At 48.4% G+C, this 139,987-nt stretch overlaps 4 protein-coding genes and 1 long non-coding RNA gene across 15 annotated transcripts; 3 read left to right on the top strand and 2 right to left on the bottom strand.

Moving 5' to 3' along the window:
* Positions 1-12,193: 12,193 nt before the first annotated feature.
* LOC121661198 lies at positions 12,194-14,702 on the bottom strand. The gene is made up of 2 exons (XR_006014865.1): positions 12,372-14,702; positions 12,194-12,280 (listed from the first exon to the last, which is right to left on the bottom strand). It is a non-coding gene; the product is annotated as an uncharacterized LOC121661198 (long non-coding RNA).
* Positions 14,703-34,241: 19,539 nt separating this feature from the next.
* RPRML (reprimo like) lies at positions 34,242-36,162 on the bottom strand. The gene is made up of 2 exons (XM_042021114.1): positions 36,056-36,162; positions 34,242-35,589 (listed from the first exon to the last, which is right to left on the bottom strand). Exon 2 carries the CDS (start codon positions 35,377-35,379, stop codon positions 35,044-35,046), a length of 336 nt encoding a protein of 111 aa, XP_041877048.1. The 5' UTR covers positions 35,380-35,589; positions 36,056-36,162; the 3' UTR covers positions 34,242-35,043.
* A 3,170-nt stretch (positions 36,163-39,332) lies between these two features.
* Positions 39,333-61,194, top strand: ITGB3 (integrin subunit beta 3). 2 transcript variants are annotated; one of them, XM_042021111.1, is made up of 15 exons: positions 39,335-39,693; positions 44,640-44,725; positions 48,879-49,071; positions 50,980-51,232; positions 51,942-52,104; positions 52,688-52,849; positions 53,003-53,098; positions 53,272-53,361; positions 53,737-53,871; positions 54,493-54,922; positions 57,094-57,316; positions 57,548-57,648; positions 57,770-57,889; positions 58,889-59,055; positions 59,819-61,194. In XM_042021111.1, exons 1-15 carry the CDS (start codon positions 39,636-39,638, stop codon positions 59,885-59,887), a joined length of 2,346 nt encoding a protein of 781 aa, XP_041877045.1. In that variant the 5' UTR covers positions 39,335-39,635; the 3' UTR covers positions 59,888-61,194. The 2 variants fall into 2 exon arrangements, with proteins under 2 accessions (XP_041877047.1, XP_041877045.1); XM_042021113.1 differs by lacking the exons at positions 58,889-59,055; positions 59,819-61,194 and adding an exon at positions 58,695-58,880 and having other exon boundaries at positions 39,333-39,693.
* A 5,557-nt stretch (positions 61,195-66,751) lies between these two features.
* LOC121661195 (tRNA N(3)-methylcytidine methyltransferase METTL2-like) lies at positions 66,752-90,542 on the top strand. 4 transcript variants are annotated; one of them, XR_006014863.1, is made up of 10 exons: positions 66,752-66,869; positions 68,407-68,498; positions 72,256-72,617; positions 73,886-73,935; positions 74,563-74,623; positions 75,823-75,962; positions 76,726-76,832; positions 77,016-77,081; positions 78,354-78,618; positions 90,128-90,542. XR_006014863.1 is itself a non-coding variant. In XM_042021110.1 (9 exons), the coding sequence occupies exons 1-9, from the start codon at positions 66,781-66,783 to the stop codon at positions 78,503-78,505; spliced, it is 1,119 nt and encodes a 372-aa protein (XP_041877044.1). In that variant the 5' UTR covers positions 66,752-66,780; the 3' UTR covers positions 78,506-78,849. The 4 variants fall into 4 exon arrangements, 1 of the variants encoding a protein (XP_041877044.1); XR_006014864.1 differs by lacking the exon at positions 90,128-90,542 and adding an exon at positions 83,337-88,523; XR_006014862.1 differs by lacking the exon at positions 90,128-90,542 and adding an exon at positions 81,846-88,523.
* Positions 90,543-91,872: 1,330 nt separating this feature from the next.
* Positions 91,873-135,056, top strand: TLK2 (tousled like kinase 2). Of its 7 annotated transcripts, none has more exons than XM_042021105.1 (24): positions 91,873-92,246; positions 93,588-93,665; positions 94,065-94,150; positions 95,914-95,979; positions 102,566-102,637; positions 105,040-105,109; positions 106,135-106,178; positions 107,266-107,361; positions 110,015-110,182; positions 110,744-110,839; positions 113,681-113,773; positions 115,391-115,501; positions 116,620-116,756; positions 118,154-118,306; positions 122,134-122,200; positions 124,073-124,170; positions 124,547-124,628; positions 126,290-126,381; positions 127,427-127,516; positions 127,993-128,162; positions 129,589-129,727; positions 130,807-130,918; positions 131,853-131,960; positions 132,428-135,056. In XM_042021105.1, the coding sequence occupies exons 3-24, from the start codon at positions 94,070-94,072 to the stop codon at positions 132,599-132,601; spliced, it is 2,319 nt and encodes a 772-aa protein (XP_041877039.1). In that variant the 5' UTR covers positions 91,873-92,246; positions 93,588-93,665; positions 94,065-94,069; the 3' UTR covers positions 132,602-135,056. The 7 variants fall into 7 exon arrangements, with proteins under 7 accessions (XP_041877039.1, XP_041877038.1, XP_041877040.1 ...); XM_042021104.1 differs by having other exon boundaries at positions 94,062-94,150; XM_042021106.1 differs by lacking the exon at positions 93,588-93,665.
* Positions 135,057-139,987: the final 4,931 nt, after the last annotated feature.

Genomic DNA, 139,987 nt, shown 5'->3' with positions numbered 1-139,987 from the left:
CCTGGGAAACTTGTTGTAGATATGTCACAGATTAACCATGGTCACAGTCTTTGCTTACTCAAGTGTCCTTCCAGAGTCGGATGGTGTTCCATGTTTGGGATCAGTACAGTTTCTTCATTACTGAGCATTACCCTGAGCCCTAAAAGCAGGATTCTGAACCTGCCCTTAGCTTCTGGCTGTGGTAACCTCTTAGATGCCTCAGGAGGTTCTCTGAGTCTCTTACACCGGTGCTGCGATGGAGCTGGCAGGGAGCTTTCACACAAATTAGTTGTTTCTGTTGTAGGAAGGACTGGGACAAAATGCACATCATTGGGACAAAAGCCACATCACAGAACACAGAATCATTAGGACTGGAAGGGACCTCTGAAGATCACCCAGTCCAACCCCTTGCCCAGGCAGGGTCACCTGGAGCAGGTGCTTGTCCAGGTGGGTTTGGAAGGTCTCCAGAGAGGGAGACTCCACACCCTCCCTGGGCAGCTGTTCCAGGGCTCTGCTACCCCCCATGGAAAGAAGTTCTTCCTCATGTTGAGGAGGAACTTGTGTTTTAGTTCATGGCTATTGCTCCTTTTCCTCTCCCTGGGCACCACCAAAAAGAGTCTGGAACCATCCTCTGGACATCACTCAGGAGCTTTTGAGCACTGCCAGCTCTTTCTGTGCCAAGAGAGGGGACTCTTCAGGAACCACAAACCTTCTGCTGTCCTCAAAACTGGCATTTGCTCACTGGGAAGTGGATTGGAACCTGCCTGGGGTCAGATCTCTGAGCACTGAACCTTTTGGTGTTGCCATCTGGGAGTACCTGCCTCTGCCTGCCCTGGCTGGAGTTGGAAACCGAGGAGGGAAGACTGGTGTAGCTTTTATCCCTATCCCTTTTTCCTGCACTGAGGGAAGCAGGACACAGCTCCCAAGGTGTGGATTAGACATGCCACACCTCCCTAGGGGACAGGGGGAGGCAGACAGCAGCCTGGCTGCGGGGAGGCGGGCAGGGAAGTGATGTTTATTCAGAGCAAGGAACCGAGCTCTGCGTGGGAAGGGAGCTGTGAAGTGTGACGCTTTGGGTGGATGAATCCTGGGCAGACTTTCTTAGAATAGACCAGCTGGAGGTGATGGGAAATGAAAGCCATGGATATGGGTCTGCCTGCCACTCCCAGCAGGGCTACTGGGGCTGGGTGTGCATGATGCACACGAGTGCTGGGGCTGGGCCATTTAGCAGGGTCTCTTCCCCCGCTTGGTGCCTCATCGAGGCCCTTCCCACCACTCCTGTGCTCTGCAGATACTCATCCACACAGCTACTCCCAGAGCCTCTGGGAACCAAAGGGTTGTCTGAGCTTCAGCAAACCCGGCTGCTGGCAAGTTTCACACTCTGCTGATCTGCTCTGTGGCTGCTTCCATGAGAGAAAGAGGGTACTGTTGGCTTTGTGAGCATATGGCTGCTGGATGAAAGCCCACACTAATTCCTCAGTGGCAGCCACCCATTGAGCCATTCCTTTCACTTTTCCAAGACTGTAGAACACCTTAGTTGCAGAAGAAATAGATTTGTGTCACTGCACCCAGGACTCCTGTAGATTTCCAGGCAATAGGAAAATCTGTCAGATAAAATGCCAGACTTTTTTTGCAGGAATTTTCTGCCTGGGCAACCCAGCACACTGAAGGAAGTGCCAGGTATGGGTACAGAAAAGTAGGACCTTTTACCTTGGAAAGCAGACTGGGATCATCTTAAAGGTGGTTAAAACTGGTGATCCCACTGCATCATGTAGAGCTCGGGGTCTCTCACCCACATAGCTTTTTCCAGTCCAGAACCAGCCTGCTCCCCTGCACACAAAAGGCATCAACACCAAGCCCTCCAGGACTTCTCTGGGTCTGGGGCTCACAGTTTGCAGGCTGAGAGAGTTGGGGTAATGTCTTGGGGTGACTTTATGATGTGTATCCCATATCGCTGCCCTATGCCCAGAAATTAATTTTTGTACCTTTTTATGCCTTTAAACTGAGCCTGAGAGGGAGAAGGAAAAACTGAGCAAAACTTTTTCAAAGCAGCTTGCAGCTTGTTCAAGGTCACATAGATATAGAGACTTTTTTTTCAGCTGCAGCAGGAGAGTGGGAGGGAAGGGAAGCACCCGGCTTGCTTTTTCTTTCCAGACAGCTTTCGGCAGTTTTTTTTCTTCAGCTCTTTTTCCTTCAGAGAGTTGAACTTTTGTTTTCCTGGGACTTCGTTTTTTTCCCCTTTTCTCTCTGCTGGACAGTTTCAACGTCAGAATACATAGGGAGGACTTTCCACTGAGGCCTTGGCCCTGGAGGTGGGCCCACCACGACCCAGCTCCGAGGAAGGGGAGAGAGATCTACGGAAGGACTCTGAAATTTTCCCAGGTTTCTCTCAGCAGGGCGAGGGGTTTTATTATTTAGCATTATTATCCTTTTCCCATGTGTTTGGTAAATAGTTTTTGTCTCCTTCACTTTCCTTTGAGGAAAATTTATTTTTCCCGAACCTGGTGGGGGAGGGGTGGTTGTGCTTTCTCTCAGAGGATATATTTCTAAATTTGACCACACCGGCACAAATTTAGTGGCGCCCAACTGCGTGGCTCAAAGGAAAGTGAAAAATCCTGTGCTAATTACATTTTGGTTTGAATTTACTTATTCTGTGTTGGGGTAAGATAGTCACCATGTTGTTTGAGTTCATAATGTCTCTCTGACTCAATGTACTCATGTCTTTCTGGTCCTTAGGCTTCACTGAGGTACTGGTGCTTCTTTGGTCCCTAGGGGTGTTTGCCTATCCACAACTTGCTCCAATCTTGTCCCTGATATGTAAATTTTACAGAGGAGGGAGACGAATTCGGATTTCTATCTTGCTGTGCTCGGTGATAATGATTTATAAGAAGTTGACAGAGGTACAGGCAGCTGTTCGAGGTGTGTATGATAAATGGTTCCTCTGTCCTAACCCCAGTCCTAGCTTCAGTAGCCTGTTTTGGGAATTTATTAGTAATTGCACCCGGATTGTTAGAGGAGGAGGAGACGGGGTTTCCCTTCCCTTTAAATTTGATAAGTTATCTTTTGAGAATGTTCAGTTTCCCCTGGATGTTAAAGATACCATCCTCCTGGTATTTAATCTGGTAATCTTCCTCCATGTGATTCACAGCTTGTGTAGAATGAGAGCTCAGATTTCCAGGGTGACTGCCAAGACACCTGACCCAGAGGTGGAAAATCCTGAGTGGGGTGGGGAATGGGAGGATATAGGCCAAATCCTGAAGAAATTCTCTGACCCGATAGTTTGGGATTTCCTGTCTAAACAAATTCAGAAACCAGCTGAGGTGGGAAAGATCTGAAAGAGAAATACAATGACAATTTTAATGAGAACAAGGTCCTTGTAATATGTTGGGCTTTGGCATATGCCTATGGCACACTGCAGCAGGTAAAGGTAAAGGGGCAGGAAGATAAATCAGCAAAGCCTGCAGCCACCCCAGTCACTCAGGCTGCAGCCAAACCAGACAGCCAGCCCAAACCAGATGGAGAGTCTAAGCCACTGACAGTGGCTCCTGTCATGAGGAAAAAGCACACAATCAAAACTGATCACCCAGTGAAAGATGAGGATAATGCAGGGGAGGGAACCTCAAAAGATGCAGGGGAAGGAACCTCAAAACCACCAACTGACTCAGGCACAGAAACCATTACTGAGTCATTGTCCATAAAGGACCTTCACAGCCTAAGAAAGGACTATACCCGACAGTCTGATGAATCCATAATAAGTTGGATGGTCCGTATTTGGGATGCTGCAGGTGATGATGTGATGCTGGACGGTGCTGAAGTGAGGCATTTGGGATCCCTGTCACGTGATCCAGCTATCGACCAAGCGATGATAAGGGAGGCTGACTCTACCAGTCTTTGGAGGCGGGTCTTGGATGGCGCAAGGGATAGATATCTGTGCGCAGCAAACCCAGAGGAAAACCATAGAACAAGGGATCCAGCGCCTGAGAGAACTAGGGGTGGTAGAGGTTGTCTTCACAGATGACCCAGGATTGAGGAGTCCAGACCAGGTCAGAGTTATTCCATATATGTGGCGAAAACTCATACAGCTTGGGCCACAAGAATATGCTTCTGCTTTAGCAATAATGAAACCAGACTATGGTGTTAATGAGACTGTGCAGGATATAGCAGTGAAGCTCTGAGCATATGCAGGTTCTGTGCGTGGCCCAACACATGCAAGAATAGCAGCTGTGGAAACACGTCTGCAGAAAATGGAAGATAAGATAGAGAAGAATCTCCAGGAGATTAAGAAGGAGATCAAAGAGGGCCTTCTCCAAATCTCAGCAGTACAGATCAGAGATTCTGATACCAAACGTGGACGTTCCCAAGAGAGAAAGTACATCCCACGAAGTGAGCTGTGGGATTTCCTGTGTGACAGTGGGGAAAACATGTGGAGGTGGGAATGCTCTGGCAGCACGAGTGCGTGAATTGAAGGAGCGCAAGTCTCAGAAAGGAAGTTCTACCAAAAAGGAAGTAGCTCCAGTTGCCTGTAGCCAAACTGCCGGAAATGATGGAAAAGACGATGGCATGTCCAATTCCCATGAAGGAACCTCTAAGATGCAGGCCCAGGAAAAGAAGGATAACCAGGCATAGAGGGGCCCTGCCTCTAGCCAGGTGGAGGTCAGGGAAAACCGTGTTTTTTGGACTGTGTGGATTCGTTGGCCTGGTACATCAGAACCACAAAAATATGATGCCTTGGTTGACACTGGTGTGCAGTGTACAATAATCCCATCGCAGCACGTGGGGGTAGAATCTGTTTCTATTGCTGGTGTAACAGGTGGATCACAAAATTTGACCTTGGTGGAAGCTGAGGTGAGCCTGACTGGAAATGAGTGGAAGAAACATCTCATTGTGACTGGTCCAGAGGCCCCGTGCATTTTGGGCATAGACTTCCTCTGAAGCGGGTATTTCAGAGACCCAAAGGGACTCAAGTGGGCTTTTGGAATAGCTGCTGTGGAGACAGAGGGCATTAAGCAATTGAACACTTTGCCTGGACTATCTGAGAACCCGTCTGCAGTCGGCCTTCTGAAGGTGGAAGAACAAAGAGTACCAATTGCTACCTCGACAGTGCATCGCCGACAGTACCGGACAACTCAAGATGCTGTGATTCCCATCCACAAGATGATCCGTGAGCTGGAGAGCCAAGGAGTGGTCAGCAAGACCCACTCACCCTTCAACAGCCCCATCTGGCCTGTGCGCAAATCTGAAGGAGAATGGAGATTGACTGCGGACTATCGTGCCTTGAATGAAGTGACTCCACCGTTGAGCGCTGCTGTGCTGGACATTTTGGAGCTCCGGTACAAGTTGGAGTCCAAAGCAGCAAAGTGGTACGCCACTATTGACATTGCCAATGCATTTTTCTCCATTCCTTTGGCAGCAGAGTGCAGGCCCCAGTTTGCCTTCACCTGGAGGGGTGTGCAGTACACCTGGAACCGACTGCCCCAGGGATGGAAGCACAGTCCCACCATCTGCCATGGACTGATCCAGGCTGCACTAGAAAAGGGTGAGGCTCCAGAACATTTGCAGTACATTGATGACATCATTGTGTGGGGGAACACCGCAACAGAAGTGTTTGAGAAAGGAGAGAAAATCATCCAGATTCTCCTGCAAGCTGGTTTTGCCATCAAGAGCAAAGTCAAGGGACCTGCCCGAGAGATCCAGTTGCTGGGAGTAAAGTGGCAAGATGGACGACGTCAGATTCCCACTGAGGTCATCAATAAGATCACAGCAATGTCTCCACCAAGCAACAAGAAGGAGACACAAGCTTTCCTAGGTGCCATAGGCTTTTGGAGGATGCATATTCCTGTGTACAGCCAGATTGTGAGCCCTCTCTACCTGGTTACCCGCAAGAAAAACGATTTCCATTGGGGCCCTGAACAGCAACAAGCTTTTGCCCAGATCAAGCAGGAAATTGCTCATGCGGTAGCCCTTGGCCCAGTCAGGACAGGACCCAAGGTGAAGAACATGCTCTACTCTGCAGCCGGGAACAATGGTCTGTCCTGGAGCCTTTGGCAGAAGGTGCCTGGTGAGACTCGAGGTCGACCACTGTGATTTTGGAGTCAAAGCTACAGAGGGTCTGAAGCCAACTACACTCCAACAGAGAAGGAAATCTTGGCAGCCTATGAAGGAATCCGAGCTGCCTCTGAGGTAATCGGCACTGAAGCACAACTCCTCCTGGCACCCCGACTACCGGTGCTGGGGTGGATGTTCAAAGGAAAGGTTCCCTCTACCCACCATGCCACCAATGCCACATGGAGCAAATGGATTGCTCTCATCACACAGTGCGCCCGTATCGGAAACCTGAATCACCCTGGGATTTTAGAAATAATCACAAATTGGCCTGAAGGTGAAAACTTTTGCCTCACTGATGAGCAGAACAAGAACAAGTGATACGTGCTGAAGAAGCTCCACCATACAACCAGCTGCCATCAGAAGACATACGCTGTGCTCTTTTCACCGATGGTTCTTGTTGCATCGTAGGGATGAAACGAAAGTGGAAAGCAGCCGTATGGAGTCCCACATGACGGGTTGCAGAAGCTACTGAAGGAGAAGGTGGATCAAGCCAACTCGCTGAACTCAAAGCTGTTCAACTAGCCCTGGACATAGCTGAAAGAGAGAAGTGGCCAAAGCTCTACCTCTGCACTAATTCATAGATGGTAGCCAATGCTCTATGGGGATGGCTGGAAAAGTGGGAAAAAACTAATTGGCAGTGTAGGGGAAAACCAATCTCGGCTGCTGAAGAGTGGAAAGACATCACTGCCCGAGTAAGAAAGCTGGTTGTGAAAGTCCGCCACGTAGATGCCCATGTCCCCAAGAGTAGGGCTGATGAGGAACACCAACAAGCAGGTAGATCAGGCTGCAAAGATAGAAGTGTCACAGATAGACTTGGACTGGAAACACAAGGGAGAGTTGTTCCTAGCTCGATGGGCCCATGATGCCTCAGGTCATCAAGGCAGAGATGCCACCTATAAGTGGACACGAGACCGAGGGGTGGATCTAACCATGGACAGTATCTCCCAGGTGATCCATGATTGTGAGACATGCGCTGCGATCAAGCAGGCCAAGCGGGTGAAGCCTCTGTGGTATGGCGGGCGATGGTCCAAATACAAGTATGGGGAGGCCTGGCAGATTGATTACATCACACTGCCTCAAACCCGCCAAGGCAAGCGCTGTGTGCTCACAATGGTAGAAGCCACCACTGGATGGCTGGAGACCTACCCTGTGCCTCATGCTACAGCCCAGAACACCATCCTGGGCCTGGAAAAGCAAGTCCTTTGGAGGCATGGTACCTCTGAGAGAATTGAGTCTGACAATGGGACTCATTTCAAAAACAGCCTTGTAAACACCTGGGCTAGGGAACATGGCACTGAGTGGGTGTACCACATCCCTTACCATGCACCAGCTGCAGGCAAAGTGGAACGGTGCAGTGGATTGTTGAAAACCACTTTGAAGGCACTAGGTGGGGGAACTTTCAAAAATTGGGACCAGCATCTGGCAAAGGCCACCTGGTTAGTTAACACCCGAGGTTCCACCAAAAGAGCTGGTCCAGCCCAATCTGAATCCCTGCATACAACAGATGGAGATAAGGTCCCAGTAGTGCATGTCAGAGGTCTGATAGGAAAGACTGTGTGGATAAATTCTGCCTCGAGTACAGACAAACCCATCCGTGGGGTTGTCTTTGCTCAGGGACCTGGTTGCACATGGTGGGTAATGCAGAAAGATGGAACAACACATTGTGTACTGCAGGGAGATCTGATTGTTGTGTGAAAACCACTGTAATGTGGAATGCCTGTGTACCACTGCTTGCTGATTGTCACTGTCACTGTTCGTATATAGCTGTGTATATATATGTATATGTATTAATGTGTATGTAGAATTAGAATATCTTAGTTTGGGCATTGAGCCAACAATATGGGATAAGGGGTGGAATGTCTTGGGGTGACTTTATGATGTGTATCCCATATCGCTGCCCTATGCCCAGAAATTAATTTTTGTACCTTTCTATGCCTTTAAACTGAGCCTGAGAGGAGGAAGGAAAAACTGAGCAAAACTTTTTTTAAGCAGTTTGCAGCTTGTTCAAGGTGTTGGGGTTTTAGGAGTTCTCCTGGGTTTTTTTTCTGTTAAAGGAATTTTCCCCATACATGTTGCTAGGGGGAAAAATTGCTGAGTACTTCAGAAAAACAAAAGACCTGGCCATTGAGGGTGGGGTGCATCTGGCTACTCTTTTGTTTCACCTGGGTGTGTGGACAGTCAGTCCCCAGCGTTTGGACAGAGAGGGAGGCTGCTTCTTCAGCTGCTTTCCTCCTACCAGAGAAACCATCGCACCTGCCCTGCTCACCGGGAGCCGCCAGCGCCCCTGCCGGCTGCGAGCGGAACTGCACCCGAGGGGAAAGGGCCTGACAGCCGAGAAGGCTGGGACTGGGTTTGTGATTGCTGTTACTGCCATAGTTGTTGCTGTTTTGTTGGACTGGTTATATACATATATATATATAGTAAAGAACTGTTATTCCTATTTCCCACATCTTTGCCTGAAAGCCCCTTGATCTCAAAATTATAATAACTCGGAGGGGAGGGGGGTTGCATCTGCCATTCCAAGGGAGGCTCCTGCCTTCCGTAGCAGACACCTGTCTTTCAAATCAAGACACAAGGTCACATAGATATAGAGACTTTTTTTTCAGCTGCAGCAGGAGAGTGGGAGGGAAGGGAAGCACCCAGCTTGCTTTTCTTTCCAGACAGCTTTCAGCAGGTTTTTTTTCCTCAGCTCTTTTTCCTTCAGAGAGTTGAACTTTTGTTTTCCTGGGACTTCGTTTTTTTCCCCTTTTCTCTCTGCTGGACAGTTTCAACGTCAGAATACATAGGGAGGACTTTCCACTGAGGCCTTGGCCCTGGAGGTGGGCCCACCACGACCCAGCTCCGAGGAAGGGGAGAGAGATCTACGGAAGGACTCTGAAATTTTCCCAGGTTTCTCTCAGCAGGGCGAGGGGTTTTATTATTTAGCATTATTATCCTTTTCCTATGTGTTTGGTAAATAAATAGTTTTTATCTCTTTCATTTTCCTTTGAGGAAAATTTATTTTTTCCCGAACCTGGTGGGTGAGGGGTGGTTGTGACCTGCCTTCTCTCAGAGGATCTATTTCTAAATTTGACCTCACTGGCACAGGTAATTCAGCCTGCTCTGGAGAGGCCTTACAGCCCCTTCCACAGCACAGGGCCCCCAGGAGAGCTGGAGAGGGACTTTGGACAAGGGCCTGGAACACAGGACACAGGGAAATGGCCTTAAGCTGAAGGAGGGTAGGTTTAGACTGATATGTGGAAGAAATTTTTACCATAAGAGTGGTGAGGCCCTGGCAGAGTTGCCCAGAGCAGCTGTGGCTGCCCCTGGATCCCTGGAAGTGTCCAAGGCCAAGTTGGATGGGGCTTGGAGCAGCCTGGGATAGTGGAAGGTGTCCCTGACCATGGCAGGGGGTAAAATGGGATGATCTGTAAGATCCATTCCAACCCAAACCGTCCTATGATAGTGTGATTCTGTGATAGTGCTTTCTCACAAAATTCCATGTTATAGGCTCCTTAGGAAATCTGAAAGAATTGTTCTGAGAAGATTCTTTAAAAGCTGACCTACCCAAATGTGAATGAACTAGCAACAGCTGGAATCTCTATCCCCTCATGCTCTTTGTTTCACAGACTGCAAGGACCAGTGTTTAATGCACAATTTGATATTATCACTCATTTATCTTAATACAGAAAATTGTCAAAAAAAAACAGAGGAGAGGGAGGAAGAAGGGGGAGAGGACTCATGATGGTTGGCAGCAAATTTTAATTCTATTTTGGCAGACAAGGAGAATTATTCAGGGAAATCTTGCCCTGAAATACAACAGAGCCTGCCCTGCACCAACCAAAGTGGGCAGACAGGTGTGGAATTTGCCTCTTCTTCCTCACCACAAGGCTGAGCACCTAGGGGTGAGAACAGGCACACTGGGTCCAACTGAAGGGTTTGGGGCTTGGCACTGCCTGTGGCATTGCTGCTTCTTGAAGCACATGAGTAACAGGGCAGAGATGGATGGCCCAGCTCTGCTTGTACAAGTTCCTTCAGCAGGAAAAGCAGATCAGGGATTGTTCTGCAGCTGAAAAATGCTGATGAGGAGATCTTAGTGAGGGCTTCTCACCCTACATGGAGCCTGTCAATGGCTTTGGTTCCACAAAGAGGCATAGATACTGAAGGGTGCAAAAGTACTGACCCTGTCACACCTGCTGATTCATCATCTCTTTTCAGTTCCACCTTTCTAGTCCTTTGTAGTGGTTTGGTTCAAAATCCATTACTTACTTACTTTCCTTCTGTAAGAATTAAAAGAAAGCAAAGCAGGCACAAAACTTTAAAGAATATAAAGAAGTTTATTAGCAGAACTAAAAGAAAAAAATCAGACTAAACCTTCAGAACACTTCTCTTCCCCCCACCTCTCTTCTCTTCTCCCACTGACAATGTAAAGAGACAAAACTTGGGATTTTTCCAGTCAGTTTACCACCTCTATACTAGTCTTTCTTCAGCTCACTTAGGGAGAGGAGTCTCTCTTGCTCATGCTATGGAGACATCTCCACAAGAAAAAGTTCTCTCATGGCTTCAATGTTACAGCAAGACAGCCGCCCGGGTTGGTTCTCTGCTCGCACTTCGACTTCCCTTGACTTACAGCTTTCCCCACAACTGCTTTTGAGGGTTCAGTCTTGAGCTACTGGGGTACCATTTTAAGGATGAGCTGTTCAGAAGCAAAGGTTCTCTTCACCCATCTCTGGAAGCATCTTCATCTCTAGGAACAGAGGTTTTCTCCTTCCCCGGGAGCAAGGGTCCTCATCACTTTCATATCTCTCTGTTCAAGCTTCTCATCAAATTACAGCTACTTCAACATTTGCTCATTTCAGCACAGGTACTTTTGCTCACAATTGCAATTTGAACGCTCCACCCCGCTATGCTTCATGAAATTACAACAGGTACTCTGATGTATCATAGTCCATCACCATAGCCTTACAAAAGAGTTTCAGCTTCTAGGTTCAAAGCATGTCCTCTTTCTCCTCTCTCTGGGCTTTGGCTTTTCCTTCTTCACTGATTTCGGTGTCCCTATGGTGTTTTCTTTACGTGTCCTCACTTTTCCTCCTCCTCTGACTTGGGAGAAGATTGATGTCTGCAGGCTTCATCTGCTCTGGAGGAATCTTACAGCACTTAAAGGGTACATCTCACCCGGGCCTTGCAGCTGGAATTCGCTTATCGCTGTTGGTCACATAATCTTTGCTGGGCAGCGGCCTCAGATGAATTTCAGCCGCACTAGGCAAGGGCCAGCTGGGCCAAGCCGCGCTGCAGAGCTGCCTGCACAGAGCAGGGCTGCAGGGGCCACCTGCATGGAGCAGGGCCGCAGATGGAACAGGGTTGCACGGCTCCAGGGTGGCTGTCTCCCGGCCAGCCCAGCCCGCACTGAGGGGGCTGCGCCGGGTGTCCAGTGAAGAAGGGGCAGTCAATAGCTAACTCATGTAAGCACAAGTTAACTATTAGGAGACAGCAAATGTTAGTTCAGACAGAAGATGTTCATTACAAAGCCTAAGAAGCCAAATTCACCCTTATCTTGTCAAGATAGAGGGGACAAGGATCATCTCCGAGACCGCTGAATCATTCCTCAAAGGACTACGCATGCCCAGGGAGAAAGGTGAAAAGTTCATGAGAGGATGACTACTGGCCTTCATCAGAGAAGACCCCCGAGGAAGAGGAGAGGCCTTCCTCCTGTGCGACCACCAAGACACATAGCACATGCGTGACCCATATGTTAATGACTTCCGATAAATAATTTGTATAACCACACCTGTCCCAAGGAATGTGATGAATATTCATAATTTAGCCCATCATACTGTGTTGTAGAGAGTACCAGGTGTGTGTGTCTGGAGGAGCGATCCCCACACACCCGGCGTGCCGAATAAAGCAAATACCCACTTCTCTGTCTCTCAAGTGTCTCCTGGCCCGGTCGTGGCATGATTCATCTGGCACCTCGAGATGGGACCCTCTCTGCCCGGCTGCCGGATCCAGGGGTAAGCGGACCTCCCAGTCGCGACCCTGAATTTTCAGGGGGAGCTCAGCTGTCCTTTGGCTCACGGCGGGGGCAGACAAGGACCATCTGCACCAAATTAAGGGATTTGCTATTCCTTTGAAACACAAAATACCTGCAGGTCCAGGGTTCGAGTCCCTGAGGGTGGGTTGAAAGTCCCGAGGAAGACTGGGTCTCCCAAAATTAGTCCTGGGCAAGAGGAAAAGTCCTTTTAAGGGGTTGGACCCCGACTTTTAAAGGGGTTGGACCCCCCGGGGTTGGACCCCACTGTGAAAGGTACCTTTAAGGGGTTGGACCCCGCTGTTAGGCGCTATTGTACGGCTCTTTGTGTTTTGTCTGTTGCTATTCTGCTGCTGTGTGAGTGAGAGTGGATGAGACGTGCTGTCAAAGTGCGGAGCGAGTGAGGAGCTCTATCTGCGGTTCCGTACCCCGGCGACGGGCTCGGCCAGAGAAAAGCGAAGCGTTTGGCAAAGAGTGAATGAGGAGAAATCATATCAAGCGTTGCTTTGGAATTCAACCTTCCTGTCCGAAGTGGGGTGGATTTTAGAGGAGAAAAAAATGTTAGCTATTGAATTGAAAACATCCAGACCCCCAACACCTCTCTAATGTAGCTCCGTCTGATTTCCCTTTTGAAATCCCGTGTTTAGTGTATGAAAACAGTTGTGAAGCTTGTATTTGTGTACATGTATTAGAAAGTGGTATTGTACTTCTACTAGATGGAGTGGGTGGTGTCCAAGCTGCCAGAGGAGAGAGCTTGGTATCAGACTAGAAAGAGAAGGAAAGTGCAGATAATGTTAGAGGAAGGGGAGAACGGCAGAGAATAGTGAGAAATTTGAGAGGAACTGGTTAGAAAAGTACAGCAAGTGTATGTAAGAAGAGATGAGGAAAAGGCGAAAGCAATGGCAAAGGTGATGGCAGAAGTTGTAAGAATTGTGGACATTGTGATGAATAGGTTTGGGTGTTTAGTTCCCTTTTCTGCTTGGTATTTTGTGCGGAGCTGTAAGGCTCCTGTTACGTGGTGCTTGTGCAGAGCTGAAAGGCTCCTGTTTGGAGGGGACCCGTGCCCCTGTGCCATTGGCAGGTTTTGTTGTGAAAAGCCAAAATTGGCAGGTTTCAGTTCTGAGACGAGCTCCTAGCTTGTGGGGAGCCTTGCCACCAGTCTGTGGATTATTGTGGAGAACTAGAATTGGCAGATTCTAATCCTGCAGCCTTGTGGGGATAGTGTTGTCCCTGTGCAGGCCCAGGTATTTGTCATGCAGCCTCATCTGCAGGGGCTGTAGAGAAACCCTGAAGAAAGAAAAAAAAAAAAAAAAAAAGAGAGAGAGAAGGGGGTTTTAAGCAGTAGCATTGCTTGCTGCCGAACTTGATCTTGTCCAAAAGGAAAATCACTAGAACAAAAAGAGCAAACTGATAAGGCCAACTGCTCCAGGGTGAAAAGCAGAAGCCTACTAAAACCCTGAGGAGAAAGAAAAAAAAAAAAAAAAAAAGGCAATCCAAATGCCTGATTCACTACTGCAACTCTTGCAAAACTTTTCAAAGCAGTCTCACTCCCTCCACTGAAGAATCAATTGGAAGAAACCCCACTGAAAACCTGTGGGAGACAATCAAAGTGGTGACACAAGCACTTCATAGAATAAAAACTAAAACTCCACTTGAATAAGTTAATGCAATTAAACTCTTGTTTCACTCAGACATATTTTTCTTTTTTTTTTTTTGGGGGGAAGTTTGTTTCTTTTCTCTTTTCTAGGAATGTCAAATGTCCCGACATCAAAGATAAAGAAAGCAGTTTGAGAGCAAGGAAACTGCAAGCAGCAAAATCACACCTAAATGTGTGATAATCATTGCTTCACTGTCACTTTGTGTTAGCCCCAAAAAGTTTTACTTCTTAATAATCAGTCTAGTGGGCCAAATTTTCACTTTTCTTTTCTAGGAATCTACCAACACATGAGATGGAGCTGTGTGAAAACCAATGAAATTTAAAGTGTCACCATAATTGCTCGCATTGTCAGTTGGTTAATGTTTGTAATTTGTTTGTGTTTTCATTGCAAGTGACTTAGTGAAAGATCAAATAGTAGTTAAAGCATTCTACATATTCTTGAGTCTAATTTTTGTCTAACTTGTTTTGTTTTTTTACTGAAAAATGGTGTGGTTAAGGTCTTATAGATGTATCATTTGTCTCAACCAATATTATCCTGAGAGTTGGTATAAGAATTTACACATATTTGAAATCCTACAAATATGGACTAACCTTCCCAGTTCTGCCTCAGAAGGCTTCAAAATTATTATAATCTGGCTAAATTTTTTGGATTTTCTAATTAGTGAATTAAAAAATCTTGACAAATCACAAGCAAATGCTACATGAGAAATGATTGAATCCCCCTTCCTAAACCAAGAGGGATACAGAAAAGCCTTCTACCAGCTCTCAAACTAAAGTGCTGTTCAATCTCATGCCATATGTCTTAAGAGGATGTTTTAACTTTTCCTCACCCCTCCTATTTATAGCACATTCTGCAATCTCAGTTGTAGGTGCAGAATGGAATGAAAGCAATTTATTCACCAAAAAAAAAAAAAAAACCCAAAAAAAACCACCCCCTACATTTGAAAGAGAATTCATTTCATTTTTAATCCCACCAAAAATAAAGCCACAGTTTGTGTCAAGATTAAATGACAAGAGTGCTATAATCTGTCTCCTGGAAAACAGAGCATAGCCCTAATGTAAAGATATGTTTGCATGAGAACACTTTGTATGAAAATGTTTTGTGTGTTAGTTTTGTATCATAAAAACTAATCCTTCATACTGTATAGAATTATACAGCAGAGTAAGAATATTATTATAACAAAAACTGTCGAAAGAAGCTACAACCAAAGAAGCCTCCTGAAGATACCTGACTAGGACTTTAAAGTGTAAGTTAAACCACTAAGATTAGATAAAGGAAAGAGAAATACCCATAGATAGTAAAATAACAAATCAAGTGATCCCATTAGTAGAAGATGTTGAAATTCCAGAGAGATCAAAACGGGCTCCCCCAGTGATTATTGAACTACTGGAAGGGGCACAACCAGTGTCAATTAAACAATATACACTAAGGCATGGAACATGAGTAAGAATAGAACCAATAATTACGAAATTTATTAATCAGAGGTTGTTGAGAAAGTGTAGATCTTCCTGCAATACCCCAATTCTACCAGTACAAAAGCCAAATGAAAGTTATTGATTAGTTCAGGACCTGAGGACACTTTACTCACAAAATTACAAAGTGACTGAGTGTGATTTTCAGTTTTACATTTAAAAGATGCTCTCTTTTGTCTGCCATTAGCTGAAAGCAGTCAGGAATTTTTTGCCTTTGAATGGAAAAACCCCAGAACAGGGAGAAAAAGTCAGCTCACATGGACTGTATTGCCACAAGGATTCAAGAGCCATGAGATTTGGAAATCAATTAGCCAAGGAACTAGAAGCCTGGACACTGCCACTTAGAGAAGGTACATTTCTGCAGTACGTCGATGATCTGCTGATAGCAACAAGGACCCGTGAAGACTACAAGAACTAGACTGTAAGTCTTTTAAATTTTCTGGGACTAAGTGGATATAGAGTCTCCCCTGAAAAGGCTCAGCTAGTCCTCCAGAATGTTACATATCGAAGGTATAAACTAGCAAGAGGGGAGAGAGCCTCGGGAGACAACAGGAAAGAGGCAATTTGTCAAATGCCCAGGCCAACCACAACCAAAGAACTGAGAACCTTTCTGGGAATGACAGGATGGTGTAGATTCTAGATTTACAACTATGGACTCATTGTGAAACCTTGATACCAACTCCTAAAAGAGACTGGGGGAACTCACCTATGCTGGACACCAGAGACTAATAATGCATTGATAACTCCGAAACGTGAGTTAATGCAAGCTCCAGCATTGGGCATACCAGATGTCACTAAACCTTTTCTGTTGTTCTCACATGAGAGACAAGGACTGGTGCTGGAACTTTTGGCACAGAAGCTGGGACCACACAAAAGGCCAGTGGCTTATTTCTCCAAGCAGCTGGACGTGGTCAGCCAAGGAGAGCCCACCTGCCTGCGTGCAGTGGCAGCTGGGACCCTGAACATAGAGGAAGCCCTCAAGTTCACACTGGGGCAGCAGAGAACTGTTTTTGTCTCTCACACAGTGTCAGCAGTGCTCACACAGAAAGGAAATCACTGGTTAAGCCCATCTCGCTTTCTCAAACACCAAGCTGTCCTAACAGAATCGGAGGATGTGAGTAGCCAAGTAACCAACGTTTTAAACCCAGCAGCTTACCTCCAGGGCAAGGCTGCTGAGGAGCCTGTACAGCATGACTGCATTGAAACCATGGAGGCAGCTGACTCCGGCCGCCTGGACCTAAAGGACTCTCGGCTAGAAAATGCAGACAACTGGTTCACTGATGAAAGCAGTTATGTCAAGGATGGTAAGCGGCTCGCTGGGTATGCAGTTACAACCACAGACGCTGTCATTGAGGCAAAACCGTTACCTGTGGGGACATCAGCTCAAAAGGCTGAAATAATAGCCCTAACTTGAGCCTTGGCATTAGCCAAAGGAAAACCTATCAACATTTGGACTGATTCAAGGTATGCTTTTGGGGTGGTACACGCTCACGGGGCTATACAGAAGAAAGAAATCAAGCATGCTACTGCAATCATGCAGTTACTGGAAGCAGTGGTAAAACCTTCCAAAGTGGCTATAATGCATTGTAAGGGACACTCCCAGGGTAACACTATCCCTGAACTGGGAAATGCTATGGCAGACAAAACAGCAAAGGCAGTGGCCAGTAGAGTTCAGATCCAAGCCCTAACTCTAATTATGATTTAAATTAGATACAAAATTTTAAAAAAATGAGCACAGATGGGTGGGCTAAGATAAAAAGGTCTCATAGTCATACCCAGAAAACTGTTAAAATTATTTATCCAAAGTGAACACTGCATCAAATCACCTTAGATGAGACTTCTTGAAGGCTTAAAGAGGTATGAAACAAACTTACATCATGGTTACCCAACTTATCCTGGCTTAAACAATTGTTTGCAATAGCTATTTGTGTTATTGCATTCTTACTTACTGTTTGTATTAGTAGTTACTGTTGTATGATCTTATGTACTTAGAATCGCGATGCTTATGCTCAATGACAAAAGCATAAACTTAGAAATAAAATAGAGATGGGTTCTTACTTTAAAGACATGCAAGATTTGTAAAGAATTACAAATAACCAAAGAAAAGGGGGGATTGAGGGAGGGGCAGTCAATAACTAACTCATGGAAGCACAGGTTAACTATTGGGAGACAGCAAATGTTAGTTCAGACAGAAGATGTTAATTACAAAGCCTGAGAAGCCAAATTCACCCTAATCTTGTCAAGATAGAGGGGACAAGGATCATCTCCGAGACCGCTGAATCATTCCTCAAAGGACTACGCATGCCCAGGGAGAAAGGTGAAAAGTTCATGAGAGGATGACTACTGGCCTTCATCAGAGAAGACCCCCGAGGAAGAGGAGAGGCCTTCCTCAGCGCGACCACCAGGACACACAGCGCATGTGTGGCCCATATGCTAATGACTTCCGAGAAATAATTTGTATAACCACGCCTGTCCCAAGGAATGTGATGAATATTCATAATTTAGCCCATCATACTGTGTTGTAGAGAGCACCAGGTGTGTGTGTTTGGAGGAGCGATCCCCACACAGCCGGCGCGCCGAATAAAGCAAATACCCACTTCTCTGACTCTGTCTCTGAAGTGTCTCCTGGCCCGGTTGTGGCACGATTCACCAGCGAGCAGAAGCGGCTGAGATCTCAGCCAAGCCATGCCAAGCAGGGCCCAGCCCAGCCCTGTGGGCCGCGCTGCGGGCCCCCAGTTATCTATCTGAAAGCCAGAAACAAGAGAGCTTTCCCGGGCTTTGTTCGTTCTTGAATGTGGATCACAGAGGCGTGTCAAGCTTCTTAAGTGGCTTAACAAAGTTGCCAATATTCAAACTAGCCAGTTGATTGGTTCTGTCGGGTCTAGAGGAATCTGTAAGCACCTCTTTGCAAGAGAATCACTTCCATGGCTGATGGAGCCCTCTTTAACTAAAAACCCAAACTATGCGAAACCATGACATCCTTGAAGAGTGAAGCACAAGTGGTATGTGCCTCTTCTAGGACTGGGGCTGTTGTCCTTTGTGTGTGCCAGCATGGAGAAAGATGAAGATCTGGGTGCTGTCCCCAAGCTCTGTGTCCTCACAGCCCTGCTCTCAAAGGACCCATCACCCGGGGGCACATCCCTGTGATCCCTGATACTGCTCCATGCTCTGTGTCCAGGAGGCTGAGCTCCAGGGCCCACTGAGAGCTCAAGGGAGGGTTTTGGCTCCTGGCACAGAGCCTCAGCTCCTGCTCCCTGGCACCTGCTGCAGATGCTGGGGCCTGGCTCTTATAGCACTGAGTTATTCCCCTGGGGCCAGGCAGGTACAACACAGGAATGAGTTTCTTTTCTGCTGCCAGTGCTGCCTATGTGGGTAAAAGAAGCCTGGACATGGGTTGGCATTGCTTTTATGCACTCCCACATATGTCTCCCTGCACAGCAGAATAATGCTGCAGAATAATGAACAGGCTTTTCTAGGGAGGTCTGAAATACCTTCCTGGCCTCTTGTGCCACTTGGAGGAAGCTGTGGATCTGCCCACCCCTATGTGTCCTTGTTCCTGAGCCCCTGGATGACTGTGGAGTGGCCCAGGGAGGTGGCAACGGCAGAGTGTGTGTTTAACTATGAGCAGGCTGCTCACTGTTACAGGTCTGTGCTGTCTGGAGAGGATGAGAAAGCTGAGCGTGCTCCCGAAAGCCTCAGAGCATCCCTGTTCCCCCCACACACCTGTCTGTGGCACAGAGTGCCAGCATCCTTCTGCTCCCTCCACAGAGTCACCCAAGACAGGCAGGGAAGGCCCCAATCTTGCTCCTGGGGGGAGCAGGGAGGATGTTGGAACTGTAAATAGAAAGTAATTTCCATTTCAATGCTCCTGCTCCAGACTGGGCCTGGGTGTGTGGGTGCAGACCAGCTCCTCTCTGCCTCTCCCTACTTTGGGCGGCTTCTCCACAGAATTTTCCTGTCATTACTTCTGTCCTGTGTCACCTCCCTATCTGCCCACAGCTGTTTCTATTGCTTTACTCTCCTGAACTATCTCTAAATGGGGCTTGAGTTACTCCTGGAGGGCTTTGAGGAGGCAGGGAGCAGAGCCCAGCACACCAGTCCAAAGCAGAGCTGCTCACCCTTCACTTGTGGTCTCCTGCTCCTCACGGCTGGGAACCTGGAAGCTGCTATGCTGAGCCCTTTGGGGCTCCCTAAGTCTACGAGGGCTCCCAGCACACAATGGAAATGAGACCAGTTCATAACTGTCACCTTTTGATTTTTTTTTTTTGGTTGTTGATTTTTCACCAGCCTCTCAGAATTTGGTTTCTCATATCTTAGGAAAAGTGCCTCAAACACCAGTGATCCCCGCTGCTCAATGCCATGACCTTGAATTCAGGGATCTGAATTCAGGGATCCCTGAACTCAGGGAGGCTCTGTCCATCACAGGCAGGGAGAGACAGGAGAGCGTCTGAGACCATGTATCTGTCCAGCCCTTCTTGTCTGTCTACCTGCTGCCAAGGCAGAGGACTGTGAGCTCTCCTCGTGGAAAAACAGAGGGAGAAGGGGGAGAATTGCCAAATGCAACATGGCAGAACAGGAGGCAGATAGAGGCCGTGCCAACAGCAGTGTCAGTCACTCCTTCTGCACCAGGCAGGTTGAGAAAGGAGCTGGATCCTGACAGCTGAGATGGCGGCAGAAGTGTCTCCTCCTGCCGGGCAACAGAGCCCAAGGGTGGGGCAGCAGCCACCCACACAGGCTGGTGGGTTCATGCCTGTGTCCCTGTGCAAGGCTGCTCCTGCTTCCTCCAAGGTACAACCCAAGGGACAGCAGTTCACAGTCACCAGCTTCCCTGTGCTCCTCTTCTCTTGCTGAGTGTGCCCTTCCTGCTGAATTCTCACTGGATGTCAGGGATCCGGGGCTTCATCTCTCACTAGTCCAGCCCTCCATAACACTGCCATGATGTTTGTGCCCCAGGAGGGGAGGAGAGAGGTCTCTTGCCCAAAGATCCTGAGTGACATGTGCAAAGGGGGAGGAGAGGCTGCAGCACATCGAAGAGTTTCATGGAATCATGGGATGATTTGGGTGGGAAGGCACCTGAAAGGCCATCCAGTTCCAGCCCCTGCCATCGGTAGGGTCACCTTCCACTAGACCAGGTTGCTCTAGGCCCTGTCCAACACAGCCTTGTTTCAGAAACAGACTTTTATCAAAGCTCTGGCTTGCTCAGGGTCCTCTACATGCAGCTGGCATTGAGCCCATAGGAGAAGAGCCAGGACTGGTCACCAGCTGGCAGGAGGATCCCCGGGCCAAGTTCTCCTGGCCTATCTAGCTCTTTGGAGCAGAGCAAACAACCTGGGCCAGTGCCACTGCAGGAGGTTCTGAACAGGGCTCACAACCAGGGAGCTCTGCAAGAGCAAACACTCCGCTCAAGCATCAGCCCACTTCCGAGCCCCTTCTTTGGCACGAATTTCTGTAGGTGAAGGCTTTGATGAAGGTCACAAAGCATCAGAAACCTAGGGGAGAAATGTGTGTGAGGTGGCCAGCACCTTGCTCCACCTTCTGCTGTCTCCTCAGCTCTGGCGTGTGCTGGCAGCACATCCCATCCCCAAACACCGCCTCCAGCGCAGGAGACAGCAGAGGAGGAAACATGGAGGTGACATAAAAAACAGCATTTGCTTTCTTGGCCATCTGTCACAGTGTCTCTGCTGCCTTCCCAAATACATCCCAGCTCAGCACTGGCTGGGAAAAACAGGGAGTTATTTTGGTTCAGCAGCATCCAGCAGGAGCAGACCCCACAGAGTACGGTGCTGTTCAGTGCACTGGGACCACCAGCTTCATCAGTGGGACAGGACACAGGATGCAGGTGCCCCATGCACCTCAAGCCACCCTGGGGTTCAGTCACTGCTGCAGTGCCCACCAGCAGGAGTTGGACTACACGATCCTTGTGGGTCCCTTCCAACTCAGCTAATTCTGTGGTTCTCGGATTCTGCTGCTCCATGTTCAGCACCTGCAGCTGTAGGGCTCCTCTTCTGCCTCACTGACCCTCATGGTGGAAAGCTGGTTTGTTTTTCAAGGTTTGACTATGATCTTGGTGCTGTGGGCAGGGAGATGCTGGGCACTGCCAGAGGAGGATCCCATGTTCCCACTTGTCTCCCCTGTGATGGATCTGGCAGCAAGTGGATCCTCTCTGTGAGTCAGGGAGGGAGCGGATCCAGAGAGCTGAGGAGAAAAAAACCCTCACTATTCAGCCAGATCTGCCTCATTGATGGACAAAGGAGAGAGGATGGGAGAAGGAAACCCACTGCCTGCACCAGTGTGGGATCATGAATCACAGAATTGTTCAGGTTGGAAAGGTCCTCTAAGACTAATGAGTCCCACCATTAAGCCAGCACTGCCAGATCCACCCCTGAACCATACTCCCAAGTGCCACGTCCACATATTTTGTGAACACTTCAGGGACAGTGATTCCACCACTGCCCTGGGCAGCCTGTGCCAGGACAACCCTTTGGGTGAAGAAATTTTCCCTAATATCCAACCTAAACCTCCCTGGTGCAACTTGAAGCTGTTTCCACTTCTCCTGTCCCTGTTCCCTGGGAGCAGAGCCTGATTCCCACCCCCGGCTGCCCCCTCCTGTCAGGGAGTTGTGCAGAGCCACAAGGTTCCCCCTGAGCCTCCTTTGCTCCAGCCTGAGCCCCTTTCCAGCTCCCTCAGCCACTCCTGGGGCTCCAGTCCCTTCTCCGTCTCAGTTCCCTTCCCCAGACACACTCCAGCCCCTCAATGTCTGTAATGTCACAAGGTGCCCAGAACTGACCACAGGATTTGGGTTGCCTCAGCAGTGACCAGTTCAGAGGGATCACTCCAGGGGATGACTCTGGGATTCCAGCTGGCTGAGCCCACAGTCACTACAGGGGCTGATGCAGCTGAGTGGGTCTTTGCCCCACGGACTATGGCACACAGCCTGGTGGGTTCCACAGACACAGCCTGAGGTGCTGAGGGCCACTGTCACCCCAGCACAGCACAGAGGGCTCCCTGTGTGAGCCCAGCAGCTCTGCCAGAGCTCCCTGGCCTTTGGGAGATGTTTTCCTTGAGCCCTGATCTGGGCAGTCTTTCCACAATGCCTTCACATTTTCCTGGTCACAAGGCAGTGTCCCCGGAGCAGACACAGTGAGGGCTGGCAGAGTTTTGACACATTTCAGGAGGAGCATTAATAGCACAGAGCTGGAGGCTGTTCTGTTGGAGGCCTTCGGCACCTTCCAGAGTCATTTCCCAAGCAATTCATTACCTGCCTGAAATTATTCCTCAGGGAATGAGACAGGTAATTCTTTTCTGTTGAGTTTGGAATAACTTGCAGAAGACCCACACAAAACAATCTATGACAAAAAAGGCTTAGAATTCGTTCCTCTAGGATATTTTTAAGTGGAATCATTCCCTTGAAGTTGTCTGGATTCACAGGAAGACTGTCCCAGGGACAAAAGGAGTAAATTTGAAGGAAAATGGGGAAAAAACATGAGGTCAGGGGAAAAAGAGCATTTTGACATGGACAAAGTGACAAGGGCCAATTCTGTAATAGAAAGTTATTTTCTTGTCACATTGCAACAAATGGGGACTAAAAGAAAGAAGAAAAAGCCTGAGAAATGGCAACACTATGTAGGCAGCTGGACTAAGGCAAAGGAAGGCAAGTTTTATCATGAGAATTTAATGTTTTGTCTCTTTCTGTTTATTTCCCAAGCTCCAAAATAACCCATCAGCAGGAAACCAATGCCACATCCTTCCACCATCTCTGCATTGTCATCCAAATTCAAAGTGGGAGTGAGACTTCCCAGATCCAGTGCAGTGAGGTGAGCTACACTGAAGACTGGGCTTTGAGTAAGGGAGCAACAGGTCCCATGGAAGGTACTTTGGGCAAGGCATTTTTGACTTGAAGGTGGCAGATTTGTGCCATGCTGCCTGTGCTTCCCAATAGCACCTCATCGCACCCAGAAAAGAAAAGCAAGGGAGAAGCTGCCAGAATTCAAGGGGCTTCTGTACAAGGACAGTTTGATGGTTTGGGAAAAGGAGAGCAGAATCACAAAATCACAGACTGTGTAAGGTTGGGAGGGACCACAGGGGGTTCATCTGCTCCAGGATGTGTAATATGTTTGCACACCCCCCACACTGGGAGGAGAGGTGTGAGAAATGCAAGACAAGACGAGAGACAGGATGAGAGTTTGAAAGGAGACCAGAAAAACAGGGAAATAGCCCAGAAATGGCCCTGAATTAGCCCTGGAATGGCGTTCTCTGGGAGCAAAGGCAGAGCTGTGCAAACCTGCCGTGGTCATCAGCTCCATGAAGTGTGGGTGGGGAACAGCGAGCTAGGCACAGGTATGGTCCTGGGGTTTTAGTGGATCCAACCTCAAGGAGAATTCTTCTAAAGCTGTCTTTTGGGGAGCTTGAGAAATACTTTTCACAAGGTTGTAGTCTTTCCTTCCTCTTCCCTACAGCAGGCAGAAGGCCTGAGACATTTAAATTAACTGTGCGTGTGGCAAATCCCTAAGCGGCCAGAGGTTCCTGTTCCTTGTGCCAGTAGTGATGCCTGTGGGCTGCTTGGTGAACCAGGGAATGACCTGACCAACATGGAAATGATGTTTAGTGTTAGTTTACTATGTTGGGTTTTTTCCAGGTTCCCTAATCTGGATCACAGCGTTGCTCCCCTTTGTGTGGGATTGCCAGGATGGCAGCAAGGATGCAGGAAGCTGGGGATGCTCTAAGCTGTTCATGCCGTGAGCTTTAGCAGGTGAAAGCCCAGTCCTAAACTATCCCCTCTTCTAGAAATGTCCGTAAGTGCTGGGCATTCCCATCACAACATGGAGGGCAGTGCTGAGGCTGAGCTTTGGTATCGCTGCTCTTCTATTTCTTCATCTCACAACCTCCTCACATGAGGAGGGAGCTATAAAAGGGCCTTTGGCCCACTGCATGCAGTGGCCAGCTGGGTTTCTTTGTGTCTTGGTGCCAGGCATTGTTCCCTCCTGTCTGTTAAAGAGTAACCCAGTAAATACCTGGCAGGAAATAATTGGAGCTGTTAGTCATCCCAAAGCCCTGAAATAAGGCACCTGCAGGCAGAGCCTGAGCCACTTAAAGCAAGTGTGCCTGTGGAAATTCCTGTGCGGATGAGGTTCTTACTAACTTCTCTCTCCCATGAGCCTTTGCTGAGCTGAGGAGAAGGAGCTGGCTTTCAGAGAATCGCAGAAACATGCAGGTTGGAAGAGACCTCCAGACTCATTGAGTCCAACCTGTGCCCAATCCCCACCTTGTTACCTGGACCAGAGCACTGAGTGCCACGTCCAGACCTTCCTGGGACACCTCCAGGGATGGGGGCTCCAAACCTCCGTGGGCAGCCCCTGCCACAGCTTGGCCACCCTTTCCATGAAAAAATTCTTCCTGATGTCTGTGGAGGCCGGTGGGCCTGTGGTACAAGGGACAAAGAGAGTCCACTGGTGGGACAGCCCCTAGTACCAAAGATCCTCCTCAAGTTATGGAGACAAAAAGGCTTTCCCCCCAGGATGTACTGTTCTACTATGTTAATATACCCCAGTTCTGCTTCCCCGGTTGGCCCATTGGCCTCCCTTCCCCTTTGTAGCTTGTATGTCCCGTGTCCTAGAAAGTTCTCCACTCCCTGTTTCCCTGTTGGCCCTTGCCCCATCGCCACTCCCTCAGAGTTTCCCTGCTGGCTCCCATACCCTAGCCCCGCCTGTGTACCACCATCATGCCCTCTGATCATTGGTCTCTGACGGTCCCTCAGCTCCCATATGTAACCCTGGACCCTCCTATATTATTTGTCTTCGTCCCTGGACCCCTTCACATGAGTGGCCGCAATAAACCTCTCCCGTGGAACCCCATACGAAGACCCTTCTCGGCTCTTTGTCGTCAACCCGTTTTAAGGAGCAATCCGTGGTGTGTGTGTGTACACATGTGTGAGTGTGTGGTGGTTCTGCTGAGCGGCTTCGTCTTGGAGACGTTTTCGGAAGGTCGCGGCACCTCAGCATCCAGCACCGCCAAGCCGGACCGCAGCAGATGTCCAACCTAAACCCCCCTTGGAAGCCATTTCCTCTTGTTCTGTTGTTCCCTGGGAGCAGAGCCCAACCCCCCCGGCTGCCCCCTCCTGTCAGGGAGTTGTGCAGAGCCACAAGGTCCCCCCTGAGCCTCCTCTGCTCCAGCCTGAGCCCCTTTCCAGCTCCCTCAGCTGCTTCAGTCCCTTCCCAGCTCCGTTCCCTTCCCTGAACACACTACAGCCCCTCAATGTCTCTGTCACCGTGAGGGGCCCAGAACTGGACGCAGAACTTGAGGTGTGACCTCAGCAGTGCCCAGAACAGGGGAACAATCAGTGCCCTGGTCCTGTTGCCACACTATCTTTGATACAAACACTTTTTGTTGTGGCTCATCCAGCCATGCTGGAGACTTCAGCTCCAGAGCAAAGTGCTTTGAAATCAGCACCTCAAACACATGAGGATGGAGTGGGCAGAGCCACCTCTACCTCTGTGAAATGTGGTCAGTGCAGGGGAATGCTTTGAACTTGCTTTGCAACCCAAGGAAAAAATCAGGTGTCATGTCTTGACTTGAAAATAGAAATATCCAGAGCTCCCTGACATGGCAGAGCTGCCTTCTTTCTTTTTCCTTCCCAGTCATCTGGGAAGCACATAAAACTAGAAACTGTTTTAACCCCAAATCACAAGAAATATCCCTAGTGATGCAGCCCAGACAGAAGGAAGTGTGCAAAAAAAAGCCATGAGCTACAGGAATGCAAATGTGATCAGTGCCTCCCTTCTGCACCTTTGCCCAGCCCAGAGATCATCACATTTCTGTACAGATTTTTCATCTCCCCATTCCTTGTTTCCCCAGGAACTTTATAAACTCTGTAATGAAATGCAGCCACCTGGCACACAGCACACTGCTGAGAGGGAAGGGAGAAGGGAAACTTGAGCCAAGGATACAGAGCAAGTCCAGCATTTTTCTAGGCATGATCTTGCAAGCGCTGCGATGAAAAGAACATCACGATGTTTTTTCCTACCTGTGCAACCTCCCTGAACCATTCCCAGCCACTGGGAATTGCCATCTGTACCAGAGACCAAGTCTTTGCTCCACAAAACAGGGATGTGGAAGTCTCAAAGGGACTTGCTAGAAAAATTGTGTGCACCTGGGCAAAGCAACCTATTTCCTGAAGCTCCTCAGCCAGAAACTGCTTCACTTTGTCTAATCAACATTTATGGTGGAGACCTTTAGTTTCATTCATGTAAAAGGGAGGTCCATCAGAGCCAGGTTGTGGCAGGGAGATTGGGGAAAATTAGGGAAAATATTGGAGATTAGGGAAAATTTCTCCATGGAAAGGGTTGCCAAGCATTGGAACAGGCTGCCCAAGGCAGTGGAGTCACTATGCCTGCAAGTGTTCAAAAAACATGTGGATGAGGTACTTGAGGACATGGTTTAGTGGTGAACATGATGGTGGTACTGGTAGATGGTTGAACATGGTGATCTTGGAGCTCTTTCCAGTCTGAACAATTCTGTGGGTTTCTACCAGAAATCATTGCCAAGGCTGATCTAGAAGTGTCACTGCCAACTCCAGCTTGCCTAGAGGTTTCCATCAGTCCAGGGCAGCTCTGACCTTGAACCAGAGCTTCTGGAACATCCCCCAGCTGAGCAGAGTGAGCAGCACAGGAAGCAGAAGGGATGAGCAGCTGGTTCAGCACTGACTGTACACAGCCAGACTTTGAGCTCAGCCAGCTGCAGCACACTGTGATCATGATAGGGGCAAGGGGAGATTAAACCCCTTCTCCTTTCCAGCTGTGATCCTCAGGCTTGCTGCAGATGTCCAAGGATATGTCCTGTCAGGCAGGACTGTTGGCATGTCCTGCCAGGGGGTGTGAGATTTAGTGGCCCATTGGCTCCCTGGTTTGTGAAATCTGGGATGAGGCAGGATGAGCCTTGCTGTGTCCATGGGTCAGTAACCTCCCTGGCTGCAGCCTGTGAGGTTTAGGGGCTTTAACACCTCTCTGGAGCTGAGGAGCTGGGCCCTGCAGAGCACAGCAGAGCAGTGGGGAGCAGCGCTCCACTTCGAGGCTGGTCCTCGTGGCAGCTGGCAGAGCGTACACCAAGCTGGATGGATGGCTGGTCTGGGAATTCATTGCAACCAATTAGTCCGATTTTCAATTATCTGAGAGAAAGAACTTAGTTAATTAAAGTCTAATTGCATTTTGACTGCTTCTTCATCTGTCTTGTCCTATTAAACCTGCATTTGGGGATGCAGGCAAGAGGGGAGCACTCACAGCTGCCTGGAAACCTGTAAGATGGGAACACTTGTGGAGCTTGCCAGAAAGGATGACTCTGGATTTAACCCTACATGTGTGACAGCTCCAGCCATGCCAGGGCAGAGAGCCAGCATCCAGCACCAGCCAGGCAGCTGCCATGGAAAGGGAACAATGCCCTGGGCTTGCTTCATGCACACCTTGTTTTCCTGGAAGATGCACAAGCACCTGCATCCACGCTCACACCCACGTGTACTAGCCTCCAAAACCAACACACACCAAGGCAACAAAACTGCCTCTTTCATGGAGAACAAGAGGGTTTTGATTCTGCAATTCCAACCCCTTTTCCAGAAAGGCCACTCATGCCACAGGGGTAGATGTTTCTCCTTGTTTATTTTTCTTCTGCTTTTCTTGATTATTGTCTTGCCCATAATTGCCAGTGTCACACCCACAGTTAGATGGAGGTGGTAACTCATGTCCTCGCAGTATTGGATCCTGTCAGAAGAAGTGGGGCATCACAGGAAGGCTGGATCTTGTCTCCTTTCCCTCTAGAGTCACTCCAGAAACCAGAAGTAGTGGTATTCACTGAAAGCACATGTCAGCTGGCACGCCTGGTACTGCTGAAATTCATAAGCAGCAGTGAGTCCACATAGAAGGAAAAGGCAGATCCAACCAGGGATTCTGGTTCTGAGTCCTCTGGTCTCATAGCTCCCTGCTAGGAGAAAATCCAGCTGCAGAGGTGGTGTCTTCAAAGGCTGTCACTGGGGCAGGAGAGCCCCATTCCTCTGAGAAGACATGTTCAGGCAGGTCTTATTAATTCAAAACCAGGATATTAATTTGATTTAATAGCTGGTCCCTGACTGCACCCCAGCAGAGAACACTTTGCCATGCTCAGTCCCAGCTGAATGCCGTGGGCTGACAAAGAGTGACAAAACGGCTGCCTTCACCTTGAAGGCACCTGTGACCTACAGCCAAGATTGCCACGCAGACCCATCTGTCAGAAAGACATTTTTGCTCTGTTGTTGATTAACCTGCCTTAAATTAATGGTATGAAAATGTCATCCCCACCAATGAGCTTCTGGCAGGGAAGAGAGCTGCAAAGGCCTCTCTGAAGCAAGACTTGTGTTTCACTTACAACCTGAAATACATGTAGATGAGCAGCATCTTTCAGATTGGAGACAGTCACTTTAGATACATGTTTATGTTTCTGAGTGTTGCCAGTGCTTCCACCACTTCCCAGCACGTTGACAGTGACAGTTTCAGGGATGTGCCAAACCATACTCATTGCTGGCAATGTTCTGATTTTCTCTTAACTCAAGTTTCCATAACCACGTGCTCATGGAACAAACAAGTCCAAGAAACTGTCTGTCTCTAAAATCAGAGGAGCACAAATTTGGCCAGACTGATGGGGAAATGCTTGGCTAAGTCATCTTAATGGGAGAGCTAGTGTGAAGCCAAAGGTGTATCCAACACCCCGGATCAGGCCTTGTCAAGGCTGTTGAGGTTTTGTTCTTCCCTGTGCTCACTGTTTTACAAAGACATATTCTCCAGACTAAAGTTAAATGAGGTTTCCAATCCCTCATTCATACTTAAAAACACTAAGTTGGATTCAGGAAGCCAAGCAACTGCTTTAAAGGCACCTACACTTGCAAAATCTAATGAGACACTCCCTGTGCACAGACAGCAAAGCCCAGAGCAACGTTCCCGAGTCCTCTGTGGTCTTTCACCTCTGTCATTTTGCCACTGCCCAGGGACTGTTCAGGTCAGGTTGTCAGCACAGGTTTGAACCATTCCCCCACATTAACAGTATCATCGGTTAAGTTCCTGTGCCCACAAATGTTCCTGGTGTTCTCCATCTCCTTGGCACAGATGGGGCTGTAAGATCCGTTTTATTCCAAGGATGGCTTTAAATACTCACACAATCCCAAAACAGCTCTGGTTTGGCAAAAAGGGACAAATCACTTTTTTTGGAAGTGACCAGCTTTCTTTGCCCCAGGTTTTTGGTACCCATTTGTTACACAGGTACCCATTTTGGTGGGTACCAGGTGCTCTGCACACCTGAGTTGAGAGCAAGCCCAGTGCCAGGCTGGCAGCTCCAGTCAGGCTCAGGGACAGGGACAGGGCAGGGCAGGGAGTCTGAGGAGCTACACACCAAAATGCCACTATCAGCCTCAGCAGCAAAGCAGCTGGAAGACCCAGAAACAGGGAAACATTTCCCTTTCAAACAGAGAAACTGGCGGGCAAAGTCTCCAACGTGGCAAAGCTGGCTCTGAACTCTGTCATTGTTTGGCTTTGGTCTCCCTTGAGTCCCTGACTGATGGCATCAACTTGTCCCTCTCTGGCAGAGCTAATGGACAACAGAGGCTTTATCTGGAGGCTAATGGCTCCTGCACAGCCGATACAAGACACCCACGCTGAGGGTGGTGGATTTATGGAGCAATGTCCCTGAGTAATGGCACTGCAGATTTCAAGCCATGTCTCTGCTAAGTGAACCCAACACGCACTGCCTCAGCTTCGTCCGGAGAAAACAGGCTCACAAAGCTGCTGCTTTAGCCAGCATTGAATTAAAATTATATATGAGTATCAGCTGAACAGACCTCACACACTTGCTGGAGGGGATGGCTTGGGAGAGGAGGTGGAAGTGCCTTTTTGCCCATGGCTGGGAGGGCAGGAGGGAGACACAGGAAATTTCCATCTTGCTTGATGGATGCCCTTTTGGGGAGCACAGCAGTATGGAGACCTTGCCAGAGCTCAGGAAACATGTGTTCTCTTCTTAGGTCTGTCATGGGGATTTAGGAAAAGTGGTCTGTTACCCCTTCCAGCCCCTAAATTCCTGTCTTTTCTTGGAGACCAACTTTGGGACATCCATCACTTGGGACATGGGCAGGCTGTGACCTGGGACTACAGCACCCTGCTGTGGGCCCAGCTAGGATCAAGGGTTGCCCATCACTGCTCCCTCGTGTGTGCACACCTGCAGAGACAAGAGTGTCCTTCCCTTTAGCCAGCTGGGGACACACCTGGAGCTAGGCCAGAGGTGTGGCCAAGGAACAAAGTTGGTGGCAGAGCATCATCCCAGACCCACCCATGAGAGTGGGTCCATTCACCCCCTCTAGCACCCGGTTTAAACCTGCAGAGATCCACTCCAGCTGTTCCTCAGGCTTTCCAGGGAAACATTTGTCCAGAACAACCTGGTTCCCTCCACCTCTCTACAGAAAAAACCCAGGACTGCCAGACAAGAGACAGGAAACTGCTACTTATCTAATTTGATTTCATTTTATTTCTTTTTTATTTTCTGGGCTCTCAGAAATGCGTTCAGTCTGGATTGAGGTTACAACCCGAGTAATGCCTCCCTGCCTAAAAAAAACCTGTTGCCATAACAACCTGACTCTGTGCTTTATTACCATGGCGATTCTCAGGCATTATTAAATACTGTGTATGTTTGGTGCAGGTGCTCCAGTACATCTGGTGCCAAGCTCAGGTTGGGATCCTTCTTCCCCCCACAATCTGTCTCATCATGTTTAACTCTTCCATTCCCTCGGTCCAGACTGCCAAGGCAGGGGAAAAAGGTGGCTATCATCTGGGACTTTGGTGTTTTCCCCACCACAGGGACATCTGTATGACCAGCATTTTCCAGGTGGGTCAAGCCACCTGTTTTATTTCAGTCATACAACCAGTGATTCCATAAGCAGAGGATTTCCCTTTGCAGGCTGTTCAGCAGCGGGAAATGCTCTCACTTGCCTTTCTCTGCTGTTTCCCTGGTGCCTGTCTAGAAAGAAGAAATTCCAACTCCAGCAGAATCACAGCAAGTGGGGACCAGCCCAGAGACAGGGAGCTGTGCCTGGAGGAGGATGGTGAAGGCCCAGGGCGAGTTGCTCTTGGTGGGCAGGACAACTTGACTGACCACGGAGTCATAGAGCCATAGAATCGTTACAGTTGGGAAAGACCTCCAAGACCACATACTGCCTAAAATCACGGTTGTTTTCAAAGAAGGGATGCAGACTAGATGGACCAGTGACTCAGACCGGTGTAACCAGTCCCACAGGATTGCACTGGTATCTTGTGTTCCAGCGCTAGGAGGGGATTTTAGAAGACTCAATGGCTGGTCCTCAGTCTGCCACTGATATGATGATCCATCTAAGCACATCCCTTCCCTCTCTGTCCCTCCAGCAGTGTCTCTCAGTCATGCTTGAACAGCTCCTGGCACCCCAGTGGCACTCTGGAAGTTATCGTGCTGCAAGCAACAATTAAAAAAAATTTTAAAACATAGTAATAAATAACAGTTTAAAAAAATTGCTCGAATTTTCTTGGGAGCTGGTACCCACTTGTGAGCTTATGCTAAATGAGTAGGTGTGAGATGAAAAACCATAGCCTGTGGGGAAAGGCAGCAGAAAGCCATTATGGTCTGCTTTCTTCAACAAGCCCTTCAGTAACAACCTCATCCTCCAGCTGCAGAACTCATGTCTCTGGAGCAGGACAGCTGGGTTTTCAGAATCTGAGATCACAGCTCTTCCCTGAGATCTGGGGAGCATCGTGGTGCCCTCAGTACCTTCCCTTAAGCAACCATGACTTCATCTCAAGATGGTCTTTAGACCCATAATTTCTGATCCAGGGGGTTCCTTCATGGTGCTAGCCTTCTTTTCCACAAATAACTCCTCCTCAGTGGGGTAATCAGCCTTTTATTAGGAATCTAATGGTATGAGGACGTGTGCAAGTGTCTTAAGTATCTTAACCCCAGCACAAGGAAGGCAGAAGCATACGGGGACACGTGCTGTAATATGGCAGATGTGGATGGTGCTGCCAACTGCTTCCTCTGAGGATCCTCAGACATTACAACCTGGTAACGCAGACACATCCCTGATGCCAGGAAAGAGCCCCAGCATGACCAGAGAATGGACAAGCCAATGTAAAGCTGGGCTCTTACCCCAAGGACCCGTGTGGAAAATGTTCCCTCTCCCAGCTGAGTCCTGAGCAAGCTCCACCTGCCTCAGCAGCTGCCCAGCTCTGCTTTCTGGGGCGTTTCATTGCTCCTCCAGCTCATGCGTACATGAGCCTTCTGTGGAGGATGTTTCTCCTTACCTCTGGAACACTCCACAGCACAAAAGGGATGAAAAGCCCCATGCCCCATTCCTGGATGTGGCCTCTAAGGACACATAGCAGGACCCTCAACACACACACCAGCTGTCACAGCCCTGGCAGAGGTGGGGACAGCTGAGATGTGTGACCAGCTGCATCACTCATGGTATTGCTCCAGGGCAAATGTAAATTTGATCGTTTAACTGCATTAGCCGCTTTCCCTGTGCCTTGCTCTCCTTGCTGACATTGGAAGGTTTCTTCCATCACCTCTGAGTTGTCCTTTGCATTGGGGTCACAGCTGGTGGATGGACTGGCAAGAGGGACCAAAATGGCAGCTGGAAGCAGGATGGGCTGGGAGTTGAGTGAGTGCATCTGGGTTATCCTGTGTGACAGCACAGCAGCCTGGAGATGTAGACACACCTTTAGGTTACAAACACAAGTACAGCCCAAGTGTTTGCTGAGCTGGGTCATTGTCTCCTTTGGGGTTTTCATGTCTCACGTCTGACCAGGCTGTGCTTCCACAGTAGGGGTGGTTTTCACTCATGCAAAGAGACCACGGAATCATGGAATCCTGGAATGGTTTGGGCTGGGAGAGATCTTAAAGCCCCTCCAGTGCCACCCCTGCCATGGCAGGGACACCTTCCACTGTCCCAGGCTGCTCCCAGCCCCGTCCAGACTGGCCTTGGGCACTGCCAGGGATCCAGGGGCAGCCACAGCTGCTCTGGGCACCTTGTGCCAGTTCTCTGAGCGATCTGTTCCAGGAGATCAATGGCCACAACATCCCTCGCAGCAGCAGGGACCAAAATCCCCATTCAGGCTGCTGTGTGAGGCCACTTTACATGTGGCAGCAGGGCAGCAAACCCTCTGCACTGAGAAGGTGGCTCAGGTCTGCAGACCTGCACATGCTCCTAAAAACTGCCTCTTCAGCAGTTCCACTGGCACCAACAGGGCATTTCAGAGTTTTGAACCCCAAATTCTGGCCCTGCTGCCATGTTGTCAGTGTGCTCCTAAGGCTGACACAGGCAACAGGTCAGTGGGAGCAACCAGAGACAGCACCACACTGGTCCTGCTCTGCATCATGTGGCAACCTGGAGAAGGTGCTCAGCACATAGTGATTAATTACAAAACATTCTCTAATCCCATTTTTCCCTCTGGGAAAGGCAAAGATCTGTTCCTCTAGATTTACATCCAAGTAGCTCAGTTCATCAGCTCCTCCAGTATCCAGGATTACTTTCCAACTACAGAAGTGAACCTCACAGGAATATTGTTGGTGCAACAAAACACAAATTATTTCTACCTCACACCCACAGCCAGAGCTGTAATTTCATCACAGAACAAAGGTCAGGAGTCTTCCTCCTCTCACATAATTCGGTTTTGACAGCTCATCGGGATCAGAGGACCTGGAGGTTTTAACTCAAAGGCTGAAATCTTGCTTTGCAAGAGGCACTCAGAGCATCTTTATGAGTCTCTGTTTCAGCACTTTGCAGGTATTTAACACAAGCCTGCAATACACAGTTCTTGATGGATTTATTTGCTAGTGGAAAGTGATACTCACTTGTGAAAAATGATGGTGGTTTCTGCTTTAAAGAAATACCTCCAATTACACTTCACTTCAAGGTGAGATGATTACATCTAGAACTAGGATTGAAATTCCTGAACTACACACACACACAGAAAGAATAAAGACAACACAAAATTCTGTTGAAACAGGTTGGTTTTTTTTCCTGAATGTTCACCGGGTTTCAAAAATTACAAAACCTCAAGGACTGTAACAATGTAGCACTTGGAAAAAAGAGGCTCGTGTACAAAAACAAGCATGCTTTTGTTTTAGGGGTGGGGAGGGATTTGTATTTATCTGGGTCCTTTTCTTCCTCCAGCATAGTGTGAAAGAAGAAAGTACCAGTTTATTTAACAGGATAGATCAGGAAAAAAAGGAAGAACATGCTTTCCCTGTTACAAAACAACCAGAAGATGCATGCTCGACATCCAAAACACAACAGACTGACACATTTTGTAGCATGCAGACTTTGTTTTATGAAGACCCACACAGTGCTTCCTTTCCCCTGCCCCTCTCAAAGACGCGGTCTGTGCCCTGCATTTTGCTCTCTCTTTAGTTTGTTCTTTTGTTTTCTTTTTGTGATGACTTTTTTTTTTTTTTTTAGCCCTAAATCCCAGGTAGCGGTATCCAAGGTAACAGCAGTAAAGAATCCAGATCTCCACATAATCACTGTTTCTGCAAGTTTCATGCAAAACTTAAGCCATTTCTGCATGCAACACGATGCTGGTCATGTATTGTGCTTCACACAGCTCTGGGGTGGTTTCCCCACTCACCACCACAGTTTCTTGACTGGGAAGAACAGGTTTGTTTTCCCATGGACACAGACAGACTACAAGACCCTCCCCCCCTTCCCACTCCCCCCAGTTGCCCCAAACACATGGGAATGTGCATCTCAACACCAGGTCCAGACAGTTCACTTGCCTACAAGAGCCCAGTGGCTTCAGTAAAGTCCCATGATTGCAGCGCCCACGTCCTTAGAAGGTCTTCGGTCCTTGACCAGAAAGTTAATCATGCTCTCTGATTTGATGAGCAAGTTGCAGCCCAAAAAGAAGATGCCAAACATCACAGTCAAGGAGAGGACACAGAGGACAGCAATCTGCACCACCCTCGTGATGAAAAGGCTCCTCTCGTCAGGTGCCAGCACCAAGGAGCCACCATCAGTCGCCAGCACCGCGCTGGTCCCATTGCAGCAGGCCATGAGCATCCCCAAGCCCTGGGTCCTGTTGGGGTCAGCTCCCTGCTCCAGGAGAGTCTGGTTGAAAAAGGATCCATTCATGGTCTATGTGTGACCCCAAATCTTCAGGAAAGGTAACAGGAGAGCTTGTTGTCCCCCTGTCCGCCCTTCACAGGCCAGGGCTCGGCAGCTCCAAGCCACCTCCTGCCTTTCCTCTGGAAGAGGAAAGATGGAGAGAGAACTTCCTCAAGGCTTCAAGCAGGTGGGAAGCCAGTCCATGCAGCTGAGGGATGGCTGGATCCCAGATCCCTCCTGGCAGAGCGTTAGCACGAGCCCCCAAACAAGCAAAAGGAGAGAGAGAGAAAAAGAGAGAGGGACTTGGGAGAGAGGACGGCAGCTGGGGATCACCCCATGCCCCCTGCCCTCCCAGCCTGCCCCCGAAGCAGCGGAGCAGTGCTGCCAGATCCCGGGAGTTCTCCCGTGGGAGGGAGAGCTGGTGCCTGCCGGCTGGAAGCTCCACAAATGCAAGTTACAAGCTAAAAGTCTTCACCGTGTTCAAAGAAAAAACAGCAACTCCACCCCCTTCCAGCCTCCCCCCAGGCCCGCCTTCCTCCTCCTCCACGTTCACTCTGCTGCCCACCCCTTCCCCACGCTGTGCACCCCGTCTCTGCCCTGCCACAGGTTCCTGCACCCACCCCTGTGCCACCCCCAGGTGGGGGCTGACCCCTAAGGCCCTGCAGAGCAGTACCTAACTCATCCCTCCCTCCAGCCCTCCCACCTGCTCCCAAAAGCATCCTGCATGGTCACTGTTCATCCTGGGCTGCTGGCAGGTCCCTGTTCCCCCGAAGGCTCCTGTAAGCCTCAGGTCAGTGCTGCTGTCACCGATCTCCGCTTGCTGCTCTGTGCCACCCACTCCTCCGAGCAGCGTGGCCCAATCCAGCCAGTGCCCCCCCAGCTTTGCTTGGTGATGCCTGTCCTGTGCCTCCAGAGAAAAGCTGGATCCAGCCCCTCTCTGCATCCTGTTCCTCTGGCTGGGGGCTTCTTCCTCAGGGCACATGGTCTCCCTCTCCTCCCCTCCCCACTTCAGAGGGGAGCTCTGTAGTGCTGCACCCTGATCTCTGCCCTGTCCCCAGCTCTGGGTCCCACAGCAGCATCACCACAGCATCCAGGCCCGGAGCATCACAGGCCCCTCAGCCCCACTAAGGCAATCCCAGGGGAAGTTTCACCATCGCTCCCCTCTCTGTGTCTGAATAAGCTCCCAAAGTGACAGCAGGAGTCAGGGTGCCCAGCAAGCATATCAGGCTTACTTCTGCTCCTGTTCATGGGACTGCCATGTCCCAGCTTCCTAGCTTTGCCCGTTGGCATTTGCCTGGAAATGGATGCAGTCTGCACCATCACCAGTTGCTGTCTGGATGGTCCAGAGCAGCAGATCCCCCCAAAGCACAGTGTGAGGACCTTGTCCTGGTTTATCCATGTACATACTGGCTTGTTTCCTTTGCCCAGCCCTCAAGGGGATTTTAATAAAACAAAAATGAGGATTGATGATTTGTAGCCAAAGGTAGGAGCATGGCTGGCCGAGGGTGGAGGGCAGCTTGGTAGGGACAGTGTCAAGTGATCTTCCTTTTGGGCAGCTGGGACCTGTGCCCCTGCTCTGCTACTGTGACTTTAGCGGCTCAGAACCGTTCAGCTCAGGGTTTACTTGTTGCATTTTCCGCCTTATTCTGCATTTGGCATTTCTCTCTGAGTTTCTGCCCACTTTGGTATGGCAGTTGCAGCAGAAGTTGTGCAGGAAGGAGGGGAAAACCCTGATCCAACGAGCATCTGCTTGTGTTTAACCTGAGGGCCAGGAAAAATCCCACAGGAAATCAGAGCATCGCCAGTGCCCCAGCCCGGGTGGGAGATCCTCTCCCTGCATGCACCCAGACTGAAGGAGTTTCTGCTCCCTCTGGTGGCTCCAGCTCCAGCAGCTCTTCTCCCAGCACTCCTCAGCATGGATTTGGGCTGCACCCATCGCTGGGGCACAGCCTGTGGTGATGGAGCAGCCAGGGTTCCCAAACACTCCCCTGCCAGCTCCTGCCTTCATCCCACCAGGGAACCCAAGATCTGGAGCATCCCACTGCCTGTTACACAGTGCCTGGAGGTAACATTGTGGCATCTTGGAATGGTTTTGGTTGGAAGGGACCTCATGTCATTCTAACCCCCTGTCATGGGCAAGGACACCTTCTGCTAGACCTGTCCAGACTGACCTTGAACACTCCCAGGGATGGGACATTCACATCCCACCAATATTTTCAGGACAAGCAGCACCTTCTTGCAGTTTGCAGAGAAGTTCCACCCAAACATGTTGGAGTTCATGCCATCTTTGTCCTCAGGCAGGACCAGTCCAGGAAAGTGAAGGCAGGTCAAATACTTCATTTTGCTACTTTTTTCCTTTTTCTTTAGAGTTTTTGCACCATTCTGGGAGTACCACAGCCCACACTGGGCAGGGGTTTCCAGGACACACGCAGCTGCATGTCCTTTGGGAGCAGCAGCACTTGCCAGTTTGGGGAGCCAGGTGCTGAGCGGGATGAGTCCATGGCGAAGAGGGCCTGGGAGATGGGTGGCAGGTTGGGTCTGGGGGTGTGCAGAGCCAAACAGGGTCCCATAGTCCTCTCTAGACAGTTAAGACTAATCTTCCTTTCCATGAAACATTCAGACACGGTCGCAGGATGACACAGCACAGCACATGGGGACAGGCAACTGTGTGGGCTGAAAGCCCCACATGATGGGAAAGGCCATGTAGGCAGCATGTCCAGGCAGGAAAATAAGGAATTTGGATGCCCTAAAACTGGCTGATGGGGTCTGCAGGGAGACATGGCTCCGGGATCTGAAACAGGGCAAGACTGGAGCTGCCCAAAAACAGGTTCAGGGTTTGTATTGATGTCTCAGGCAAGGCACAGCCCTTTTTGATACTGCATGAGGGTTGATGGGCTTCTCCTACTCCCCTTTGTGAAATCCTCATTAACAACCCCTGGGGAGGGAATTGAATCCCAGGCAGACAGTGATCCTCACTGAGGAGGACAGCAGCATCCCCAAGGTTGGTGGGGCTATGTGGGGAAGCAGAGAGGCACCAAAACTTCCTTTAAAGCCAAGGAAAGTCCCCAGGTCCCAAGACAGAGTCCATATCTCTATCTCATCCTCACAAAAACATCATCTTTTGTGGACAGCTGCCAGCTCTGGGACAAGTGCTGTTATCCCCATCTCCCAAGCCCCTGGGGCTGTGGCTCTTGTACAGCTCTGTGCACCTAGTCTGTAGCCTCCATCACCTCCAGGATGTGGCTGCAGCTCTTGGCACCCACAAAACTTGTATTCCACAGCTTGGTATTTCTGTGGGTTGTCTTGCATTGGACTGAGTGCTGGGTTGTCTTGACCCAGGGTTGTGTCATTACTGTCCCCAACCCCTGTCACCCAGTGGGAGAGAGCATCCCAGGGAAATGGCTCCAGCCCTCCTCTCCCTTTTGCTCCTAAGGTGTATTCCAAGTGCCTCAGTTTCCACAGCTCTGACTAGGACCCTGATATTGCAGAGGAACAAGAGGTTTCTAAAACCCTTTCAAGAGACACCCACAGGCAGTTTTCATGTTTCAGTGGGCACAATCCCTATGCAGATCCCAATCCTGAGGGATCGGTTCCTGAGGACACAGAGGGGCAAAAACAATACAAGTGAGAAGAAAATCAGGTCCAAATTATGTGACCCCAAGCTGAGCTTCCCTCCCTTTGAGATGTCCGGGTTTATACCCAAACTGCTGGTTCCACCAGGTCCAGTTCCTGGCTGGGTCTCCCTCAGCCCCCAGCTCTGCTTTAGCAGGGATATTCCCTCTCTGGTGAGGGAGCTGAGAACCCACACTTTCATGTTAGTGTGTATTTGCTCTATTTCTCCTTAAATCCTTGAATCCAGCAGCTCAGACAGGGTTTAAAAACAGCTGCCTTTCAAGAGTTAATAAAAGGAAGGAGTGAGCCAGATTTTGTAAGGAATTAAAGCCAGGCGGAAGAGCCTATGGGAAAGAGCCTGTTACAAGCCCCGGGGCTGCAGGTCACCAGTGCTGAGGACTCTCTGCCAGGGTTTATTAGGTCCTTGTTTAAGCCAAGAGAGTGAAAACCTCCGAAGGAGCTGGCGGCAGAGCGGGCGGGGACACTCCGGACTGCGGAGTGACGAGGCAGCAGAGTTTCCTCTGGCCGCCCCACTCGCCATGTGTGTCATTCACCCAGCCCCATGATTCATCTCCTCGGCCGCTAAAAACCTCCAGCTATCCCAGAGCCGCTGCCCATCACTCGTGCTGGGGCTGGTCCAGGCAGTCCCCCCAGCCTGGGGCTCAGAGAAGATGGGACAACTCTCCGTGACACTCGGGATCCTCCTGCTCTGCGCTACGGGCAGCCGGGGTAGGTTTACTCGGTCGCTTCTGTCACTGCTTAAAGCCATTTAGTGAAGATGTTGCCTGTTATTTCTACGAATCCCAGGACTTTCTGCATTCCCAGAGTCTGTGATTTCACGGGAAAATCACTCGGAGGGGGAGCTGGCAGCCTGAACTGCAGCGTGTTCCCACATACGAAGCGCAGCTTAGGCTGGCTGAGCTTTGGCTGGGTCAGGGCCAGCAAGTTCTCAAGGATGTTACAGGGTCAAGACATACTTTGGTGGGTTATTCTTACTGGGTGTGGTGAGTTTATATTTCTACCTACTCTGTGTTTGGCTCTGGGTACTGGTTTGTAATGGAAGGACTGGGATGTGCCTTGGGCTCCATCCTTTGGAAAAAGGCTCCATCCTTTTCCTATAGAAACAGAACATTCACTGGGAGAAATCACAGGTCAGGTAATCCCTCCCTGTGACCATGCGTTTTAGGGGGGGGCATTTATGTCAGCATTGCTGTCCTGTGTTATTTTTCTCATGTTATTTTGATGCTTTTCTTTAAGAAAACTGATTTCTGGCATCAGATGATCTTGGGACAAATGTAGTTTGTATTTTTGAAAAGTTTTCGCATGTCAGAAGTACAGAAAAGCCTGGAAAAGCATTATCTCCTCCCCAGGTGTGTTCCTAGTTCAAGTAAATCTTGAAACTTCACAATGGTGATTTATAAACTGATCACATTGTTTTCAAGGCCAGACTCAGGGGGTTTGGGGCAACATTGTTCTGTCTAAACAATGGTGAATTCCCAGGAACAGCCCGAGGCTCCGATCTGCTGTCGGATGGAGCTGTCATCAGTACAGGACATGGGATAACCCCTGGAAGAGTTTGAGTTCCTAGAGCTGCAGTTTGGGGCTGTGCAGGTGATATCTCTGGTGCCTGTGCTCAGTTTGGGGCATCCCATTCCCAGGAAGATGCTGGCAGGAAGGGAGAGGCTCGAGAGAAGAAACGCCCCCAGAATGGTAGGGTGGGGATCAGCCAAGAAAGCCCAGATCCTTATCACTGAGTCAAGCAGAAAGGCCGGAGAGGATGTGGTTTGTACCTTTATCAAGCTTCCTCAAATGTTTTTATCAGGTTTTCTCTGTGCTCATTCTTGCTTAAATTGGCAGAGGGGAAAACGAAGTGTGTGGGTGCTCCTGCACTACACAGAGGTTACTCTGAGTGCAGACTGGGACTGACTAATTTTCTCCAGTCAGGACAGGGTGATGCTGAGCCACAGACGTCTGGGGTGTTTCAAGTGCATCACTTCTCTAAATTCAATCCCAGGTTGGACGGGGCTTGGAGCAGCCTGGGATAGTGGAAGATGTCCCTGCCCATGGCAGCGGGTGGCACCGGGTGGGCTTTAATGTCACTTCCAACCCAAACCAGGCTGGGATTCCCTGCTTTCACCTCTCTCAGGGCCACAGCACTGCCCAGCCCCAGCTGGGTGGTTCCCATCATTCTGCACAGTTTGTCTCCCATTTCCCTATATTTCAGGATTGCTTTTTTTCAAAAGCTGGAGTCTTTAGGATCAGCTCATTGTGTGAGAGCAGCTGCTAACATAGTTTAAAAATGCAGGTTTTGTACTTGGGTTTATTAGTTTTTATGGCTAGGAAAATAAGCTCCAAAGAGAAAAAAAAAAAAAAAAAAAAAAAAAGGTCACTTAAAAAATACAGAATTTGTTAGTATAGACTGTACTGGAACTGTGTTAACCTGCTCACAGCCAGGCAGTGTCCGAGTCTGGGAAGGACTGCCCAGCACTCACAGGGCCAAAACCTGAGGGGATTCCAGCTGCAGCATCCTCCCTATCTTTCACATCCTCCACCTCCTCCACATCCTCCACTTTCCCCATCTGTGCTTTTGTTCTGACATCCTCGCAAGGTCCCTGCTCCCACAAAATCCTCCCAATGCTGCATCCCTGCATCCAGCCATGCAATCAGTGCTGGGAATGCCAAAAAAGGGACATTTCCCCATGGTGGGGGGTGTAGTTGCCTGCTCACAGCAGGACCAGCCTGTTTGGATGGTCATAACTGCCCAGGCCCTGCTCCATCCAGCCCCATAGAAATGCAGCCACGAATGGCCCTGAACAGTGCTGGAGACTGGTTCCAGGGAAGGGAAGGGCCCTCCATCCCCAGGAATGTGTCTTTGTCATGGAGTGATGGACACCATGGGGGCCACCAGGCTGTGTGAGTCTGGGGGCAGATACAGGCCTCCAGGGACTCCCCAGGCAAAGCCACAAGCAATGGCATGGTGCCATGATGGGACATCAGACCCCAAAGCAGCCTTGGGAATGGCAGCATCCCTCCCACAGGGACTTGCCAGCTGCAGCCCCACCTGAGCCTATGTGCAGCTCCCCAGCCATGACACTGCTCTGCCTGGGTCTGTGGCCTTCATTCCAAAATCCACCAGAAAACTGGATTTACATCCCCAGAGAAGAGGGGGGACACCAGATAAATGATCCCTGGGCTTTCGGGTGGCAGCAGAAGGAGAGGAAAGGAAACCACCAGGGTCCAGGGGCTGCACACAGGCAGGAGGTAATTTGTAGCAAATGGCGAGGAGCAGGTGAACTCAGAGGGACAGTCCTGGGGCTCCTTAGCCCCAAGCTCAGATTTCATGGCATGAGGAGGCATCCGGCAGACGTGACCCTGGAATCCTCCACATGGAGTTTCAGCGGAACCTGGTGTCACTGAGACCAGCTTAACACTGCACAGGGGAAACTGAGGCAGGGAGTGGCTGAGGGACTGGGTCAAAACAGGGAAACCTGTTTGAGGCAGGATTTGGACTGGTGTGTCTCATGTCCCAGAGCCCTCGTGGAGCTCTTGTCAGCTCTGCCCTTCCCCAGCAAGGTGGGTGCTGGGGCAGAGCCAGGTGACTAAACCAGCTAAAACCCACCATGAGGGGACAAACCCCACCCTGGCATTGAACAGGAGCCTGGACCAGGAGTGTTGCTGGTGGCACTCGGTGCTATAACTCTGCCCGAGCCACCACAGCCGTGAGCCAGCAGCTGGACACGGCCACTACATGAGGGACGTGAGAGTAGAAAGCAGGGAAACCCCTGGCATGTGGCAGCTCTCCCGATCCCTGAGTGAGGGGCCACCATCCTGGTCCAGGTATCAAAGCACCACGGCTCCCCAGGGACCTGCAGGCTTGGAAGCTGTTTCCATGTTCAGGCAAGTGGCCCTGGGTTTGGCAGCTCTGAGCATTTAATCCAGAGCACCTGCCAGGACTGTCCCTGTCCCTGAGGGCTGTCTGGGCAGTGCCTCCTTCCTGGAGGGCTGAGCTGGCTCCCAGCTGCACAGCACAGCACAAATCCATGGCACGTGCCATGGCTGTGGCCACCGGCATTTGGCAGGGCAGGAGGAATTTCACTCCCGCGGTCCAGCTGAAGGACACAGCAGGAGCCGGTGTGAGATGTGGGAGGTGGTGTTGGCAGAGCTGTTTTCAGAGAGCTCTTTGCCTCCCCTCTTCCCAGCCCTGTCCACCCAAGATCAGTATTGCTGCTGGCACATTGCTGAGGTGCAGGAAGCACAGGAGACCAACCTGTCACTCTTTTGGGCAATGTTACATTTAAAATCACCCGGAGCCAGGTATTTCAGGGTATGATGAGAGCTCTGGGTGTGGGTGCCACCCCAAAGCTGGTGCTAAGCTGGCTCAGCCTTTAGTTTCGTTTCGGACAAGTGGGAACTGCAGGTGTCAGAGGTGCCATGGGGACACCCTGGGGCATATCCCCAAGCAGCCACTGGCCCTTGGGACACCCACAGCCTGTGACACCACCCTTGAATAGACAAACGCAGACACACACTCACACAGGTGTTAACACGTGTGCACGCTCACTTCCTGGCTACATGCCACCAGGCAGGAGTGCACGGTGCTGTGGCTGTGGTTCTGCTCAAAGGTCTGATGATGTTTCACCATTTCCTCTTTCTGCTTCGTGTTGCATTTCCTGTGGTTGTGGGACATGCTGGGACAGCTCTGGGCAGGGATGGGGGCACACAGGGCAGAGGGGAGGCCCTAGTGCCACCTGCTCCCTGCCGGCATCTCCCAGGCTCCCCAAGCTGCAGTGTGTCCCAACCAAGTGGGCACTTGGCTGCAGTTTGCTCTGCCTGGGGAATCCTAAAACTGCTGATATGCTTGTGCCCAGGAGGGAGGAAGAGCCAAGGGTGGCACCACAGCAGCCATGTCCCAGCCACTTGTCACATCAGCCGTTGGCAGCAGGAACCGCAGGGCCACCCAGTCTGGTCTGTGCCCGAGGAGCTCCTCCTGCCCCTGGGCCCCACAGGCATTTTGTGAACCTTTAATTCCCCCCACGGACTCACCGGCCTCTGACCTTCAGGACTGGTGCCAGAGTGTGTCTCCCAGAGTCCCCACGGCCACTGACAGAGCCCAACCTTTGCTTGGGACATTGGTGCCAACCACCACCAGCACATTTCTGGACTTGTGCCCTTTCCCTCCCCTCCTTTCCCCGGATTTGAAGCCAAGCCAAGACCAGCCACTGAGTTTAGTGTCTGCACAAGGTGACACCAACCGCCCTGAGTCGGGATGGTGTGAAGAGGCAGCTGGTCCCCGGCAGGGCTGTGGGTACCACCCTGCACCCCTGGGAATTCACCCCTTCCCCTCCTGCTGCCCCAAAGTGTCTGCAGGGAGGCACAAGGGTAGATGCACCCTCTGCCAGCAGTGGGGGCTTCGCTCCAACACCCATGTGATGCTGCAGGGCTGAGAGGACCCTTTGAGGAGCAGGCAGGTAGGGAATGATGCTCAGCCTTGGGCAGGATGAAGCCCAGCCCATATCAGGCTGGGGAGAGCAAGGAGGCAACATCCAGGGTTTGTAGGTGGCAAAGGGGATAGAGAAGGGCCCTGGTGGGGCTCTGGCTGCTCAAGAAGCTGGTGGCTGAGCACACATGTGAGTTTGGGTTCTGTGGGCTGTAATCGCTCTGTTTTGCTGTTTCAGGGGGCAACATCTGCACCACCCGTGGGGTGAACTCCTGCAAGCAGTGCCTGGCTGTCAGTCCCCTCTGCGCCTGGTGCTCTGCTGAGGTAAGAGCTGGGGGCCAAGCAGGGCTGAAGCACATCCCTGAGAAGGGCAGGGGATGTAAAGGAAGGGAAGAACCTTTGGGATGAGTCCAGGTCACAGCCACAAGCTCAGTCTCCATCTGTTCCCACCGTATCTAAACACATTCCTTGGTGGCACCTGGCTCAGACCTCAGCTCAAGGCACTTGGTCAGTGGGCACTGCTGCTGCCCTGCTCCAGAAATATGCCCCTTATCTGGGTGTGTTGGTGGGAGCTACACTGAGCTGGATGGGAAACAGTAGTGTTTCCACTAGGGATTCACTTTATCTTTCAAATAATGTACATTTAAAAACTTAGTTTACTTTTGGTTTGCTTTTTGGAAACCTGTTGTAAAGCTCTGGCTGAACGAGCCTAATTCCTGGAAGGGCTGAAAAGGGAAGGGGGCCTGGAAGGCCTGGAAGGAGGAACTGAAAATACTCATTAGAAGTTAAGGCCTGGGTTTAAAAGCCTTTTTTCATTAGAAATAAGGGGAGAAGAAGGCAAGGTGCTGAAGTGGATGTGAGTGCTGAGCTGTGGCTCTCAAATCACCCTGTTTGGGTAGGTGAGAGCCAAGCAGATCTGCCACATTCCCCTCCAAAAATGCTGCCCTGGAGGTTAATCCATTGGGTAAGAGGAGGGAGTTTCCCAAGGGGATGAGAAAGGAGCGCCAGGGCAGAGCCAGGGGAGGTGAGGCTGGGATGGGGAGAGGTGATGAAACCTTCTTCAAGGCTTTCCTTGCTTTCTCCTTCTCTATCCTTGAAGTCCCACTTCTATCAGCTACAACTGTGCCCACAGTGCCCACTGGGACTTGGAAATGACCTGGGAAAAGTGATCCAAGCTGGAAAACGCGCTGTTGGATCATGCCAGCATGGTCTGATGCTTTGGGATCAATGCATACCCGGAGGGGAGGCCTCTGGCTTGCTGTGCCTGTCAGATCTGACTCTTGGCTTGTGGCGTGAATAAAGACGTTTGCGCCCGTCTTATCTCCCGCAAGGAGTGGCTGAACCGTGCAGCTTGATAAGGCGCCTGGCTTCCCTCTCCATCCCCTCTCGGGGTGGGGATGGTGCTGGGCTGGGCTCCTCCTTCCCAGCCACCGATCCTGGGCTGCGCTGGTGGCTTGACACTGCAGTGGAAGCCGTGATGGGCTTTTTTTCCTCCAGATCAGCAAAGGTTTCCAAAAAAGGAAATCTTTCCAGTGCTGCTCCGAGCTGTGCTCCCGGGCAGACACGGCAAGAGCGAGGGAGCCGTCCTGCTGCCAGAGCCGGCCCCCGGAGAGCCCGGCTGTGCGCTCTGCTCAGCAACTCTGCCTCCAACATCTGGACCACATTGTCTCAATTTAGCAAATGAGGTTTTTTTCTGTGGGTTTGTTTAATTTCCCTGGAGTGGGGGAGGTCTCTGATACTGCACACACACACCCCCCCTCCCCCCCCAATCCCCGTTTTTAAAGGGACAGTGCCCATATTTGTGCTCCTTCAGCTCCCACTACAGCCCTTTTCCGCTCACGCTGCCTTCCCAAGGAGCCTGGGGTGATGAGTTATTCCTGCTCCATCCTGGTTTGGGATTGGAGAAGGATTTCATTGTGGTTTCTTGTGATCACTGGGGGGGGGGGGGGCGGGCCCCCAGAGCACTGATGCAGAGGAGAGTTGAGTTTTATTTATTTTTCAGAAACCTTGACCACTCTTAGCAACAAACAGATGTTCTCATCTGCTTTTTTAGAAAGAGCCAGCCAAGCTGTAACACAGATATGTATCTCTAAATTCCCTTTGGAAATCATTGTGACAGATCTTCCAGGGTCTCACCCACCCACTCTTGGAGGCCACACTGGACCAGATCTGGATTTTAGAGAAGCTGCTGGAAGGTTTTAGCTTAATTTGTGGAGGTATCTGTGCTCTGAGCACTCCCAGGAGCTCTCCTGCAGAGAAGGTGATGCTGCATGTGGTTGTCTCCGAGATGAAAACAGAGGTGCCCTGGGGAATATGCAAATTCCCTCGGGCTCCCACCCTGGGAGCTCAGGGATGGAACTGGCCCTGACAGAGCCCTGCCTGACCCTGCCCTCACTAATCAGCTCTGGAGGCAGCAATTGGGATAAAATCATCAGGTTTCCCATTCTGAAGGGAGCATGAGCAGATGTCCACTCTGCAGTGGGACAGAGGGCAGGGAGAGCATCTCTGGGAAGGGCTGTGGGATGGCTGGGATAGAGAGGGGGCACACGTCTCCCCACACCTCCGTGTAGGGAGCTGATGCCATCAGGGCTGTGCTGACAGGGAATGGTTTTCTCATGCATGAAATCCCTGTGCTGTGAGTTTGTCATCAGCAAGCTTGGGCTGCCTCCGAGTCCCTCCTAACTAGGGCTGTGCCCCAGGTGTTGAGTCTGCAAAGTGGCAGAGCCGGGGCTCAGAAACAGACTAGGGGCTGCCAGGGCCTCGTAGCCAAATGTCACACTTTTGTGGTAGTTTTTGTTGTTGGGGAGGCTCCTGTGAGTCGGTCACTATATTTAGGGCTCCAGAGAAAGGGGAAGGATGCAGCCCCGGGGTTAAACAGCTTCTCCATGGAAATCTCACAGCAGGAGTGATGCTGCTAATCCCATAAGGCGCCATCAGGCCTCTGAGGTCCTGGGAGCTCCCTAGGATCTCCAGGTGTCACCAAGCACCATGGTTAAAACCCACCTGCCCAGCTTGCTTTTCACCCACATATTTTTCCAGTGATTTCCCTGACTGGGACAGGAATATACATGATGATTGATGGGATCTGGAGTGAACCAGCCACCCCTTCCCGCAGCAGGGAGCCCCGTGGAGTGAGCTTGTGGGTGGTGGGTGTGAGGGAGCTAATTTGGAGGGATGACTCGTCGTCCTCTCTGTCAGAACACTGTCCAGGCAGGGGCAGGGCCTGCTGATGTATTTTTTGGCTATTGCTTGGCCACTGTCTCCAGAGGGCCGTGGGCCAGCCAGGGCCTCCTGACACCATTTGTGTTTTTCTACTCATTTGCATAAAACATACAAATTCATCCCTGAGTTCAACCAGCCTGAACCCAGGGCAGTTGATATCCTGCATGGGAACCTCTCCAGTGCTGGAAGGCTCAGCATTGGATTCCAGCATCCCAGGAGCAGGGAGGACACTGGACCAGCCCCACCAGGACTTCTGCCACCTCCCTTTGCTGCAGGAAGAGGCTGTGCTGGTCCTCTGCTGGAGGACTCCAATGTAGAAAGATTTGGGCTGGGGGAGGGAGATGCAGAATCCTTTTGGAGGGGAGGGTGGGTGCTGCCTGAGCAGGAACATGTGGCAGCAGATCGCAGCAGTGTTGGGCTGGGAGAGAAATTCTTCCCATATTTGTCTTCATAAGCAACCAAAGGAATATGAACCCTCCTGAATGTTCTGTGATAAGAATGAGGAGCCAGGAGCTTTCTAGGAAAGGAGGCACAGGGCTGGTGCTCACCATGACTCTACACTTGGTGCTTCCTGCCCCGGACAGGCTCTTCAAGGCTTCTCCCACAGCCCCACTGCCTTTGCACTCTTTCACTCCTTTTTTGGTGCTCCTTTCCCTGGTCAGCTCCATCCGTTAGGAAGCTGGAGAGCTGGAGATAGGTCTGATCCACTTCCTGACAGGAACTGAGCACTGCTCTGTGCAATGAGCTCACCCACAGAGCACATGCTCCTTGCTCACGGCGGGATTTCTAAGGGCCTGTGTTGGAAAAATGGGAGGGAAAGTTGATTTGTCTTTTGTCAAAGTAATAAATAATTTTAAAAGTCCCACACTGCCTCTACCCAGCTTGCCATGTTCACATCCTGCCGCACCCTCCTCTAGCCATCCCAGAGAGACAGGATTTCCTTTTAGTTCTGCCAAAACCCAAACCTAAGGCTCCGGCTGCCAGGAGTCAGGAGGAGGCTGGCAGGGATGTGTTATCCATCGTTCCTTGGCAAGGGCTGATGGGGTCCTGGTCTGAACCCCAGCAGGACTTGCTGATCCCAAATCCCCTCTGTCTGCTGCCTTCCTCAGGCAGAGACCATGTGCCCCAAGAAGCCTCTGATCCTGGTCTGGAGTTAGGTGTGATAAAGCAGGAGCTCTCCAGGGAAAAGGGAGGGGCCCTTCTCCTTCTCCCAGCATAGTCCTGGGAGGCTCCTGACCGCATCCCTCCCCCGCAGGTCTGGGCGCAGTCGACCCCTCGCTGTGACCTACGTGCCAACCTCCTGCACAGCGGCTGTGGGCAGGACCACATCGAGTCCCCCAGAAGCAGCGTCACCATCCTGGAGGACCGGCCCCTCAGCAACAAGGGCTCGGGGGGGTCCGCCACCACCCAGATGAGCCCCCAGAAAATACAGCTGAACCTGCGGCCAGGTAGGAGCCCCCAGACTGCTGCAGGAAGGGGAGGATGCAGTGGGAATAACCCAAAGGGCTCAGGCACTGAGTGAGCCGTCACTCTGCCTTGCTGGCCAAGGTGGTCTCGTGTCCTTCAGGGGCAAGGCCAGGCTGGCGGCTGCACAGAATCCTCCAGAACATCTCTGGTGGGAAGCTGTCTGTCACTGTGTTCGTTCTCTTGCCTCAGTCCTGAGGTATTTGAGGGGCAGGACAGGATGGGACTTCAACAACACGTGGGGTATTTATAAAGCCATTCACACCTGAGGTACTGCGGCTGTGCTCAGAATGCCTGGGTGGAAGTCAGCTCATATCTAACGAGCCGCAGAGCAGCTGGCAGGGTTGGGCTACCACCAGATCCCTGTAATTTCCCAGGCTCTGCTCAGCCAGGCAGGCTGGAGCCAATTAACTGCTCTGGTCCTTTGCCAGCATCCAGGAGTTTCACGGATGCCAGGCAGGAGGCAAAACTATCGGGCACACAGCCTCTGTGCACATCGCTGGGCATGGCCAGGAGGAGTCCTGCCCCGTTGGAAGGACAGCAGGCAGAGGTGTCCTCACGCAATGGGGACGTGGAGCCACTAAGTGGCACTTAGGTTCTCTTCAGGTCTAAAAGTAGTTGTCAGAAGGCAGGTGAGTGTGCTGCTCTGAGTGCTGTAAATCCCTGTTCTTTGGAATAAAGAGGAGAGACCCCCAGCTTGATACCATCTCTGCTGAACCAAGAAGGTTTGGCATAAGCCATCTGCCTTGACTCAGGAACCAAGACCAAATCACAAAGGATATAAGCAGGACAGGTCACAGCTCATGTCCCACAAGCTCAGAATCCTCATGGTTTTAGCTCAATGAGGACAAACAGCTGTTCTCTGAGCACAAAGATGGGACCCCTGGCTCCACGGTCGGGTCCCAGCACAGCTGGAGAGGGGATGAAGCTTTTTGGGCTGTCATAAATTTTAAAACATTCTTCCTCCTGAAAGAACGTGGCATGCAGATTTGGAGGGAAATGTGAAAACAATAATAATTTAAGCTCAGTTCAGGCCTTTTTTCTCAATGTTTGAGGTGTTCTGACAAGGCTGCAGCTGTGCCCTGGCTTATGTTTCAAAGAAACCATTTCAAAGATCAGAAAAAAGGACCCATGTCTCTTAAAAAGGTGGAAAGAAAAGGTCGACTCAAAGTGTTTTCAGCACTTTTTTTTTAAGTGCAAAAGTCATCAAAACTGGGCTGTTTCCCAGAAGGCTCTTTCTAAGGAGGTTTTTGTTTCAATGGAAAATGTTTCACCAAAATCTTCTCAGAAGGGGCTGGGAGAGCCAAGAAGAGAGGAAAGTAATGGGGATGGGGGAGGGCACAGAAAATGGTCAGAGTCCTTGGAAGCTCAGAGAAGTCCAAAGCAGCCTTGCAGCCCGCCTGGTGATCCCTGTAAGACCTGCTTGAGGGCTGAGGGTTTCCCTCACTCCATCCAGATGTTCCTGTAGGATATCTTGGGAGGTCAGCCCTGGAAAAGGAAGCTCTGCTCATGTCCTGGCACTGAGAGGTTAGGAGAACAAGAGCCATAATCCCCACCTGCCAGAGAATTCCAGAATGGTTTTTGGGTTGGAAGGGACCTTGAAGACGATGCAGTTCCATTCCCTGCCATGGGCAGGGACTCTTTCCACTATCCCAGGTTGCTCCAAGTTCAATCCAACTTGGCCTTGGACACTTCCAAGGGGTGCACAGCACATCTCCTGTGCAAGCACCTGATTAAGGGCTTTGCCCCTTTGTCTAAGGGTGATGTTCTCCTCCTAGAAGCTTTAACCATCCCTTTGGGCTGATGCTGACCTCTTCTCCCTAACCCTGTGGTGAGGCCCCCTGCCCCTTCCAGGAGAGGAGCTCTCACTCTACTGCCCTGTCACTTTGCAGATGACTCGCAGGTCTTTCATGTCCAAGTGCGTCAAGTGGAAGATTACCCCGTGGACATCTACTACCTGATGGACCTGTCCAACTCAATGAAAGACGACCTGAGGAACATCCAGAACCTGGGCACAAAGCTGGCCAGTGAGATGCGTAAGCTCACCAGCAACCTACGCATCGGCTTCGGGGCCTTTGTGGACAAACCCATTTCCCCCTACATGTACATATCTCCTCCAGAAGCCGTCAAGAACCCTTGCTATGAGTAAGTCCAGGTTGAGGGAGTCCTGTAAGGGCTAGAAGTTGATGGGACACCACCGGAATGTGGCTGGAAATCCACATCAGTTGGTGAAGACCTGCAGCCCATAGAAAGGACCTGTGTTTGAGAGCTTCTTGAAAGGTTGTCTCCCATGGGAAGGACAACAGGCTGGAGAAGGGAAAGTGTGAGGAGGAAGGAATGACAGAGGTGTTGGAACTGAATTCATCCCCCATTCCCTGTTCCCCTGTGCTCCTAGGAGGGGGGTAGGCAGAGAATTCAGGAGTGAAGTTGAGCCTGGGAAGAAAGGAGGGAAGTGGAGAAAGTGGGTGCATGATTCTGGACAGGGTTTAAACCTTGCTGCAACCTGTGTTCTGCTGGCACAGGGAAGAGGAGCAGATCTAATCCAGAAATATCATTATCACTGGAAAGCTCTTGAGGGAAAAATTTTGCATCATTTTTTCAAAAGAAATGTTGAGGCTGGAAGAAAATTACTCCTAAAAATCTCAGCAGGACTGAGGCTGGGAGCTGACCTGAGCCCAGCATCCCTAGAACATGAATTGTATTTAAAAGGTCCTTCACCGGACTCAGGCTCTTGGGGGGATTGGGTCCCTCCAGCATATCCTGGGCAGACCATGGGATGTGGGATGGCTGTAGGGCAGGGATGGGAACTGGAAGAGCCAGTGAGCCCTGTGCCCTGAGTGCTGTCCTCCTGCAGGATCGGGGAAACCTGCCTGCCCATGTTTGGGTACAAACATGTCCTGTCGCTCACGGATGAGGTGACTCGCTTCAACGAGGAGGTGCGGAAGCAGAATGTCTCCCGGAACCGCGACGCACCTGAGGGCGGCTTCGATGCCATCATCCAGGCCACCGTGTGTGATGTAAGGGGCAGGAAGGCCTGGCTGGGGTCAGGACAGGGTCATCAGGCTGGGCCAGGTGGGTTGGCAGGGACCAACCCACCCCTCCAGGACGTGATCACAAGCCTTGTTGAGCTGTTGTGTGACTTATTTCTGGAGAGGGTGAACATTCAAGTGAAACATTTCTAGCCCAATAGCCAAGGGAAGAGCAGGACTCTCATGGGATCATGGTAGGGGAGAAGAGTGGAGCAGGTGCTTGGGAACAATCCCATGTCAGCCCTGCAGTGACCAGTCCAGAAGGGACAATACCGTCCTGTGCCTGCACCTTGTTTTTGCTGGAGGTGTTGCATCCCTGAGTCATTAGCCCCTTGATTAACACTCTAACCAATTAAAACTCATCTTCCACCTACAAGCATCCCATGCCCACCTTCCAGAGCCCACTCCCACAGCACTTCCCTGGGAGAGCAATTGCCTTGGTTCCCTGTGCAGAGGTTGGTCTCTAAGGCCAAGCCGTGACCCCCGGCACAAAGGCAGCAATGGGGTGCTGGCACACGGGGCTGCCCTCAGCATGTGCTGACACATGACTGGGAGCTGCCTTTCACTGCAGGAAAAAATTGGCTGGAGGAATGACGCTTCCCACCTGCTCGTCTTCACCACGGACGCCAAGACCCACATCGCGCTGGACGGGCGGCTGGCTGGCATTGTGCAGCCCAATGACGCCCAGTGCCACATCGACAAGGATAATTTCTACTCTGCCACCACCACGCTGGTAAAGCCTGACCCAGGCATGGGGCTGTGGGGCTCAGAGCTCCTGTTGGGTTCCCATGGGATGGGACAGGTGTTCCAGCCATGGTTGGAGAGCACGATGGGGACCAAGGTGGGGGTGTACATGTTCCTAGGCTATACCTCTCCTCTTCCCCAGGACTATCCCTCTCTGGGCCTGATGACTGAGAAACTCTCACAGAAGAACATCAACTTGATCTTTGCTGTGACGGATACAGTTGTTGGCCTCTACCAGGTACCAGCTGCTGTGCAGAGCCACCTTCCTCAGGGGCTGGTGGGCCATGGGTGGCTGGACATGGCTTGTTGGTCTCCTGTCCTATCAAAGCTCCCGTGTGCCTGGATGGGGTTTGGCCCAGCCATGGCACATTTACCCATCACAAACAGACCCTGTTTATGATATTCTCCCAGAACTACAGTGAGCTGATCCCAGGCACAACCGTGGGCACCTTGTCCAGAGACTCCAGCAATGTTCTGCAGCTCATAGTGGACTCCTATGGGGTGAGTGTGCAGTGTAATGGCCCCACAGCAGCCCTCTCCCTCCCAAAACAGCCACTGCTTCCCACTGCCAACAACCCCCACAGATTTGTGAGCTCCCCCCGCCCTGAGCATCCTCCCTGGACCAGCTGTGAGCATCTGCCTCCACCCATGTGTGCAGGCACCCCGGGGGTGTTCATCGCCTCTCCCTGACCATCTTGAAGACTTTTCCCTGTAGAGAATGACACAGCTGAGTCTTGAGAAAGACTCCGGGCACTTGGCTCCTTTCCCATGTGCGTGGGAGCATCACTGTGGTGCTGGGGGCAGGGGAGGACCCTCCCAGGGCTGAGCCCTGTCCAGCCTGTGCTGTGTCTTCATCACTCCTCTCTCCTCCCCTAGAAAATCCGCTCCAAAGTGGAGCTGGAGGTGCGTGACCTCCCTGAAGAGCTGTCCCTGGCCTTCAATGCCACATGCCTCAACAACGAGGTCATCCCTGGGCTCAAGTCTTGCGTGGGGCTCAAGATCGGGGACACGGTGAGGATCCTGCTCATGGGCTTGGCTTTTCTCCCCTCTATGTAGCAGCACTGCCAGGTCATCTGTTGCTCTGCACCAGCACCATCTGCTTGTCCCATGACCTCCCAGGTGACACAGACCCTGGAACCTCAGCACGAGAGAGAGAGAGGTCCAGCAGGGTGGGTGCAAGGAGGAAAATGCTTTTTTGAATCTGCTGGATGCAAACTCTGTGATCTCTCTAGCTCAGCCTGGGCTGCTGCCCACAGGGCATGGGAACCTGGAATCATTTGGGTTGGAAAAGCCCTCTAAGACCATCGAGTCCAACTACTAACTGATCTCTCACAGGTCCACCACTAAACCATGTCCCTAAGCACCATATCTACAGGTTTTTTGAATACTTCCAGGGACGGTGGTTCCACTGGGCAACCTGTGCCAGTAACTGACAAACCTTTCAGTGAAGAAATTTTTCCTAATATTGAATCTAAAATTTCCCTGGTTGCTGTGGCAGGCACATTCTCTGGCCCACATTGTGCTGGGACAGCTTTGATAAGCTCTGATGAGCCCAAAGAGACCTGAGCTCCTTAAGCTGGGGCACGGACTGGAGCAGGTACTGACATCCAGACACACACCTTTGCCCTCCAGGTGAGCTTCAGCATTGAGGCCAAAGTGCGGGGCTGCCCCCAGGAGCAACAGAAATCCTTCACCATCAAACCCGTGGGCTTCAAGGACAGCCTGATGGTTCTGGTGAACTTCGACTGCGAGTGCTCCTGTGAGAGCCACGCCGAGGCCAACAGCCCGTCCTGCAGCCGCGGCAACGGCACGCTGGAGTGCGGCGTGTGCCGCTGTAACCCCGGGCGCCTGGGCTCGCACTGCGAGTGCTCGGAGGAGGAGTACAACCCCTCACAGCAGGACAACTGCAGCCCCCGGCCGGGCCAGCCCCTGTGCAGCCAGCGTGGCGAGTGCATCTGCGGGCAGTGCGTGTGCCACAGCAGCGACTTCGGGAAGGTGACGGGCAAGTACTGCGAGTGCGACGACTTCTCCTGCGTTCGCTTCAAGGGCCAGATGTGCTCGGGTGAGTGCTGGACTTGGCAGGGAGGCAGCTTGGGGCTGTTTAGGCTGCCTGAGATCATGGGCAAGGGAGACACCAGTCATTTTGGGACTTTTCCTGTGTGTTGTCCCCACCTCTGGCTTGTTCAGCCATGGATCTCCACGGACCAGCCCAGGTCTGAAGTGATGCCAGGGGAATTACTTCCTTTTTGGGTGCCGGTATCACCTCCTGTGCCTGAGAGCTGGGAGCGGGGATGAGCTAGAAGGTTAAAAAGAAGGCCTGGTAGGGCTGGTGGGGACCAGACAAAGCAGCTCTGGGGTGCACAGGCCAGGGACTTCGCTCGAACCACAGCTCAAATACATCAGAAGTACTGCTCTGCAGTACTCCCCAGGGTGGAGGGGGAGGGGAGGGGATGGGAGAGGTGGGTTTTATCCTCCACCCAGTTCTGGAAGACTTCCTGTTGGCAAAAGTGTTGGGGAAGTAAATCCTCCCTCCTCGCTGGCCTTACAGCATCTCCCCTCCTGAATATTCATCTCTTCCACGTGCTCCCAGACTCCCCCTCTCTCTCCAGTCCAGCTCCTCTCAGTACTGGGAAGAGAGGACCAGGTCCTTGGGTTCTCTGGTTCTCCTCCCACAGAAGGAGCCCTCTTGCAAAACTCCCATCCCAACAGCAGTTCCAAATGTCCTGATATGCCAGGGCCTCTTACCCACCAGGAACCTTCATTTAAGGTTCCTTCCACCCAGATCTCCAGTAAACACTGAAGGTCTGAGTGAATCGCAGTGCTCTGCCCATCTCCTGTAGTTAAGGGAAGTGAGAGAGGTGACATGAAACTGTGGCACATCCTCTCCAGGATCAGAGCACCCCAAAACTGATTCAAGGGGGGAATGGGAGAGGAGTAGCCACCCCCTTTCGTAGCCCCAGCCTCCCTCTGTAAGCCCAGGATAGGTAGCTGCTAACAGAGTGCCAGAAAAAGCCACCACTTTCCTGCTGAAATCCCAAAAATCCCCAGGAAAACATCTGTGGCCAAAGCTGATTCCACTCCACTGGAGCCCAGCCTGAGTGAGCTGAAACCTGGGGCCAGATGACACTCGATTCTTGCTTCCTGGTGTCCCCAAATGGAGTTTTTGGGGCCCCACCTGCCCCTCAGGCCAACTTCATGGCTCACACTGCCTCTGTGCTGCTCAGACTGATCCTTTGTCTTAACAGCCTGCTGATAATGGAGGTGGAAACGCTGGGTTTCCCCCACCCTGAGTAGTCAGTGCCCTCAAGGAGCCTGTGTCTGTTTGAACAAGGGCTGCAGGTCCCCAGGATGGGTGAAGGGCAATGATGAAGAGCTGCCCCCAGCCAGGGTGGGCTGTTAATTAACCTGAACTCTCTGACCTCGATGGCATCAATCCCATCCCACTGAGCCTCCCCAGCCTACCCATCTGTTTCCACGCCTTGTCACCCAGCCTGGCACTATTTTCCTGTGACTCAGCCCTAGTTCCTCATTAACGGGGTTACACATTTATTTCACATGCTGGTGCCTCCAAGGCCATGGCTGGGACGGTGCCCAGCCGATCCCCCGCCGGGAGCAGCATTCCCAACATGTTCCGCTGTGCTCAGGGCTTAGGACGGGTCAGTGCGTGCAGCTCCGCAGTGTTTCCACCACTTACTGTGTCTCGTCTTTGAGCTGGAATCAAACCACAATCCAAATAGCTCCAGGCTTTGGCAGGATTTGAGCATGCCTGTCTGTCTGTCTGATTAAACCAGTCTCGGTGAACATGCATTGGGCTTTTCCCAGCAGTCAGCTTTCCCTGCCTGGTCCAGGGCTGAGAAAGGAGTGAGACTTGGGGGCTTTGACCAGATGTCCTGACTCAATCTGAAATTCAAAGCCACAGCCGGAACTTGACTTTCTCAGAGACAGGTCTGATGGAGCATCTCCCATTGCTGCTGCTGGAGCTGGGGCAGCTCATCCTGAAATGTGGGAGTTTGTTCTTGCTTGAGTGGGATAAGAGGAGAGTTGGGGACATGGTGAAGGTGTGAGCTGCTCTGTGTCCCACCCCAAGGACAGTGCAAAGGAGTTGTCCTAGGTGGCTGGTCTGCCTTGCCGTGCCCACGGAGGGTGAACTGCCACTCTGGGTCATGGGCATCCATGTGGGGAATTGCTGACGGGATCTGTGGAGACACTTAGATGCCTTCTGGTTGTCCCCAGGCCACGGGCAGTGCAGCTGTGGGGACTGTCTGTGCGACTCAGACTGGACAGGCGACTACTGCAACTGCACCACACGCACTGACACCTGCATGTCCAGCAATGGGCTGGTGTGCAGTGGCCACGGCTCATGCGTGTGCGGCCGCTGCGAGTGCACCCAGCCCGGCTCCTACGGAGACACCTGTGAGAAGTGCCCCACCTGCCTGGACGCCTGCACCATCAAAAAGTGAGAGAGAGCAGAGGGCTGGGACAGGTCATACCACATTGGGGGCTGGCAGAGAGCTTGGAAGGGTCATATCCCATCGTGGAGCTGGCAGCACTGGTGGCAGGAGCTCTCACTATCTGCAGCCTGGTAGGGTTGGGACTCTGGTGATTTCCACAACCTGAGACTGAAAGGTGTGACAGTTCCCCGAGGAGAGCATGGAGAAGCTCATGGTACCTCCCCCCTCTTCCACAGGGATTGCGTGGAGTGCAAGAAGTTTGAGCGGGGAAAGCTAGTGGAGCAGCAGTCCTGCAGCCGCGTGTGCCGTGATGAGATCGAGACGGTGCAGGAGCTGAGTAAGAGGAGACCCAACCCCTGCCCTAACACGTGGAAATCCAGGGGGTTGTGTATGCCACACGCTTTCCCTCTGTGTGTGCACCCCTCAGCATGGGGGCTCTGAGCCTCTCACTCTGGCAGGTGACAGGGGCAAGGATGCCGTGAACTGCACCTATAAGGACGAGAATGACTGTGTGATGAGGTTCCAGTACTACGAGGACTCCAGTGGCAAGTCCATTCTCTACATCATCGAGGAGCCTGGTAAGAGCCAGCTGCCACACTCAGGCTGGGGGCTGCAGAATGCGCTGTGCTGGATTTCTGTGCGGAACAGGGGGAATTTTGAGTGCTCTTTGTACCTCCCACTCCAGCCAGGCTCACAGGGCACCACGGCTGGGGACTGAGAGGGATTAAAGAACTTCTTTGTTCCCTGCTCAGTGCCACCGCGGCCGTGATTTCCTGCCTCTCAAGTATCACGTTTCCAAAGTTATTTCACCCCTCACTGAGGCCAAGGATGGGGGTTCAACCTTCCCACTGCCCCGATCCTGTGTCTGACCTTGTGGGGGTGATTTTTCTTGGGAAGCAAATAGGAGGAGGCTCCCATCAGCAGCCCCGGGTTCTCCACTGACCTCAGCTGAGCCTGGGGCTGTGTGGCTGCAGATCCCTCGGAAGCAGGGCCATGAAGGCAGTCACCAGCTCTCACTGCAGCTGTCTGCCATGGGCAGGGTACAGCCCACACTCCCCAGCCCCACAGCCAGAGGGGAGAGAAGAGGCAGGCAAGGGCTGGAGTGACCACACAGCCCTGGGCAGTGTGCAGGGGGAGCAGGAGCTGCAGAGGCTCACAGCGGATCTTGCTGCCCCCATTTGCCAACTCAGTGTTGACACATGGCCAGAGGGCGAGGCCGGGGTGGGGGGTCAAGTGGGCTGGTGGTTTGGGGCGAACTTCCACCAGCACAAGGATTTGGTCTCCGCTGTCATCCCCCACTGTGGGTGGGACCTGTGATGCCCCTGATCAGGCTTGGGTGCAGACCCCCACCCTACAGACACGTGCTCAAGTATTTTGGCACAGGTGCCCCATGGATGGGATCCTTCACAGAGCCTGCTGTGCTCTGGGTAGAGGCTCCTGCTTGCTGGCAGAGGAGGATGATGCTCTCCTGAGACCAAAGGAGCTCCTTGTGCCCATGGCCAGGTAGCCCCAGAGCTGCTGTTAGTTGCCCTGAGGGTGCTGAGCCCCCCTCAGCCCTGCCCTCCTCTCTGCTCCAGACTGTCCAAAGGGGCCAGACGTCCTGGTGGTCCTGCTCTCAGTGACAGGTGCCATCCTGCTCATCGGCCTCGCTGCCCTGCTCATCTGGAAGCTCCTCATCACCATCCACGACCGCCGTGAATTCGCCCGTTTCGAGGAGGAGAAGGCCAGGGCCAAGTGGGACACGGTGAGGAGCAGTGGGTTGGGTGTGCTGGGCAGGAGCCCCAAAACCCCACAGCCCCTGGCTTGAGGGATCCAGGTCCCAGTGTTCCCAGCATGAGAGCCCAGCTGCTTTCTGTGGTCCCATGAGGACCAGCTTGTCCCATTCCTCTCTAAAGCCTGAGACAGAGCCCCAGGCAGGACTCAAGATGACACTGCCAGCCAGGACACCCCTTCCTGGAGCCCGCTGTGGTCCCAGGGGTGCACAGGTGATAGGAAATGTCCTAGATGATTTTCCCACCTCCAGCATATCCCAAGCACTTGTCAGCAGCATGACCCCCTTACTCACTGCTCACATCAGTGTTTCCATCCCATGAGTAAGGCAGAAGGTCCCTCCTGCCACAGGGTGCTGGAAAGCACTGAAGAACCCAGAGCACAAGGGAGGGGGCTGGGACAGCACTGGTACCTCTCCCCCACCTCTCCTCCATCTCCCAACCCCCTACAAAGTGAAGGGATGGTGTGGGATGGGATGGGGAGTTCTTTCAAGAGAAAAAACTCTCTCCTCCTGAGCTCCTGCTGCTTCTCCTTTCCTCCACAGCAGCTTTTCCCTATTCTCCCCCATGAAACCTTATGGGGAGCCATGAAACTGGCATCCAAAGCCTTGGGTGGAGACAGGGATCCACCACTCCATGCTGAGACGGTGCCTCAGTTACCCTGGATGTTAAGTAGAAAAAATGCTGATGCCAAGCACAAAGTGATGATGCTCTTTTTCACCCTCCTCCTTCCTCCAGACCCACAACCCTTTATATAAAGAGGCCACATCTACCTTCACCAACATCACATACCGTGGGAACATGTAAGGATGCCACATCCAGCACTGGCCGTGGGATCAGCTGAGGATCCATGGGATCTCCTGGAACCCAGTTTACAGAAGAGCTTGTTTGTGTCTGCCTGTGTGAATGACTGCATGTAATTTAACAAGTCCCTGACTGCCTCCAACCCCTGTTGTCTGTCACCCCACTGTAACTGCAGGGACGTGCTCTCCATGGCAAACCTTGGTCCTTACCTCAGCGGGTCGCTCGCAGAGCCAGTGGCCCCCCATACACTGAACACAGAGAAATGGGATGATCTCTGTCAGTCTGCGAACTCTTCGGTGCTCATCGGGCCAAGGGCATTTCAGTAGCAGCTGCTTGAACCACATGCTGAGCTGTGCTCTCCTCCACAGCCTGTGCTGGTGAAGCTCTGCCCACTTGGAGTCTCCTTCTGCACTGGCCTCGGTCCCTCTGGGCACAGGGACCTTCTCCTTGGGGACAGGGCAGCTGCCAGCAGGCAGGAGCCATCGCTGGCTTTGGGGGTTCAGGACACTGCTCGAGCAGCCCAGCAGCTCCTTTCTTCTTGCAGCCATATGTCACTGGTGCTGCTGTGACCCGGGGTGGTAAAAAGCTGTGCCCCACATGGCAGTGCCCTCCCTCACTCCCTCCAGTGCATTCACTTTATACCACCTGCCAACTCTGTGTAGCATCAGCTGTGCTGGTCCCAGCTGCAGCCTGGCTCAGCCCCTGTATTGGTGCTGAGTTCCTCCTGTCCACCTCCACTGTCCCCATGCCACAGCACACATGGTTGTGCAAGCAGCTGCTTCGGGAGGGTCATGACACCCGATATCCCTTGAGCCTGGCCACCCCTCTCCCCTTCCTCTGTTTTTTGGACTGTGTAACTGCACCACCCCTGGGCTTCTGTGTAGCTTGGGGTTCCCGAAGAGCAGGCAGGGCTCAGGCTATGTCCTGCTGCCTGGGCTGTGTGTCACCCGTGGAGGAAAACAAAGAGCTGTCCTAGGGGCAGTACTGGGCTGTAACAGTGCTGCTGCCTGGTCCCTGCCCTGCCAGAGCACAACGGCTCAATTCCCCTCCGTTGCCCCAAAAGCAGCAGTGACCTTGTTCCCAGCGTGGGGTTGGCCCCAATGGCCCCAGCAGCTGTTGACTGAGCTGGTGGTGGCCCTATGTCCCTGTTCCCTGGCTGGCCTGTCCCCGCAGAGTGGGAGCAGGGGCAGGGGTTGGTGCTGGGTGGGATCTGGGGCTGAGCCCTGGAGGGGGGCCAGGGATGGATGGGTAGCACCAGAGTGTCAGTGATTCACATCACAAAAATAAAAATAATAATAAAAAAAGAAACCTCAAGACTACTAACAGTGCGAGTGTCCACAGCCTGTGCCCAGACTTCTGCCCTGAGGGCAGCCCCTGACACCCCAGCACAACTAGGGAAGCTGGTTTGAGATGAGATGGGTTGAGGGATGGCAGAACTGGGGCAAGCAGGGCTGTGGGCCTCCCACGGGGGTCTCTGCTCTGTTTCTGGTTCCCTCTTCAGGGTCAATAACAAGTTGGGGGGGGGCACAGGGTGGGCCAAAGCCCACTGCAGACTATGGTACTGGCAGCACCTCACTCCTTTGCAAGCGGAGTGAACCCCAGCACCCCACATCCTGTTTTCTTGGGTCTCTGACACCCCCTACACATCCCGGGGTACCAGGTGCCCCCAGCCCACAATGTATTCGGGCACCTGGGGCAGTGCTCGGTGTCCCCAGCCGTGCCAGGCAGGGCTCAGTGGGTGATTGCAGCACCCAGGCAGGATCTGGGCTTGGGCTGAGGTGGGCCCAGCTGGGTTTGGCCCCAGAGGAGCATTTTGTCTGTCGGTGAGCTGAGGAAGAGGGAAAGAGAAAGGCAAAGGCAGAGCCTGGCTGCAACATGAAGAAGCAGGATGAGGCCCCCAGGCTGCCTGGGGCTGCTTCTACTGGAGAAACCCCAACGATTCCACATACACCTTTTAGGCATGAGACTTCCATTTCCCAGGGAGCTGTGGGATGAGATGAGACCCCAGTTTATCCCAGTTCGCTGCCCCTAGGTGCCAGGGGACATGGCTATTTGCAGGATCAAGCCCATGACCACAAGGAGCAGCTGTTGGGAGTCTGGAGTAGTTTCTTCTCCCCAAAATCAAGGCAGTGTCGCTGTGCCGGCCGGAGTAGAGGAGAGTGAGCAGCCGGAGGTCCCTCCTGGGGCAGGGCGTGGACTTTGTGGTTGCTCTCAGCTCCCTGGGAGAAGCCATTTGGGAGCGGTAGTAGCTCCAACCCTGCGGAACGTGCCAATTCCGGGCTGCACGGAGGCTGTTGGAGCCCGGCACCACTAGATGGTGGTGTCTGTACGTGCTCGGCCCAAGCTTTCCACCTTCTGGGCTGCTTAATGATCATCTCCCGCATCGGACAGGGACATTTCCCCCACGGAGGTTTCCAGGGAGTGGGGACACCCTGAAAGCCATCCCAAACACAGCTCCTACAGCAACACTGAAGTCCACGATTCTTTTTACTCCTACTTTAATTCCTGGAAGCGCTGAAGTGCTCTCTTTCCTTGGATGCCATCAACTCCTTTTGTAAACTGTTTTCTACTAATAAACCCAAACAATGAGCAAAGCACTTCCGATGCAGACAGAAGATGATTTAAGGTGTGTTTCGTCTGATTCACAACCCAGAACTGGGTTTTCTAGGTCCCTAGGGAATTTTCTGCAATGAAGCACATCTCCCCATTCATTTCAGGGAAGCAGGTCAATGTTGGAGTGGTGAAGTCCCAACACTCTCAAGGGAAATCCACTTTCCAGAACAGAATCTCCAAGAGGTACTGAAGGACATGGCTGTAGATGGTCAGTACATTGGCATTTCGGGATAGTTCAGGATCTGGAGCATCTGCTGGGCAGAAAACTTAAGATTTGGAGAAGAAGAGAAGAAGGAGCTGGAATTAAAAACAAAAAGCCAAAATGCTGCATTTCCCTCAGCACAAAATCACAGAATAATTGAGGTTGCTGTATTTTGGGCTGCCCTTCCTCAAACATATTTGCTGAGAGAATTGGCATTGTTCAGCCTGGAGAAAAGAAGCTTCAGAATGACCTAATCGTGGCCTTGCAGTATCTGAAGGAGCTGACAGGAAAGGTGGAGAGAGATTCTTTTACAAGAGCCTGGAGGGACAGGACACAGGGAATGGCTTCCCACTGCCAGAGGGCAGGGATAGATGGGATATTGTGAGAAATTCTTCCCTGTGAGGGTGGTGGTGCCCAGAGAAACTGAGGCTGTCCCATCCCTGGAAGGGTTCAAGGTCAGGTTGGGCGGGGCTTGGAGCAACCTGGGAGAGTGGAAGGTGTCCCTGCCCATGGCCAGGGGTGGAATGAGATGGTCTTTAAGGTCCCTTCCAACCCCAGCCATTCCATGACTCTGTGCTATCTCCCCACTGACTAACTCCACCTTCCCCCACAGCCCTGGGCACATGGTTGACATCCACACTGTAGATTCCAGCTATCCCCTTAGCCAGCGAGGAGCTGCAAGAAGCCCAGGACACACCACAGGAGGGGACTGGCATTGCCCTCCTTGCTCTCTGCTCCTACCTGGCCTCTCCTTCAGCACCCCAGCAACAGGAGCACAGGGAGACTGCTGGGTCTCTGCAACTCTCTTTGGGTCACTCTGGCGTGGGACACGCTATGCACTCAGCACAGCTTAAATTCTCTCTATTTCCACACTCCCCTTAATCTTGGGTTGAATTTTTGCTTTGCATCACATGGCAGAGAGGCACAGTGTGAACTCGTCGTGTCTCAGCAGTGCCATCCCTCAGCGGGGCACAGGAGAAGGGGCTGTGTCTGTACACTTGGTGGAGCATTGAAGGAGATGATGGGTGATGAGTGGCTATGGAAAGGTAATTTAATCCTCCTTGGCCTCAGCATCCAACCCTGCTGGGGGGAGGGATTTTCACTGCATTATTGTGGCTACATTTCTTCAGATCCTGAGATGGAAGGAGTGGGTGAAAGGCAAAGGAGTCACTATTATTATTATTAATAATCTCTTTTTGGCAAGTCTCTCTGCGCTGACTGCCAGCAGCCAGGGGAGGTTTCCAACACTTTCTTGTTACGGAGGGCACAGCCATTGTGGATAATTTGGGCTCTGAGCTGGTCACAGAGGAGACTCCGTTGACCCCAGAGCCATGGGAGGTGTCAAGTCTGGATTCTGTAGCTGGAGTCTCTCCAGCTGTCCTTTTGCTGTTACTCCCAAAGCCTGAAATCTCCCTGGAGAGCTTGTCCCTGCTGCTGGCAACGCTCCCTGCTCCATTCAAACACTGCCTGGGCCCTTCCCTAGGGCACAAAGGTGACACCCAGGGCTTCAACTCCACCCTGGGCTCCACAGCCAGCAGGGTTCACCTGAGCAGCAAGGAAGCCTTAGGACAGAGGAAGGTAAGGCTAGGTATCTAAGGTCTTTCTCCTTGGAGGAGACCTAAAAATCTCTAGAAACCAACAGATTAGTTAAAAGCCTCCTGCATGCCTGTACTGGCTCTTGTCAGATGACAAGGATGTGATGTTGACACGAGGCAACTGATTACCTTAAAATCGTGCAGTGGTTCCCACCCACATGGGACAAACATGGAAGCAAGTCTGGTGGTGAGGGACTGATGGCTCCTCCAGCAGTAAAATCATCCTCCCCTGTCTCAGCAGGGTTTAGTACCGTATTTTTGTACCTCCAGAGGCATCATGCTACAATGGGGATTTGTGCTCATGAATTTAGTCTAGATTCTCACTTTTTCCCTTTTTCCAGTTTGTTCCAGATGTTCCTTGCTACAAGAGCAGAGGCCAAGCTCTTCTCTTACCAGATGGGACACAGAAGGAGTCGACCTTACCTTTTTTGGCTAATGATAAACTGCAGGGACTTGTCCTCTCTGCCAGATACCTGACCAGCACTGCAAAAAATGGGGATGGATCCCCATGGCATAACTTGTCCAGATCTTCTCAAGGCTGTGGGATCTCTGCTCCCTTTGAGCTCTGTGAAAGCAGGACACGACTCAGTCACAGCTCTGACCACTCTCCTCCTCTTCAGCCCTTAGGAAAGATTACTCAGGCAGCTTCGATTACCAGAGGAATCCTCCACCTCAAAGTATTTGGGAAATGGGCACAGTTGGCAGCTCTGCTCTAGAGAATTGTTTCAGATTATCAGGAGAGTTGCCTCTGTGGTATAGAGAGGGAAGTGCCCCTCTCTACTGGGATATTTGTGCCTTATATGACAACATACACAAAATACAGGGGCCCCAAGATGAGACTTCCAGAAAAGCTTTGTATCTTTGCACATCCAAAAGCATCTGCACGGCTGCCATCTGCTCTGCAAAAGCAATGCTGGCAGTGCCACTACAGGCATGTCACACCCATGTGCAGTTAAATCCCCCAGGTACCAGGTCCCTCCAAAGCCATCGGTGCAGCAGCTGGTGCTGAGCAGGGCTGGGCTGTTTCACAAGCCAATGTCGCCCTCTTTTGTTCTCTGGTTGCCACCCACAGGAGCTCAGGGACCGCACCAGCCAGTGTGGATGGATGGACACTCCCTCAAGTGTGGCAGAAAGAAGCTCCACAAAATTTGGAAACAGATGGGTCACCCTGTGCACGCTGTGAACAAAATTACAGAATCCCAGAATGGTTTGTAGGGGACCTTAAAGACCATCCAGTCCCACCCCTGCCATGGGCAAGGACACCTTCACTAGACCAGGGTGCTCCAAGCCCCATCCAGCCTGGCCTGGGACACTGCCAGGGATCCAGGGGCAGCCCCAGCTGCTCTGGGCACCCTGTGCCAGGGCCTGCCCACCCTCCCAGGGAACAATTCCTTCCCAATATCCCAGCCCTGCCCTCTCGCACTGGGAAGCCATTCCCTGTGTCCTGTCCCTCCAGGCCCTTGTAAAAGAGTCTCTCTCCATCTTCCTTGTAGTCTTCCCTCAGGTACTGGAAAGGGCCACAATTAGGTCACCCCAGAGCTCCTCATCTCCAGGATGAACAATCCCAATTCTCTCAGCTTGTCATTGTACAAGAGGTGTTCTATCCTTCTGATCACCCTGGTGGCCTCCTCAGCTTCCCTCCTTCCTCCTTCATCCTCCCTCCTTCTTCCCAGAAGGCCAAATAAATAAATATCTAATGGGATGCCAAGAAGATGGAGCTGGACTCTGCTCGGTGGTGCTGAGCAATAGGACAAGAGGTGACAGGCACAAACGGATGCCCAGGAAGTTCCACCTGAACATGAGGAAGAACTTCTTCATTGTGCAGTGACCAAGCACTGGAACAGATTGCCCAGAGAAGGTGTGGAGTTTTTATTGCTGGAGATACTCCAGAACTGTCTGGAGGCAGTCCTGGACAATCCATTCAAATCCTTTGAATTTGAACCCTTTACGCCTCGTTGTAAGAGGACAAGGGGGGATGGGTTCAGTTTGAAAGAGCAGGGTTAGATGAGATACTGGGAAAAAATTTCTCCCCATGAGGATGGGCAGGCCCTGGCACAAGGTGCCCAGAGCAGCTGGGGCTGCCCCTGGATCCCTGGCAGTGTCCCAGGCCAGGCTGGACATTGGGGCTGGGAGCAGCCCGGGGCAGTGGGAGGTGTCCCTGCCAGGGCAAGGCTGGCACCGGAGGGGCTTTGAGGTCCTTCCCACCCAAACCGTTCCCGATTCTGTGCCATGTACTCTGCAATGACCCTCCTGGAGCAGGAAGGCTGGACCAGACGAACCCCTATGGTCCCTTCCAGTCTGTCCCATTGCGGGGCTCCCTGGAGTGCGGGATATCCTCCACAAAGGTTATCTTTTCGGGACCCCTTCCCGACATTTTCCCTCGGCACCACCGCAGCGGACACCCGGCCCACGTGACCCCACCCGCAGTCCTCCTTCTGGTCGGACCGCGCGGCGCCGCTTCCGCTTCCGGTGCCGGCCGGCCCGTCATGGCGGCGCCCAGCGAGGCGCGGGAGCGGCGGCCTTTCGGGAGGCGCTTCCTCACCGACCCCGCCCGGCTCTTCCAGCACAATGCCTGGTGCGTGAGGGCTGCCGCCGCTGCCCGCTCCAGACCCCCGGCAGCCTCCCGGGGAGCTGCTGTCCTGCGGTGCCGCCCCGCGCCCGGCGGTGGGGTGGGGGTGGCCGGGGTGGGCTCGCCGTCGCCGCTCCGATTTGCGGTGCCTGTGGCCAAGCGCTGCGTAATGAGCCAGCCCCAACCTGCCCGCTCCGCCTCACGGGGCCCTGACCGCGGTGGCCCCCCTCCGCTCCGGGCTCGCCTGGAGAGACCCCTCCCGGGCGCGGAGCGGGCTGAGGGAGCGGCGGGCGCAGGGCCGGCGGCCGGACAGCGGCTGGAGGCAGGGCGGGGACCGGCATCCCCGGGCAGGGCACCGCCCTGTGCGGCCGCGGCTCGGGAGTGCTGGTCCCGGGGGTCCTGAGCGCTCGGGACTGATCCGCGGGGGTCCTGAGCACTTGGGTCTGATCCCTGTAGGGTTCTGAGCCTTGGGGGCTGATCCCCACGGTGTCCTGAGCCTTCCGGACCGATCGACAGGGGATTCTGAGCCATTCTCATCCCCTCCCGAAGCAGTAGTATTCCTCAGGCTCCTCTGGTTGTAGCAATTGTTTTATTACTGTGGTTAATAAAGGTAAATTACCCGCTGTCAGAAATCCACAACCTATCATTCCTTCCATGAGGTTGTGCCAGGGTGTGTGCTTGGAACAGGAGCTCTTTATTTGGATACAGAAGTTGTTTTCAGTCAGTTAAACATCCAAATTCTCTAATTTGCTGGGAACTGAAGGTATTTTGCATTTTTGAGGTAAATAGATCCACTTTTGGTCTCTGGCTGCTATACCTTGTTAAGAATTGGGTGTGTTTAACTTGTAATTAAGGGATATTTATATGTGTCAGCCTGTCATTCCTTCTGGGACTATTCTATATTAAAGGTATGTAACAAAAGCATATCCCCAGTTTTCCTGTGGAAAGTCTTAGTAATCTGTTTCTTCACAGACTTAACATTTAAGCCTTTGTGAGTTGAAATCAAACCACTAATTCCTTCTGGGACAAGAACTGCTTCTTGGGCCTTGTATTCTGCTTTTCATTCACTTTTTTTAATGAAAAAAGGCCGAGTGAATCACTTTAATGACTGAATAGCTGTGTATGTGCATTGAAGTTATTAATAATTCTTGTTGCTTTAAAGCTTCCTGCATATTTTTCTCATAATTTGATTTAATTTAACACTTACCTTCCAAATAACCCAACTGCCTTTTTTGTTTCAACTTGAGAAAGACAATGTAGTTTTGTCCTGAGTGCCCTCATGGTTTTAGCAAGGATCTATTCCCTCTAAATTTGACTGAGTATCCAAAATAGAACAGATTTAGGATCCTTTCTGTTTGCAATTCCATGAGCTCCTTCAGGACTAGGACCTGCATGTGCTGACTGTGGGCTATTGTGGTGGTGCTGGGCTGGAATTGGGGATCACACCTGCACCCCTGTCCATTTGGAGGGCTCTCCAGACATTTCTCTTTCCCTCTCTCCTTGTACCATGCTTAGCTCCAGTTCATCTTATTTTTCACAACAGGGACAATGTGGAATGGTCAGAAGAGCAGGAAGCCAGTGCCAGGAGTAAAGTTCAAGAGAACAGCTCACAACTATTGCCACAAGATAAACAAGGTACTTTTGGAGAGTGTCCTTATGCGAGTCTTGGCTTGTGCCAGGAGTGGAACAGTATGGCCAGAGCCACATCAGAACATCATTAATTCCTCCCCTCTCCCAGTCACTCAGAAGGCTTTAACACGTGTTTGATAATGGGAAATGGAGGAGGAGGAACTTTCTGTTCTTAATTTACCTCTCTGTGACTCTTCCGTCTTCTCCAGAGACGACTCCTGGTTGGGAGGAGTCAGATCAGGTTGAGCTTTGTCATGTTGTGTATGTTTAAGTACTTGTTAGTGTTCATTGTCAACAAACCTCTTTGAGTGTAGAGTTGTTGCCTCTGCTTATTTTTGCTCTTTAAAGCTTAACTGCTAGTAGCCAGTCTCTTTTTGCTGGCTTGCTGTGAAGTGAGCCGTGATCCAAGCTGATCTTCTCTTTGAAGAGTCTGATAAAGTGGTGTCCATATCTGTCTCTACAGAGTGAACAAATTTCATGAGAAGAATTTCATCAGAGAAAGAAAAATTATTTTATCTTGATTGTTTGTCCTCAGATAGACAGCAAAGGGATTCCAAAGCTTTTATTTTATTTGGCTTAAAGGATATTTATCCATCCAAAATGCAGAGCTTAGCTGTCTCTGAATCAAGCTCAAGGTGCTCAATTCTGTGGTTAAGTCATGGTTGAAGCCATTCTGAATGGTCAATAATGCATTTCCTCCACACCTGGTAAAGATCATCCAGTCCCTCAAATGGTGGTGGAATGCTTCTTTGGTGTGATAAGAAACTTGTTTGATGATGATATCTTGATACCCTGCCGAGCTCAAGGGTGGATCTGCTTCTTTGGTTCAAATTAAATTGAGTGTGTCACCCGTAAGATGATGCTGAGTACTACTGGAACTATTGAGACACTTCCATATAGCTCCCAGTTGTGTTCACAATAGCAAATTAATTACACCAAAGAGTAACCCTCCTAATTTCTTGGAATCCTAGCAGTATCCAGCAGTTTTCCATTGTGATGCCCATTGTGTTGAGTTCATTTTAAAATCTGGTTAGCATTAAAGGGTGCTGTCTGTCATGCTTTGAGAACCTATATGCAACTAGGAAATTGTGGAGCAATTTGCTGTTGGAGCAGTTTGTCAGGGCTCCATGATGTATTTCCCAGACTGAACAATGGAGGCCAGTCAAATGTTGATGGTTGCTATTCACTGGAAATCGTGTGGAGACAATGGGATGGCTGAAAAGTAGGGAAGGCAGCCCAGGCAAATGTGCCTGAAGGGTCTGGTAGTTTGAGAATCAGAATGTCCGAGGAGGAGAACAAAGGCAGAGTATTGGTCATTATAGCTGTATTATTTTGTGGACTTCTTGGGGATGTCAGGATTTGTTCTGGAGAAGGAGGGAAGCTCTCTGAGTATGTGGAAGATGTGTCTCATGGCTGGGAAAAGAAAGAGAAAGAAGTCCAAGTTTCCTTTTGAGGCTCCATAATTAGCCTCCTTGCAATTCGGGAGGTCTTCCCTGCTTCTCTTCCGGTCTTTGTGAACAGTTCCTTTTGTTTGCTTATCTTTTGCAGAGTGAAGGGGTGAGTATGGGCTTGGCTTTGGGGGTGTGCTTACAAAGGCGAGCAGAAAGTCAGGAGTCCTTATCAGGAAAGTCTCTGGAGGAATCTGGCTTGCGCACCGATGGCACTGTGAGCTAATACCCCAAGAAGGGACTGGAACAAGTATGATGTGAACTTTTCTGGCTGGAAGTCTTACTGAAAAATCAACATGGTCATATTTTCACTTTAAATGTGTTTCTTGTATGATCTCTGTCAGCTGGTCCTTGATTTTTTGCATCTGTATTGTTACTGATCCTTTATTCAGGGCTTTGAAAACACCAGGCTCCGAGGTAAATTAGCTTTGAATAAAGCTTCCCTGCATGTGGTTTGGAGTATAACAGCTCTTCAATAGCATCCAACAGAATTTCACAGTAATTTAACAAGGGAAGAGCACAATGTCTTGTTCACCAGTGTAATGTGGCAAAAATGTGGGTGATCTGAAATGGCTGGGCTGGAATTTTGTCCCAGCATCTCAGGTAAGCATTCCACTGCCGTCAGGCTGCCATGGGATTGTTGGAGATGAGGGGGAATCAGGATTTGGTATTTTTGTTGGATGAGAGCGTTTCAGCCCCAGAAGCCTTGCATATTCCTGCTAGTACGTGGGAGAATGACAGTTCAGGACAGAGCATGCCAGGGTTTGGATCAATAGCACTTCTTCCAGCATCAGCAGTCATTGAATTCTTCCATGCAAACAGTGAGTTGACCTGGCCATGGTCACTGTGACCTACAGTGAGGTCATGGTACAAAGTTACTGCTCATGTCTAATATCAGACATTAAAGTTTCCTTCAGCTTGGGGTTTAAGGACAAGGCTTCTTAAAAGGAGAAAATCCTTGTAGTTGAAGTAAAGAGATTATTTTTATATATAGCTCCTTGTGCTGCAGGTCCTACTAAAAATAGACATATGACTGATTAGTGGTTCTTTGTTAAAGCCATTTTTGTCTATATTTGGCTGAGGCTACATATTTTTCCAGGTGTTCTGGGTTCACTTTACTGTCTCACTTTGAAACAGTTTTATGTTCTTCAGGAAGACTAATAAATAAACAGTTACATATAAATAATATATATTTATATATACATATTATATATATATATATAATATTTATATATTTTATATATATATATATATAAACATAATAAATAAACAGTTCAGCTAATAATGGCCTCCAATCATTTTTATTCAGTAATGCACTTGTTGCCGTGCAAAGATGGTTGAGGAATTACTTGTTATTGGAATGCAATTGGGATTTCTGGTCATGGTTGTTAATGTCTCTAGGTGATTCCAAGCATAGGATGCTATAATTAGGTGTGAATTCTCAGGACAGAGAACTCATCACATTGATGAAGTCACAGAAAGTCGCCTGGATTTGTAGCTTCACATGGAAGAAATAGTTCCCCTAGACTGTACTTGATCTGAAATTTGTGAAAGTGTGTGGAAATAAGTTTGCAGATGACTCGAATTTCACTTGGTCATGGCTTTGTAAGAGCTATTCCAGCTCCCTGTAATACTCACCTTGCTCCTGGAATGAGCCGTTTGTGAAAGTGCTGCTGCTCATATTAATTCTGTTCATCTTTAGCCTCTCCACCGTAGCTCTCCGTGGTACTTTAATGCAGTGGTCACTGTTGACTCCCCTCTTTTGTTTTAGTTCATAAATGCTCTGACACACATAGAACTACGGAAAGCAAAGTTGACTGGACTGCAGCAAAACGTGGAAAACATACTGTCCTGTAATCTGGAGGATTGCATAAATTCCAACTGAGCTTCCTGCCAGGCCTGGAGAGTTGACTAATTTTTCTGTTTCTCCACCTGAAAATAGGAGCAGTGTGTTGGACAGGAGCTTTCAGCTCCAGGCAGCTCTCACAAAATTCCTTTGGAGTTGTGCTTGACACTTATTGTCACCAGGCTCCAAATTAATTGTTCAGCGAACTGAACAAGTTAGAGATGGAAGTAAAACCTGGATTTCTTCATTCCAGTCTCCTTCAAAAAGACTTTTTCTGTTGCCAGCTTCCTTTAAATCCTACCAGGAGACAGAGTTTCCTCTTCTCTCTCTTTTCCCTTTTTAAGTTGTAACCTCTCTTAGTAAAGCAGGTTGGTGCATAGATATCTGCAGTGATCCCTCACTCTCTGAACTGATTAAACCCTGAGACCTTCTGGTTTGTGTCTGGTGATGTTTTTGCTTGTGTTCACAGAGGAATATGAGGTGAACGCTAAGAAATACTGGGATGACTTCTATAAAATCCACGAAAATGGCTTCTTCAAGGACAGGCACTGGCTGTTCACTGAATTTCCTGAGCTGGCACCTAACAGGAACTCAAGCCAAAATGGAGATTCTGTGCATGAATTTAGTAACACAGAAGAATCCAACAATGAAGGGCTGGGAAGCTGTGAAAATGGCCATTGCTCGTTGGAAACCAGGACAAAGAGTCAGTTAAACCTGATAAAAGGCCCAGCTGGGGGCTGCACAGAGGAGTTGGCTGCACAGAAGGACAGTGAGCTGAGTCAGAGTGATGGGGATTACCCTGGATCAGCTGCATCTTACCGTATACTAGAGGTAAGAGCTGTACATCAAAGTCACACATCAAAGCCTCCCTTGTGTCAATGTGACTGGGACATAAAAATATGTATCACTGCCAAACAGCAAGGGACCAGACGATTGCCTTCAGTCAGTAAAATGCAAAAATAAGAGGGCAGTTTAGAACTGAACTAAATCTGTTGGGATTCTTTTGGTTCAGACTCTGAATTGGCAGAGCACATGGACCATAAGAAGTTTACAAGTTTAAAAGCTAAACTATTGCTATCAGATGTTCAAACAAGCATTTAAACATCATCTTTTGAAGAAGCCGATTCTTCTATTGTGTATAAAGCTTTCCCTTGTCATTTATCTTTTGCATGTTTGTGCTGACTCCTGTTTGCCTTGAGAGGTGCGAAACAAAGTAATGAAGCCAAGAATGTAAAGATGCTCTTGGGTTTGTTCCTTAGAGCCCTTGTGATAACAGGGAATCCCAGACTGGTACAGGCTTTGTCTCAGAGAAGTCTGTGGCAATTATAAATATTGGACTCCTGACAGCTGGTTGTGACCTTTTGCTCTGCCACCTTTAGTTGTTCACTGTAGAATTACTGGATTTTTTAAATACTTAGTATTTTATGAAGGTCCTGCCCTTCCAGGGAGAGTTAGTATGAACTGTCCTGATTTTTTAATTTAATCTTTAATCACTTTTAAGATTTCCTCAGACTTTGGTGTTCTCAATGTGCCTTTCCTGTCTCACCTGAGCACTTTCAGTAACATCTGTCACTGCAAACCCTCTGTGGTGTTTTCTGCTCAGTCTGTTCCAGTTTTACTGATTCCTTAAACATTCAGAGGCAAATTCCCCAAACCCAGTTGTGTGAGCCATGATCTCTTCAAATGGGAACAAGCAGAAGGGGCAATTAGAATAAAGCAAACTTAACTTCTCTGTTGCTCTGATTTTCTATGGAAGTGAACGTAACTCATCCATGGCCTTTACCAGTGCTTCAGTGACTCATACTGGTTGTTATGCTTGGGATTCCAGAAAAAACAGCTTTCAAAAGAGTAACAATATATAGCTTGTTACTAAGATTTCCATAAGAACTTGCTTGGTGGTTTCCCACACATGTAATCCTGTTCCTCAGACCTTAACACGCTCAGATCTCGCAGGGACACGTTAGAATGGTCACTGCCATGCTCAGCTTTACTCGTGAGTTGCTCTTTGTTCCATGGCTGTAGAGAAATGATTGGAAATTATCTGCATGGACGTGCTGAAGGAATTATTTTCACTGTGTACATCTACTCTGTTCGTACAGGTTGGCTGTGGGGCTGGGAATACAGTTTTCCCAATTTTACAAACCAACAAGTAAGTAGTGACGAGACAAGAGGAAATGGCTTCCCACTGCCAGAGGGCAGGGATAAATGGGATATTGGGAAGGAATTGTTCCCTGGGAGGGTGGTGAGGCCCTGGCACAGGGTGCCCAGAGAAGCTGTGGCTGCCCCATCCCTGGAAGTGTCCAAGGCCAGGTTAGACAGGGCTTGGAGCAGCCTGGGACAGTGGACGGTGTCCGTGCCCATGGCAGGGGTGTGACTGGATGATCTTTAATGTTCCTCCCAACCCAAACCATCCTGGGGTTCTGTGAAGTAATTCTCAGTAGGTTTTTACCTGCGTGAGATACCAGCCTCTGAAAAACAATTGGAAGAATGTTCCATGTGTTCCTAGTTTAGACAATCTCAGAGAAGGACCAAATGCAGATGGTATCTTTGCCATCTGCAGCTTCAGGTTACTGTGTTTTGAGCTTGGAAGCCCTTGGTTTTAGATCCAGAAGCAAAAGGAAGCAGTCAGTTCCATATGAGAATAATGGGCATAAAGGAGCAATGGAATCCACCAGATTTTGCACAGAAACTAAAGCCCAGGATTTCTGGGCTTTGTGCACTTGAAACACTCCTTAATTCCTTGATATAAATGATGAGTTTCTTTGATTTATTGCAGTGACCCAGGCCTGTTTGTTTATTGCTGTGACTTTTCTACAACAGCTGTGGATCTTGTCCAGGTAATCTCAATGGTGACTTATGAAAATGTGGGAAGTATCTGGGGCCAGTTGCCTATTAACACAAATCTATCCCAGCTGCCAGTGACTCTCTGGCTGTGCTGGCAGCTTTCTGGTTTTAGCCAGCCCTGGTGCTGACCCTTACACTGGGAATTGTGGAAAATGAGCCATCAAAGATTGTAGAAATGAGAGAAGTAAAAGTTCTCAAAATGTCACATGGGCAGCAAACAAGTCAGCCAGGTTTTCTTCCCCTGTGGTTGTCAGTACTTTTCTCAATACAGTGTTCTTTTAGCTGAGTGACTTGAAAACAAACTTGAGCCTTGCAAACATTCAGGCTATTTTTTAACAGGAACTGAACCTGGCTTTGGCTTGTGTGTGTGTTGCTGTCACCACAGTTCTGGGAACATGGTCTGATTACTTCTGCACAGGCAGCTGAGGAGGGATCATGCTGTGGAGCAGGAGGCTGGGATTTAGTCAAAAGACAAATTCCACTAATAAATTTCAGGTCAAGGCAGAACTGAGAATATATGAAGTATCAAATGCAATCAGTCACTTCCTGGTATGAGAGGGGAGCACAGCACCAGAGTCAGCATCCATTTCCTCCTCTGGATATGACACAAGCACTGTTTGTAGAGGCTTCTGCAATCTGTAGCAGCAGCTTTAGAAAAATACACAACTTCTAAAAGAAGTCTAAATCTGATTTTTAAGAGTGTAGCTGTAGGCAACCAAGTTTGATTTTTGGGGTATAGGGAATATCTGCTTGTAGATGAAATGAATACTGATTTCAATGATGCAGAGAGGTGCCCTGACACTCTCATTTATGTAAAGGTTTCCAATTTATCAGTATAAATCTCACTTCTTACTGCTGTTAGTGGAAACTCTGACCTTAAAATTGGGATAAACCCTGAATCCAGTTTGAGGGGTTTTTTCAGTGCTGATTGTCTGATTGTAACAAGACCAAAGCGAGATGTGTACATCTCCTGTGTGTAAATCTTTTTTTCACATTTCACACCAGTTCCTTGCCTGACCAAGGAACATACCTGACACAGAAGTCCAATGAGGCTGAAACAGATCTCTGGACACACCACTTGATTTTGTGGAAGTTAAAATACTCCATATAATACTAATAATCCATATAGTCCAGCTAATACTGAGATTAGGATCTGCTACTAATGTTCTTAATTTCTCTCCCTCAAACACAGAACAATGCAGAATATGATACTTCTCGCTGCTTTGCATTTGTCCATGACCTGTGCAATGACCAAAGTCCCTTCCCAATGCCAGAAGAGAGTCTTGACATTGTTATTCTTATCTTTGTCCTCTCAGCAATTCTCCCGGAGAAGTAAGTTTTAATAATTCCTTCTGATTGCAGAAGATAGTTCTTCTACAATCAGAGTTCTTTAATAATCTCCTATCAAGGAAAATTAAAGTTTGTTCTGTTTGTGGTCCAGTTTTTCATGAAGGCTCCAAAAATGAAATTTGCAGGTTTTTGCTATTGCAACCAATTCTTGCAGAGAACAGGGTGATTTTGGAGTGCTAAGTGGCTGCAGGTGATCATTGCTGGGGTCACTGTTCTGAGCCCCAGCCACAGTGAGCATTTGCTTTGGAAAGTATTCTGCTGGATTTTCAGGCTCAGAGGGTAGATGAATTTCTCACATAGGAGGTGGGAAGAAGGGAGGGTTCAGGTTCAGAAAACAGGTAAGGAAAGTGCTGTGGTCTTAGTGTGATAGTTGTTACAACCTACACTAGTCTCTTTTTTTTTTTTTTGTATCCTTTAGTTTTACTTCACAGCACTTCTCTTCAAGTTCACTTACTACTTTTTTACAGAAACCAGTGGAAATCCTTTTGTAATCAGTAAGAGAGAGCAGTTAATCCTTGCTGTGGCAGGATGTTATCCTCGTAGGAAAAAAAAGCAAAAGGGAATGTCAAAAAATAGAGGCCAAATAAAATCAACCCACCTGACTCTGGGAGAGCTCAGAATGCTGCTGACTTTGGGTAGCTCTTTATATGAAGTTGAAACATGTAGAACTTTATTCCATCTTTTTGGAAGGAAACAAGCATGATTTTGCAGCATGTTGAGCACTCCTGGTTTGTTCTCCTCTCAGGATGCAGTGCATCGTGACCAGACTGAGTCGCCTTCTGAAACCGGGCGGAATGATCTTGTTACGAGATTACGGCCGCTATGATCTTGCCCAGCTTCGGTTTAAGAAAGGTATTTCCTTTCCCCTGGGAGCTTTTGCCCCATCACTAGTAGATTCTGCTTCTCTGGAGCTGTGTCTGCCCTGTTTAGAGGCAGCTCATTAATTCCCCAAAGCACAGTGTGTGCTGGAGAAGGGTCTGTTGTTGATTTTTTTAAATGATCACTGGTAACTGTTTATATCTGTCTTGCCTTTAGGTCAATGTCTGTCTGATAACTTCTATGTGAGAGGTGATGGCACCAGAGTCTACTTCTTCACACAAGGTAGGAGGCCAGAAACATGTCTCTGACCATCCAAAAACATGCCTCTGACTCTCCTCACCGCTTCTTGTCCCTGTGCCCTCCAGTTTGGCCGCTAGATCTTTCCAGCCTCTTTCTTGGAGCACTGCGAAATGTTAAGTGGCTCCTGATTAAACAGTGACCCAGGCTTGTCAGCCTCTTGTGCAAGCATGGCATGGTGAATTCCTTAGTGGAAAATCCTTTAAGAGGAAGACTGGTGTGTTTGCTACCCTGGGAGGAGTGGGATTGGAGGAGCTCTCCTTGTATCTTGCCTGCAGATGATGGAGGGAGATGGACACCACTCAGCGGAAAGGTGTGGTTCTTCGTGGAGCTTAGGCAGCCCCCCCCAGTTCTGCTGCTGCTTGGTGTTAGCAGCAATTGTTATTCTCTCAGTTTATCACCAGTTGCACCTCCAGTCCCTCCACTGCAGGCCCCTGTGCACAGCCAGTTGTAGAGCAGTGGCACAACTGAACTGTTCCCCACTGCACAAGTCTTGTTTGGCACAGCAAAACTAATGTTTAATGCATGTTTGGCAAACACCTCACAATGGAAAGCATCTGATAAAGGAGCACAAGCTGGGACCTGTCAGGCTTTTCCTACAGAAACTCCAGACAAACCACGTGCTCTGGGAGTAAGCTCTGCTGCTCAGCAGGACTGGGGCACTGTGAGATTTATTTGCTTGGTCAGGAATACCTGCGAATGGAAGTGTTGAAGCCTTGAGGGCTCTTAGTGCATTAATTGGGCCTCAACAGGGTGTTGGTTTTAAGGATTTTTTTTTTTTTTTTTTACCAAATTTAACCTTAATGAATCCCATTCCCCCTCCAGCCTAGGCAGCACAGATCTTACTGCCACCATTTCAAAACGTAGGTTTAATCCTGTTCTTTGCTCTTGTGGACTCTGAAATTCCTCTGGGCAGGGGGGAAGGAATGTCTGTCCCAACTCGCCAGAAGATGCTCCTTAATTGGTTACTAGAGGTAGTACCCATATCTGAAACTGCTGCTGTTTTCTTTGTCAAGTCTCTGTAGTTCTAGATGTACTCCAAATAATTCTTTCCTTCTTTGCTAGAAGGGAAACTTGAGAAACTGTGATATTAAACTCCCCTAGTAAAGTAATTAAGTCGTGTTTGATTATTTCCCTGCCAGGGTGAGGCCATGGGTTTCCTCTGGCCCACCTTTCAGCTTAGCTTAGCCTCAGTGTGAGAGGGTATCAGTTAAAGAAGAGCTATGGCCTCCTCAGTCTCCTTCTCTTTGCTTCCAGATGAATTAGATCATCTCTTCACCACAGCTGGGCTGAAGAAAATCCAGAATCTGGTTGATCGGCGATTGCAAGTGAACCGTGGGAAGCAGATGACGATGTATCGGGTGTGGATCCAGTGCAAGTACTGCAAACCCACTGTCCTTCAGCCATGAGGCGTGTGGGCTTTGGGCTGGAGCCTCTTCATCTCCTCCTGGTGACATGTGTGTGGTGGAGTTCTGCACAGCCAGGACCTCAGTGCCTTGTACCATGCCTGGCATCACTTCAAGTGAGTTTTGCTAGGGACAAATGCCCTGAGAGTAGAGCAAGCAGTATTTCAGATATCATAAAATCACAGAATATACCGAGTTGGGAAGGACCCAACTCCTGGCCCTGCACAGGACACCCCAACAATCCCACCCCCTGCCTGAGAGCATTGTCCAAACACTCCTTGAGTTCTGGAAGCCTCGGGGCCGTGACCATTCCCTGAGGAACCTGTTCAGTGCCCAGCCATCCTTTGTGGGAAGAACCTTTTCCTGATATCCAGCCTAACCCTCCCCAGACACAGCTCCAGCCATTTCCTCTCCCTTCAGGAGAGTGAAGAGATTGGTTCCTGCCCCTCTGATGTCCCTCAGGAGGATGTTGAAGATCCCAGTGAGGTCTGACCTCAGTCTCCTCCAGCTGAACAGACCATTTGCCCTCAGCCACTCCTCATACAGCTTCCCCTCAAGGCCCTTCACCATTCTCATGGCCCTTCTCTGGATGGTCTCTAGTGGCTTAATGTCTTTTTTATATTGTGGTATCACAGAGTCCCGCTGTGGTAGAGAGGAGAAGAGAGATCCAGCAGGCAGGAATTGTGCAGCAAGATTGATTTATTTAATTATTTTACTACTCTTTTATAGACTTTTTTCTTCATAGTCTAGTTGGACAAAGGATCAGCCCCCTTTGGGGTGATTGGCTAAAATCCTGAAGCATCCATTGTCAAAATATTTTCCTACTGTGCCATAAACAAAGCTCAGCAAGGTCACAGGTGTTCATGGTTTATAGAACTCTGCTGATCTCTTCCGTGAGAGAGAAAAGCATCCCACGGGACTGGAAAGAGCAAGAGAAATTCTTGCTAGCAGCAATATTTGTATCCACATTGTGGTGCCCAAAACTGCTCCCAGCACTTGAGGTGAGGCTGCCCCAGAGCAGAGCAGGACAATCCCCTCCCTGACCAGGGATGCTTTACCTAATGCTCCCAGAGCACAGATGTCCCTCCTGGCTGCCAGGGCACTGCTGACTCATGTTCAACTTGCAATGGACCACCCAGTCCATCCACACATGCAGGGTTGCCCCGTCCCAAGTGCAGAATCCGGCACTTTCCGTTGTTGAACTTCACACGATTGGTGATTGCCCATTTCTCTGATTTGTCAAGGTCTCTCTGCAGGCCCTCTCTGCCCCTGAGAGACTCGACAATTCCTCCCAATTTAGTGCAGACAGCAAACTTACTTAGTATTCCTTCAAGTCCTATATCCAGGTCATTAATGTGGATGTTGAAGAGCACAGGTTTGAGAAGGGAGCCCTGTAAATGTCATGCTACTGGTCTGAGTTTTAAAAATTATTTATGGTTTTAACTTAAGAAATGGTCATGGTGTCTAACAGCAGCTGAGCAAGTTGAGTAGCGACTTGCTCATACTCAGAATTTCCACATGAAACAGGAGAGATCTGACCGTATCTCTGTCTTGTGTATTCTTGTCTTGGGGACAAACATACAAAGAATGAATCCGCTCTTCTCAGCAACTGCTCACTGATACGAATCTCCTGGCCAGCTTCTCTCGTGCAGCTATTTCCTAGTCATTCAGTCACTCAATCCATGAGTTAAAATACGTTGATCTGAGGGCAGGAGCTGAGACCGTGTGAGTCTCTCTGTAGCAGCGTTCCCTGGATGCCTCAAGGTGTGGAAATAACCTGTGGAGAAAGCAAATGATGCTGCTCTGCCCTCACTGTCCACAGGGATATCTGCCCAGGGAACCAGCACGCAATAGCTCAGGTGCTATAAATTCCTCACAGGCAGGGTTCAGGTTTCAAAAGTTTGGTGCTGATGTTTGGTGCCAGTTTTGCAGCACCTCCAGAGTGCAGCAGATGAGAAGCAGCTAACAGGACCAGGGTTTATAAATAATTACCGGCTTTTTCTACTGGCTGCAGCTCCCAGGTCACAATCTGCCCTGTCATGGTGATGTGCTAAACCCAAGCAGATGAGACACTTTCTTTGATCTGAAATCTGCAGGATGTCTAATTTTTGCATTCTTGTTTAATTTCTTAGAGGAAGCCAACACTGTGGCTTTCAGAAGGTATTTCCCCACCTTTGACACCTTTTATCTCAGCTTGTTTTCTTCTGTTATTTTTAGGGTGTGGTACAACAGGTATTAGAATAAGTCTCGTGCTTTTCAGTGGTGGTTTGATTCATATAAATTAGGCTTGCAAGAACCTCATGTGCTTGTGTGAGCCTGGGCCACCATTAGGGAACTACAGTTTTCTTCTGTTACAAGTTGCGCTGCTGTCTGCCCTTTAGTTGAAGAAGAGAAAGCTTTGGCTGGTATCTGTTGCCTTGTTTTAGTTCATGAAGCATCAAGATGTGTTGTGTGTGTCCTGCTGGCTGAAGAGCAGTTCCCCTGTATTTTGTTAGCCAGACACTCATGTTTGGAGCTTGACATTGCCCAAGAGTGTCATCTCTAGAGCCACATAGGTTATGAAATAACTGCCATCTTGAACCAGAGGAGAGGGGTTGTGCTAGTTTGAAAACAAACCAAGGGGAGATCGCAAGTCAGAACTACAATTTGATAGGAAAATTAAAATAAAGGCAGGAAACACTGTCTTAACCTGACAGAGTAAGAATACAACCTGACACCCTGTTGGTCAGGGTGGTGGTAGCAAACTGATTAAGTGGTGGCTGCAGTCCTCTTTGAAGTGATAGATACAGTTCTATTGAAGCGGTGATCCTGTAGAAGGGTCTGCTCTTCCTCTGAATGTCCAGTGATAGTTATGTAGCTCTTGTCCTCTGGAAATCCAGTAGGTAAGGGCTGACTGTGGTGTTCCAAACCTCAGATTATATCCAGGTAGGAATGCTTGGTTCCTGCCCCTGGGCGGAGCATCTCACAATGCGCTGATGTAATTTTATGAGTCATGCAGTGAGGCCTCGATGGCCCATTAACAGAAAGATATTTCTCCAGAGGGAGTTATCAGGGATGTGTCATGGAAGAGACAAAGAACACTGCCCCACCTGGTTTTAACAGCTTATGAAGATGGTGATAGAGTACATAACCCCCGGTTACATGCTGCACTGTAACCCAAGACAGGGGGTAAAAAGCTGAGGAAATGTCATTGCTGTTTTTGGAGAGCCTGCAGGACCCCTGGAGAGATGGACCAGGAGCACCCTGATTTGGGAAGTGTGGGAAGGGACTGGGCAGTACTTCCTGCTGGGCATGTGTCAGCATGATGAGTTCCTAACTTCCACGTCACTGTGTCATCCTGCAGGTATTGCTTTGTCTGCTACCTGAAGGCTTCTGGGTCAGGACATTTCAGCCCTCCCTGGGAAAGGTTACCCAGGGAATCCATTCACAGCACACAGGCTGCGGTGCTGGGACAATGGAAATGCACCATTGCTTTTTTGTATATCTGTCTCTTTTAAATAATGTTGAATGAAATCAAATTATTTTTTTGGAGGGGAATGGGAGTCAAATATCTGGGAAGAGAATTCTTGTTCAGTTTGTTGTAGTGTATTTTCTAAAGGGCCAAGAACCTTTCCATCATCTGCAAATGAAACAGGAGGAGGTAAAGCTTCTGTCTTCTGGAGCACATTTGGCTTCTGCTGAGCACAAGCCTGACGCACCCCAGAAGCTCTGCAGTCGCTGCTGTGTTTTCATGCTAAACCTACAACGTCTGGTTCCCTGGCAAGGCTGAGGCCTCAGGCAAGGTCTAGGCAAAACACAGCTCAAGGCCTCTGGCAGCAGGTGAGCAAGCTGAAGTCTCCTCAGCTTATCCAGGCACAGAGTCAGACTTAGCAAGAGCCCTGTGAGCGTTGGACCTGACGTGACTCGTGTAACCGCCTCAGTGACAGACCTCCTGTGTGTTAACTGGGGCCTCAGGCAGTTCCTTGGGGTCCTTTCCCTCTTGGGCCCTGGAGGAAGACCTCTTCCCAGGATAGCTTTATCTCCCTGCAAGAAAAATTCTTGACTGGGGTAAACAATCAGCATAATTAGTGTGAATTAAAGTAATTTGAAAAATGCCTTCTTAATCATCCAAAGGCTTGAAAGCAGTGCAGGAAAATATGTTTTTAATTATAAACATGATTTATGTAAAGTTGATGGACTCCCCTTTAAATTCAAACTCCTGAACGGGAGAAAATGAAGGCTATTTATTTGTTTGTTTGTGCTTTCAAGGTTGTATCCCAGTTGCCTGGTTTTAACTTGGGCTTCATGCAAAAACTTGCAGCCCTGTGAGCCTGGAGCCAGTGAAGTAGCTCTTTGCCTTTCTTAATGCTCTTAGTTCTGCTGCAGTATTTAAGCAGTCACTCAGCAGGGCCCATGCTGGGCAGACGTGCTTTTGTTTCCAGTTCTCTTGGTGGTGTTCAGAAAGCAACAAGTTAATGGCCTTGAATTGAGCCAGGCCTCCTACAGACAGATACTGTTTGAGCTTCCTTCACTAATCCCTGCCAGCTCCTGTTCTCTCAGAAGCTGCTCCGCTCCTGCCACTCCAGGCCTTGCCTCCCACACAGCTCTGCTCAGGTACCTCGGTCCTGACTTGAAGCAGCTCCTGCCATTCCCACCTTGGGCCTGCTGGGCAGGCTGGGTTGCTCAAGCTTTCCAGCATGTTCAAAGGAAATCTCCAAATTGACTTTTACCATGCTGAAAAGCCAGGTTAAGTGCCATTAGTGTTTTGGGGGGTTTTTTTCCCCTCTTCCTTCTTAGCAGAGTAATGTTACCTTTAAAGCCTTTCTGAGAGTTTCTGCTCTGATTTTGTTCCCAGCATTCCAAGTCTTGTGGTCTGTGGCTTACAGGCAATGCCAGCGTGGCCTGATGAACCTCCCAAGCAGAAGAGATGATTTCATAGCCCTTCACATGCATTGCCCCAGCGATCTTGGAGCCAGGCATTGTTACACTTCGAAAAATCTGGTCCTGGCTCTTGCCAGAAGGTGGTGGATTTCCTTGGAGATTCATAGATTGTTTTGGCTGGAAGGGAACTTTATCATCACCTATTGTGACCCCTCACATAATCCTTTCATGTAGGGATAATGCCAGCAAGCCTGTGACTTGGATTTGGACTTGGAACTAGCCCTTCAGAAAGGGTTTTGATCCAGCCATGGTGCTGAGGGCTCCAGTGAAGGACAAAGAAGCTTTTGCCTCCCCAGGTACATCATTCTTCTCAGAGCATCGTGGTTTCACAGACAAGCTGTGAATTGGGAGGCAGGAGGGAACAGGGGAGGTGATGTGAACAAGAGGCTGGGGGGATATTTCTGATGCTGTCACTTCAAAAATAAGTAAATTTTCACAGCATCTTCCTGACAGCACAGCAAAGTGAGGACAGCAGTCATCCATAGTGATTTGGATAGTTACAACACTGGTCATCAAATTCTTCTGACCAGGGGCGTGTGAGATCAGACACAATTGTCTTCTCTCCCAAATAATTCAGCTCTGCCTTCTCTGGGTATGCCACCACCATTTCTAATCTGCAGTGAGTTCTCAAGCTCTGGGATAAATGAGACCTGATTATTTTCAATAGAAGAGAGGTGTGAGCAGAGGGAACCTCCTTGTGCACACACCAGCAGCTTTTGGCACTGCATTATAACAAAAGCTGGAAGAGCTGCTGTCATTGGCACTGGGATGAGCCCTGGCTTGTCCGCACTGGATTCTGTACAGGAATTGCAGACCCAAACTGAACTGTTTTTTCCTGAGCACTACTGAAAGATGCACAGGTTTTACTGCCTAGAAGTGAGGATGGGGCTGCAGGGATCATGTTATTATGGGATTTGGGGACCATCCTTCCATTCTGTAAACACAGATGGAGTGAAACTGAGTCATGCAGTCTTTGTTCTGATCAGTCAGCAGGATCTGATTTGTCAGTCAGAGAAGTGCCACCATTTTTGGTTTGGTGCCATATTGGGGAAAATAAATCCATGAGGGAGAATGCCACAATCAGGACAATTTTTGCTATTGTAACTATTCCTCTTCCTTGACGGGGGTGCCTGGCACACATCCTCGTGTACAGTGTCCCTAGACACTGACTTCAACAGAAACTCTGATTTTAACTTGTGTTTCAGGGCAAGACAGAAATTACCAGAAAAACAAGTATCAGGAGGAATTTTTTGGAGGACCTTCCTGCAAAGTGAGGTGCTCTGGAGGAAAAGGAGTTGTCAGTTCTGTGCTTAATCAGCAGAGCTCTGGAGTTTGTGCTTTTAGGTCTCGCTGAAGGCAGTAAGTTCCTGTGTGTAACTGCCCAGCTGAATGGGAGCTTGTGTTGATGGAAAAGTGGGACATTGCAGGAAATTACCTTTGTAGGCAGCCCTGAGTGCTAATCTGAACTAAATAGGATACAGCATGAGCCAGAAGAGCACAAGCCAGGCCTGGACACAGGCAGGGAAAGGCAAGGCAACCTGAGCCATATGTGCCTCTGCTTTTCCCTCCTGCCCGGGGGTTGTATGGCATGGCAGTTGTCATGCCAGTGAAGGTTTTTATTCTTGGTTTTTGACCCACAGTGGGATGAGCAGGAAATGGCAGCAGTTGGAAAGCAGTGATGGCAGAGCTCACTGGCAAGTCTTACATGTCAGCACCTGCCAGCAGCTCCCAGCCTGTTGGTCCATGGCTTGGTTTCCAGGAAAGAAGAAAATCCTGGTGAGGTTTGGACACTGCTGTTCTAAATTCTGCTCTCTGGTGTTAACCCCAGAGCCCTCACTGCAAGCACCAGCATAGCATGGGAACAGCAGCTTGATTTTGGGGTGGAGTGTGACTGCTGTATTGAGGTTGTCTTTGCTGTCCAAAGGACCCTTGTAGCTCTTGCAATTTCATGTTATGTGGGAGTTAGGGAGTTCCGGGAGATTGCCAAATCTTTGGAATATGAAACTTACTTTCAGCTCCTGTGAAGTGGGAAGCTACTGTTGGCAGTCCCTGGTCGCAGGGGCCAGGTCACACCTCTGTGCTGTGTGTGGAACATGAGGGGATCTGCTCAGGTGTAAGGAGAGAGGTACCACACTTCCCCAGGGTCACTGGATGTGGCTCCAAATTCCTCATTTGGAGATTAAATTGCCTGATCTCCCCTCAGACTCTTTCTTCATCCCTGGGACCAGGCTCAAGGCATGCTGCATATCCCCCTCACCTGGGGAGCAGTACCTGGGCAGGGCCACCTCACTGCAGTCTGTAATTACACAGCCACATGGCTTTTTCCACATTCAGTGTCATTGGTGGATGTGAAGAGGTTGCACAGAAAACTGACTCTGGCTTTTCCACAGCTTCAAGTGACTTCTTCCCTACTGAGATGAGCCTCGTTAGAAAGGTTGAAATGTATTTACAGACATTCACAAAGAGGCTGAATATACTTAGAGAAATGTGTGTGCAGTAACTCCGGCTTTACAATAGGAGGTTGATTTAATTTTCCTCTTACACAAATCTCAGAGCAGTTTGTCTAATTAAGGCTTTCCAAAGCTGTGTAAAGTAGGGTGTTATTATGCCCATTTTATGCAGGAGAAAGAGAAGCAGGGGGCAAACCCTGTTGAGAATAAAGTCCTCTTGTATTCTGGGAAGCCGAGAGTGAGTGAGGACAGGGAAGGACTTGCTGGTATTCAGGAGAATCCCATTGTTTCAGGTGTGCTTTGGGATTGCAGAGTGTTCCTTTCCTACCTGCGAGGTCTGGCTCCCCTCGGCTGGGCCATGGCGGCTGCACAGCTCCAGGTGCCTGCACACAGCTGCCTTCCTCCTCCAGCAGTAGGACACGCATTGCCTTGGATCAGGGCTCTGAGGCTGCACATGGCTGGCTGCTTGTGTGGAGGCTGAGTGGTGTGGATGCTTTCCTACTGAGTTTGGGATCAAAGCCTCCCTAATGGGATACCTGAAGGTGTAGACAGAGGGAGGGGCAGGAACAACTTCAGAGATAAACTCCATCGTGTGGGAGGGTGGAGGCTCTCGGAATGGCCTCAGGAAGGAGTCAGGCAATGGCATGTTATCTTTGAGGAGCTCAAATACCGGTTTTCTCCCTAAGGAAAATGAGGAAAGACACTTTTTTAATGTTCCTAGTGTGGCAGAAGCCCTACCCTTAATAGACAAGAATCCACACAAGGGTGACATGGTTTGAATGCCCCAAGCCTAGAAAAATCTTCACTGGCAGCTCATGCCTCATTAGGTCTAACAGAATCTGCTGTGCAGACAAGGGTTGGCCTCTTCACGATGTGATGGCTGGAGGTGACATCATCCCCTGGTGCTAAAATCTTTAAAAGCCTGTTGAGTGTTGTACTCTCGTGGGTTTTGGTTGGGGTTTTTTTTCCCCCAGTACTATGAAATGTTTGGATTTGAGATCACTGATGCCAGCTTTTACATTTTAAAGGTTCAGGCTGTTTGTTGTTTTTTTTTCTAGTCCTCAGCTGCCCATGTCCTGGTATCACTGAGGAATCTCAGCTCTTCTTTTGTGTGTCTTATATCAGTAGATTTCCAGACCTTGTGGCAGTACAGAAATGCTTAGGAAAATGCATTTAGAATATTCCACAAGCCTGGAAAGCCGAGGCAAGGAGAAGTCACCAAAAACATGATTAAAAAGATGAGAATCTTGACTTCTGTCATTTTATCTTTTCAAAATTCAAGGCAGAAGGAACTTGTTATGTACTCTGTTAAAATTTCTGTAAAATCTTACCCAATTTTGGTCTAATCTAACCTGGGTTAGCAGAGAGGCTGTGGTGGGAAGGCAGGGCTTGCTGCTGTTTTGCTGAGCATGCTGTGCCTGTGGAGGGGAGCTCCAAGCTCCGGTCGAATCCAGTGACAAAGAAAATGGCTGCAGCAGCTGAGTCGTTCTTCAAAACATGATACAAGTGCTGTGTACTAGGAATATCACTGACATCCAAGGAGGCTGAGACAAGAAGAGGAGAGCTACCACAGGAATGTAATCAGAGGCATTAACACTGGTTGATGGCAAGATCTGGAGAGCGGGATGTGCACAGGAATGATCTGGCAGAGCTGATGGTGGAGGAGGGCTGGCTTGTCCCTATGGATGAGATAATATTTAGTCAGCCATGTACATACTGTGTTGCTCATAACCAGCTCCTCTGAAAGGACCAGAGCTCAGGGGCTCTTAAAAAGTTAATGAAAAAAAGGGAAAACAGAAGAGTTTCATGTGTCGCTCAGGTGTGAGTTTTCCTGCGTGAGACTTCTTGGAGGTCCAAATAGTCTCTTCTCATAGTGTCTTGTCTTGCTGGGCCAGAACGTGAAACACACAGAAACTGCTCCCAAACTGTAATACAATGGGGAAAATCAAGTTGAGGTCAACAGAATCTTGATTTCTAACCTTATATTGGTTTAGTTTTGAGGCTTTATAAGATTTTAGAAGTAGTATCTTAAATTAGAATTTCTAATTGAATCAAAAAATTTCCTGTACAAAATGATGAACTATTTACGTATTCCAGCCACTTTGAAGCAGCAAACCTTTCCCTGTAAGAACAGGAACAAACTGACCTTTTCTGACCAGAAGCACATTCCAATAAGTTGCCTTTTCTTATTAAAAAAAAAACAAACCCAAACAACTAAAAAGAAAACAGTCCACCAATTCTCTGCTGAGTCCAAACCTGGGGGATCAGCTCCCAGGAGAGAAGACATCATACAAAGTAGTCCAAGTGTGATGTGTCAACACTGATAATGGTATTTTTACCTGAGAGACCTTTGCTGTTCCAGAGAGCCAAGTCTCAAATGTGCTGGTGCAGCACAGTTGGAAGCGTTGCACCAGGCTGGGCTGTGCGGTGCATCCCTGTTCAGGGCTGTGTCCTGATGGAGTGTAGGAGGAAAAAGTTCTGAGATCACTGATCACTGGGAAATTTATCCAGTAACTTCCTTCCTACTGTTACCTGACAAACTTGTCTAAAATCCCTTGTACCTACCTGTACCCTCCTGACAGCAAGCGGAATCCTTAAAGGCTGCTCTGAAATTCTTGCTTACAGCCAGAAATACAGTTACAATTTGTTGATTCCTTCCCTCTTTGTGCCACAAAGGGACCAGCTGCCATGTCTGGTGTGAGGTGCAATTTTGGCATCTTGGAAAGGAAATTGCAGCTGGAAGTGTTGCTCTGAGCTGCTCTTTGGAGGATGAAGGTGGAGAGGACCATAGTTGACTGTGTAGCAGAGGAGAGTAGGGAAGGATGTGACTACAGCCAAGGATGAGCTGCTGGACATCCAGGAGCAGAGCTGAGCTAGCAGAGCCCTTGGACTACAAAGCACAAGGGCTGCCTTTCCAGAATGTACTGAAGGGCATGTGCCCCAGTCCTGAATTTGAAAGTGAGAAGAGAAACCCCAATCATTTCAGAGGAGTGCAGGGCAGGAGAGGGGGAGTCACAGGAGGAGGATGGTGCAACCTCAGTTTATCTGTTCCTTATCAAACATCACCACCTCCTGTTCCAGCCTGACCCGGCAGAGCCCATGGCTGTGGCCTTGGGTCCTCTGTCAGGCCTGGAACTCAGCAGCGCATCAAGGGATGTCTTGGAAAATACTCCTGGCTGCGGTGGATTCTTCAGGAGGCTCTCCCTGGGAATTTGCTCCTGCCAGAGGACGGGAGAAGAGGGGCATTGGTCGGTCTGTGATTTCAGTGAAAATGACAGTGAGCAAACAGCTCTCGGGAAATGACAGAGGTTGTGGCTGCCCCATCACTGGAAGTGTCCAAGGCTGGGTTGGATGGGGCTTAGAGCAACCTGGTCTAGTGGAAGATGTCCCTGCCCATGGCAGAGGGTGGGACAGGATGTGCTTTGGGGTCCCTTCCAACACAAACCATTCTGTGATTCTGTGACAGCGAAAGGTTCTTCTGGTGGCCTAGATGGAAATACTGATGGCATTGTGATCCCTGGCAATGCAGTCCCTGGCAATGCATGGAGAAGGAGGAAGAAGTGCCCCATCAAGTGCTGTCCAAAAAGCACAGGAAAAATTAGACCAAAGTGACCCCCATCACCCCTAAAACACAAAGGTGGGGGACAGTGCCATAAACTGGGTGTTACTGGTGTCCAGTTCCTGCCTGGCACTCTGAGGAGGTGAACTGCTCCCTTTGGAGTTGGAGGGTTTTCTAAGGGCAGTGAAGGGGAAGCCAGAAGAGCTGGGGAGTTCAGTAAGTCAGTCCCTGTATTGGGTGTAACAGCTCCCACAACTTCTCCTCTCTCCACCCAAAATCAAACTGAAATGCACAAATGAAATTTATACCTCCTTGAACAATGTTCACTGCAAGTGGTCCTGTTAACATTCCCTAAGTGGCTGTGATTAGCTACCAACTGATGGAATATTTACTCCAGGATTTTTTCTTTAAAAAAAAAAACACAACCACAACACAACGCAGACACAAAACACTATTTATTTAATTATTTATTTTACGAATTCCTGCCACCGGTCGTGCTGAAAATGTGACTTACGGAGCAGGAGCTGAAACTGGAGTGGCTCTCATACTGAAAAAAAAAAAAAAAACAGATTAAAGCACAGGAAAAGTAGCTTGTACAAGCAGGCAGCGCTCCCAGAGCCATTTGCTGCGCCGAGTTAACAAAGTACGATAAATTAGCAATTTTAAAATAACACAACTTCCCCCATCGCCTTGCAGGAGCAGTTTTTCCACGATGCGCTGCCGGCTCCTCTCCACATCCCTTTTGCCAAACCAGTCAGTTCCAGTTCGGTCATAAATCGATCGATGTCACGCAGTGAAGCGGAGGTGACGGGTGTCCCTCGGCGTTCCCAGCCCTGGCGAATCCTTTATCGAGCTCCAGGAACCTCCGCTCCCATTGCTAATCCGCGCCTGCCTCCCCTTGGACAGGCCTGGCCACTTCCTTTCCCAACAATCCTCTCCTGCTTGTTTGCTTTTCGGAAAGCTGATTCAGCCTTGGAGCGAGCGGGTGCAACACCCTCAGCGCTCTGGGTCCTGCCCCGCCGCCTGCAGTGAGCCAAATGAACTGCGATGGAATCGCTCCATTCCAGCCAGGACAAGCCCTATCTTTATTATTTTGAATTTTGGGACTGTTTTCCTGAGTGTGGCAGCAGCTTGGCGTCGGAAAGGCGAGAGCGGACTGTGTGTCGTGGGGGCTGCTGGGGCACCTGGGTTGTGTCTCACACACAATAATATCCCTGTTGGATCAGCCCCGAACCAGGGGCCCGGCCCGCTCCGGGTGGTGTTCCCAGGGGGCAGGCATGGAATGGGGATTAGCGGGGGGTGCTGTGATGCCCTTGCACCCTCTCTCGGGGGAATGGGGGTGGTTTGGGGAGTGAGATTGCTCATGGGTGTGCAAGATGGAGACTGGAGGGGAAGGGAAGAACTGGGGGGTGCATGGATGTCATAGCTGCACCCCCTCTCTAGGGCATCCTGGGGCAGGGGGTAGGTCAACCTCTGCTCCCCTGGGGGTGACATGTCCCTAGGCCTGCCCTGCCCCCCCAGCCCTGGCTGGATCTGACCCCTTCCTTGTGCCTGTCACTCCCCAGCACCCTCTGGCCCCCTTAGGACCCTGACCCTTGCTGCCCTTCCACCTGTGTGATTGCCCCCTGCCCCCCCTATGCTGACCTTCAGCCCTGACCTCACCCCAAGGCTGGATCTGACCCCCCCTCGTGCTTGCCCCCTCATTCCCTCCATGACCCCATAGTCCACTTTGACATTCTGTTGCCACCCAGCCCTGTGTGACTACCCTCTATACCTCCTGCACCCCCCAGACCTGCCCTGACCTGCAGGCCCTTCTGACCCTGCCTTGTGCTTACCACCCCCAGCCCCCCTGACCCCAGAGGACCCTGCCCCTCTGCTGCTTCCTCACACGTGTGTGACCTTGCAATGCCCCCAGACCTGTCCCCATCCCAGAGCCGGATCTGACCTGCCCTTAAGCCTGCTGCCCCCTCAGCCCCCCCGACTGCCATGACCCCATGGTCCATCCTGAGCCTTTGCTGCTCCCCCATACCTGTGTGACATCTGCCATGCCCCCTGCCCTTCAGTCTTGCCCTGACCCCCAGGTCCTAATGACAGCCAAGGCCGCCCCCCCCGATCCCATAGGCCTCTGACCTCCTGCTCCCCCCCCCGCCCTGTGTGACCCCCCCATTCCTCCCGCTCGCTCCGACCCGCCCTGACCCCCGAGCCCCACTGACCCCGCCACCTGCCCCTCCCTCCGCCCCTTCGGCCCCGCCCCTCCCCGAGCCCCCCCCCCTCGGACCCCCCCCCCCCCGCCGTGCAAGTCTCGCGAGACGCGGCGCGGTTTCCCCAGCGCGTGTGCCCCCATCGGCCGGGCCGGGCCCAGCGCCGCGGGGCGGGAGGGACGAGGGGCCGCACCTGCCCCGGCCCCGCCGCGCCCGCCAGCCCCGTGCACCCCCCGCCCCGCCCGCCCCACCTGGCCGCCGGGTCCTCCCGCGAGGCCTTTGTCCTGCCGCCGCTGGCCCGCGCGCGCTCCGGCCCGGCCAGGCCCCTCACGCGAGGCCGGGGATCCACGGCCTACCCTCAGCCCGGAGCCCTCCCTTTCTACCCCCCGCCACCCTTCCCCTCCGCCCTTCTCAGCCCCGGTGCCCGCAGCGGAGGCCGCGGAGCCGCCCCCGGCCTCCTCCTCCCGCCCGTGCCGCCGCCGCCGCAGCAGGTTCCCTCCCTCCCTCCTCCTCCTCCTCCTGCTGCTGCTGCTCCTGCCCCCGGCGGCGGCGGGATCCGCGCGGTGCCCGGGGAGCGCTGGGCCGGGCGGCGGCGGCAGGAGCGGCAGCGCCAGGTGAGACCCCCAGGGGCGGCGGGGGCAGCGCGGGAACACCTCTCGCCTCGTCCCCGCCCGGCCCGAGAGTGGGTGGGGGCGGCCACGGGGGAGGCGGTGGCGGGGGCTGGTACCGCGGGCCGGGCCGGGTCACGGCGAGAGGGCCGCGGCCTGAGCCCCAGGGCGGCGGCAGCGCGGCCTGGGCCCCTCGCCGGGCACGGAGCAGCGCAGGCCCCGCGGCCCGGCCCGGCCTGGCGGGGGTGAGAGCCGGGGGCAGCGCGGGGGCGATGGAGGGTGGGCACGGCCTGCGGAGCCTCGGGCTGAGGGGGTGCTGGAGGGGAGGAGGAAGAGGCCGAGGCGGTGCAGCAGCTGGCAGCGGGGCAAGGCTGCTCGCTCGGCGGCCGGTGCCTCTGCGTCCCGAGTGGGTAGGAGAGGGGTGCTGGAAATCCCTTCCCGGGAGAGCAGGAGGGAATGCCAGCCCTGCCTGGAGGGGTGCAGCGGGTCCCGGGGCAGCCCCCGGCGGGGGGAACTTGTGTCAGCCCCTTCTCCAGAGCAGCATCCCGGTGTGGGGATGCGATTCCCCGTGGATGGTCGCCCCATGATGGGCGAGAGCCCTGGGAGCACTTGAACATTTTGGCGTTTGCGGCTTGTCTGTCATTTTCCTCGCTGCTCAGATTTCCTGTTTTGAAAACTGGGCTGAGAGCTTTGTTGGGCTTTTAGAGCCCGTGGCAGAAATACGGTTGTTTAATAACCACATTTAGGATCCCATTAGTTTTTGAGGCTTGGGACTGATTTAGGAGAGCAGCTGAGAATGCCCCCGGATGGATTCACTTTGCCCCTGTGACTTGGAGCCGCAGCATTTGGAGGAAGCGGCAGGGACAAAATGGACAGTTCATAAAAGGAACAATTGTGCACTGCCTGTTCTAGAGGGCACTTGCTGCCCTTCAAGAACTTTCCTCATCGCATATGCTCTTTATACAGCAAATCTTTATCTTCTGTTTCTGGCCTTTTTTTTTCTACCTTAGTCCAGAAAATGAAACTGGAACAGACATTTCTGGAAATGAACTTGATTGGTGCAGTTGGAAAGATGTGATTCACAGTTATAATGAACAGTGAATTTTGTCCCATTTTTTCTCAGTTCAGGCTTTGAATTATGTATTCCCTGATTTTTAACCTGTTTACACAGTTATGCTAGGTAGGTTTTTAACCCTTCAAATAAGGCATCCATGGTGTTGGATTGCCAAGAGGTACCAGAATATAGAAGCTGCTGTTATTTTAGAAGTATCTAATGCTTTAGCTTGTAAATTAAAAGGTTTAATCGTGCATTATTTTCTTCTTATAATCCCACTCTGTGCTTGGAAGAACCAAAGCTGTTGTCAGTGAAATCTGGAGTTCGTGGAGATCGAGTATTTCCAGGATTGGCCAAAAATAAATTATGGGGTAAAGAATGTTGCTTTTTTTTCTCCTAGTCATGCAGCACAGATGAAAAGCTCTGAAGCTTTTAGTCATAACACTCTGGTCCCATGTTTTCCTTTTAATAAAGCATCCAGTGGGAGAATGTGACATAATTGGTTTCTTGGATTTAGAGATCTTGAAATGGCTGGTACAACAGAGGAGAGGAGAGGAAACTCCAGCAGGGTTATGGTTTAAATACTATAATATGGTGGCAAAGTCATGTTGTTACTACATGGTAATCTTGCATTTCTCTTGCAAGAAAACACTCTCTACGCGGTTGTGCTGCAGAACAGGCACTTTTAAGTCTTGTCAGTGGCACGGAATATTAAATGTCTCTCTCCTTTTCTTGCATTGCATAATCTGAGTGTTGTTCTCCCATAGCAGCAGAAATGATGGAAGAATTGCATAGCCTGGACCCACGCAGGCAGGAGCTCCTGGAGGCCAGGTTCACTGGGGTTGGGGTTGCCAAGGTGAGTGTGAATACCTGTGGTGACAGGTATGACTGCTTAGCCATCCTGCCTTGCACTTCGGTTGGGTTTTTAAATTTCTACATGAATAATTTTGCTTTGCAAACAGATTCTGTATCACTTGTTGTGTTTTGACCTCTAATTTGTGTGAAGTATGTTCAAGAGGAATGAAAATGGGATCTCTCTGAGCAGATGTTTTGCTAAACAGAAGATTTTGGGCTCTAATTAAGTTCATAGGAGTTGTTCCATCTTAAGGCGGCTTGTATGCCCAAAAAACTCCATGACAACTTTGTAGAAGTGGGAATCTCATCTGGCTCTTCCTTTCGCCAAGAATACCTTTGAGAGCTGAATTTGGCTGGTGGTGAGATACAGTTTCAAGTGTTACGTGTTGGATACAACACATAACCAGAATGAAACATTGAGTTGTTCTGCAGGGTGCAGGAGCTGTCTACCCCATCACATGGAACACACACAAAAAGTGTTTGCAGGGCAGCTCTCCTGTGTCTAATCCAGAACCTGCCAATAAAATCCCATCTTTGTCCTCATGTACAGCTTCCACTTGATCAGGAGCTGTCTAAAGCAAGGCACCTGAGTAACAACATTGTGTGGTTGCTTGGTGTCCTGGCATTAAGCTGTGAGTTCTCCAGGTGTTGGTGCTGTTAATGTCAGTCTTTCTGAGCAATGAAATGGTGGCAGAACTCATTTTAAACTAGGGCAGGGATAATGAGTTAATTTTTGAGGGAAATACTGAGTTTTGAACAACATCAAGGTAGATGGTAAAGCAACACATCGCTAGAGGATTTTCTGAAGCCACTTAGAATTATTTTGAGAAGAAACATTGTAGAGGCTGCAGTTCTCAGAAAAATGCAAAGTGATTCAAAACTGGAAAGAGTTTTGTTTGAGTTCTCGCTTTTCTTTCTGCTCTGCCTCTCAGACAAGGTTGAGTCTGGGAAGAGAGCATGAGGAAGCCAAATGCTCAGCTGTAAGAAAGTGTAGTAAGGAAGATTAACACTAGATGTTAAGGGTTAACAATTTGGGTTTCTGAAGTAAGAGTGTGGGGATTTTTTAATGTCTTCCCCTACTCTTAAGACTTTTAACATATTAAGTTCTTTTTCTGGCATAAAAGTTGATAGCATTTACTGTACTGTGATCTTGTTTCATACAACGTTACAACTTTTCATGTACTTTATCACCTGTTTCTTGCCTCTTTTCCCACATTTTGTCACTTTAGAATCTTTAGCTGTACCAGTACAGATAAACCCAAACATCTTACTAGAACAGCTAAAAGCATAGACATTGTTATAGCTTTAAACAGTGCCAATGTACTCAGTGTTCACAAAGAATGTTAGGAACTCTTCCTTTTAAAGGAATAACCTTTAAGAGATACAGGAAAGCAAATCTTAATTATGTTTCCAATATGTTTGGAGCAGAAAGTACATGCCCTTTTCTGTAGGGGTGAATATTGAAATCTCATTTCTAAAGCAATCCAAGTAAAAAAGCCTCATTCCTTGGAGGCCTCACTTTGAGCAAAGCTGTTTTGTTGCTGAGTTTTATTTTTACCTGTTGTTATGCAGTTTTACCTTGTATTAGTCAGTAAACTGTTAAAGTGCATTACGCTTATTGCAAACAATATATTTATTTATTTACTTGCATTCTTGCTAATTTGCAATAGATCAGCCAACCATTGATATAAATTAGCATGACTCTACTATGTTGCAGCAAATCTCGGTTGCAGTATTAATTTCAGCTACTACATTCCCTCCCAGGTTGGTGCTTCAAATTCCCTCCCTACCCCCCCAAGCCTCCGTCCGTCATGCTCCGCACTGGCATTGGTAGGTCACTGTCTTAAAGGGAATATATTGGGAAAGCTGTGATACAATTTTGTGTGATTCAGCTAAGATTTTTAGCTGGCTCCAATGAAATGTTTAAGGAAAGAATTATGGAGTAAGTGAGTGCCATCTAGTGGGACAGGGCCTGGCCCATCCTCCTGGGATGGAAGGTATCTGGTGCTGTTTATTGCATAAAAGGAAGAAATGTCATCTCAGATGCTCAGATGTGATTGGGTGAAGGCAGCAGGCAGTTGTACTGCGCTTCCTGCCTTCCTCCCACTGGGTGTATCTCGCTGTGTATGGCTTCTTTCTTTAATGTTTAAAAACACAGGGTGTATTTTGGACCTGTATAAAATGAAAGCATTAGTTTATACCTTAATACGACTTCAAGCCCACAGTTCCTCTGTGTTATTAAAGAACCAACTATAGGTATTTTGAGATATGAAGAGAGCAAGCTGATCTAGAATAAGTTTTCAGTCCGGAAACTAGCAAAAAGCTTCTAGCCATCAGAATCATGGGATTCTGGAAGAGCTTTCCAGTAACAGTAGTAGAGGACAGAAATACTAAACTGTTTTGGAAACAGCTGTGTGCTTGTCACCTCCTGTGGTAGCTGAAGGCACAACCCAATGACTGAGGTCATTTGTAGCCCCAAAAGCCTCCAAATTCTGTTGCAAGCCTGTGATGAAGTTTCTTACTTGGTAGCTGAAGAATGTATTTCACTAGAAGCTTGGAGTTAATTCATTGAATCAAATTTATGAGCAAGAAATGTTTCTAGGCAACTGTTATACTCCTGTGCTTCATCTAGGTCACTAGATAGCTTGGAAAAGCTGGTGATGCTTTAGATGTCTATTCTTGCCATATGGTGAAGTGCCATTCTTCCCCGAATTCCCAGAGCAAGTCCCTGAATTAACACCTGACACTCTGACACCGACTGTTTCTGCTTTTTTAGCTCCTGTTTATATTTACTTACTGGGAAAACCTAAGTGCTTTCCCATGAGGCGTTATGCTGACTAGACATCTTCCTTGGGTCAGGAGGCCCAGGAGTTGTTTCTCTGGATAATATTGTTTTAGTCTGTTCTCATCTTCTGCCTCCCTTCCCCCTGTTTGGGGGCTGTCTTTAAGATACCAGGTGGGTTAACTCCAAGGGATTTGTGTCATTTCCACAGACTTTGCCTGGGTAAGAATTTGAAAAAGTAATTGTGAGGCGTGAATCTGTATTTGCACACAGCCTGTCTCAGGCTTAACCAGGGTGGGTCCTCACAGCAGCACATGTATCTTCTACAAGTTTGGTCTTCAAGAGATCTCCAAACCAAGCTCTGTGTGCCACTTTTATAGTTAAACTAAAAAGGCTGAAGTACTTTTAGGGAGGGTAACTGGGCTGTAGGAATCTTGTAGATCCATCTGACTGTGCCAGAACTGAAAAAGTGTTGGTCTTGGTGGTAGCTAGTGCTCCTTTTCCTCCTGCTTTGAGGTAATGCTGCAGAATATATGCCACCAAAAATTTGTTCATAAAGAACAGTATTTGCTTGTATTAGTTTGGTTTTTATTCTTCCTCTGTAACTTTTGAAGTCCTGATCACTTCAGCAGCTCCAGTTCTGTGATGTACTCAACAAGAAGGTTTAGCAGCAAAGTTATCACATTGAGAATTCGTGTTTGAGGATGATCACGTCTTCCTTGGAGGGATATGGTGCTGCACAGTGGTGGTCCCTAACAGGTGTCAGGCCATGAGAAGAACCAGTTAATAAGAGTTTTAAAACTTAGAATTGAATTTAGTAGCTGCCACAGAATGTGCCGGGACTTTATGCCAGATACTTGAAAATTGTTCAGATGCTTCTGTGTGCAACATTACTTCAAATGTGTTGTCTGGCTGCTAGAGCCCAGAAATAGTTGTCAGATCTCAGTCCTATTTCTGCTCCTGAGCTGAGGGTTAGGATGAGTTGTGTGACCTTTCTGTTCAGTTTGCCTTCAGTAAAATAAAAATACAGTATTTCCAACCAGAGAGAGCTCTTGAGGCATAATGGAAGCCAGGCAAATCCTGCTGCAAATCTGCTTACCCATCTGATAGAGTGGGGGTTACCTGTGAACATCTGAGAGTAGATTAACTTCTCCTGGCAAAAAGACCTCAGTGATTCAGGGATTTTATTATCAGCAGTATTACTGAGCTTTTCTAAAAGTTCAGTTAAGAAGCAGGTTGTAGTTCTCATACTTATGTGATGTTTGAAATAAGATAAGAATATGTTAATTAAACCTGACACAGTAGCACTGGACCAGGGTAACTGTAAAACCATTCGACCATTTCACTTTGGTGTAAACCTGTGTGGACTCAGCACTAACCTTTAGTGGAACTAAGGATTGACTCTTTGCCTTTGAAATCTCTTGATTTGCTGCAGAATTCAGAGGAACTCGGGTTATCCTGGCTTGAGGTAATGAAGCATGTCTATCTCCATGTCTCCTCCATTTTTAGACAGCAAGAGAATTTTGCAGTGCACGTTGCTGTAAGCCTATGTTGGAGACTCTGGCTAGGCAGCTGGAATTCCTAGAGCTCCCTTTCAGTACGAGGAATTGGAGAGCACAAAATGGAGACTGCCCAACTTGAGTTGTGGAGTGATGGATCATTTCTGGGAACTTGGAGAGGCTGTGAAAATGCACAAGTCATGGGAGGCAGGAGATGGTAAGGGGAGCTGAGTCAGCTTGGTGTTGTTCTAGATGATCTGGTGGGAGCTATTAGCAGGATAAGTTGTCTCTTTTGAAGTCTCAGCCATTGAAGCCTTACTGTGGGCTTTCCAGGGGCTCTGGCAAAGGGAGAAATGACTAACCAGCTCCTGTGAGTGGCCAGATTTTAAATTCTTGCCTCTTGAGTAGGAGTCTTGAAAGTGCCTGCTGCTATTGCATGCAATTCTCAACATGGAGGCTTTGTTGTGCATAGGTAGGTCACAGACTTCGAAGCAGCAGTTGATAGGTGAATCACAAGGGAAAAGAGCATGCCGGCTTATCTTGGAAAGAAATTCCTTGTGGAGGAGGAAGTGTGTGCTGTTCTTGTGCTTGTCATTTGGGTAAACACTATAGGAACTATTAGCTTGTTTCAGATGACCCACGTATTTTGAATTTTTGCTGAGCGCCATCACCGATTGCCTTGACAGGGCACAGTGGATGAGTGGGCTGGAAGTGAGAGCAGAGAAGTGCAGTATTATCCCAAAGTGGTCTAGAAAAGCCAGATAACTTCTGGAACAAAATTCATAAGCTCTTCCTGTGTAAACTATTGCATGTTTATTATTCCCCACTGCTACTTCCCTGGCAGTATTCTCATATTAATGTTCTTTGCCTTTGCTTATTTGGGGTTTTTTTCCAAAATTCAGGTTCATTCCTTTAATTCCTTTTGTGTCATGTCCACTTAAAAATGGTATGCTAAATTAAGTACTGAACATTTATCCCAAGTCAGTTGCTGAGTTAAGTATAAACAGTCAGGAATGATAAAATACAAATTTGAAGCATTTTTTATATACACACTCACTGACTGTTAGCTGAGGGGAGATACTCGGTTATATGGTTTCTCACATCCACGCCTAAACTTGTTGCTATAAGCAGTTGATACCTAATTTCACACATAACCTCATGTTATCTGGATAATCAGGAAAACTTGCTTTTCCTTTCTCTTGACTCAGAAGAGGTGCAGCTGAGCACTAGGTCACGTTCCTGAAATGTCCTAGGTATTGTATCTTTGTTGCTTCGAGTACAGCACGTTCCAGTGAACAGTTTGAGTTTCCATAGCCAGAATGCATCACAACAAGACTTTTTGCCAACTTTGCCAAGTTCAGCTCTTGTCTGTAAAGGTCTAATCCTTTAGAGTAAGGAAAGTGTCAATGGAAGGTCCTCTCAAAGGTGATCAGGGGTAAGGGAAGGTCATGCATTTGACCCAGTGCATGGGTCAAAACATGTCTACAAAGAATTAATTATGCATTTGTTCACAAATCAGTACACGTGACAGTGAAATTGCTGGATATCTGTAGACGATGGCAAGCTGTTCTGTTCCAGTTCCATAATGAAGAAGTTGGTTCCTTCTCACCCTTTCTACTACTGCACTGAGTTGAATTTTACCACATCATCAGCGTAGGTTCTAGGGGAAGGTTTAAAATCAAGAAAAAAAAGGGTTTTTTTCTGTTCAAGAATCTGATCAGCATCAAACTACTCTTTTAGTGATGCAAGAAATGGTTTTGATTCTGGCTGGTAGACCTAAAAAATTCCCACGCAGGGTAGTCAGTACAGGTGGTTGTAGTACTGGAAGTAAGAAAAACATTGTGGATTTTGTATTAGGCATATTTCCAGCTGCTTGCATCCCAGAACTTTACATTCAGGTGCAAACTGAGTGGATTTCTTGTATTGGACAGGATAAACTTAAATCTTAGTATCATTTCTAGGTATAAGTGGCCCTATCAGTTAATCTCCAGGTGATGCCAGAATACAGGGACCTTGCAGAAGAATTGTCTTGTGTAAGCCCCTGACATTCCCCTTCAATCATAATGTTCATGGAAAGTTCAAACGTGGTGTTTTTGGAACAGCTGCTCCTGTCATTTGCTATCCATCTGCAAAATGGAGGCAGCAGATTTAAGCAAACGTGGAAACAACTTTCACTTTCATCTTCATCATGTCAGAACCCCAGTGTGAGACCAGCAAATGCTCATTTGGACAGATGCTCCTGTATCTTACAAAGTTCTCACCTGGCACAGGAGGTTGGTTGGTGCCTCAGATGTGCTGTTGGGGTTGGAGTTCCTGAGAGAATGGAAAGATTTTGGAGGGCAGCATTTGTGCAGTTTATAAACAAGCTTTTTTTCATGGGTGAAAGGATTCACTTTCTGTTGCCGCTTGCCATAAGATTTTACAATTTTTTTAGCACTGAGACTTTCATGTGGATGTAGCTAATGTTAGTGCTGGCACTTCTTTTAAATCCTGTTGGCCAAGGAGTAAATTCCTGGAATGACCAAGAGTTGTACCTATAACATTTGTGAGCCATCATGTTGGGTGGTTGGGAGCTTGTTGCTTTGCTTAAAAGCAACTATTGCTGAAGAGATGAGGTGAATCATTTTTCTGGTCCTGAGCTATTTGTGTGATCCCTTGAAGGGTTAATGGTATGGCGTAAAGAATGTAAACCTGCAGTTTTTCTCTAAGGGAATCCTAAATGTTTAGCTTCTTGAGCTATTCAGGTGTTGGGTTTTCTTTTTTCTTTTTTCTTTTTTTTTTTTTTTTTTTTTTTTTTTTTGTTGAACCAACTGAGCATGTCGTTTTAGGAGAAACAAATTTGATATTTAATGATCACAGTGAACACAAGAAGGTAAACAGAACTTTTACTTTCAGCACATGCCTGCTTGGGAATTGGGGTTAGTAATAGCTAGGTTATGTCACAAATTGATGGTGGTGTTTGTCCCTTAAACAGGGGAGGGAGAACTGGTCTGTTCAGAAATTACCTACTGTGGGGTTTCTCTGTGGTGTTAATGCTTCTCCCCCATTCCACCACTTGAGTCTTCTGCTCAAGTGTATAACGAGAAATGGCTTTGCTTTGAGGAAAGATTGATTGGTGGGAAGTGGTTACTGCAAAGTTAAAAATGTTAAAATAGAATGCATCTTGGGGAAAAGATGCTCACAAGTTATTAATGGAGAGCTGGCTTTATCATGTCATTCTTCCTGTTAATACATTCCATCATTAATTGTGAATCTTGTTTTTACATCTTTGTCAAATTTGTCTTTGTTTCTTAAGTTATATCTGTAGGAGGATACTTTTGTGTCAGGATAAAACACAATGACTTTGCATGATTCACTTTTTCCTTTTAAAACCAGTTTTGTTTGAGATCTTAAATAATTTTCAAACTGCTTGGATATGTAAAAATGCAGATGTGTATCCAGCAGAGCCTGCAAAGATGCAGCAGACTCCTGAGGTACCCAGTTACTGTTTTGGTAAATCTATTCCAGCCTCTTGAGTTTCTGCTTTGGCCTGGTGGGAGCAGCTGCTCTGTGGGTAGGTCACACATGGATCCATAAAATAGCCAAGTGGGAAAGGTTGTATTATGGGTACCAGTTGTACTGCTGTTAACACAACTTTCACTTGTTCACGTTCTTAGTGTTGAAAAAAGCATAAAATTACACATTTAAATCCAATAAGCATCTGATACAGTAGTAGCTGGCTTGCCAGATGGAAGATGTGTCTGAATGCTTAGCTCAGGGTCAAGCAGATGCTTGCTGGGAGAGCTGAGCTTGGAACCCCTACTACTCAACAAATCAGGTTTGCTTCCTCAAACCTTAGGCTTCTATAAATACCACCTTGGCTGTTTCATGGATGCGGGTAAATAGACCAGTTAGGATATGAACTGATGCAGAAATATTCCAAAGGCTGTATCACTATCCTGAGAAAAAATTGTTGAACAATCCAACTGTCCTGCTGCAAATGGCTTCTGAAGCCTCTTAGTGCCCCATCCTGTGTCTGGGAGTTTGACCCGTGATGATGCTGTAACTGTAGTTAGCCCAGAGACTGAGTTTTTGTTAGGATGGGTCTGCCTTGTAGGGAAGTTGTTTCTAACAGTCTTTGCTTGCTTTTCACTAGGGTCCATTAAATAGTGAGTCTTCCAACCAGAGCTTGTGCAGCGTGGGCTCTCTGAGCGATAAAGAGTTGGAGGTAAGCAGGCACAACTCCTCGGGGTAGTTGGGTTTAAGGTGAACGTGATCAAACTCAAAACATGGAAGAAATTGTGTGAGAGTCAGTGGTGGCTGTCTTAGTTTGGAGAGTGGAAGGGACCAGGGAAGTATTTAGCTTGACCGTGCAGGCTTTCGACCTCTCTGTGAAGCTCCTCCTCGAAGCTTCCCACCATTCCAGGTAGGTTTTACCCAATCCCAAACACAGTCTTCATAAAGCTCATCTTAGGAAACTGTTTTCAGTTCATTGGGATTTGTGGGATACATTTTTGGATACACATAAAAAGCCAGAGAGCATTAATGGAAAAGTTTGCCATATCTATCAAATATGTGAGTTTGCCTGAGCCTAATACAAGGCAGAGCATTTTGTGGATTGCTCTGTGGAAGTGTGAGGAGGTGAAAATTGATGCTTTGTCCCTGGTTAATCTCACTTCTTTAGGATTAACTATTTCAAGATGCTCACTAAAGCAGCAAAATGAATTCTAGTTGGATTTTTACTCTAAAATTTCATGTTAATAAACCAAAATCTCAAATTTAAGTGCATTTTCTTACGCATTTCTTATGAACTTCCCCCATAGTTACCAGGTAGGTTTTGGATCATATTTCCCTCTCTTATATGGCAGTACTGGTATGAGGGGCTTTTGAGAATGCTGTATCTTAAACTCCATAAAGTAAGTGTAGTTAATAGTGAAAATTTGAGTATTCATTCTTTTAATTGTTCTTTTTTAATGAACTTTTGTGGAGAGATATAAATTGACCAAGCTGACGTACTTGAATCTCCCATTCCTTGCTTTTTCAGTCTGTAACAGATAAAGTTGTGTGTCATTTTTGTTATGTAAGTACTTGAATGGAAAAACAACTTAAACTGAATCTCATTAATATGCTCACAGCTCCATGGAGGCTGTAATGGAGCCTGTGGTGTTACAGTCACGCCAACGCTGTTCAGGAGCTGCTCTTCACTACACAGTGAGGAGGCAATGTCACGGACTTTTACACATACAGGGGCTGGAGCAGCAAGTCTAGGTAGTTTTGGAGTTTTCAGTCCCCTCATTGTAAAAAAGTACCTTGCAGACACAGTAATCACCTTTGTCTTAACATCCCCTCCATCCTCTTACCAAAACAACACTGTGTCTGTGAGTGCCCAGCTGGTAACATGGGTCTGTTAGATGTCCAGCACCCACTGGGGACACAGCCAGGTTTAGATTCAACTTTATCCTTTTTATCCTACTAAAGGAGGGAGATTGATTTCTGCACTTAGCATGTGTAAGTCTTTTGGTAGAGATCTTTAAAGAGGGTACTCGATATTTGGGTTTCCAAAGAGTGTGAAACTTAAGTTTACCACAGACTCTCTGGCCATGGTTTTTCTTCCCCCAGACCTGTTTTTTGCACATAGTGTTTTTCTCCCTGCCCCCAGGCTATAGTTTAATGGTGGCTGCAGTGATTGGAGAACATACAGCTTGGGAATTATTTGGGATGATTTGGGATAAGAGATGTTTGTAAAATAACAGTGGTGATGGGAATGACAAGAGATCTCTTTCCAGCAACCTCAGTGAGCTGCTTCCAGCAGTCTGCTTCCCAGTGTCTTTAGCAGGTTTGGCCGCAGATGTAACCCTGGTGATAGGGAAAGCATCATGCCAGGGTCTCCTCCATCCTCACATGATTAGGCTTGCTAGCCTTGTACAGACAGATAGGCATGACACTTCTGGAGCCCTCAGGCCTGTCAAGTGTGCTCTGTATTGTGCCTGTGCATAAATAAATTGATTGTGCATAAATCCACTTGATCAGCTGCCCGTCAGGTCTCTGGACGCTCACAGAAATGGCACATGCAACTGACCCTTGACTTTAATGAGAGCAGGTGAGGAGCAAACAGAATCTGTAACAGCTTTGTCCTGGCTGCTGTCCTGGGATAGTTCTTCTAGCCATCTGCAGTGGGCTTTGAGAAGAAGCATTACCTGCAGGCAAAGTGAATTGGCTTAAGAGACTGTGATTGGACTGCAGATTTGGATGTCAGTACTTAAACCTCTCATCATTATTCCCCTTGTACCAGTACTATGATCACCTTGAAGTGGTTTACAGAAGTTTTTGTAAGTGTTTGAGCTTGCTCTGCTAACCCCGTGAGGTCACTGGACGTAGGCTGGCTTGCAGTAGCTGAAATAGAAAAAATAAATTTACCTCGTTAACCACATTCTCTCCCTCCTGCAGCACATCTATGAGCAGGTAGGAGCTCTTTGAGAGCAGTTGTTTCTTTAAGTACCAACAATAGAAACAAATGCACCAGAGAAAAGAAATGGCCACTGGGGATATGGAACAGATCATTGTGTTTGGGCATTTTTTTAAATCTTGGAATAACTGCAGTAATGTTAATTTTGAAGTATTGTTTAACAGACTCCTGAGAAAAAGCAGAATGACCAGCGGAATAGGAAGAGGAAAGCAGAAGCCTATGAGACCAATCAAGGTAATCCACGCTCCGACCCTGGCTCAGGATTGCCACGTGCTTGGTAACTCGGGCACGTTTTGCACATGCAGTGTCCTAGGAAACTAATGGCTCTTCTCGGCAGCTTCTTATAAACTACTCCACGATGGTGTATTCTCTTCTGGGAGCCTTGTTATCCTTATTGGCAGGAAAATACTTGGCTTATTCACACAAATTGTTGCATTTTTATGGGACAGGCTGCCCAGAGGCTTCGTGTGCTGCTCTGAAGTGTTGTTTTGGTCCTGTGTTGCTACATACACAGCAGCCAGTCTTCAGAATCCAGCCTGTAATCTCTTCCTTGCTTTCCAAGATGTGTGCCTGCCTTGTTAGAGCAAGTTCTGGCCATGACAAATCAGGAACAAGCTGTGCCCAAGCAGGCACTGCCGTCCTGAGTGCTGTGGAAAACCTGGCATGTTAAATCCAAGTTCAGATTTTCTAGCAAATGGGCTGAGGGGCAGATTTTGATTTCTTTCATTCTTCAACAAGAAAGTAATGAGAATTGTGTTGACAGAACTGCTTTGATAATACGATAATAAAAGAAAAGGGCTAAGTTTTAATGAGCTGATGTTAAGCCACTGCTAATTATCTCTCAAACTCTTACAGGAATGCTTGTGAGAGATCTAATATGCAGTAATTTATCTGAAGGCGGAGGAGTAAAAGTACCCTTTGCTCTCTCCTTATGTTGAAGGAAATTTTGGAGAACCTATGCAACAGTCAAGACCTTTAGTGTTTTCTAAGTACTTCAGCAAGTGCAAATGCTGTTTGATTGGATCTGACATGTTTGGAATTGAGAGTTAATTGAATTGTCAACTGTAAAGCCTCCCAAAAACAGCACAAGGGCTGTAACCCTGGGGCGGGCTTTTGTTGTGCAGAAGCTTTGTTGTGATAGGTGTTGCACTGAACAGGAAAAGGAGTGTCAAAATGTAGGAGGAGGTTTTTAGAATGGCATGATAACTTCTGTTCTTAAAAGTACAACTCTGGTTTTAATCCTTTGCTTTCCTTTTTAGGGAAAGGCACTCCTAGAGGACATAAAATTAGTGATTATTTTGAGGTAAGAATCTTTTCATTGGCAAATCTGCCTGAATTCACATATTGCAAAATCTGTAAATAGAAGTTTGTGGTGTGACGTGTGTTACTGATCTGTCATTGGGATCGTGGACTGATGATGTCAACCTGATACGCTCATACCTGATTAGGCAGAGGATATGAGGAAGTTGATTTTTAATTAACATTTAGTTGAGCAGTTGATAAGGCTTTTTTTTCACTTAAGTATAGCTTTGAGGTTGATTTCCATTGGAACCTCTGTCTCAGTTGAGGATATCTCTAGGTTTGCAAACAGTTTTGTTAGGGGTCCGGTGTTGCAAAAGAGCCCACCTGCAGAGTCCTGCTGATTGGAGTGGGAAGTTGCTTATAGGGTTCTCTCATAAGAAAAACTTCCCGTGGGAGGCTGGCACCATAGAGGGCATGGGAACCCTTCCCCAAAACAGTGATGGACGTTCTAAAACTCAGTATTCTTTTTTGCACTGCATAATATCTAAAGTTTTTCTAGGTCTGCACAATCCAGAGCTGTAGCTTTTCTCTTAAGTTTGTTCTTTATTTTATGGAGTAACTTGGAGTCGGAAATTACGTGCTTATTAGTGCTTACTTCTTTGCTGGGTACATTTTTTTATGAGCGGTACACTGTAGGGGTTTCTGTACCAGCTGGAGCAGTTCCCCAGCTCCTTACCTGTCCTGCCTCTTTGACAGTGACTGGCACAGCTGCAGTGGAGATGAACGTTCCTTACCACTCCTGTGGTGCACACCAGACATGTCTCCTTACAGGGAGTGGACTTCCTAATTCCATAGAGTAAATAACTGATCTATGGCCAAGTGTGCAGGTCTATATCTTTTTGTGTTACAAAGGAAAATGTACTTGGTGCAAATACAAGTGTTTGTCTGACGTACTTCTGTTATTTTGAAAACTCCATGAACTGTTAAGGTTTTCCTCTTAAAATTTACTTTCAGTTTATTTAAATGATTCCCTGAAGCCTATAAGGCTTCATTTTTAAGATAAATGTGTTTCTTCTGTCTGTGTTAAATTTGGTTAAAAGTAGTATCTCTGTGGAATTCATGATGATCAAATCTGTTTGTGTGCCCAGTTTGCTGGGGGCAGTGGCCCAGGAACCAGTCCCGGCAGAAGCGTGCCGCCCGTCGCCAGATCCTCTCCGCAGCATTCCCTGTCCAACCCCTTGCCGGTGAGTGTTCTTGGGGACACAGCTGGTGGCCTGGCATTGATTAACTTGGTGGCCATGCTTCAGACAGGTAATACAAGGTTCTGGATAGGGAATTGTCTCTTGGTGAGTGATTTGGCTTGTTCTCCATTTTAAATCTGAAACTGGGTTCTAAAAGCAAAGCCATGTCTAGGACCCTGGGACAGTCGCTAGTCCAGCTGTAGCTGACATGAATATCTGAGCTTAAATTGTACAGGATGAATGTTTTTAACATGCTGTGTGGGTGCAGAGGGATTATGGTCCTTAATGAAGGTAGAGCTGACCCGTTAGTTACCCTGTGTTCTATTGTAGTACATGAACTTCTCCATGGAGTTGGGAGTATGTTGTGTGTTTGTGCAGCACTAGTCAGGGATATTCTGATCTTGATTGGACCCCTTGGGTATCCTGAACAATGTTCACACCGCGGTTATTTTGGGAAGGCGTTTTACTTCTGTTCGTGTGCACACGACTTGCAAGAGGCATTAGCAAAAGTTTGCAGAGAAATGTGTGTACGTGCACAGCTGGTGCTGTTTTTTGACGTGTAATTCCACTTTACTTGCAGCATTTCTGTGAGGTCTGGATGTGAAGAAGTGACCAGTATTTTTAAACCATTTTAGGACAGAGCAGCTAAAAAAATTTGTTGCAACTAGCAAAGCAGTATTCAGAGGCTCTGTTGCCTGAGCTTTAGTTTTGACCTTTGGCTGGGCCTCTTTAAAAATTTTCAGCATTTGTTGAGTGTCACAAAAGTCTGGAGACATTGTGGGAAAGGTTGGTATTCCCAAAGCCAAATGCAAAGTCTTCAGTAATTCTGTTACTCTGCAGAGACCTCTGTGCAGTTCCTGAATATACTTAACTAAACCCCAACACTGAACACTCTGCTCAGAATTCCATGTGTTGCTGGATTTCAGAAGCTTTGTAATGCTGCTTGAAGGGAGAACTTCACATATGCTTCTAGATACTTTTTAATGTTTCTAAAAACTAAAATATATCCTATTAATTGAATGGACTTTCATCCTATCATGTATTAATTCACTAATACATCTCTTATAAGAGAAGTTAATGAAGAAATACCATCTCTGACTGTTGCAGATGTGTAAGGGATTAGGAACAATTCTTTATTCCAGCAGATTAGATAGCCCACAATGGGACAAGTGGATTCTTCCTTTGGTTTTCTTCTTCTACACTATGTGTTGAGTAGGTAAAAGTTGAACAGAGTATTTCTGGTGAATATTGATGTCACAGTTAGTTTCAGCCAGGCCAGTTTGTCTCTCTCTCCTTACACAGGTGCTTGTGTTTATCTTCCGTTCTTTACTCTTGCAGCTAAACCTGATATTTGCTTATTCATAACAAACTATTCTGGGCCCTTGCAAGATCCCTCCTCTTCTTACAAACTGAATGTCAATGGTTTGATCTGTTCCCCAAAGAAATGGGGAGATGAACGCTGAGTGTCTTAGCCATTACAGGTGTCACTGTGATCTTGGAAGGAAGCAGAGTGTTAAAATGTCTTTCACATGATACAAACCTCCTCCAGACCTGAATTAATCTCTACTGTACTGGAAAATTTCTGCAATCAGAACTTGCAGAGGAATTGTAATGGCTTCAGGATGTTACTACTACTCTTCAAATCTCTTGGCTGATTTGAATTGTCTCACTCCTCATTTGATCAGAATGATCTGCAGGTCTTGAGACTCTTGCGAGGCCACTCTCAGGCACAAGCATTCTTTTGGGGAAGGAAACACACTCTTGAAATTGGTAATGTTAGCCAGAAAACAGGTTGCAATTAAGGTTTTTGAGAAAAACTGAAGCCTGACGTGACTGCTTTCTCGGAGGCATTTGCCTGGCCCAGAGTTAGAGCTTGGAAGGACTTGGTTGATTATTACCCAGGCTGCCAAGTTTTAGCAGTGATGGTGTGGCTTTGGAAGCCAAGGCATTGAGATGCTGTGTGCTGTAATCAGTGTAGCTCAGATGATTCTTGTTGCTAAACCCAGTTCCTCCACCACAGCTGGAAAACTAACCTACTGCAGGAGAAAGGAGCTGGCCCTTAAGAGATGTAATGGACCTTTAAAGGATTTTGGGAATGAAGTAGTACTTTGCTTACATTGCAGGAGATGGGCCCCAGCTGTAATGACAGAAGTGAGCTTATCCTGATGTCTGGGTCCTAGACATGGTTAGGTTGCTGCCATTTAGCAGTGCTGACTCAGTTTACTTCACCAGAATAGCAGTGTATCATGGAATTGGCTGTTTGAGTCCTTAAGAAGCATAAAAAAATATAATTGTGAATGCATTGACCAAAATCCCAACGTAGATTTTTGGACCTGCAATCTGTTTTGCTCCACTGACTCTGAAGCACATGTATTTGCAAAGGAAGAGGATGTGTTAACTGACAAGGAATTCTGTCCTGGGTGTTCATTTGTTAGGGTTTTTCTTAATTGTTAACTTCATTTCCTTGTTGCTGTCTGCTGTTGGAATAATCACTGCAGGAGTCCTGTTTGAGTTATCAGATCCTCACCATGCTGCCTGCTCATTCCTGAGCTGCTGCTTCACTGACAACAGTTTTGGCAGAGTCAGAGAATCACTTTTTTCTTTAATTAAAAAAAAAAAAAAGTAGTTCATTGTCTGTTTTTTGACTGTGTTGCAGCGGCGAGTGGAGCAGCCGCTGTATGGGGTAGACGGCAGCGCAGCCAAGGAGCCGCAGGAGGAACACTCTGCTCTGCCAACGCTGATGTCGGTGATGCTGGCGAAGCAGCGGCTAGAGAATGAGCAGCTGGCACAGAGGGGAGGTGGCCTCTGTTTTACTTTTGTCTCGGTGAGCAGCTCTGAAAAGATTTGAATCCTAAGGCATGTGTCTAGTTAAGGGATGGGGAATTTGAAGGTTTTCTGCCCAAGTGCAGCCTCATTTTTGCTGACCTCAGTCTATCACCTTCTGGTAAGTTCATCTTCCTTGTGAAGAGTTCTAGGTGCCAGGCTTTGCTTGTTTAATAAAATGGGTGTGAGTTTTAAGTTAGCAGCTCAAAATCTTACATAGATCAGAATTATGTCATCTGAGAGGATAATCCAATAGATGGAGAAAAGCAAAAGATAGAAGTATAGTTTTGTTGTGAGAAGTGTTTGGTTTGGCCTTGCTTAATCTCAGCTGCCGTGAATTATATCAGGCTTTTAAAAGCTTTGTCTTCAGCAGGTTGGGTCAGGCTTCTTGGAAGAAACTGGCTCTAGTTTTACTGAACTGAATCTCTAGAGCATCCTTAAACCTGAACATGAAAGTGTGGTGCAGGCCAGGCTGCAGCTCCGGTGTGGAGATGAATGTATCTGCACGGGCACTGGTGGTCGTGCTGGGGGACATGTAACAATACACAACTTTCTTTTACAGGCCCAGCAAGGCAGCCCATCTTCTACTGGATCAGGGAACACTGAGCATTCCTGCACCTCCCAAAAACAGATTTCCATCCAGCACAAACAGTCACAGGTATAGCTCACTAGACAATATAGCTCTTGGATGTGAGGTTGAAGCTCAATGCAGCTTGTCCGCTGTGCTAGAGGGTGCCACTGCTAGTGGACATGATGTTTCCAGTGAGAAGAGCCAGTATTCCCAACTCCATCTGTAACTACTGAGTGAAGTGAATTGCTCTGAGCTTTGTTCCTCATCCTGTAAAGAATGTTTTCAATTGCTGCTGCTGGACTTTGTCCAATCTGCTACTGAAGCTTTTCTGTGTCAGTGCTGTGGGCAGTTCATGAGCTGTGTGTGATTGTGCTTGGGAGAGGAACACCTCAGCTCTGTTTCTGCTCTGTTGTATCCTCAGTGTTCTTCCTCTCTCTGGAAGTGAAGGTGTGAAGGAAACCTGAGTGATAGTTGTGAATGTCTCTGTTCAAGCACTGGGTCTGTTCAAGCGCTGGGCCATGGTGCATCACATTGCTTACAGTACCAATAGCCACAGTCTGGCTGGCAGCTCTTTGACCTCTGTAGTGTCCACTCATGGAATAGTTTGTCCTGTCAAGGTGGAACATGGTGTGTTCCTGAAAGTGCTTCCCAGCAACTTCACTGACCTGGAGTCAAGAAGAGGAGTAGCTCTTCTGACTGTACTGCTATCTTTTTGGTACCTTTTAAATTATTGAGATTCTTTTAGCTGTGTCATCTTCTGTTGCTTACCAGGGGGCCCAGCTTTATCTGCAGTGCACCTGGTTTATTTCTTCTCCAAGCCTGCTTTTAATCTTCTTTGGTTTTTCATCTCAGATCTCTTTGTGTCTTCCCTTGAGCAATTTTTAAACAATCATTTCCTCACCAGTCTCTGTCAGAGGTGATTTTGTTGCTGGGAAGGTCCATTCTCCATTAACCCTGCAGGTGGTACAAGTTCTCTGTTCACCAAGGACAGCAATCCCCCTCTGGGGGCACTCACTTGCTCAAGTCCGGCCTCTGTTGTGTCACTAGGGTTGCATTTGTTGTCTGTGTTGTTAAAATGCTGGTCTGGGAAGATGCCTGTTTCCTGACAGTGCATGGAGAGGTATGTGTGTGAGAATGATGCCACAACTCAAGAACCTGCCAGAGATTATGTCAGTCTTGGCTGTCCCAACACCCGTGCTTAAAACAGTGGTCCTGCCTGGAGGGAACAAGGTGTTTTTATTTTCTTCTGTGCTTAACATGCCCACAAGGTCCATGTTCTTAGCAAGATGTTATCTGAGCAAGCTATCTGCCAGTGTTTAGCTTCATGATATTCCCCAGAGGTCTAGGTGGAGCATACATGTGCAGGAAAGAATCTAGGAAAATGTTTGGTTGCATGATGACGACGTGTACACATTCTTGGTTTTTCCCTTCCAAGCCTGTCTGGAGTTGATAGAATTAAAAAATAGATCAACTTCAGTGATCCCCAGCTTGAATCACTTGTGGCAGTGCCAAAAGCAAGTCAGCATGATGTTACCTCCTCGGTGTTTTCAGTCAGTGCTAGGGCCTGAGTGCTCTGAGGTGACTTGGGGTGAAGTCACATGTAAGAGCATGTATCCTGACTTTCTCTGACACAGGGCAAGCATGTCTGTGCACTTGTCTAAGTGAAATAACAGTCACTTACTAAAGACACTTTCTGCTGTTTGGCCACCAGCTGCACCAGGTTCTGCACAGACATCCTGCATGGTGCCTCCCATGGCAAAGCTTTTCCTGCAGGCAGGAAGCATGAACCAAGTTGAGGCAGAGATGAGGTGACCTGCCCAGGCCTCCTCTTTGTCTCTTGGGATTTAGGCCCATCTTGCATGATGTGCCATGCTGGCAGGTGCTCTGTTTGAGCTTTTCCATACTGGGCATATGTCAGGAAGCAACAGTCAGCCAAGTTTGTCTCTTACTCCATGGTGTTGGCTTCCAGGCAAGCTTGAAATTTGGAGAACAGTTACATAACTCCACAGGTAAGTCTCTGCAATCTCTTCTCAGAAACAGAATAGGTGCCTGCTAGCCACAAGTGTGAAATCTGTGTGTGCGGTTCTGGAGAGTTTCCTCTGTGTTGACTTGGCTGTTCTAGATGCTGTGTTCATGTACATACTGACTCCTTCACCTTTTCTTCCCCACCCTTTAATTGGAGTGCTGAATCTGAAATGTTTGAAGAATATAGTGTGTGTCTTCTGTTCCTGGGTATAACTCTCATTTCACTGCTTCACTGAAGGTATTTGAGATGTGCTACACCCCATAAAACTTTCCAGATAGTTTTCACTCAAGAACTATAAAGCTCCTGTCCCCAGTGGGTACTAATACATCAGTTTATCAGAAACAAAAGCTTGTGCCCAATACTCTTGCTGTCAATCTGTTATAATATTTTAAAATGAAGACCTGTGTTATCTGTCACAGGACCACTTTAGAGCCCCACAGGTGTTGTCTTTGTCTGCAGGTGGTTGTCTGTGCTCATGAAAGATCATAAATTTGATATTCCAGCTGAGGGCTGGGATTTGATGTGGTGGGGTTTTTTTTTCTTAAGCCTTTTTTCTTTACAAGCTCTCCTGCATAGAGACCACCAAAGAGTGTGCAAAACTCAACTATAAATGTAAAATTCGCAGGACACCGAGGATATTTTAGGCTGTTGAGAGTTACCAGTTTGTGCTCTTCAGAGCTCTGTGCTGGCTGACTGCACCTTCTGTGCTGGAGGAGCCCACCATGCAACAACAAAATGAATAATGGAGAACATTCTTCCCCTGACTGACAGGATGCAGGGGATCAGTTCTCAAAAGACCCAGCAGTTCAGATCAGAGCAGGTTACACTGGGACATTAGTGCTGGTTATTTGAAACATTATCCATTTGTCTTAAATGTGGTTTATGGTGATTTTTCCCTACAGTCTGACCTCACAATGGAAAAAATATCTGCACTAGAAAACAGTAAGAACTCTGACTTGGAGAAGAAGGAGGGGAGGATAGATGACTTATTAAGAGTAAGTATTTAAAGTGGGACAACTCTTCTAAAAGCTGCTATTTAAATGTACTTAAAATGCTTGTGCCAGCCAGGCTGCAGAGCAGGGGCTTGTACACCAGCTGTAGAACCAATAGTTGCAAGGTAAAACAAATCCAGTGATCCCTTACCAGCAGGATAATTGTCTGGCCTGTGGATACTGTGGTAACTCTGGTTGTCCCTTGCTTGCAGGGTAATTGTCTGGCTTGTAGACACTGTGGGCCTGCTTGAATCTAGGCAGTGTCTGGGCATATACAGCGCAGAGTTGTTGTAGCTCAGTTGTTTGTGTCTTCAGCAGTGCTGGCCTCCCTTTGATCTGTTGCACACTTGTGTATTTTGCTGGCTAACCTAACAGGTTTCTCTGCAGAATTCACAGAATCATGGAATCATTTAAGGTTGGAGAAGACCTTGAAGATCACCAAGTCCAACCATCAGTGTAGCACCATCAGCACGTTCTCACTAAACCATGTCCTCAAGTGCCACATCCGCACGTTTTTTGAACACTTCCAGGGATGGTGACTCCACCACTGCCCTTTTCCCTCCACCCAGTTCTCCCCTCTTCTAAGTTCTGAGGAGCTGACTCTGCCTTTTGTTTGGCAGCATGTCCAGTAGCCTCTCAGTAGCCTGGGAAGTAATGTTCTGACAGGAGAGTCAGAGGCCTGTATAGAGATGAGAACATGCTTTGGCCAAACCAAAAGGATGAAGCTCTTAACCCATTAGTATTCGTCAATAAAAGATAAATACCTTCTAATCAAGGATCTTGTCTTAATGGAGGAGTTCTAATTGACTTAGCTTTCATCAGCTGGAGAGGCAGCTCTTGAGAAGTGTTGAAAAGCATTAGAAAGGACATTAAAGGGAGTAGAGGGAAGGCTTTGTGTGTGTGGTCTCAGCACCTGAAAGAGCTCAGTCAAGCTTACGGAGACACGGGGCACATGTGAGTTTGTGGAAACAATCCATGAAGCAGGAAATAGATTTTTTATTTTTAATTATTATTATTATTTTGTTTTTACTAGACTACTAGTTGGAAGGGAAGTGGTTAAATTTGACTCTGTTAATGAAAGTGGTTGCACATACAGTCCTGCTGCATGCTGTGGTGGTGTGAAGCAGCAGCTGCCACTGAGAGCAGTCTGTGTAGAGGGGCTGATGGAAAGTGACTCAAACAAGAATTTGACTGAAAGTACAAAGGGAGTTCCCCCATCCTTTTCCTCTGCCAGTATTGTGGCTAAAGACGGAGGATAGTCCAGCAATGACTAAGCTATTTTGAGGCTTGGTAGCTGTGGCAAGGTCTTAAATGTTTAATAACAACAAAAAAAAATTAAAATACCTTTGCTTGTCTTTATTCTCTTTGTACCTTAGTTCCTTACATGTAAACCAGGATGACAGAACTTCCCTGTTCTAGAGGGGTGTTAAGATGTGAGTTAAAAATTTAAGAGTTTGTCTTGGATGTTTTGCTAAACAAAACCTGTTCTTTTGTCCTGCTGGTTTGCTGACTTTAATCTGATCCCCACAGCTAGCTGGAGAAACTTCTTCCTAAGTGATGCTTAGTTTGCCTCTTCTGAGTGGTTTAAAGTCACAGGCTTTGTCCTCTGTTCACTTTTAGGCCAACTGTGATTTGAGACGGCAGATAGACGAGCAGCAAAAGATGCTGGAGAAGTACAAGGAGCGGTTGAATCGATGCGTAACGATGAGCAAGAAGCTTCTTATAGAAAAGGTGAGCAGGAGACATCTCTGCAGTTCATGTCCTTGAAAGCATCTCTATCTTCTTAACAGTAAAAACCTGCTCCTGTTGCTTTAGTGATAAAAGATAACTGGAATTCTGTCATGAATTATTCCTCTGCAAAAAGGAATGTAATCCAAAGACTGAAGTGGTTCAGATTTGGTCACTTTGCACAGTGTCAGAGTGATCTCTTGCCTAAGAGAAAGAGCTCTAAATGCAGCAGGCATTGCTTGATTTGGAAACCCATACACCTGAAAAGCAACTCCTTGCAGCTCTGGGGATGCAGGAGCAGTGTCCCATTGTGCAGTGGAGTTGCAGATATGCTCTGTTCTTTCAAACAGCAAAGTCGGAGATCGTTGCTTTGTGTAACACTGAAAACAACACACTGGGGCCAGTGCCAGGCTGTTGTTCACCAGCATCCAGCCTGCTTAGGTATTGAAAGATGTCCAGCTTTCCTGATGGTTAAACATTGTGGGGGTTTGATTGCTCTTTCACCTGTTGGCCAGTTACACCTATTGTTTGTGGGTACTGGATGGGCAAAACTACCCAGGTGCTGGCTGGTAGCAGACATGCAGTCTGAGTTGATTTTTGTCACAGAGCTGATTGTTCTTGGCTGAGCAGGGCTCCCTTCTCCAGAGTGGTGACCTAACTGAGATTGTGTCACTTCAGGACATGGTACAAGGCTAGGACTGAGCTGGCTGATCACTGTATCTTAGTCTTAATAGTGATTCAAGGTGCGTTTTCTTTCTTCATCTCCTGAATAAGGGTCTGATCAGAGCTGGGCCTGCAGTCTAGCTAAGTTACTGATACAAAGGGATAGTTCTAATCCTACTGCCAGGCTGATTTCAGCTGATCATAGGATGGGTGAGCTGCCCAGGCAGTCATCAGGAGGGAAGAGTGAGGCTGAAATGTCAGGATGGAGGTGAACAAACGCCTGTCAGACCAGTGCAAAGCACCAGCAATAACTTGATCAATGATATTCAGCTGGGTTTCAGATAAGCAGAACTGAAATAATAGAAAGTGGTAAGAATTGGTGGTGATTTAAAACGCAGCACAGCCCTTAGCTAGTAATTTATGGCTTGTATTTTTATGTGGCTTTATTTTGCTTTCAGTCAAAGCAGGAGAAGATGGCATGCCGAGATAAGAGCATGCAGGATCGATTGAGGCTGGGGCACTTCACCACGGTGCGGCACGGCGCATCCTTCACGGAGCAGTGGACAGATGGCTATGCCTTCCAGAACCTCATCAAGTGAGGACAAACAGGATTGTCTTTAACTTCAGAGGAAGAAATGGAAAAAAACCCCAACAGTTGTGTGTGATGTCTTGCACGTCAGAATGTGAGAATGGTGTGACTGATGCATGGAAGGATCAGATAGGAACTCCTGACAATGGGGAACTTATTCACACTGAAGTGAGAAATCCATTTCCACTGAAACTTCCAGAGACTTGAATTGGAATGGAATGGTTTGAGTTGGCCTTTGGGCTAACTGTTGTTACCTGTTGGGAATCCTCAGTGCACCCACCTGGCTGTGTAGTGCTTGGGATGGAGGGGTGGACCAAAATCTCACATACATCCTGAGTGAATCAATTTGATTTGCATCCTTGCATATATTAGTCAAAGAAGGCTAATTAGCTTGCCTTTTTTTTTTTTTTTTTTTTTTTTGAAAGTAGAAAGTGGAGAAGCTTGAAAGAGAAAATCCATACTATTTAACTTGTTTTGCCTTCTGGTAACAGTGATCAAAGGGGCTGCAGAAACCTGGAAATGAAGATCAGAGACCCTTTATGCAGGATGTTAATGGAAATACCCAGCCAATTCCCACCTGGCCTAGACCTTTAAGTAGGACTTGGCAAATTAATTGCACTAGGGGAGCTATGTGTGATCCTTTAAAATCACAACACTCTTCTGTAGTGATAGGGAGGTGCAGCTCTTGTTAGGCACAGATTAAGGACTTCATAATTCTTCCTTAGTTTGTGCTGTAAGACATGGAAAAAATACTTCTGGAATACTTACCTGCAGTCTCAGTCCCTTTTTAAGGGGGAATTAGGTCTGCAAATGTTTAGGTCATTCAGACTTGAAATTTCAAGAGTGCTTTTATCACTGTAAAATGTTTCAAGATAGTCTTTTTGTCTTGGGAGAGAGATGGTTTCTTAGTGAAATCAGGAATGGTGCTGGTTATATTCCAGAGAATTTAGGATAGCTTAACTGTACTTTTGAAGTGTAAGGATACTTTCTCAAACAGTGCCAGACTTCAGGAATAGTTTTACCAGGAAAATCTGAGATTTAGAACAGAGGCTTCTAGGAAAAAGTGTGTGGAAAGTTAGTGACTTGCCATGGATCCTGGGATTCTGTGGGGTTAACAACTCCTTTGGATGTCCTCTGCATGGATTAAACCTTTTACTTACTGAAGGGTTTCTGTGAGCCAGGAAAAAAATCCCATTTTGTGTAAAAATACCTTTAAAATTCTGACTCATCATGTTTGGCACATCCCACTTTTCTGTACAAAAATATTTTGTTACAAATCTTACAAGTACAACTGATTTGAAATTCATGGCTCCAATCTGGTAAGAACAGATGTTGAAGACAACCAAGTGCACACCCTTAGTTATCTGTGTCGTGGTTTTTTTTTTTTTCTCTCTGCTTTTCAGGCAACAGGAAAGGATAAATTCACAGCGGGAAGAAATAGAAAGACAACGAAAAATGTTAGCAAAGCGGAAGCCCCCGGCGATGGGCCAGACCCCTCCAGCAAGCACCGAGCAGAAGCAGCGCAAGAACAAGACCAACGGAGCAGAAAATGAAACGTAGGTTCTGTGGCCTTCTTGGTGCGTGGCAAAGCCACATGCTTTGATTAGAGCACAAAATCTCTCCTGGGAAATGGAATCTTGCCCTTGCCTCCAGGCTTCACTCCATGCACAAATGAATGTTGTGGAATTAGCCTGGCATTCAGCAACATCTGGCTCCAGTTCTAAATAGTTTTCATTGAAGTGAAAGAAGGATCATTGCTGAGTCCAGACTTTGTATGAGATTAGCTTTATTTTTTTTTTATGAGTCCAGTAATGTTTTTAGTATTCCTGTTGTGTCAGGTTTGAAAAGTGGGGTCTGACTTTAGTGTTGCAAGTTCAGAATTTATATTGGTAGCCGGGTATCTATGGTGCTTTTTTTTAAGGAAAACAAAATTGTACACATTTAGAAACCTTGATATCTGTGTGTTTACTGTGGAGAATTCTGAGTTAAGAGTTTTGAAATAATTCATTTGGGATGCTAAAGGAATAAGATGCTCTCTATGTTATAGAGACAGTGCATTGAGCATTGGCCTGTTCTCCAAAACAGTTCTTCACACATACGTGACTCAGGGAAATGGTGGAAGTGCTACTCTTCTCATGGATTTTATTTTTTTTCCCCTGCCTCTTTTGAAATTACTGATGCTCTAAGAGACTTGATATTCTTCTAGAGTAAAGCTGGGTCTCGAAAGAAATTTAAAACATTATTTTTTCAGGAGTTTCTGTGGCTTGGAAATACATTTAGTTATAGATTTAGCCCTGCCTTCTCCTGATTCCCTTTATAGACTTCATTTTATTGCTGTAGGTTAATACCATAACTCTCATTGACATTTTTCATTTTTCGTTATTAAATCTCCTGGGCTTGACTTGACCTCAGAATTCTGGAAGCCCTTTGAATTCTTGGTCTTGATCTTTAAAAGGGCATGTGAAGCAAAAGCTCCCACTGCCTTCGCAGTCTCAGCAAAGATGGCAGAAGTCTGGGTGAATCCTGATATTTAGGGTGCCCTCAGCTCCCAAATGGGATACAGGTACCTGCAGATCAGGTGAGTTGTGGTGGAGAGCACTGGGTGCTTCCTGCAAATAACTAAGTTGGTTGGAGACATTTCTCCCCTTGTTCTGGCCAAGGGAGCCTGAAAAGAACTAAATAAAACTTTTAAGTCCTCTTTTTGTATTGCCAGGTTTGAGCTGGGAGAAGCAAATGGAATGTCTGTACATGGATATTTAGAATTGTTGCTATTCGTTGTGGTAACCTTTCACTTCCAAAAGGCAGGATGAGCTTTCCCCATTTTTGTGGAATTCTTTCTCTCCAGCAGTCTGGTGCAGCTGTAGTGTGGCTTATTCTGGAGACATGGCAGCACAGGTCCTGATGTGCCCTGGGAGTCCTTGTCATGTCTGTGATGCTTCTGCTTGTGCTGTGAGCCTGCCTTGGCATAATCCAGCTTTACCATGCTCTGCTAGGAAACCTCTTGGGCTCCCGGGTCTATTTCTCTGTTTCTTGCTGGTTTATCATTCTTCACTGATATATTTCAGGGTGGTATCTTTGTGGTTTAGAAAAGCTTCTTGTCATGTGCTTGATAAAAACTGCTTGCCAGGGTGTGGATATGGTTCATGTGGAGTGTTGTAGCTTATGTGAAAACACTGGGATTTTTGCAAGTCAGCTGTCGCAACTGGACTGACTACTTGCTTAATCATTAGTTATCCAGTAAGTGCATTTGTTGGACCATTGTGTATCAGGAACAAAATTTTCTGACTTCTGGAGGGGGGCTTTTCATTGTGGAACTCTTACATAAGAGGCTGACTTTTAGGCAATTTAAATATAAACGTTTCTAAAAGTTGAATGAGAAGCAGACAGCCAAATTCCTTTTTGATTTTTGGTTCCTCTTTGGTTCATGGTTGTTGCTGTGTCTTAAAAAGGAGAAGAAGGTCCTGTGATGCGAATTTAAACACAAGCTCTCCCAAAATGAGTTTCTAGCCTGTGAATGAGAAAAGAATTTTCATTCAGGAAGATTAATCTGCTGGGGCTGGTTGAGATTCATTAGGGCAGCTTGGGCAGCACTAGGGGTAGGTAGGGGGTTTCCAGCATGTTTCTGTGAAACGGGACGGTGTTTGTCTCACAGCCCCCTTGATTTTTGTGGTGGTTGCTGTGACAGGCTGTTTTGGGCAGTGTTAGCCTGGTGGTGCTCGTTACATCTCTGCCCTAATGAATGGACTGATTGATGGTGTTTTTTATTTGTGCACGAGTATATGTGCAAACCTTGTTGCTGGTTTATTCAATTGTCTCTTAATTCCTTACACAGCAACAGCAACCAAAGAATCACAGAATCACAAAGACCTAAACTCTTGGGACGGTCTTTTAGATTATCTGAATCTAATTAAAATTCAGGCTGCGTGTGCAAATTAGAGTCATAGAATCACAGAATATCCTGAGTTGGAGGGGACTCCCAAGGACCATCAAGTCCAGCTCAGGGCCCCCAGCAGTTTTATTTGAAATGAGACAACATGTGACCATTTTTGGTACTGGCTTTGTTTTATATGTATCTTTAATTTGTAATAAGTAGTTCCTTCTGCTCAAGATTCTTTCATTGGGAACTTGGCTTACAAGTTTTCCATTAAATTTATCGGGTGGCAACTGCTTTAGGCCTTGTTTCAAGTACGTGGACTCTGCATTATCAACAGAGGGAAGCCTGGGGCATTTGAAGAGGAGCACTTGATGAGATGAATGCTCCCTCATCTCAATGTACTGAGTAAGGTCTCCCTGCACGGATGTAGGACTCGGCCCCCCCTTGAAAGAAGTTGAGGTGTTGATGCTCTGGAGGCCTCCTGCACTAACCCTGTGTGAAGTACTGTGGTAGAGCATAACTGCTCTTACAGGAATCCTCCTGGGATATGCTTTGAACTCAGTTTAGGTTTAAAAAAAGATATTTGTATGCTGTCACGTGCAGATCTTGTTTACAGAGTGAACAGATGCAGTTGATAAGGGCTTCATAGTTTTATGTTCACATGGGATGCTTTTACCAAATTCCTTGTTGGTAGTAATGAGACAATTAATATAGTGATTCATTTTTCTAATCCTAAAGATCTCAGCGTGTCATTGTATTTCACAAGTGATTGGCTCTGTCACTGTTTTAGTGTAAGGCTGTGCTTTGCCTCTGTCCTACGTGGCACGCTTGGTGTGGAAAAGACATTGAAAATGTTATGAAACTTCTTTTTACCAACCACCTAGAGCAGAAACTTCGCACATCATTTGCTATCAATAAAATAGGGATTATTCCCCTTATCTCATTGCTTCTCGTAAGTACATGTGAAGTCAAAAATACAATAAAGTAAATTTCCCAAGGTTTCCCTGGAAGCCACTTGGCAGAACATGAAACAGGAAGAAGTTCTGAATCCCAGGTCATTGCTCTGTTTACAGTGGCTGTGTGGCCAGGTGTGCTTCTAGTCTCAGAGTGAATATATGTGTTGAAATTATCCAGCTTTTGTTACAAAGAAAAATTTGGAAATGAATCAGTAAAGCAAACTTTACATGGAAAAATAAGATGTGGAATATTTGGGGTTCACTTTTCTATATTTAGATTATGGTTTAGCTGTCGTAGTTAAAAGTCAATCAGTAGCCTAGATAGGTGTTATTAGGGACTTGGATTTGAAATTAATGTATGTTGTTGAGGTTTAAGGTTTTGTTCTCCTTTAGACTGATTATTAAAAGATACAGATTGCAGAGTTTATCTAAAAATTTTGTGCTGTTGATTTACTCTGTGGAGTTGTTACTTCCACTGACAATGTGTATTTGCAGATTGTTCACTTTATCACATCTTGAAACCTAATGTGTTGAGTCTCTCTTTTTTACGCAGGTTAACATTAGCAGAATACCACGAACAGGAGGAAATCTTCAAACTCCGACTAGGTCATCTTAAAAAGGTAAGAACTAGTTGCAGCAAAGGCTTTTTGTGCAGTATTCTGTGAACGAGAGCATTTCTCTGTAGAGGTCACTGCTTGTTTGATCATCAAGAGGGTTTTGTGCTTGGAAGGGATAGCCTCGATTTTGTAATAATTTTTTCAGTGTGGTGGTATTCACGAAAGATGTTCTTTGCTTCAATAAATAGATTTCTGTGTCCTTACAGTTAGGATTTCATGCAGAGTTCTGCTCTTTTGATACATCTTCTGTCACTGTGACCTGCTTGGTGCTGGACTCTGAATGTGCATGACATGGGGGAACAGCAAGGAATGGACCAAGGGGAGAAAATTATGAGAACACAACAAAAAAATGCAACAGTCAAAAGACTTTTGCAGTTCTTTGCAATATTGAGTAACCAACGTTATCAGTCCAATAAAATCTCTTGGGCTGTTGCAAACCAGTCCTGTTCAGGCAGCTGCAATGCACATTTGTTCTCAAATACCTTGCCTCAGTAGGAACTGTACCTGCAAGTGAGGTTATATTTAGATAAGCTGTTGGTTACCTTGAAAGTGATTGCAGTGACCTATAAATAAGTTTTCTGGGACACTTCAACAGATGAAATACTGGGACAAAAAGTAGGTATCTTTTGCCATTTCCTGGTTAGGTGTGATCTCTGCTAAGGCCAAGGAGTTTTCTTTTGGAAGTGAACCAAAGAGGAAGCAAATGTCTTGCTGGAGTGCTGCTTCTTTTCTCAGGTGGTGCTCCAGCTCTACATTTAGTTTTTCTCCTGTAATCTTGACACACAAGCAGAATGCAAGGCCTCATTAATGCCTCCATACTCCTTGTTATTTTCTGTGGAAGGGAAAGTTACTGCACACCTGGAATCTGCTGGCAGTTTGCCCATTATGCTTTATTGACCTGTGAACAAAGAGAAGTGATACGGGCAGGGGAATGCTGCAGGCGTGCTGGCTGCACAGCTCTCACATGGCTGCAGGGGATTAACTGCAGGTCCGTGTATGCTGGCATGTAACGTTGGCACCCTGGAATGGAGGAATCCATTTGTAAATGGACCTTAATGGAAAATGAAGTAATGTGTTGGGATCGTGGCATTGTCTGAAGCTGCGCTTATCCTTCTCCACTTTTGGAAACTGGCTCATTCTTTATGTCTAAAAATAGAACCAGTTGGAAAGGGAAGGAGCAGAGTCACAAGACAGATGGGTAATGGTGTCCCCTGAGTCACATACACAAATTATACTGCTCAGGGAGCACGTTTGAATTGAGGTTTGCAGCCCTGGCCACAGTGACATGAATTCATTCTCATGTTGTTTTTGAGGGCACCAGAACTTGCAGCTAGACAAACACTATGTCAGAACTTCTACATGGCATTGAGGAACACTCTGACATGTTTGAGCAGTTACCACTAGTAGAACATAATGTCATTCTCTCACACTTCCCATCCTGTCCAGATGCTGCCCCATCTCGCATTGGCATCATGACATCCCTGCTCTTACTGCTGAGGCTGTCTTCTTTCTCTTGTCCCACCAAAACTGAAATTCCTTCAAAAACAGCTGCAGTAGCACTAACTCAGGGAAGGAGCAAGACCACAGCAACAAGGCTTCTTAATTACAGAAAGCATTAGAAACAAGGAGGTGTAAAGATGTGTCTCCTCCTGTCTGTGTAGGTGTGAACAGAATTACCCAGTCAGTTTTCATTCCTGTTACTTGCCACCTGACTGCGAATTGAACCTGACCATCTCTCTGATCTCCCAGACAAGTTTTGTGCCAATAACCTCTTCAGAAGTGGATTTGCATTTGTGTTTCCATAAATCAGGTGGAAACACTACCTGCAGTACCTTACAGAGTGTTGTGTTTTCGTTTTGGTTTTTCCTTGTGCAGGAAGAAGCAGAGATCCAGGCAGAGCTGGAACGGCTAGAGAGGGTTAGAAATCTGCACATCAGGGAATTGAAAAGGATACACAATGAAGATAATTCACAGTAAGTACATGGGATTCAGGGATGAGAACTTAAAGTTATTTTTTATTTGTTCTCTTCATAATGAGAAACAATCTTTTCATAATGGGAAACACTTAATCCTTTTAAAATTGATGTTAAAACTCAATAGTCACTTGATTGTGGGGTGGTACAGTTATAGTTTGAAGTTCTGTAAGACAAAGGCTTCCAAGTGCATCAAGGTACCATTAAATAGTCTTTCATTGATGCAGAGTGATCAAATAGCATCAAATGTGTCGGTCATTAACACGATTGTAATATTTCTCTGAAAGAGAAAGCGTTTCTTAGCTGTGAAGTAGCTGTGATCTATTGTGCAGAGGATTTCATTATTTCTGTCTTCTCAAACTGTCTTTCTCACCAGATTTAAAGACCATCCAACGCTAAATGATAGATACTTGTTGCTACATCTTCTGGGTAGAGGTGGCTTCAGTGAAGTATATAAGGTAACTTGGAAGTGGCAATCTGGCATAATCTGGATCTGCGGGAAGCAGAATTTTTACACTTTTTTTCTCAGTGCTGTGTGGGTTGTGGAGGGAAAAAGGGAGGACAAAGCTCATGGTGCATCTGGCTTGCATTAGACATCAGAGTTGAGATTTTCAGGTGCTGGCCTTGTCCTCAGAGGTCAAATTTCCTTCAAATGTGTGTCAAAAAATGTTGTACCAAGTCTTCAATTTTTGTTAGGACAGAGAAGCAAACCACTTGTTTCTTCAAATGCTACGTACAAATACCTGCAGTGGCTAAGCCTTACTGAGATGGCACAGCAAGTCTGAACATCTCTGTAAACAAGAGAAAATAGCTCCAACAATAAGAGCAGAGCCTGTACTTCCTGGGGGTGTAAAGCTTTGTTTCTTGTGTCTTCATTTTACCCTCTGAAAAAGCAGACCGGGGGGGGCAGTGTGTGTGTGTACTGTTGGGAATTCCTTAGAGCTGAGGATTCCTGGTATGTCAGCACTCTTGTCAGCCAAGACCTGGGATGCTTTGGTGCTTGCTATTTGACTATTTCACTTAGAGCCATTCCAGTTCTCAATATTCCCTATCTGTACTCAGAAGTTTTGAATTCATGTTGAATTTGGCTAGAATGGAAATAATTGTGCCAATGTAAATATTGGAAACTTCGTGGTGCTTTATTATTTTGATGCAGCACAACAGTGGGGGCCTAAACTAAGGGGGACTAGACTGTTCAGATGGGGGGGAAAAAAGGAGTGTGAGCTGTGTGCAAGTACTTTGAGCTCCTTTGCTGACTAAGCAGAAAGTTTTGGCTCCACAGATGAAAGCAAGAGGGTATGAATGTTTCCTACCTGCCTGCTCTTAAGAGTTATAACTGTTATTAAAACAAAGAAATGCTTAGCCCTTCTTCTCCAGGGTCTTGGCCAATCTATTAAGCATTAAGAATTAAGTAGACAACTTTTGAGATGAACACACATTATGCCTGTTTGCTTACCGCAGCATTTTGTCCTGTCCTGGAAATTACGAGCTATTGCTGCTCTCAGGCAAGGTAGAAGATTTCTGCATTGCTCCTTGAGTGCAATTTCAGAGGTCCATTCTTTAAAGACTGTTTAAATAATAAAAAAGTGGAGGTAAGAATAAAGCACAGGATCACACAGCTCTGCCATTGAATTCTCCAGCTTTTCTATGTGCTGAAACATTATGCTCCAAGTTGGAAAGCTGAGCTACATGCGTGAAACAAAGCATTGGAAAATGTTCTGCATTTTGGTGGGTTTTTTTTATTAACACAAGTGTAGAAAATGAATTTTGGACTTTGGGAAATAATGGCAGGGTCTTTCCCAGGATAAAAACTGTCTATATTTTGGTCATTTGGTCTTCCTGGTCCCTTTGTAGCTCTGGTAGTAAAAAGTCAAAATCAATGCAGCGTGAGTTAGATTCTGTGGGGAAGTCAGATCGAAGCACAGAATATTCAGTTGTTTCCAGAGTTGCTTAAATTCGTTAGTGAAACTTACTACATAAAAATGTGGGTTTGCTTTCCCTCACTATGTTGTAATGCTGATTTCCTGGGTGGGGATATTGGTTTATTAGAGCTTGTCAGCTTTTGCAGTGTTAACTTGAGCCTATGATTCCTACTGATTTTCAGCTCTTCTCTCTGCAGGCATTTGATTTAACAGAACAGAGATATGTAGCTGTGAAAATACACCAGTTAAATAAAAACTGGAGGGATGAGAAGAAAGAAAACTATCACAAGTAAGTGAATTTGTAAAGCAGCCAGACGTGTTTTCTGGTTCCTCCTGCATTTGGTTATCCAGTGCCTGTGAACAGGCTGCCAATTTTTTTCCTGTGTTTGCCACATTTCAAAAACTACTTTCTGTCCCAGTAGCTACTTGCAGAAGTTTCGGTCAGATTAGAAATGTTCTAAATGTGTGCATACACACAGAGAGTTTTGTATAAGCCATGTGGCTCTGCATTTTAAAGCACCAGCTCTGTGGGGAAAGTGCTGAAGTGGCTTCCCTCTGAAATGTTCAAGCAGTTTCGTGGGAAATGGTTTTTCCTGCCCATCTTTCAGGTTACACACCTGCATTGTGCTCCCTGGAAGTCATCCCCCTCCCTGTTTCCTAGAATAAGTGATCCTAATTGTGTCTTTCCAGTACCTGAAGGGAGCCTGCAAGAAAGCTGGAAAGAGACTGTTTACAAGGGCCTGGAGTGACAGGACAAGGGGGAATGGCTTCAACCTGACAGAGAAGCAGGGTTAAATTAAATTTTAGGAAGAAATTCTTTACTGGAAGCCTTTTGCTGTTGGTAACTCTTGCTCCCTAATGCCATGGGTTAGCTAATTCTGCAGAGTGACAGCTGAGCCTTCTCCATAGGACTTCCAAGATAAAGCTGTGTTCTTAATTCCTCAACAAGTCACTGGGACAAACCAAGCTGAATTTGAAGCCTGGAAATTAGGCGGCTAAGCATCATGGAATTCTTCTAGAACTTGCTGATTTTTGTATTCAGCTATCTTGGATCTCTTAAGGATTTATGAGATTATTCTATTTTGGCAAGCAGTACTATTAATCAAGATGAGTTATTTTGTAGCATTGCCAGGGTTGGAGCTGCACTCTGGTTCTGTGATTTGCAAGATCTGTTCTGTGCAGTTCCTCCTTCACTTGCTTTTTCTGAAGCTGTCTGAGGAACGTGCATGGGCTTGATTGAAGCTGGATGCTGTGTGGTATGTCTGGATTCAGTATCTGGAGAAATTAGACTTAAGTCACTTGTATGACTAATGCTCAGACTTTGCTGTTTTCAGACATGCGTGTAGAGAGTACAGAATTCACAAAGAACTGGATCACCCTCGAATAGTTAAACTATATGACTACTTCTCACTGGATACTGACTCGTAAGTTGTGTTGCTCTGTCCTTTCCCATGGTTTGAGCTATTCACTAAAGGCAAAGTATTTAAAACTTTCCAGGAGAGTCCAGAAAGTGTCCACACCAATGTTAGACTTTACTGCAGAGATAACCAAGGTGTACTTCCAGCATATGCTGGTTTTCTAGAGACTCCAGCTCACAAACCAGTGTGGTGTATTCTGTCAGATGTGGTGCTTTACTGGTAAATCCTGCTCTTGGCCCTGGGCAAATGCCACAGCTGATACAGCTTTCAGCCTCTGGGTCTTTAATGGGGGATCTCTGACCTTTGTATTGTTGAGCATTGAGGCCTGTGCTCCTGGTAGCTTGCTTCTAGAAAGGGATTAAGAGGCTGAGGGACTCTTAATTTAAATATTGGCCAAATAGGTGAGTTACAGACAAGCAGTAACAAAGTGTTCTGGTTTCTATCAGGTGCCTTAATTGCAATAACTCATGTTTTTCTTTCAGGTTTTGTACAGTGTTAGAATACTGTGAGGGGAATGATCTGGACTTCTACCTGAAACAGCACAAGCTAATGTCAGAGAAAGAGGCACGATCCATTATCATGCAGATTGTGAATGCTTTAAAATACTTAAATGAAATCAAACCTCCCATCATACACTATGACCTTAAACCAGGTATGCTGTGCTGACATGCTTAAGGATGCTAAGGAAATGTAATGGGTTACAAGTAATATGAGGAAGTTTCCTTTGGTCAGACAGCAAAAAGAAGACAGGGTTGCCTGGGAAAGCTAACTTGCAACAAGAAAAAAAACATAAAATGCACAGAACATTTGGAAAATGTGGAAAGGATGTTGTCTCCTGGAATTGCAACATAAAACAAAGAGGTGTAACATTGTTAAGAATGAGCCCTTGAACCCTGAAGTGGCTGTGTTCGTTTTCTTAATGTCTTGCTTGTATTCTGCTGTTGCAAGTTTCTGTTATTGCTTCATAAAGGTTCCTGCCATTACTGCTGTGCTTCATGTTCCCATTCTTCTGTCTTATTCTTTCTGTAATCATCTGGCTGAAAATTTGATGGCAGAAGCTAATTTTGAAATGTTCTTTTTTTCATATTGTGTGACAGCTCCCAAAGCTGACGACACACAGTCAGACTGCTCAGGTCTGCCTTTGAGTTAATTCAGTTACATCTGCTGTGAAGAAGATCCTCCCCAAATGGTGGTGTATATTTTCCTTCTACCATTGGGGCAGAGCCACAAGGGGGAAAATGGAAATGCTCTGTTTTGGGATGATGCATATTGGCTACATAGCTTTTTTTCTAGTCCAGTAAATTCATCCGTCTCTTTGGGCAGTTATCCCTGGCTTGTCTCCCTGTACTGGTGGCACCTCATCATCATTGTGTAACTGGTTTGTGATGTGGTTTGTTGCATCAGCACGAGGCATGTGTACAGGAGATGGTGCTGTTGCACTGGTTGTAGTGACCCCGTTTCCTCCCTGGCTGTTCCCAAGTTGTCTGAGCTCTGCCTGCAGCTGCCTAGAGCTGTGATTCATCCACTGCCATCACACACGGTTCTGCTACTTTATTGTAGGCTTGGAGAAAAACAGTGATGATCTGACTTCTTGATGGGTTTACAAAAGTCTCTTGCCTAAGCAGTAATTGTCCTTTTTGAGCTTAGAAAGTCACTGGGGAGCACTGCCAGGAAGGAGAGTTTCTGGAATGTTGAGAGGACAGGGCAAGTCAGAACTTCTGGGCAGAATGAGTCATAACTGTGTATGTGTACTTCTCTCTTTAATCCTCCTTTTTGACCTGCCCGTCCAACGGGACCTTTGGGAGGGGTCAAAACAGGCTGGGCTTGAAGCTCATTTGGCTAACAGGGCTCAGGATCTGGAGGCTCCAAGCAATATGAGGTCACTGGGTCATTCAAGATGAGCAGATCAGCTCTAGCACTTGGGCGGTCTCCAGTTGTCTCTGAAGTTCAGGGTTTTGAGAGTTAAAACATCTGGTGCACCTCACTGTAGATCCCTTGTCCTTGTGCAGTGCAGGGCTCAATGCATTTTTATTCTTGCTAAATGTGTATCCTAAGGGCGTTTTCCTTCCTTTGTCTAGGTAACATTCTTCTAGTCAATGGTACTGCATGTGGAGAGATAAAAATCACAGATTTTGGACTTTCCAAAATCATGGACGATGACAGCTACAACTCAGTTGATGGCATGGAGCTGACATCGCAGGGGGCTGGTACTTACTGGTAAGCGATGCCTGGGACACTTGCAAGTTAAGATCAAGAACAGTTTATAAACAGCTTTGGATGTGTGTCAGCTCTGTGTGTGCTGCCATTGTCTGTGACAGCTTGACACACTGGAGGTTTGAGACCCTGGAAACTGCTCTTGTTGTCACACAGCTCCTTTTGAGGCTGGCAGCATTTCACTGTTCAGTAGGTCAGTGTTTGAAAATCCACTCATATTCAAAGGGTTGGTGAAAAGCTGCATATGCTGCTGAGATAGCGAGCTCCAGAGTGGGGCTTGGCTGCTCTTTCACAGTCCAGAGTGGCTCTGTCTCGCATCTTAAACAAGAGCAAGGGGAATACTATACCTATTTGGAAATTCAGGTGCTGCATCAGGGAGATGAAAAGAGTATTCCTCTGAAATGAGGAGGTGAAAATCCATAGTTAGCTCTCAAAAAAGATGTAAAACTCACAGTGTTGTCTATAGCCAGAGCTTCACTTGAGTGTCGTGTTTTCAGCAATTCTTTTATCTTCTGTGCCAAGTGTCACTGTATCACCCTTGGCTGAGAGCAGACCCTTGGTGAGTGCCACCGAGTGTGACTCAGATGTCACCCAAGCTGCAGACTGTCACCATGGGCAACAGAACATTTGTTGGGGCATTCTGTGTTGTACAGCTTTGTTCTGTTCCTAAAAATGAAACTAGCTGTACCCTGAGTGAAGCTGAGTGTCTTTAACTGGGACATGGCGTATGGGGTTGTATTTCTAAAAATATGTATTTTGGCTGTGTGCTTTCATTGTGGAATTGTTGGCCAAGCCCTTTCAACAGCAAATAGCAGTTCTGAAGGTAAAAGAGAATGGGTGGTGAAAAGAAACTGACTGTGCTGAACTAGCTCAGAACACGAGTGTCTGGAGAGTCCTTGGGATCACTGTTCCCAGAAGGAGTAGCCAGCCATTGGTGATCTTGGCCCAGAGATGCACGGGAGTGAAATGGGACCCTTGAGTCCCAGGCCAGTATTTCATCACAGAATCTTCTGTTCTAAAGGAAATGATGGAAAATACTTGAAACTGCTGTTCATAACTTCTTATCGCTTCCTTCTAATCAGGTATTTGCCACCAGAATGTTTTGTGGTTGGGAAAGAACCTCCAAAGATTTCAAATAAAGTTGATGTCTGGTCGGTGGGAGTCATCTTCTATCAGTGTCTCTATGGCAGAAAGGTAAGAAGGTGCTTAATTCCTTTTCCTAGTGGTGTTTTGCAAACCTTTTTGGAGGCAGCCCAGGCTTCTGCTTCCTTCTCCACAGACTTAGAATGTGCTCCCTTGTCTCCTTGCCATCAGTTTCAGGGCAGAGCCCATGCTAATGGAAGTGGGGAGCATAGACTAGGCTGTGTTGTGCTTTACCTTTGGCATTTCCTTCAGAAAAGACATTCTGTAGAACATCTCTTTCCACTGGGCATGTTCCCACTGAGGCCCTTTTGGGCAGGACAGGTGTGTCATTCATGGTCTGAGGTTTTTGGTCCGGTCTTGGCTGTGATACTTTCAATGCCCTGAGTCTTTGTTGCTCTTGATGGCTGCAAGTGTTCAGGGGGGAAAAAAAAGTAGGTACAAAGACCCACTTTAGAAGCTTTTAGGGTGGCTTTTGAAAGGGAAGAGTGTGCATCAGGAAAAGGTGATTTGTCACGAGAAAAGGTAGATTTTTTTATGACAACAGGAGAGAGAGGGTGGAGAAGAGAAAGGATTCCATGGGCTCTTGTTTTCAATAGACCCTGGTACCCAAGTGTTATGGAAGCTGGGGCTGACACACATGTGCTGTTCAGTGCTGTCAGTCAGACACATGGAACCAGCCCAGCAGAGATGAGTGGGTGAATCTCTGCCGGCTCAGATGGATGACAAATGCTGTAACAGACCCATGAGGTCTGGAAGCAGCTGGAGATCCCTGCTGGCCAAGCCAGACGTGTTCCAGCTTGATCCCTTTTGTTCAGTTGAGTGTGGGAGCAATGCGTCCTGGTCCTCTGGTATCCACAGCACCTTCCCAGCAGTTGTGGGCTGCTTGCCTGGAAAAATGCTGATGTCAGGTGATGATAAACAGTAGAGCTACGGGTTCTTTATGCCTGTCACCAACCTTTAACAACTTTTTTCTTTCTTTTGGTAGCCCTTCGGTCACAACCAGTCACAACAGGATATTTTGCAGGAGAACACAATCCTGAAAGCTACTGAGGTGCAGTTCCCTCCAAAGCCAGTAGTCACACCGGAAGCAAAGGTAAATCTGCTTGAGGGTCAGTGAGCACAGGCAGTTCCAGCCTCCTGATTTCCATAAAATCAGCAGGAATCCTGTGTTTAATGCTCACCTATCACACAGTGATCAGTGGCTTTGCATGTCCCATCCTTGGAGGTGTTCAAGGCCAGGCTGGATGGAGCTCTGAGCAGCCTGATCTGGGAAAGGCATCCCCTGCTCATGGCAGGAAGGTTGGAATGACATGAGCTTTAAGGTCCTTCCAACCCAAACCATTCTGTGATTCCATGATTACTGCAGCTGTCTGGCTGAGCACTGAACACCAGGTGCCTCTGCCTGTGCTTCTCCTGGTGCAAGATGAGCTTTGGTGCTGTGTCTAGGAAGGAATTTCAGCACTGGGGTTGTTGTCATGTTGGCCCCACTCCCAAAGAGTCAAAAGCTTCCTGTTTCTGTCATAAGAAACTAATGCTTACTTTGGCTTTGGGGTACTGCAGGCATTCATCAGGCGGTGTCTGGCCTATCGAAAGGAGGACCGGATAGATGTCCAGCAGCTGGCCTGTGACCCCTACTTGCTGCCTCACATCCGCAAATCTGTATCCACAAGCAGCCCAGCTGGAGCTGCAATTGCATCAACCTCTGGATCATCCAATAACAGCTCTTCAAACTGAGACAGGGTAATAGGCCAAAAACTGCTTGAGAAACCGGCAAAAAGACTTTCAGAAACACCTTTGGAACAGAGGAATCCACAAGGGTCTCAAGAAACCTGTACCAGGTGCTTTTTCTCTTGCTTTTTTCCATCCATAGAGCATGACAACATCAACTCTCATCAAGAAAACCTTCGGCATCTAGCCCAAGCCATGTGGATAGGAGATGGCTTGAGGTTTATCCAGTCAGTGACCACAAAAGGGTGGCTGCTCTGAGCAAGGAGGGGAAACTGAAGAAAAAATACAGAAAGACATGGTTCCATGTACTGTGAACTTCTGAACATGCAGCCTTGGGGAATCCAGGACGCCGTGTGTGCTTCATATGAAGAATGTGGACTTTGGAAAAAAGACTGGGCTAGTCCAGTGTTGATATTTAAACATTGTTCTTTTTCTTTTAATAAAGTTTAGGTAACATCTCCTGAAAAGCTCGAAGCACCAAGGTTCAGCTGGGGATGGTATATGACTCTTTGCCCTTTGGAGGGGAAAAAAGTTGATCCTGCCTGTTCATGGCACTAGTGTTAGTGTTTTACCCCTAATTAATTTCAATTTTTTAAAAATAACAACTTTTTGGAAGAAAACAGTTTTCTGGTCTCAGTGAAACCCGTATTAGCAGGTTTGTGGCAGTGTCCATTCTGCAGCTGGTGCAGCTTTCTGCTCCTTTGGGGTGGCCTCTTAGGAATGATTCACCTTCTCAGGAGGGCAGTGAAGCCCTGGGAGAACAGGCCTGCATCACTCTGTGGTCAGAGTGGGTCACAGCTCAGGCTGCCATAACGTCTTAGCTGCTGATCATCACTCTCACAACAGTTGCACCTTTTTAATGCGTTGAAGTGCTGTTGTTTTTGCAGACCCAGCCCAACATGCTCACACCGAGCTCTCCACACTTGTGAGCCTGATCGTGGCTGGCAGGCAGAGAGCAGGCAGGGATCGGAGCACAGCTCAGGTGTCATCTGTGCCCAGACAGCTCTCTACTAACCCCGGTTCATGTTAGAGCTTTCTGAAGCTGCAGGCTTGTCTGCTCTTCTCTGTTTGGGTGACTTGGCAGCAAAACTTCCTCTCTCCCTTAACACTCCTCAAACTTGCTGACTCATGAAACTTGCTGCCATCACTGCATCCGATTTTAGATGGGAAGGAATGAGATAGTGTTCTTGAGAGGAGCAAACACCCGAATTATTGTCTCCCTCCTATAATCTGCCTGGTGGGGTCTTGTACCTTCAGCGGGATCTGCCTGCTGTGAAATGGGAGCCTCCCACTCCTTTTTATTCCCACATTGAAGGAAAACTGAAAACAAAAAATGCAGCACTTGAACATATGGCAGCCAGGTTGGACTGCTCCTAACGTGGCAGGAGTTCTTACCCAGAATATTTAAAATGCAGTGTTTAGGAGCAGGGTTTGTCCCAGGAGGGAGATGAGTGCTGCACTACTGCAACTCAGGGTGGTGGTTAAAAACCAAAACACCCTGTGCACACTTCCCAACCCAACCCCTGGACCACTGTGGGCTGGGGGATCCTTCGTGGGATAACTCCAGGATTGTACCCACAGCTGTGGCAGCCTGTGGGCTGTTTGGGTGGCTTTGTTACCCCAGTGGCATCTCCTGGCAAGTGCTGTTCTCCATCATGCACTCAGAACTGCCACTTGTCCACCTTATTGTACGCCATCATCTGCAAACACTGTGCTTAAACCTGATCAGGAACTTGTTAATTGAGAAATGGAGCAGTCTGTTGGAATTAAGCAACAGGCCAGGGAAGTGGACAACTCTGCTGCTTTGATTTTTCTTACTATTTTTGTAGTGACTCTTGGGCTTTTATTTGGATTTACTCCCTTGCAGCTGCATTTAAGGTGATGTCTAAACCTGCAGTGTTTTAGACAAAGAGTAGAAATACTGCATCTTTAAATCCTCAGCCATCCTCTCTTAGCCCTTTCCATGCCTCCCGTTCTAAGCCAGAAGTTAATTGTCCAGCAAGCAGCTTCAACGTTTATTCAGCCTCTGTCAGGAGAAATCAGGGTTGGTGCTTCATCTGCTTTGCCGAAACTGGTGATTTGGTATCTGTCCACATCGGGGAGAATTCTAAAAGGGTTTTTTCTATCCTGCTCCCATTGTTTCTTGGCCATCCAGTGTGTGTATCTCTGTGGGTGTGATTAGTTTTGTGTCAGAAGCATTTATTCCTGCTGTGCGACACCCATCCAGGGCCAGGGGACAGTGACGGCCTTTCGGGGCTGAAAGCAGGGAAGAACCCTGGTAGAATTCTGGCTGCAACACTTCCCTTGTTAAGATGGGTTTCACTTCCAGTAACAGACCCTATTGCCACACTGTTCATTTACTTAAAGTGTATGAAGAATTTGTAACTTAAACCAGGCCAGACTGTTTTGGCTCTACCCAACAGATGAGACATGGATATTAAAATAAGTTTTAAGAAACTGATTTGCTTGGCTTTTACTGTTTTTCTGCTCTTGGCATTGGCACGAGCTCTCTTGCAGTGGCTGCACAGAGATGGCACAGGACAGGATCAGGAAGAATGGAGGAAGGGTGCATTCCAGAGCTCAGAGCAGTGAGATCTCTGCATCAGACGGGGAATTGCTGAAAATTACCAAGTCACTTAATTACTGGTGTTGATCTTGTCCTGGAACATAAATTAGAAAGCTGAGGTGGGTTTGTCCCTCATTTCCTGTAGAGTAGCAGCTGCCTTTAGAATCCCTGTATATTGAGGACATAAAAAAACCCACCTTTTCTGTTGATGCATATCTGTGGGTCACAACCCCCCATCCGCTCCCCAGCCCATGGACAGCCGCGTCTCCCCTCTTAGTCACCCACAATAACCAACCACACTGAGCAGTGACGAAACACAGCTCCTTTAATTTCTTGGGGCTAGGTCTTGGCAGCTTTACAAAAATACACAACAGAAAATGAAAAAGGACCTTGGTGGCTGAAGATGTTGAGTCTGTTTGTATCTGGACTGATCACTGGGGAGTGCTGGGGCCTGTGGTGTATCGAGCTCCTTTACAGGCACGGCGGGGCTGCTGTGCCGGGCATCCCCCAGGAGCCGGGGCTGTACCTGCCCCCAGCGCTGCTTCCTCAGGTGAACAGTCACCAGGCCCCAGGTTACTCTGCAAACCTGACTCGACCTTCGCTGTGCCCAAAGTCAAACTCAGTGAGTGCAAGTGAAACCAAACACTGAGCGAGCTCAGCTCCCTCCCTGCTGCTGCAGTCGATCATTTTTCAGCCCCCTGGTCTGGTTCAGATGATGTGACACAGATTTGGGCCAGGAGAGGCAGCAGTGGTGCTTCAGTAGCATCAGCAGAATCATCACTCTCCTGCATCACCCATGCAGGGGCATGTGCAGGACACACTGACACCTGCAGGATCAAGATTCACCAAGGGGCTGCCTTGCTGGATGCTTTGCCTCCTACATTTGCAGTTGGGAGTTATGCTATAAATGAACTTCCCTCTGCTAAATGGGCCAGTCCCAGTTTATTTTGTGACCTGGCAAACCCTCAGTGTGAGCTTTGCAACCGCTGCCAGTGTCTGCCTGGGGTCTGCTGCTGGAGGACGTTGCTTTCTGGGTGCTACACATGCTTGGCTCAAGCAACTTCAACCTAAACCTTCCCACTCCCAGCATGGTGGAGGAGACTTTGGAGTGTGCAGGAGCAGAATTGGGCACAGCCCTGACTCCCAGCCAGCCCAGACCTACCTTTGCTACCAAATGCTGATGCATCTTCGCACTGAGACTGATTTTCCACGGCTGCACATGGCTCTGCCTGTGGTCTCTGCTTCTCCCTGGCCCCAGCGCTGCCCTTGGGGACAGCTGGGTGCCCCCCCCGGCCATCACCCTGGGTGGGGGCAAAAGGCCAAACAAACATAGAGCAGCTCAGCCTCCCGTCACTACATTCACACCCAGGAATAGGCTCTTGGCCACAAGGACACTATTGTCTGTTCTGGGAGCGGGGCTGAGACACGCTCCCATTCCATGCTTTAGCTGCGTGGGGGTGTGAAGGCTAGGAGAAGCTGCTGGCATGTGCTCCTCCACCAGCTCTGTGTGCTCTTCCCTGCTCCTCTGTGCTCCCAGCCTGCATCTCCTCCTGGGATGGGTTACTGCAGTCTTTCTTCTCCCTCCATCCTTCAGCTGCAGACTGTGTTTCACTCACTCTGTTGCTATTCATTTCCAAACACATCAGTGAAGGGGAGGCTCAAGTGCTTTGAGCTGATTCAGGAAAGCCTGAAAACCGAGGTTATCCACCATCTGCCCACCAGTGTGGGATGACCCCCACCAGCCCCCAGGCAGCCCTGGCCAGGACCTGCTTTCCCATCCTCTGTTGCTTGGGCTGCAGGGATGGTGCAGAGCAGTGCCATGGTCCAGATGGAGGTAAAACACAGGGATGGAGATAAAAACACAGGAATTAAGTTAAAAATGCAGGGATGCTGTGGGCAGCAGCAGGATGAAGACAGGGAGATTCAGCCTCATGTTCAGGCCAGATCTCCCATCCCCATCTGTGCTGCCCTGGGGAGCACCAGCAGCAGAGTTATAAGGTGATTGGCTCTGCTTTGCATTCAGAGGAAGAAAAGATCCAGAGCTCCGCTCAGCCCTGTCCTCTCCCAACCGAAGGCGCCAGCTGCGTGGGAGCCACGAGCACGCGCTGCTGTGTCGGCAACTGCCTTGCTCCTGGCTCAGCTCCGCATCGGGATCAGGACTCCAAACCTGCTTTGTTCAGCATTGGCTCATTCCAGCTCCCGTTAATCCTGAAAATCCATGAACTCACACCCAAACCCAGGAGAGTGGCTGGGATTGATGCCAAAACCCCTCCAGGCTAAAGGAACTGGTGAGGGATGGAGGTGGAAGGGGACATGCCCATGCCAATGAGGTAAGGCAGTGGCAGGGGTGGAAATGAAGCACCTGGGGCCAACTGGACCATGCTGCTCTTGCTGGAAAGGGCCAGGGAACAGGGTGAGATCTCTACTCTGTGGTCCCATACCCGCTTCTGGCAGGAGGAAGATGCCGTTCAGGATGTGCTGTCCTCCACTACTCTCCAGCTGCTTTCCCTCCCCGCTCTGCAGCCCAGTTCTGCCAATTTGCTCTTGACTCATGCAGAAAAAGTGTTTTTCTAAAAGGCAAATTTCTTGTAAATGCCTGGAATTTCTCTCTGCCCCTTTCCAGGAGCCCTCCAGGGGAAGCCAGGCAGGAAGGAGAGGCAACAGGCTCAGAGGGCAGCACTTCTCCCTGGGCAGCCCCCAGCCTTGTCCCGCCCCCGCTGTGGAAGGCCAGGATCTCGGCACTGGCCCTCACAGGGCTGGAGCGCCCTGAAATTCCTCATGGCAGCTCCAAGTGAGCACATCTGGTTTTAATATATTTGCAGCTTGAACTTGCCTGACTTTTCAGGACTGCAGGAGAGAGAGCAGCAAAGAGCTCTGAAAGCTGCCATGTGGGGCACCCACAAAGGGACCCCCTTTGCAGTGCTGGGAGACAGCAAAGTTGGGAAGGAGGTCAGGGGGAATGGGGCTGACCAAGCACATTAAGGGACCCTGGCAAAGCTCCATCTGCTCCTTGCAAGACGGTTGCAAGGTTGGGTTGGAGGCAGGGAAAAGGCCCTTCATTTTGGCCAGGATCCCTCTACCCACAGCTGAGCCTCGAGCAGAGCCCGGGCTGATCCTAAACATCATGTTTCAGCTCCTGGGGGAGGAGCACAGGAAGCAAACAGGAGGTGCCTCCCTGACACTCCCTGCTCGGTGGAGCCTCAGCCACGAGCACGGAGACCCCTCCCACAGTGCTGAACGCTAATGAGAAAACCAAACCCTCAGGAGCATCAGTATGGGGCCCCGATGACAACCAACATCCCAGGGGCTGTGGAGGAGCTGAGTCCCCGCATGGTGTCCCCAGGCTTGTCTCCAAAGGGAAGGGTGCAAAGGCAAAGCTTGGGGATGAGTCCCTTGCTGTACCCCCATGGGGTTCTCTACCAAACCCCCCATCCCAGCGAGGAGATACCAGTCACCCTTGCTGCCTGCAACGCAAAGCCTGGAGCTTAGAGAGGGAGCTGGTCTGGCTGTTCCTGCCTGTCTCAAACAGAGAGAGTGACGTGGCCATTCCCTGCTGCTGCTGCTGCTGCCAGCGCAAGGGAGAAGGAGCCAGCAGACGCCAAGACGGCCTCTTCCCCAAGCAGTGACCTCAATGCACAGCGCCTGCCAGGTGGGTGTTGATCTTGGCCCAGCCAGTCCTATTTGGGGCCAGGATGAGGCCAAGGCGGCGCTGAGCTCCTGGCAGAGCCTGGCAGGTGCTGCTGGTCCCCAGCAAAGCAAAGTCCCTGACACCAGGGTCCCCCAACAGCTGCTGCCCACAGGTAGAGCTTTGCTCTCCTGGAGCCCTCAGTCCCGCAGAGAGCCATGGGCTGGGCGGAGCACCCTTGGAAGAGCACAACAGAGCAGGACATGCTGCCTCCCTGGCCATACAATAAATAGACCCTTAGAACCTGCCAGTCCTCAGAGGTGGCTGGTGGGGTGGTCAGACCCTTCCTCCAGAAAATCTGAAGGCTATAGATGCTGTTCTCATGGTCCACAGGTCCCTGAATCCTTTCCTCTAATGCCTCTAGCACAAGCAAACACCAAACGTGCCCCATGACAGCCCCAAACTCAGTAAGTCATGGGGTGCCTCACTGCAAATGAGCGCCCCAGGTCCAAATCTGGGGTTTCTCCCCCACCCCTGTGGTTGGGTCCCACTGCACATTGGTAACACATTTTGCAACTTGCTGAGCATCCTGACTGACCTGTTTTCTCCCAAGTGCTGCTGACCAGGTCAGACCTCCAGCCAAAGGCAGGCAAGTGGCTTGGATCTGTCTCCAGAAATGTTTTCCAAACACTCCTGCAGGATGACTTTCACTGGAGCCGATGCTGTTTCACCCCATCCCACTGCAGGCCCCTCCACTGTGACCACTCCCTACATGGGATGTTGCTTTGGCCAAAAACCAGAATTTCTTTTTCCAGTTAAATGACAGATACAGGTGCTCTGACTGTGGGAATCGGCTACTGACACTGAATATCCCAAGTTCTGGGTAATCCTGGGATGAGCCCATTGCTCCGAATCAGTCTCCCCAGGCAAGGAGCTCTCCTGAGATTGTGGCCAGTGGCGCAGTTGACTGTCCCTTGCACGCAGCATTGTCCCCTTGTCCTCATCTGGCAGCAACTCATTAGGGCCAGAGGGGTCAGACAGAACTGGAAACGTCCCAAGGGAAAACACATTTCCTCCCGATCCACTCTGTCGAGTAGCGACTCAACTGGTACTAAACCAGATCAGGAGAGCAGGCAAAGAGCTGTTGGCCTGTGTTGAAGAAATTAATTAAGAAGTGCTAATTATCTGCTAATCACACACA

This window comes from Corvus kubaryi, unplaced genomic scaffold (genome assembly GCF_017639235.1).
Source record: "Corvus kubaryi isolate FWS band 111438036 unplaced genomic scaffold, C.kubaryi_AGA036_p1.0 37120, whole genome shotgun sequence".
Taxonomy (NCBI): domain Eukaryota; kingdom Metazoa; phylum Chordata; class Aves; order Passeriformes; family Corvidae; genus Corvus; species Corvus kubaryi.
Note: the sequence above shows the minus strand (reverse complement) of the source record. Positions and strands in the feature narration are given on the sequence as shown.

Excerpts from the sequence above, each read along its gene's own strand:
- RPRML (XM_042021114.1), bottom strand. The coding sequence starts at position 35,379 with ATGAATGGATCCTTTTTCAACCAGACTCTCCTGGAGCAGGGAGCTGAC.
- ITGB3 (XM_042021111.1), top strand. The coding sequence starts at position 39,636 with ATGGGACAACTCTCCGTGACACTCGGGATCCTCCTGCTCTGCGCTACG. Across the intron at positions 52,105-52,687 it reads TCCAGGCCACCGTGTGTGAT|GAAAAAATTGGCTGGAGGAA; the intron begins GTAAGGGGCAGG and ends CTTTCACTGCAG. Across the intron at positions 57,317-57,547 it reads GACGCCTGCACCATCAAAAA|GGATTGCGTGGAGTGCAAGA; the intron begins GTGAGAGAGAGC and ends CCTCTTCCACAG.
- LOC121661195 (XM_042021110.1), top strand. The coding sequence starts at position 66,781 with ATGGCGGCGCCCAGCGAGGCGCGGGAGCGGCGGCCTTTCGGGAGGCGC. Across the intron at positions 68,499-72,255 it reads ATTGCCACAAGATAAACAAG|AGGAATATGAGGTGAACGCT; the intron begins GTACTTTTGGAG and ends TTGTGTTCACAG. Across the intron at positions 72,618-73,885 it reads CATCTTACCGTATACTAGAG|GTTGGCTGTGGGGCTGGGAA; the intron begins GTAAGAGCTGTA and ends CTGTTCGTACAG.
- TLK2 (XM_042021106.1), top strand. The coding sequence starts at position 94,070 with ATGATGGAAGAATTGCATAGCCTGGACCCACGCAGGCAGGAGCTCCTG. Across the intron at positions 115,502-116,619 it reads AGAAGCTTCTTATAGAAAAG|TCAAAGCAGGAGAAGATGGC; the intron begins GTGAGCAGGAGA and ends TTTTGCTTTCAG. Across the intron at positions 122,201-124,072 it reads GACTAGGTCATCTTAAAAAG|GAAGAAGCAGAGATCCAGGC; the intron begins GTAAGAACTAGT and ends TTCCTTGTGCAG.